The following is a 144,179-nucleotide window of genomic DNA, read 5'->3' as shown; positions in this document are numbered from 1 at the left end:
GTGCTCCCTTGGTCATTCTGACCGCGGTGCTTTGGCCGCGGTCAGAACGGGAAAACCGGCGGTCTCCCGCCGGTTTTCCACTGACCCTTAGAATCCTCCAAGGCGGCGCAGCTCGCTGCGCCGCCGAGGGGATTCTGACCCCCCCTACCGCCATCCTGTTCATGGCGGGAAAGCCGCCATGAACAGGATGGCGGTAGGGGGGGTCGCGGGGCCCCTGGGGGCCCCTGCCGTGCCCATGCCCATGGCATGGGCACGGCAGGGGCCCCCTAACAGGGCCCAACTAGGCTTTTCAGTGTCTGCGATGCAGACACTGAAAAGCGCGACGGGTGCTGCTGCACCCGTCGCACGCCTTCCACTCCGCCGGCTCGATTCCGAGCCGGCTTCCTTGTGGAAGGCGCTTTCCCGCTGGGCCGGCGGGCGATCTGAATCAGATCGCCCGCCGGCCCAGCGGGAAAGTCAGAATACCCCTTGCGGTCTATTGACCGCGGGGCGGTATTCAGGCGGCTTCCGACGGGCGGGCGGCAACCGCCGCCCGCCTAGGTCGGAATGACCACCATTGTCTTGTTTAGGGGGCTTCAATGGTTGCTCCCACCTCTCTTTCACAAGAGCAAGGGGACCCCTAACAGGGCAACCAAAGAGGAGTTCAAAGGGGTTGTAGCCCACTCCTTTCTAGGGTACCTCCCTGTAGGCAAAAAGGAGGCATGGCAGGAGGACATCCCATCTCCTTCTGAGTTTTTCAGAGTCCCATGATCATGCCTTTGAGAAATTTGTTAAATCTCTCAACCAGTCCATTTGTTTGTGGATGATAGGGTGTGGTGAATTCATAGGTTACACCACACTCCTTCCACACAGCTTTTAAGTATGCAGGCATGAAGTTATCACCCCGTCTGATACTACCTCTTTAGGAAAGCCTACTCTAAAAAATATTCCAAGGAAGGCCCTCGCCACTGCAGGTGCTATGGTGGTCCTTAAGGGGATGGCTTCTGAGTATCTTGTGGCATGGTCCACTACCTCTAAGATGAACCTATTACCAGAAGCAGTTGGAGGGTCAAGGGGGCCAACAATGTCAACCCCTATCCTTTCAAAGGGCCCCCTAACAACTGGCAGTGGGATTAAGGGGTCCTGTGGGGTGCCACCAGTCTTGCCACTGGCTTGGCAAGTCCCACAGGAGTGACAGAACTCTTTTCTGTCCTCTGACATGTGAGGCCAGTGAAAGTGAGGGACAAGTCTGTCCCAGGTTTTAGTTTGCCCAGGATGTCTAGCCGAGGGAATATCATGTGCCAGAGTTAGGAGGAATTCCCTATACTGCAAAGGAATGACCAGTCTCCTGGCACCAGGTTTAGGGTCCCTTGCCTCAGTATACAAGAGATTGTTCTCCCAATAAACTCTGTGTGAGTCACTGATATCCCCATTTTGCTGTTTGACACCTTGCTGTCTTAGACCCTCTAGTGTGGGACAGGTCTGCTTTGCCATACTCAGTTCCTCCCTGGCACGTCCTCCTGCACCCAAGAGCTCAGCTGTGTCAGCTTGAAGCTCCTCTGGTGTAGGTTCTACACAAGGAGTTAACTCCTCCTTATCAAAAGGGGAATCTTCAGGGGAGGGATTGCGGACAAGGGTTTGCCCTTTCTACCCCGGTTTTTGGAAGCACTTGGTCCATTGTTTCAGGATCCAAGTTTCCATGTCCTCTTTGCTTCTTGGCCTGAGCCCTGGCAAGAGCAAAGATGTGCCCTGGTATGCCCAGCATGGATGCATAGACCTCCAACTTCACTTCAACCCAAGCTGAAGTTTCCAAATCATTGCCAAATAGACACTCTACAGGTAAGTCACTAAATACCACAACTTGTTTGGGGCCAGTAACCACCTCCCCCAGTTGAGATGCACAACAGCCATGGGCTGGCTTACAGTGTTCTTATTGCCATCAGTAACTTGGTACTGAAGGCCAAGTAGTTGTTGCTCAGGGGCAACCAGTTTCTCCATCACTGGCACCTGTGGCCCTGTAGGCCTCAACCCGAACACCATTTATTAGGGGTAGTTGATTGTACTTACCCATATTAAGAGGACAAGCAACTAAGGTGGCAAGGTCAATGCCACCATTAGAGACTAAAACAGCCTCAGTGATCTCCCTAACTAGACCAACCCCCACTATGTTACAAAAAGTGAGCCCAGCTACACCCTTTGTTTGGCTATTTGTAGACTTGGTGTTTCTCTTGGAGCAAGTGGGATCACTTGTCCAATGGCCTTTGTTCTCACACAAATAACACCAAGGCTTTTTCTGATAATTAGAAGATGATTTGGGCCCACCACCCCCAGAGGATTTTTGTGGGCCTGATGAAGATTCTGATTACTTTTTATCTTTGTCCCTACCCTTATCCTGTGGCTTACCATCCTTCTTCTTGCCATCCTTGTCACCCCCGTATGAGCTTTTCTGCTCACCTTTGTTCTGACCCATTTGTCTGCTTTCCTTCCCAATTCTTGGCGAAAGGTCAGATCTGAGTCCACAAGATACTGGTGTAGCAAATCAGATACACAATTGTTAAGAATATGCTCTCTCGAGATCAGATTGTATAAGCTTTCATAATCAGACACCTTGCTGCCATGCCACCAACCTTCTAAGGCCTTCTCTGAACAGTCCACAAAGTCTATCCAGTCTTGTGAAGACTTATTTCTGGTTTCTCTGAACTTAATCCTATATTGTTCAGTGGTTAAGCCAAATCCATCCAAGAGTGCAGTCCTCAGACCATTGTAATTATCTGAGTCATCTTCTCTAACAGTAAGGAGTCTATCTCTCCCCTTGCTGGAGAAAGATAGCCACAGAATAGCAGCCCACTGTACCTGAGGGACCCTCTGAACTTTTCAGGCCTTCTCAAGTGCAGCAAAAACTTGTAAATGCCATCTCCTTTCTTGTAAGGGGGGACAGTCTTGTGCAGGTGTCTAGAATCAAATGTGTTTTCTCTAACACTGGAACTTCTGAAACTACTGCTGTTGCTGCCACCATGGGGAACTAACCCCAACCCCTGTATTTCCCTTTCCACAGCTAGGGATTCTCTATCTAAGGCCAACTGTTGCAACTGTAGCCTAAGTCTGGCCTCCTCCAACCTCAGCTTTCTGAGTTCCGTCTCTAGGGACTGGTCCTCGGGGTAGAATGTGTGGGACACTTCTGTAGGAAAGTACCATCTTGCCTGGCATGTTACCCCCATTTTTTCACTGTATATATGTTGTTTTAGTTGTATGTGTCACTGGGACCCTACCAGACAGTGCCCCAGTGCTCATAAGTGTGCCCTGAATGTGTTACCTGTGTTATGACTAACTGTCTCACTGAGGCTCTGCTATCCAGAACCTCAGTGGTTATGCTCTCTCATTTCTTTCCAAATTGTCACTAACAGGCTAGTGACCAATTTCACCAATTCACATTGGCATACTGGAACACCCTTATAATTCCCTAGTAGATGGTACTGAGGTACCCAGGGTATTGGGGTTCCAGGAGATCCCTATGGGCTGCAGCATTTCTTTTGCCACCCATAGGGAGCTCTGACAATTCTTACACAGGCCTGCCACTGCAGCCTGAGTGAAATAATGCACACATTAGTTCACAGCCATGTTTCACTGCACTTAAGAAACTTATAAGTCACCTATATGTCTAACCTTTACTTAGTAAAGGTTGGGTGCTAAGTTACTTAGGGGGTCATTCTGACCCTGGCGGCCGGTGGCCGCCAGGGCCACCGACCACGGGAGCACCGCCAACAGGCTGGCGGTGCTCCCACGAGCATTCTGACCGCGGCGGTTCAGCCGCGGTCAGAAGCAGAAAGTCGGCGGTCTCCCGCTGACTTCCCGCTGCTCGGGGAATCCTCCATGGCGGCGGAGCGCGCTCCGCCGCCATGGGGATTCTGACACCCCCTACCGCCATCCTGTTCCTGGCGGGTCTCCCGCCAGGAACAGGATGGCGGTAGGGGGTGCCGCGGGGCCCCTGGGGGCCCCTGCAGTGCCCATGCCAATGGCATGGGCACTGCAGGGGCCCCCGTAAGAGGGCCCCACTGTGTATTTCAGTGTCTGCAATGCAGACACTGAAATACGCGACGGGTGCAAACTGCACCCGTCGCACCCCTGCAACTACGCCGGCTCAATTCTGAGCCGGCGTCCTCGTTGCAGGGGCATTTCCTCTGGGCCGGCGTGCGCTCTTTTGGAGAGCACCCGCCGGCCCAGAGGAAATGTTTGAATGGCCGCCGCGTTCTTTTGACCGCGGTGCGGTCATTTGGCGGCGGTACCTTGGCGGACGGCCTCCGCCGTCCGCCAAGGTTATAATCACCCCCTTAGTGTGTGGGCACCCTGGCACTAGCCAAGGTGCCCCCACATCGTTCAGGGCAAATTCCCCGGACTTTGTGAGTGCGGGGACACCATTACACGCAAGCACTACACATAGGTCACTACCTATGTGTAGCTTCACAATGGTAACTGCGATTATGGCCATGTAAGATGTCTAAGATCATGGAATTGCCCCCTCTATGCCATCCTGGCATTGTTGGCACAATCCCATGATCCCAGTGTTCTGTAGCTCAGACCCGGGTACTGCCAAACTGCCTTTTCAGGGGTTTCACTGCAGCTGCTGCTGCTGCCAACCCCTCAGACAGGTTTCTGCCCTCCTGGGGTCCAGCCAGGCCTGGCCCAGGAAGGCAGAACAAAGGACTTCCTCAAAGAGAGGGTGTTACACCCTCTCCCTTTGGAAAAAGGTGTTAAGGCAGGGGAGGAGTAGCCTCCCCCAGCCTCTGGAACTGCTTTCATGGGCACAGATGGTGCCCATTTCTGCATAAGCCAGTCTACACCGGTTCAGGGACCCCTCAGCCCTGCTCTGGCGTGAAAATGGACAAAGGAAAGGGGAGTGACCACTCCCCTGACCTGCACCTCCCCTGGGAGGTGCCCAGAGATCCTCCAGTGTGCTCCAGACCTCTGCCATCTTGGAAACAGAGGTGCTGCTGGCACACTGGACTGCTCTGAGTGGCCAGGGCCAGCAGGTGACGTCAGAGACTCCTTCTGATAGGCTCCTTTAGGTGTTGCTAGCCTATCCTCTCTCCTAAGTAGCCAAACCCTCTTTTCTAGCTATTTAGGGTCTCTGCTTTGGGGTATTCCTTAGATAACGAATGCAAGAGCTCATCAGAGTTCCTCTGCATCTCTCTCTTCACCTTCTGCCAAGGAATCGACTGCTGACCGCGCTGGAAGCCTGCAAAACTGCAACAAAGTAGCAAAGATGACTACTGCAACTCTGTAATGCTGTTCCTGACGCCTTCTCGACTGTTTTCCTGGTGGTGCATGCTGTGGGGGTAGTCTGCCTGCTCTCTGCACCAGAAGCTCCGAAGAAATCTCCTGTGGGTCGACAGAATCTTCCCCCTGCTACCGCAGGCACCAATGAACTGCATCACCGGTCCCCTGGGTCTCCTCTCAGCACGACGAGCGAGGTCCCTTGAATCCAGCAACTCTGTCCAAGTGACTCCCACAGTCCAGTGACTCTTCAGTCCAAGTTTGGTGGAGGTAAGTCCTTGCCTCCCCACGCCAGACTGCATTGCTGGGAACTGCGTCTTTTGCAGCTACTCCGGCCTCTGTGCACTTCCGGCGGAAATCCTTTGTGCACAGCCAAGCCTGGGTCCACGGCACTCTAACCTGCATTGCACGACTTTCTAAGTTGTCCTCCGGCGGCGTGGGACTCCTTTGTGCAACTTCGGGTGAGCACCATTTCACTCCTTTTTGTAGTGCCTGTTCCGGCACTTCTCCGGGAGCTGCCTGCTTCTGAGAGGGCTCCTTGTCTTGCTCGACGCCCCCTCTGTCCCCAGACGCAATTGGCGACATCCTGGTCCCTCCTGGGCCACAGCAGCATCCAAAAACCCTTACTGCATGATTCGCAGCTAGCAAGGCTTGTTTGCGGTCTTTCTTCAGGAAAACACTTCTGCACGACTCTTCACGACATGGGACATCCATCCTCCAAAGGGGAAGTTTCTAGCCATTGTCGTTCTTGCAGAATCCTCAGCTTCTACTGCCTAGTAGCAGCTTCTTTGCACCCACAGCTGGCATTTCCTGGGCATCTGCCCATCTCCGACTTGCTTGTGACTTTTGGACTTGGTCCCCTTGTTCCACAGGTACCCTCGACTGGAAATCCATCGTTGTTGCATTGCTGGTTTGTGTCTTTCCTGAGGAATACCCCTATCAAGACTTCTGTGCTCTTTGGGGAACTTTAGTGCACTTTGCACTCACTTTTCAGGGTCTTGGGGTGGGCTATTTTTCTAACCCTCACTGTTTTCTTACAGTCCCAGCGACCCTCTACAAGGTCGCATAGGTTTGGGGTCCATTCGTGGTTCGCATTCCACTTTTGGAGTATATGGTTTGTGTTGCCCCTATCCCTATGTGTCCCCATTGCATCCTATTGTAACTATACATTGTTTGCACTGTTTTCTAAGACTATATTGCATATTTGTGGTATTGTGTACATATATCTTGTGTATATTTGCTATCCTCATACTGAGGGTACTCACTGAGATACTTTGGCATATTGTCATAAAAATAAAGTACCTTTATTTTTAGTATATCTGTGTATTGTGTTTTCTTATGATATTGTGCAAGTGACACTAGTGGTACTGTAGGAGCTTCACTCGTCTCCTAGTTCAGCCTAAGCTGCTCTGCTAAGCTACCATTATCTATCAGCCTACCGTCCTCCCGGGCCACGCGCCCCTTTCAGCGACGCCATCGCCGACTTCATCTCCCCGCACGCCCTCGCCTCGCCGGACTACATCCTCCTAGGTGACCTCAACTTCCATCTGGAACAAAACAACGACCCCAACACCACCACCCTGCTCGACAACCTCGCCCTCAAACAACTGGTGAACACCTCCACCCACATCGCCGGACACACGCTTGACCCCATCTTCTCCACCAGCAAACACGTCTTCTTCAGCCACGCCTCCGCCCTACACTGGACCGACCACAGCTGCGTCCACTTCACATTCCGACGCGAGACCCGCCACCTCCGCACCCAACCCATCCCTCATCGACAGTGGAACAAGATCCCCGAAGAGCAACTCTTCTCCGCACTCGCAGCCAAACAACCCACCCTCACCACCGACCCCAACGACGCAGCCCTCAACCTCACAAACTGGATCTCCAACTGCGCAGACATCCTTGCTCCCCTCAAACGCACGCATCGACAGACCAACGCCAAAAAACCTCTCTGGTTCTCTGACACCCTCAAAGAATCAAAGAAAACTTGTCGCGCCCTTGAGAAAGCCTGGCGCAAGGACCGCTCCGCTTACAACATGACCGCCCTCAAGAACGCTACCCGCGAACACCACCACCTGATCCGCGCCGCCAAAAGAAACTTTTTCACCGACAGACTGGACAAAAACAGACACAACAGCAGAGAACTCTTCAGCATCGTCAAGGAGTTCTCCAACCCCAGCGCCAACGCCAACGCCGTCACACCCTCACAGGATCTGTGCGAATCCCTCGCCACTTTCTTCCATCGCAAGATTAGCAACCTCCACGACAGCTTCGGACACCAGACCCAACCAAACACCACCGAACCGGCATCCACGGCCATCACCCTCAACAACTGGTCCCACATCAACACGGAAGAAACCAAATCCATCATGAACTCTATCCACTCCGGCGCCCCTTCGGACCCCTGCCCGCACTTCATCTTTAACAAAGCCAACGACATCATCGCCCCGCACCTCCAGACCGTCATCAACTCTTCTTTTTCTTCTGCTACCTTTCCCGAATGCTGGAAACACGCCGAAGTCAACGCCCTACTAAAGAAACCTACGGCTGACCCGAGCGACCTGAAAAACTTCCGCCCCATCTCTCTTCTGCCTTTCCCAGCCAAAGTAATAGAGAAGACCGTCAACAAACAGCTGACCACCTTCCTGGAAGACAACAACCTGCTCGACCCCTCACAAACCGGATTCCGAACCAACCACAGCACTGAAACTGCCCTCATCTCAGTCACTGACGACATCAGAACCCTGATGGACAACGGTGAAACAGTCGCCCTCATTCTGCTCGACCTCTCGGCTGCCTTTGACACCGTCTGTCACCGCACCCTAATCACCCGCCTCCGCTCCACCGGAATCCAAGGCCAGGCCCTGGACTGGATCGCCTCCTTCCTCTCAAGCCGTTCCCAAAGAGTTTACCTCCCTCCGTTTCGCTCAGAACCCACCGAGATCATCTGCGGCGTACCCCAAGGCTCATCACTCAGCCTGACACTTTTCAATGTCTACATGAGCCCCCTTGCCAACATCGTACGCAAGCACGACATCATCATCACCTCCTACGCCGACGACACGCAACTTATACTCTCCCTCACCAAGGACCCCGCCAGCGCCAAGACCAACCTACAAGAGGGTATGAAGGACGTCGCAGATTGGATGAGGCTCAGCCGCCTAAAGCTGAACTCTGAGAAAACGGAAGTCCTCATCCTCGGCAACACCCCGTCCGCCTGGGACGACTCCTGGTGGCCCACAGCCGTCGGCACCGCACCGACCCCCACAGACCACGCCCGTAACCTCGGCTTCATCTTGGACCCTCTTCTCACCATGACCAAGCAAGTCAACGCCGTGTCCTCCGCCTGCTTCCTCACCCTCCCCATGCTCCGCAAGATCTTCCGCTGGATCCCCGCCAACACCAGAAAAACCGTGACCCACGCCCTCGTCACGAGCCGCCTGGACTACGGCAACACCCTCTACGCCGGGACCACAGCCAAACTCCAAAATCGCCTGCAACGCATTCAAAACGCCTCGGCCCGCCTCATCCTCGACATACCTCGCAGCAGCCACATCTCCGCACACCTGAGACACCTGCACTGGCTCCCAGTCAGCAAAAGGATCACCTTCCGACTTCTCACCCACGCACACAAAGCCCTCCACGACAAGGGACCGGAATACCTCAACAGACGCCTCAGCTTCTACGTCCCCACCCGCCTCCTCCGCTCCTCTGGCCTCGCACTCGCTGCTGTCCCTCGCATCCGCCGCTCCACGGCGGGTGGGAGATCTTTCTCCTTCCTGGCGGCCAAGACCTGGAACTCCCTCCCCACCAGCCTCAGGACCACCCAGGACCACTCCGCTTTCCGGAGACTCCTAAAGACCTGGCTGTTCGAGCAGCGATAACCCCCCCCTTTTTTCCCCTAGCGCCTTGAGACCCGCACGGGTGAGTAGCGCGCTTTATAAATGTTAATGATGATGATGATGATAAGCTGCTAGACACCCTATACACTAATAAGGGATACCTGGGCCTGGTGCAAGGTGTAAGTACCCCTTGGTACTCACTACAAGGCAGTCCAGCCTCCTACATTGGTTGTGCAGCGGTGGGATAAGTACTTTGCAACTACTTACCACTTTTGTCACTGTACTTTTCATAAGAGAAAAATATACAAAACAAGTTCAGTGTATGTACACCTAACCAAAAAGTTTTGCATTTCCTCTTTTCACTTCTTTTCTAAGTGCTGAAAAGTACCTCAAAACTTTCTTAAAAAGTTTTAAAAGTTTTTTTCTGTCTTTCCAAAAGTTCTGAAAAACTTTTTCTCACTTTTTCTATCACTTAAACACTGTCTAAAATGTCTGGCACAGGCCAAACTGTTGATCTGTCCAAACTTGCTTATGATCACCTTAGCTGGGAAGGAGCAAGGAGTCTCTGCATAGATAGAGGTTTAAGTGTAGGGACGAATCCCTCTAGAGAACTGTTGGTGAATATGCTTGTAGAACAGGATAAGGCCAGAGGTGGCACTTCTGTTGAAAAGTTAGCTGATGGTTCCCAATCTGACCCTGGGGCACCCCTAGCAAAAGATTTAGAAAGGAAACTTCCTAGCCTGCCCATTGTCAGATCACCTAGCATAGCTGGCACAGATGTAGAGTCACATCTTACTGATAGTGTGGTCTCACATCACAGTAAGAGTATTCATTCTCATCATAGTAGAAGTGCTGTTTCTGTTAGCCAGGTTGTTAGGGTGCCATCTGTTAGGGACAGGTCTCCTTCTGTTCATTCTCACCATACTTCTGTTTCTAGGCATGTCCCTCCCACCCACCCTGATGACAGAGTGTTAGAAAGGGAGCTCAATAGATTGAGAGTGGAGGAATCCAGGCTGAAGCTCAAGAAACAACAGCTGGATTTAGATAGTCAGTCCTTAGAAATAGAAAGAGAAAGACAGAAAATTGGGTTTGAAACCCATGGTGGCAGCAGCAGTATTCCCCATAGTCATCCTGCAAGAGAGCATGATTCAAGTAATCTGCACAAGATAGTTCCCCCTTATAAGGAGGGGGATGACATTAACAAGTGGTTTGCTGCACCTGAGAGGGCCTGTGTTGTACAGGATGTCCCTCAAAAGCAGTGGGCTGCTATCCTATGGCTATCATTTAGTGGAAAGGGCAGGGATAGGCTCCTTACTGTGAAAGAAAGTGATGCCAATAATTTCACTGTTCTTAAGAATGCACTCCTGGATGGTTATGGCTTAACCACTGAACAGTACAGGATGAAGTTCAGAGAGACCAAAAAGGAGTCTTCACAAGACTGGGTAGACTGTTGACCATTCAGTGAAGGCCTTGGAGGGGTGGTTACATGGCAGTAAAGTTACTGATTATGAAAGCCTGTATAACTTAATCCTGAGAGAGCATATTCTTAATAATTGTGTGTCTGATTTGTTGCACCAGTACTTGGTGGACTCTGATCTGACCTCTTCCCAAGAATAGGGAAAGAAGGCAGACAAATGGGTCAGAACAAGGGTGAACAGAAAAGTTCATACAGGGGGTGACAAAGATGGCAATAAGAAGAAGGATGGTAAGTCTTCTGACAAGGGTGGGGACAAATCTAAAAATGAGTCTTCATCAGGCCCACAAAAACACTCTGGTGGGGGTGGTGGGCCCAAATCCTCTTCTAATCAAAACAAAGAAAAGAAACCATGGTGCTATTTATGTAAAATTAAAGGCCATTGGACTACAGATCCCAGTTGTCCAAAGAAAAGCACCAAGCCTCCTACCACTACAACCCCTACTGCTACACCTAGTGTCCCTACTAATAGCAGTGGTGGTGGGAGCAAACCTACTAATAGCCAATCCAAGGGAGTAGCTGGGCTCACTATTGGTAACTTAGTTGGGGTTGGTCTGATTAGGGAGACCACAGAGGCTGTGTTAGTCTCTGAGGGGGCTATTGATTTAGCCACCTTAGTTGCTTGTCCCCTTAACATGGATAAGTACAAGCAACTACCCCTAATAAATGGTGTTGAGGTTCAGGCCTACAGGGACACTGGTGCCAGTGTTACAATGGTAATAGAGAAACTGGTCCACCCTGAACAACACCTACTTGGTCACCAGTACCAAGTAACCGATGCTCATAACAACACCCTTAGCCACCCCATGGCTGTTGTGAATCTCAACTGGGGGGGGGGGTTACTGGCCCAAGGAAAGTTGTGGTTGCCTCAGATTTACCTGTAGACTGTCTATTAGGGAATGATTTAGAGACATCAGCTTGGGCAGAAGTGGAGTTGGAGGCTCATGCAGCAATGCTGGGCATTCCAGGGCATATTTTTGCTTTGACCAGGGCTCAGGCCAAAAAAGCAAAAAGGACAGGGTGACTTGGATCCTGGAAGAATGGACCAAGTGCTCCCTAAAGCTAGGGGTAGCAAAGGTAAATCAGTACCTACTATCCCTCCCTCTACCGTGGATTCAACTTCTGAGGAAGAAGAATTCCCACCCTGTGCAGAACTTACACCAGAGGAGCTGGAAGCAGACACTGCTGAGCTTTTGGGTGAAGGGGGGCCTGCCAGGGAGGAGCTGAGTGTGGCACAGCAGACCTGTCCCACACTAGAGGGTCTAAGGCAGCAAGCTGTCAAACAAGCAAATGGGGATGTCAGTGACTCTCACAGAGTTTACTGGGAGGACAACCTCTTGTACACTGAAGCAAGGGATCCAAAACCTGGAGCTGCCAGGAGATTGGTGATTCCTCAGGAGTACAGAAAGTTCCTCCTAACTCTTGCTCACGACATTCCCTTAGCTGGACATTTGGGGCAAATGAAAACTTGGGACATGCTTTAGGACTTAGGAATTTTGTAAGTCCTGTGAAACCTGTCAAGCCAGTGGCAAGACAGGTGGCACTCCAAAGGCACCCCTTATTCCACTGCCTGTGGTTGGGGTTCCCTTTGAAAGGGTAGGGGTTGACATAGTTGGCCCCCTTGACCCTCCTACTGCTTCAGGCAATAGGTTTATCTTGGTGGTAGTGGACCATGCCACCAGATATCCTGAAGCAATTCCTCTAAGGACCACTACAGCTCCTGCAGTGGCAAAGGCCCTCCTGGGAATCTTTTCCAGGGTGGGCTTCCCAAAAGAGGTGGTATCAGACAGGGGAAGCAATTTCATGTCTGCTTACCTAAAGGCCATGTGGAAGGAGTGTGGTGTGACATACAAGTTCACTACACCCTATCATCCACAAACAAATGGACTGGTGGAGAGATTTAACAAAACTCTCAAAGGCATGATTATGGGACTCCAAGAAAAACTCCGCAGGAGATGGGATATCCTTTTACAATGCCTCCTTTTTGCTTATAGGGAGGTACCCCAGAAAGGAGTGGGCTTCAGCCCCTTTGAACTCCTCTTTGGACACCCTGTGAGAGGTCCTCTAACACTTGTTAAGGAGGGTTGGGAACAACCTTTAAAAGCTCCACAGCAAGACATAGTGGACTATGTACTTGGCCTCAGATCAAGGATGGCTGAGTACATGAAAAAGGCCAGTAAAAACCTTCAGGCCAGCCAAGAGCTCCAGAAGCAATGGCATGATCAGAAGGCTGTTTTGGTTCAGTACCAACCAGGGCAGAAAGTGTCGGTCTTGGAGCCTGTGGCCCCAAGAGCACTCCAAGATAAATGGAGTGGACCCCACAAAATTGTTGAGAAGAAGGGTGAAGTCACCTACTCAGTTGACTTAGGCACTGCCAGGAGTCCCCTTAGGGTGCTCCATGTCAATCGCCTGAAATCCTACTATGACAGGGCTGATCTCACCCTGCTCATGGCAACTGATGAGGGACAGGAAGAAGAGAGTGACCCTCTCCCTGATCTCTTCTCTTCCACAGAACAAGATGTTCTAGTGGAAGGTGTAATACTAGCAGATTGTCTTACTGCTGAGCAAAAAGACCACTGCATAAATCTCCTGTGCCAGTTTTCTGAACTCTTCTCTACTGTGCCAGGTACCACTTCTTGGTGTGAGCACACTATAGATACTGGAGACAACTTGCCTGTCAAAAGTAAGATCTATAGGTAGCCTGACCATGTCAGAGACTGCATAAAGCAAGAGGTGCAGAAAATGTTAGAACTGGGAGTGGTTGAGCACTCTGAAAGTCCATGGGCCTCTCCTGTGGTACTTGTACCAAAACCTCATTCCAAAGATGGAAAGAAGGAAATGCGGTTTTGTGTTGACTACAGAGGTCTCAACCAGGTAACCAAAACTGATGCTCACCCTATACCCAGGGCAGATGAGCTAATAGATACACTGGCATCTGCCAAGTATCTAAGCACTTTTGATTTGACTGCAGGGTATTGGCAGATCAAATTATCAGAAGATGCAAAAGCAAAAACTGCATTTTCAACCATTGGAGGCCATTACCAATTCACAGTAATGCCTTTTGGATTGAAAAATGCACCTGCCACTTTTCAACGGTTGGTGAATACAGTCCTGCAAGGGCTGGAAGCTTTTAATGCAGCATATCTGGACGATATAGCTGTCTTTAGCTCCAGCTGGGATGATCACCTGGTCCACCTATGGAAAGTTTTAGAGGCCCTGCAAAAGCCAGGCCTCACTATCAAGGCTTCAAAGTGCCAGATAGGGCAGGGGAAGGTGGTTTATCTGGGACACCTGGTTGGTGGAGAACAGATTGCACCACTTCAGGGGAAAATCCAAACTATTTTAGATTGGGTTCCCCCTACTACTCAGACTCAGGTGAGAGCCTTTTTAGGCCTCACTGGGTATTACAGGGGGTTCATAAAGAACTATGGCTCCATTGCAGCCCCTCTTAATGACCTCACATCCAAGAAAATGCCTAAAAAGGTATTATGGACAGCAAACTGTCAGAAAGCTTTTGAGGAGCTGAAGCAGGCCATGTGCTCTGCACCTGTCCTGAAAAGCCCTTGTTACTCTAAAAAAATCTATGTCCAAACTGATGCAGCTGAATTAGGAGTAGGGGCAGTCCTATCACAACTTAATTCTGAGGGCCAGGATCAACCTGTTGCTTTTATTAGCAGGAGGTTGACCCCTAGAGAAAAGCGTTGGTCTGCCATTGAGAGGGTGGCCTTTGCTGTGGTCTGGGCACTGAAGAAGTTGAGGCCATACCTGTTTGGCACTCACTTCATTGTTCAGACAGACCACAAACCTCTACTTTGGCTAAAACAAATGAAAGGTGAAAATCCTAAATTGTTGAGGTGGTCCATATCCCTACAGGGAATGGACTATACAGTGGAACATAGACCTGGGAGTACCCATTCCAATGCAGATGGACTCTCCAGATATTTCCACTTAGACAATGAAGACCCATCAGGTAATGACTAGTCTTATTGTCCTTCGTTTGGGGGGGGGTTGTGTAGGAAAGTACCATCTTGCCTGGCATGTTACCCCCATTTTTCACTGTATATATGTTGTTTTAGTTGTATGTGTCACTGGGACCCTGCCAGCCAGGGCCCCAGTGCTCATAAGTGTGCCCTGAATGTGTTACCTGTGTTATGACTAACTGTCTCACTGAGGCTCTGCTATCCAGAACCTCAGTGGTTATGCTCTCTCATTTCTTTCCAAATTGTCACTAACAGGCTAGTGACCAATTTCACCAATTTACATTGGCATACTGGAACACCCTTATAATTCCCTAGTATATGGTACTGAGGTACCCAGGGTATTGGGGTTCCAGGAGATCCCTATGGGCTGCAGCATTTCTTTTGCCACCCATAGGGAGCTCTGACAATTTTTACACAGACCTGCCACTGCAGCCTGAGTGAAATAATGCACACATTATTTCACAGCCATGTTTCACTGCACTTAAGTAACTTATAAGTCACCTATATGTCTAACCTTTACTTAGTAAAGGTTGGGTGCTAAGTTACTTAGTGTGTGGGCACCCTGGCACTAGCCAAGGTGCCCCCACATCGTTCAGGGCAAATTCCCCGGACTTTGTGAGTGCGGGGACACCATTACACGCGTGCACTACACACAGGTCACTACCTATGTGTAGTTTCACAATGGTAACTCCGAATATTGCCATGTAACATGTCTAAGATCATGGAATTGCCCCCTCTATGCCATCCTGGCATTGTTGGCACAATCCCATGATCCCACGGGTCTGTAGCTCAGACCCGGGTACTGCCAAACTGCCTTTTCAGGGGTTTCACTGCAGCTGTTGCTGCTGCCATCCCCTCAGACAGGTTTCTGCCCTCCTGGGGTCCAGCCGGGCTTGGCCCAGGAAGGCAGAACAAAGGACTTCCTCAGAGAGAGGGTGTTACACCCTCTCCCTTTGGAAAAAGGTGTTAAGGCAGGGGAGGAGTAGCCTCCCCCAGCCTCTGGACATGCTTTCATGGGCACAGATGGTGCCCATTTCTGCATAAGTCAGTCTACACCGGTTCAGGGACCCCTCAGCCCTGCTCTGGCGCGAAACTGGACAAAGGAAAGGGGAGTGACCACTCCCCTGACCTGCACCTCCCCTGGGAGGTGCCCAAAGCTCCTCCAGTGTGCTCCAGACCTCTGCCATCTTGGAAACAGAGGTGCTGCTGGCACACTGGACTGCTCTGAGTGGCCAGGGCCAGCAGGTGACGTCAGAGACTCCTTCTGATAGGCTCCTTTAGGTGTTGCTAGCCTATCCTCTCTCCTAAGTAGCCAAACCCTCTTTTCTGGCTATTTAGGGTCTCTGCTTTGGGGAATTCCTTAGATAACGAATGCAAGAGCTCATCAGAGTTCCTCTGCATCTCTCTCTTCACCTTCTGCCAAGGAATTGACTGCTGACCGCGCTGGAAGCCTGCAAAACTGCAACAAAGTAGCAAAGACGACTACTGCAACTCTGTAACGCTGATCCTGCCGCCTTCTCGACTGTTTTCCTGGTGGTGCATGCTGTGGGGGTAGTCTGCCTCCTCTCTGCACTAGAAGCTCAGAAGAAATCTCCTGCTCTCGACGGAATCTTCCCCTGCTACCGCAGGCACCAAAGAACTGCATCACCGGTCCCCTGGGTCTCCTCTCAGAACGACGAGCGAGGTCCCTTGAATCCAGCAACTCTGTCCAAGTGACTCCCACAGTCCAGTGACTCTTCAGTCCAAGTTTGGTGGAGGTAAGTCCTTGCCTCCCCACGCCAGACTGCATTGCTGGGAACTGCATCTTTTGCAGCTACTCTGGCCTCTGTGCACTTGCGGCGGAAATCCTTTGAGCACAGCCAAGCCTGGGTCCACGGCACTCTAACCTGCATTGCACGGCTTTCTAAGTTGTCCTCCGGCGGCGTGGGACTCCTTTGTGCAACTTCGGGTGAGCACCATTTCACTCCTCTTCGTAGTGCCTGTTCCGGCACTTCTGCGGGTGTTGCCTGCTTCTGAGAGGACTCCTTGTCTTGCTCGACGCCCCCTCTGTCCCCAGACGCAATTGGCGACATCCTGGTCCCTCCTGGGCCACAGCAGCATCCAAAAACCCTTACCGCACGATTTGCAGCTAGCAAGGCTTGTTTGCGGTCTTTCTTCAGGAAAACACTTCTGCACGACTCTTCACGACGTGGGACATCCATCCTCCAAAGGGGAAGTTTCTAGCCCTTGTCGTTCTTGCAGAATCCTCAGCTTCTACTGCCTAGTAGCAGCTTCTTTGCACCCACAGCTGGCATTTCCTGGGCATCTGCCCATCTCCGACTTGCTTGTGACTCTTGGACTTGGTCCCCTTGTTCCACAGGTACCCTTGACTGGAAATCCATCATTGTTGCATTGCTGGTTTGTGTCTTTCCTGCAGAATTCCCCTATCACGACTTCTGTGCTCTTTGGGGAACTTTAGTGCACTTTGCACTCACTTTTCAGGGTCTTGGGGTGGGCTATTTTTCTAACCCTCACTGTTTTCTTACAGTCCCAGTGACCCTCTACAAGGTCACATAGGTTTGGGGTCCATTCGTGGTTCGCATTCCACTTTTGGAGTATATGGTTTGTGTTGCCCCTATCCCTATGTGTCCCCATTGCATCGTATTGTAACTATACATTGTTTGCACTGTTTTCTAAGACTATACTGCATATTTTTGGTATTGTGTACATATATCTTGTGTATATTTGCTATCCTCATACTGAGGGTACTCACTGAGATACTTTGGCATATTGTCATAAAAATAAAGTACCTTTATTTTTAGTATATCTGTGTATTGTATTTTCTTATGATATTGTGCAAGTGACACTAGTGGTACTGTAGGAGCTTCACTCGTCTCCTAGTTCAGCCTAAGCTGCTCTGCTAAGCTACCATTATCTATCAGCCTAAGCTGCTAGACACCCTATACACTAATAAGGGATACCTGGGCCTGGTGCAAGGTGTAAGTACCCCTTGGTACTCACTACAAGCCAGTCCAGCCTCCTACAACTTCTGACACAGAAGTGACATGGGAATGAGTAGAGGTTGAACTTTCCCTAACTTGTGTCACTCTAGTGACCTGGCCTTTAGGTGTGAAGGGTGCCCTACCTGTGTGTGACTGCTTCCCACTACTAGCTACACTAAGAGGTTTGTTAAGGGAAAGATCTGTGGAAGGACCCTCCCCTGGATCTTCAGGACCCTCTCCTGAACCTGGGTAAAATCTCCCTCTACCTCCTCTTCTGATTGTACCTGACCATTAGGATGCTCCTGGTCATTTTGTAAGAGGAGATTCAAGAGGAATTCCTTGTTAGGGTTCTTCCCAATCCCTAAGCTTCTTTCCAAGCAGAGAGCCCTCAGACTTTTGAAATTTAGACTTTCATAAGTGGTCCTAACAACCCTGGAGGTAGCCTCTACAGAAGACATAGGGGGTCATTACGATCTCGGTGGGGAAACCCGCTGAGATTGTCAGTGACGTTCAACAGAAGACCGCCAGCGAGCAAAACCCCCGCCAGCCATACAATATACATCCAGCTGGGCCGGCAATCAGAAACAGTGTTTCCGCCAGCTGGCCCAGCTGGAAGCAGGGCCTGAATATTGACGCCAGCTCCAACTGGAGCTGGCGGCAATGTAGCAGTGCGGCGGGTGCAACACCACCTGTTGTGCATTTTACTGCCCATAAATCTGGCAGTGAAATGCGAGACGGGGATGGTCATGGGGGCCACGAGTCACTCATTCTGGCAGCCTTTCCCTGCGGTGTAAACCACCAGGGAAAGGCTGGTGGAATCCAACTTATTATCCGTCGGGCAGCGCTGCTTGCAGCCCTGCCCAGTCGGCTCAGAAACGCCGCCACGACCAGGCTGCGTGGTGGCGGGAGCCTGGCGTGGCGGCATTCCAAACGTGGGGGGTCAGCCACGTTCATTATATGGTGGTCTGGATCGTCATGCCGTTGGCAGAAATTATCGCCAACGCCGGCATGGTGGTCCAGACAGCCATGATCTTTATGAGGGCCTTCGTGATAGAAAAGTTAGAGAGAAGAGAAAACTAAGAAGTTAGCAAACTATTTCACCTAACTTTTTAGAAGAAAAGAAAACATTTTCAGAACTTTTGAAAACTTTTTTAAAAGTTTGTAAGAACTTTATGGAAGTGAAAAAATGACTACTAGGTATAATTGTATATAGCTCAAAGTATTGGAGTGCACTTTTCTTCTGAAAAGCACCAGTAACAAAGTGGTAAAGCAATTGCACGTTCTTACCCCTCCGCTGCACCACCAAAGTAGGAGGCTGGCCTGGTTTCTAGTGGGTACCTAAGGTACTTACACATTATACCAGGTTCAGTTATCCTTTATTAGTGAAATGTAGTCAGTGTCTAGAAGCCAGGCAGTTGAAGTGGATGTTATAGAGGTGGTAGGCTCCGGGGCTTTACCTGAGAAGGACTTATCTCCTGGTCTATGGTCTTTACCTCTGCACACATAGCACCAAGGCTTTTTGTTGTGTGAAGAGTGTGAAGAAGAAGAGATTTTATCTCCACCCCCAGAAGGGTGTTGTGGACCTGAAGAGGAATCTTTATGTTTATGTTTGTCCTCATGTTTGTCCTGAGATTTTTCACCATCTTTCTTCTTTATTTTGTCACCCCCTGTATGAGCTTTTCTGCTCACCCTCATTCTGACCCATTTGTCTGCCTGCTTACTGAATGCTTGGGGAGAGGTCAGATCTGAGTCCACTAGGTACTGGTGTAACAAATCAGACATACAACTATTCAATATATGCTCTCTCAAAATCAGATTATAAAGACCCTCATAGTCAGAAACTTTGCTGCCATGTAACCAACCTTCTAAAGCTTTGACAGAACAGTCCACAAAGTCAACCCAATCATGTGAAGATTCTTTCTTGGTTTCCCTGAAAGTAATTCTGTATTGCTCTGTGGTGAGCCCAAAACAATCAATGAGTGCATTTTTAAGAATGTTGTAATTGTCCGAGTCCTCCTCCCTAATAGTGGGGAGTCTGTCCCTCCCTTTTACAGAGAAGGACAACCAAGGAATAGCAGCCCACTGCTTCTGAGGGACCCTTTGAACCTTACAGGCCCTCTCAAGTGCAGCAAACCACTTTTGGATATCATCCCCACCTTGTATGGGGGAACAATCTTGTGTAAGTTTCTGGAGTTGTCCTCCCTGACCTCATAACTTCGGAAACTATTATTACTTCTGCCACCATGGGAAACTAACCCCAACCTCTGTCCTTCCCTTTCTACAGCTAAGGCTTCCCTATCTAGGGCCAACTGTTGCTGTTTTAGCCTACCCGTGTGTGACCCGCGCCCACTACCAGCTACACTGGGTGGTTTGTTAGTGGAAAGATTGATGGAAGGAACCTCTGCTGAATCCTCAGCCTCATCTCCTGATGCTAAAGGACTCACATTCCCCTCTCTCTGCCGTACCTGGTTACCAGACTGCCACTGGCCATCCTGGAGAAGGAGATCTCAAAGGAAATCTTGTTAGGGTTCTTCCCAATTCCTAGGCTTCTCTCTACGCAAAGCCCCCTCAAACCTTTAAAGTTTACATTATCATAACTAGTTTTGATAACCCTAGAGGTGGCCTCAGAAGAAGACATAATGATAGAAAAGTTAGAATAAAGTGAAAGGAAGAAAAGACCTACTTTATCTAACTTTTAGAATTTTAGAATGCAAGTGAAACTACTAGGTATACTTTTGTATAACCCCAAGTACAGAGTACACTTTCCTGCGGAAAGCACCAGTGACAGAGTGATAAAGCAATTACAAGTACTTATCCCACAGCTGCACCACCAATGTAGGAGGCTGGCCTGGTTTGTAGTGGGTACCTAAGGTACTTAAACCTTATACCAGGTCCACTTATTCCTTATTAGTGAAATGTAGACAGTGTCTAGAAGCCAGGCTGTCTAGAGGTAGCTGTAGCAGAGAAGCCAAGGCTGAGCTAGGAGACATGCAAAGCTCTTGCAATACCACTGCAGTCACACAGTACTTACACACATGAAAGACAATACTCAGTGTTACAAAAATAAAGGTACTTTATTTTAGTCACACGATGCAAAAAATACTTTGGGGACTATACTCCCTTAGGAGGTAAGTAAATTACACAATATATACACTAGTACCCAGAAACAGGTAAGTACACAGTAGGAAAACAGTGCAAATAGTGAAAATCACAATAGGTTGCAATAGGCCTAGGGGGAACACAAACCATTTACTAAAATAGTGGAATGCGAAAGTCGGTTTCCCACCTAGGAAAGTGTAGTGTGTAGAGGGGTGCTGGGAGTGTAGGAAAGCACCAAAGGTAAGTAAAATACCTGTAGGAGGCTGACCTGGCTTGAAGTGGGTACCAAAGGTACTTACACCTTATACCAGGCTCAGTTATCCCTTATTAGTGAAATGTAGTCAGTGTCTAGAAGCCAGGCTGTCTCGAGGTAGCTGTAGGCAGAGCAGCCAGCCAAGGATGAACTAGGAGACATGCAAAGCTTTTGCTAGAGTCACACAATACTCACATACATGAAAGACAATATTCAGTGTTACCAAAAATAAAGGTACTTTATTTTAGTGACACAATGCCAAATATATCTTAGAGGCTATACTACCTTAGGAGCTAAGTATTATACACAAAATATACACTAGTATCCAAAATCAGGTAAGTAAACAGTCAGAAAATAGTGCATAGTGAAACTCACAATAGGTTGCAAAGGGCCTAGGGGGAACACAAACCATATACTAAAATAGCGGAATGTGAATGGCGGTTTCCCACCTAGGCAAGTGTAGTGTGCTGAGGGGCGCTGGGAGTGTAACAAAACATCAAAGGTAAGTAAAATACCCCACCCCAGAGCCCAGGAAAGCAGGAGTAAAGTACAGCAAGTTTCCTAAAACACACTAGAAGGCGTGATAAAGGATAATGCAAAAACAAGACAAGACTGTAACACACCAACGATGGACTCCTGGACCTGAAGACCTGTGGAGAGGGGAGACCAAGTCCAGAAGTCGAAGAAGAGTCCAGGAAGAACAGGAGCCCCTGCTAGCCCAGCTGAAACTGCAAAAGTGGAACCTCTGGTTGGAAGGAAAAGTCAGAGATGTACCAAAGAAGACAGCTGCGGGGTCCTGCTTGGTGCAAGAGATGTCCCACATCGCAGAGAGGAATGCAGGTTGTTTTTTGTATTGGATTCCACCAAAACGTCTTGGCTCATGCAAGAGATGCGTTTGGCATGAAAAGGCGCTACCTGGACCCAGGAAGGGCCTGGGGTCTCAACTCAGACTTAGCATGGGCATTGAAGGGGCCCCCCTGGACAGCCCTGTCGCCCCTTTCACTGACTGCTTAGGAGACAGTGAAATGCACGACAGTTGCAGTTGAACCCTACAGACCACAACATTGCCGTCGGCTAGATTACGAGCTGGCGTCAATGTTGTGGGCTGTTTCCTGCTGGGCCAGCGGGAAACGTGTAATAGGGGCCGCAGGAAGGTCACTGCACTGGTGGTGACCTGACCGCAGGAGTTTGGCGGCTGGCCTTTTTTGCCCACCAAGCTCGAAATGAGGGCCCTAGTGTTTTCCTTTGTGCCTATTAATCATAATTTGAGTAATACTGCTAAAGCGGAAGACATAGTGGGTGGTTTCTTTGAACCAATCCTAACATTTGGAACTGCATACATAAACAAGAACAATTTAACCTGTATTCTCACAATGAGAAGGAGTTCATTAATCAAGTGGATGACAGGAGAAAAGCAATGAAAACCAAAATAGAAAAAGAAGTTCTACAGAATTGGCAAAAGGATGCTACCCATCTTGCAGGTAGTGATACACAAGGATGCTTAGCTTTGGTTTGGCAACATGTAGGGAAGCTATGTATATGTAAGCCACAGTCAAAGACTGACACAAAATTTGTAGGGATTAATGAATGTAGACATGTGTTTTTACTTAGGAGTGTGTGGGATTTTATGTTAAATGGACAAAACCCTGCCATACCAGGTGTTTATTTCATTTGTGGAATAAAATCCATATTAACAACTGCTGAAAAGGTTGTATGATACATGTTATTTGGGGGTACTCCAGAGCAAAGAGAGGAGCTAGTGCAGCAAAGATTACAGGTGATATATTTATTCCATTATTCCGTCAGTTGGGGTGATCTTGAATGATATCAAGATTAGAAAGTTGTCAACTATAGTGGACAAGATACCTACTGAATATGCTGGAGCAATGTTGCTCATGGATGCAGAGATGGCTGCTGTAAGATCAATGGTTTTGCAAAATGGTGTTGCATAAGACATTCTTATTGGCGAAGGAAGGTGAAACCTGTAAAGCTTTACAGATGCAACATTGTTGAACATTTATACCAGACAATAGCAAGGAGATAAAGAAGTTTATCTCTAACATGACTAATTTGAAAAATATCCTGAAACACTTAAAGGAGACAAGTGTCTGGAGTAGGTAAAGAATTTCAAGCATTGGATCATGGTTTGGAGATCTGGGATAGGGAACAGTAAGTATGATCCTGAGGCCTTTGTTGATTGTAACTTTGTATGCTATAATCGCACTTGGATTTTAGAAGCTATACAGATTTTGGAAAGTACAAAGAGCTAAGAGTAAACAGGGGGGGGAGATTGAAATGGAGAAGATGAGGAGTGCTTATTACACAATCCTAAAGAGAATTGAGATTTTCAGTAGACCAAGGCCAATACGTTATCAGACCCCAAGGCTTTAAATTATCTTATTGAAAGGAGAGGGTTGTTTTTTTTACAGCATAGATTGACGTAAGAGGAGGGACTGTTGAAGTGTAAATTCTGGTAAGGCTTTTAGTGACCCAGATGTCAGCATTAGGTGACATTTATAATCTTGTTTAAAGCCTAACATAGGGAAAAGGCTGCATTGACATGTACTTTAAAAGTGCTCACATTTTATTATGGTGGTGGACATTGTGCCTACCAGAATTGACAATGTGCTAACAAGATTACAACAACGTTGAAGTATATTTTATGCATTAGAGTAAAAGCTAGTCAAGTGAAGTTGATTTGTAATGTTTTAAGTGATTTATTAGTATAAAGTTACATGTGCGCAGGAAAATAAATGCACTTCTCTGTCATACCTAATGTGATGCTTTAACAAAGTTTGCAATTATTAATTAAATGTTTCTACATATTCTGATGGTATATTATTGATGCTGAATTCATAAATTTGCATATTATGTGTGTTTATTAATAACAATATTAATGCATTATATGTGTTGTTTTTGCATAACTAGGCCTAAAGATTTTGTATTTGCAGTCATGTAAAAATGATGAATCCTTTATTTTCCTCTAAGATGAATTTTTCCATTAGGTTTTTTCTCATGAATAGTAAAGAGGCCTGTTGTACACGACTTGTTTCCCAATGACCTTGACTGTGGTACATTGAGACATAGAGCCTGAAATCTAAAGCAGTCACTATTGTTTAACGGAACTGTCTCATGTGAACTGTTGAAATAGTATTGTACCATGGGAAAGAATATGGATTGCAACAAGTGATATAGAAAATGTTTAAACTATTGGATTCACACAGAAAGGAGACACGACTTCTCAGCAAACCTGGGAATGTTGTTGCAAATTAGATTTGTGCTCAAAGACTGATTGGATATTGTCTTTTTGCATAATTGGACTCATTGAACTGACCAAACGAACGGTTTGGAGTATTTTTAAGTTAAGATAGATGTAGTAATTGGAGACAGTCTCCTTTAGAATCTTGTTCTATTGACTTGTCTTTTGGATATTTCCTGATTTCCCTGTGCAGCTCATGTGCTGATTTGATTATGATATACATTTTGTTGCTGGGGTTCTGAAAGTATCTCTTGATTAGTTCTTGATTTTGTTTTATTCCAATTTGGTTTTATCGTTAGTGTTCATTAAAGTCACTGAGTGTGTATCCTAATGCTAAAGTCTGTTTTCTTTTTTTCAAAGGCGTATACTTTAATTTATGATGAGTGGGACGAGGGTGGTAGAGGTGATGAGCCGAATACTTACAGGGAATCTTCATTACTCTTGGTCCTCCTCACAATCATCCCAGTGGCAACCACCCTCCTTGCCTTTGACTGTGCTTAGATGTAAAAGGGTGTTTCTGGGTAAGCTTCTCTTTTATAGCACCCAAGAGGGTGGCAGGGCTTACTTAGAATTATCTTTTCTATCTAGGAGGTGGAACCACTTCAATTTGTAATGACTGTGACCATGGCAAGCAGATACTGAAGTTTACTTGTAAGTAATCGGAGCATTCAGGACCATTAGGGGAACTCTAGTTCAAATGTAAGGTGGTTTCTTCTAGTTTCTGTTTAAACATGTACTCATGAGAAGAAGAACTACTAGCATCCGCCGGCCAGTACTGGTCATACAGTAGGAAGTGCAAGTGCCCAGTGACAGGGTGCTGGAAGGCGCAGCCTGCGGGTGAATGAATACAACACTTCTCCACGAGGAGTGAGCTGTGCATGACTGTGAGGCGCGCATGCGCAATCGGAGCACAGCGCGGCCGCTCCGGCTGGGGTGACGTCACGGCAGCCATGATTGATCGGGAAACGGAGTGCGCTCTCGGGCGGTGCTCCGGGGGTTCGTGGCTTCGCCACACTGATGTCCTGGCTGTGGGGCGTGCGGCGGGGTGCGGGGGCGCGCTGCGGGGTGCGGCGGGGTGCGGCGAGCGACGCCCCAGGATGAGCGGGACGCCGGGGAGTGCCTTCAGAAACCCAGGCGCGCCCGCCCACTTCCGGGCGCCGTGACGCGCAGCCTCGTTCTGAGCCACCAATGGCGCGCGGTCCTGATGCTGCCGCGGCTCCTGCGGCTCCTGCGGCCGGGAGCGCGCGCAGCAGCATCCTTTGTACCGGCGACCCCGGCCCGTAGCGCCCGGAGGCGGCCCGTAGCGCCCGGAGGCGGCCCGTAGCGCCCGGAGGCGCAGCAGGTAACGGCGTCCTGTGCATGAGCCGCCCCTGGCAGGCGGGAGCCCCCCCGGACCGCGGACACCCCCGGGCGACGCCTGGCTCATGCCCCTGCCTGTGTTTTCCAGGTGGCGTCTCTGCAGTTCCTCCGCGGCCTCGGGCTCTGCGGACGGAGGAGGCAGGTGCAGGAGTGAGAGGCGCACGTGTCGCAGAGAGACTAGAAGGGAGGGCGGGTCAGCCTGCATCCGTCCAAGGCCCCCTCCGCCCACGGAGCTCAGTCATCAGCACGCTGTTATTCATTCATCTCCTACAGATATAAACGGAGCCAAAGCCTGCCTTAGGGATATGTGTTGTGTGACATGTCTGGGTGCAATAACAGAAAACTCCTAGAAAGGTACCCAAACACTTGCGCAATAAGACTCAGCACAAATATATATTCATATATGTAATTATAGAAAAAGGAAAATTCCCTTAGATGTCTTTATGTCCTTATGCAGCATCATATAAAATAATGTTTCCATCGACCACGTCCTCCTTGAACATGATTGCTTTTTATTGATTCAGTTATGATCATCGATCTGTGACTGTATATACAGTGAAAATACCCAACGTTTCGTCCCAAACCAATCCTGTTAAAGGAGGACATGTTCCATGGAACAATTCTTTTATATGATGCTGCATAAGGACATAAAGACACCCAAGGGTATTTTCCCTCTTCTATAATTTGAAATATATTTGTGCTGTCTTATTTCGCAATTATAGCACCGTGTAACTCGGTGATTGAGGATTAGGGGTTGGTCCTCTAGACTCGTGAACTTCTGGACTATAGTTGTCAATATACATGACCTATATCATTTGTAGGAAGAGGTGCGGCAATCTTTGCCTCGGCCTCAGATAGGTACCCAAATACTGTTCACCCTCCGTGCTGTGTGAGGCACAGGATTTTAGTTTACATTTATGCCACATGCCTAATTACATTAACCAAACCTCTTGGAAGGGATTCCTAATTACCTTTTTTTGAGCCACACCGTTTTTTTGAACGCCCAACACTATTTTTATCCCCTTTAAACTACTACTCCTTAGGACCCAAGCATCAGACACTAGGAGGCAGATGCAGGGGAGTGGTGGGCATTATATGTACCTGTGTCTATATTGGCATGCATGACAGGGGCACTATCTGTACTTGAGTCTGGACAGTGCATGGAAGACAGGGACATTATCTGTACTTGTGTCTGCACTTTGTATGGAAGACGGGGATTATCTGTACCTGTGTCTGCACTGTGCATGGAAGACACGGACAGTATCTGTACTTGTGTCTGCACTGTGTATGGAAGACGGGATTATCTGTACTTGTGTCTGCACTATGCATGGATGACAGGAACATTGGCTGTACTCTGCCTGGAAGAAAGAGGTGGGGGATTATCTGTACCAGTTTTTGCAATGTGTATGTAATACAGGGACAATATCTGTACCTGATTCTGCACTGTGCATGGAAGACAGGGGCACTATCTGTACTTGTGTCTGCACTGTGCATGGAAGACAGGGGCATTATCTGTACCTGTGTCTTCACTGTGCATGGAAGACGGGGGATTATCTGTACCTGCGTCTGCACCGTGCATGGAAGACGGGTTATTATCTGTACCTGTGTCTGCACTGTGCATGGAAGAAAGGCATTATCTATATCTCTAATGCTCAGACAAACAATTGGGTCTCCATTAGATAAGAGGGCCCTATAGCCTAGCTGAATAGGAAAATTCATTCCATGAGTACGAATTCCCTCACCCACCAAAGTTGTCATGCTTCATTATAGGGAATCTCCCCACACTGTGACAGCTGATCACAGTGTGGGCTGCAACCCCCTCAGTGAAAGGGAGGAGCTCTTTGGATGCTTTTATGAATCAGTTCTGTCTATTAGCGCCTCAGCAAATCGTATACATACACAGCTCGTCACCTACAACCCAGGAGGCCGGCAGCATCAGTGAAAAGTTCAGAACTTAGGTTGACAGCTGCTTGCCTACACCCTGGGGCCGGCAGCGTTGCTAAGCGGATTTTAAAAAAGAAACGATAACAACACTCTATCCCTCCCCCTAAATTCTCAAGCAAAAGAAAGATATCTAAGTGGTCTGTAGAGGAAGCGTGTAGTGTCAAGTGGTGGAAATTGAAATTGTGTGACAGTCAGACAAGTTAGGCTGAGGCTAAATTATCAGTGGACTGTGTCCCAGGGACCAAGTGGAGCAGTTTAAGATAAACTGGGCAGGTTAATTCACTGAATTCAGTTGAAAGTATACGCATGAATGGTGCCCATAGGCCAGAGTAAGAGTCGCTCTGTTAGTCGGCAGCTAGGAACAGTTTTTCCATTCCCAGTATGAACTATAATTTGCAGAGCCAGGTGGTGTAGTCAGGGATCCTAAATGTGCCCCACAAGGAAAGAATCACCTGATGGGCGGTTCCCAATTCCAGGGCCATTTGTTTCCCTCTCAGTGAGCGAAGTGGGAATATCAATGGACTAGGAAGCCCTAAAATAGTATAGGCCGGAACCTCGGGATGATGGTACTAAGTGCTCGATCGATGTTGTCTAGTATATGCTGCCAATAGCAGCCCAGTTTCGGCCAATGACAGAGAAGATGGATCAAGGTGCCAATGCCCTGCATCCCCTCCAGCGTTCCTTCGAGCGATTAGGGTTCCAGGCTGGGGTTAGGTACCAATATGACACTATTTTCTAAGCTGTTTCAGTACTTGCCATGTTGTGAGCCGAGTGCTGTGTTCCTAATGGATGTCGTCCCACTCCTTGTCAGAAAGAACCCTGTCAAGTTCGGCCTCCTATCTAGAATGTCCTGCAGTTCTGGTCGATAAGATCCCCTTGCCCATTATAGTATAGAGCCCCATGATGAGGCGGCTGTCTTTTTTTTTAATTTTTTTAGGAGTACCCATTTCTTGAAAGGTGTCAGAGCCTCTCTGCATGTGGCCTCATAGACGGGCGCAGCACCCAGTGTCATACTTGGACGTAATGGGTACGGTCTGCTTCCATCAGGCCATAGTCAGATTTTAGTTGCTTAAATGGGATAATTCCTTGGAGAGCAAACAGGCACCCTACACACTTGCACCTACCCCCCTGCCAGCTTTAAAATCTGTTGGACTGCATTCCCGGGGTAAAGTCTGGATTAGACAAGATTGGGGTCATAGGAGACTGAAAAGAAGTTAACCCAGCTTTGATCGCTACAGCATCCCACAATCGAAAGCCTGAGCTAGTTACGGGGATGAATATAGGCCCCATGCGCAGTGCTTCCAGGGAATCTAGGGTTCTTTCCATATGTGAGCGTCTACCACAGCCTGGTCCATAAAGCACCAGTGTTTCTCTGTGAGCGGTTGGCTCCATTCTACCAGGAAGCGAAGTTGGGAGGCTTGGAAATATCACAGTGGAAGGGGCATTGTCAGTCCCCCCCTCCCACAGCAGGCGATACAGCAGGTGCTTTTGAAGGGGGGTTTCTTCCCATCCCAGATAAAGTTATGGAGCTCTATTTGCAGGGACGGCAAAGTACATCTTGGAGGGGTCAGTGGAAGGGTCTGGAGAGGTACAGAATACATGGGACAATTGTTATGGCCACTATCCTTCCCAATCAGGAAAGGCAAAGACAACACCATGTGTTTAGTTTGGCCATCACTTGGGTAGAAAGGGCTCTATAGTTAGTGTTGAGGTTTCATGGATAGAATCCTGTGCCCATTTGAAAGGGAACATGGAGCAGAGGCGAGCTTCATGAGGTGGGGTTACCGAAAGGTTTAAAATTTTGGATTTTTGAATGTTTACTTTGATACCAGATAGATTCCTAAAAGTTTGGTGTTCTGCCACAAGTTGGGGGAAGAGACGAGATTGGGTCCATGATGGCTAGGATCATGTTGTCTGCATAAAGGCTAATAAGATGTTGGATTTACCCTGAACTATATCCCCAAAATATCTGGGTTGGACCACATCTTTTGAGCTAGGGGGTCTGTATAAGGCAAAAAGGAGGGGGGTAGGGGAAATCCCTGTTGCGTATTGCTTTGGATAGGAAAGGACTGAGACACTACACCATGGACTCTCATTGAGACCCTAGGAGCACTGTACATGCAACAGAACCATCAATGGAATTTGTCTCCGAAGTCAAACCCTTTAGGGTTGTGAACAGATAGGGCCAATGTACTCTGTCAAACGCCTTTTGCATGTTGGTAGACAGGAGGATAGCTTATTTCTGGGATCTGTGTATCTGATCTAGTAAAAGTAAAATGTGTTTGATGTTGTCTCTGCATTGATGGATGGGTATAAAACCTGCTCGGTCTGGGTCAATCAAACCAAGCATTAGCCGTGGCGGTGGGCCAGCGTTTTTATTGTAAAAAGCTTGGTATCAATGTTGAGGAGTGTGATGGGTCTATATGACCCTCAAAGAGCTGGGTCCTTGCCAGGGATAACAGAAATAGAGGCTTCTAGCATAGAATCAGTGAGGGAGCCAGTGTCAGGGAAGGAGTTGAAAAGGCATGTGAGTAGAGGGGCCAGATCACAGCATAAGATGTCGTAGAATTGTGAGGGAAAGGCATCAGGCCTGGGGGATTTCATGAGTTTCAGGCAGGCAATGGCCAAAATGACCTCCTCTATGCAGATGGGCTTTGCTAATGCTTCGGAGTCGTGGGGTGTAGGGGGAGGAAGCAAGCTGCTTTCAAGGTAGCTTGTGAAGTCAGTGATGTGTTGTCTGAGGTGGCGTATAGGGTGCTCTAGAATTGTTGGAACGCTGAAGCCATTTCTGCATCTGTATGTGCTTCGCTGGAAGGGCTGGCTCGAATTACTTCGACCAAGCCTGAGTAGAGTTTGTGCAAGCATGCGCTGCACCAGTTGGTTCCTAGATACAGTTGGTGTTTCAGACGAGCCATTGCATATTCTGCTCTATCCACATCTTAGTGCTTCATTTGTTGTCAAGCTCCCTCCAAACCTTTGGGGCCCCAGTGTGTTTATGTATGTCCTCAAGCTCTGGTACTTTCTGCTCTTAGCTCTGTTTCTTCTCCTTGGGCAGCGGTTCTCCGCAACTGAAACAGCTGTTAGCTCCCTCTGTACTACTAATTTTAATGTCTCCCAGAGAGAGGCCAGGGAGGTCTCTCCATTATTGTTGTGGAGGAAATCTGCAATTACCTTGCAGAGGGATGCACAAAGGGTCAGAGGGGCATGATCTAAGAGAAATCTGAGAGCGATAAAAGTGTCAAAAACAAGGGCTTGTAGGGTTGGGGTCGCTAAGCAGTGGTCGATGCGGGCATATGTTTTGCTTGCTGCAGAGTTAAAGGTGTAAGTCTTGTGTGTTTAGGCGAGACAGCTGTCAGATGTCTTTTAATCCACAGTCATCTAACCAGGGAAGCCCCTGGGTGGAAAAGGCTCTGGGTTGGTCAGAGCGTTGGCCAGACCAGTTCAGATCATTGTCCATCTCCAGATTCATGTCTTCCCCAACCAGTATGGCAGTGTCCAATGAGCGGAGCATAGACGTGAGGGAGCTTCTAATAATGTCTCATGGTGGTCGTTAGGTGCGTACAGGTTGGCAAGAGTAAAATGAAAGGTGCCCATCCTAAGCCTACACACTGAGTCTAACCTTATTTCAGTTCGTTTGTATACAATCTCCCCCTTAAAACCTCAGGAGAAGAGCATAGCTACCCCTCCGCTTCATGGAGTTAGAGGACCACTGCTGACATGGGAACCATCATGATTGCATCCTAGGAATGTCCTTAGGGAGTAAATGGGTCTCCTGTAGGAGGCAAATGGCACTACCCGAGTGTTGTAAAAGTGACAAAATAGCTGCTTGTTTAGTGGGCCTTTTACATTGAGGCTCATTAGTTTAAGTTCCAAGTGAGTCGGTCAAGGAGATGGCACGTGATGAAGTTGTCTAAATGAGGCGGTGAGATATAGAAAGTGGGGGGAGCCCGATGACATATAGACTATTGCAGAACACTCCTCGATGTCGTAAGTAGACCATATGGAGTGAAGGAGTAAAACCTTGCAATAATAGTAACAAAAATACAACATTAACAGAACCAGGTTGTGGAAATGTCCATTATCAATGGAAGTGCACATAGTGGGCATGGGCAGGCAGGTTTCATTTGGAACTTACAGCGTAAGTATCAATCAGCTCACCTCCACCACAGTCTGTGTAGGGCATAAGGTGAACCGTCCATGTGAGGATCGGCCAGAGGTAGACTGCGAAAGGAGCAGGCGTCATGATGCCCCATGCCCCATCAGTACCTAAAGCCAGGCTATCCAGCACTGCCTGGTGTTCCTGAGCTCGTTCCTCTGGCCCAGGGCGATGGTGTTCTTGCCGCCTTTCCCAGGGTGCTGCCTGGGGAGGAGACCCACTGGAGGACCCAGGCTGGGAGTGAGCAGATGGTTCATCCGATAGGCCCAGGACTCAGTTGTTGATGGAGCCAACCCTCCCAACAGATGATCAGCTTGAATGGGTGCCCGCAGCCATAGGTCACCTCCTTGGAATGCAGGAAGTTGGTAATTGGTTGAAATTTACTACAGCGTTGAATTGTGACACATTGTGAAAGAGTTTGATGGAGTGGATGCGTACGTGAATATGCTGCTTGGGTCTGGCTTTTCTCAGGATGCCCTCTTTGATCTGAAAGTCATGCACACAGGCTAGGACATCCAGTGACTTGTCATTGGGAACCCAATGACCCAGTGTACTCTATCCAGAAGTAGTTCAGTGGTCTCCTCCCATTCCAGGATAGAGTGAAAAAGTTCCTGGGTGTACCCCTCAATCTCCGATCCCTCTTTGCCCATAGGGACCCCACTGAGGTGAATATTGTTGCGGCGTGACCTATTTTCAAGGTCTTCTGCTTGGGCTCTGAGGTCGTTGTATTGTTCCTGTAGGCGGATGATCTCCTGGCGGAGCAGATCCACTTCCTCGCCTCTCACAGTTGTTTATTATCCTCAAGGGTGAAGACCCGTTCTCTTACAGAGGACAGGTCCTGTTGTAAGTCCTGCATGTCCTCAGAGAGATCCTTTTTGAGGTCTTGAATTTCAGTCTTTAGTGATTCAAAGAGGGAGGCTAAGAATGCCCTGGTCAAATTCAGAGGGTCCACTCTGGTCAAGCTGCGTAGAAGACAGTGAGGCCGAAACAGAATCCTTGGCAGGAGTAGTCATGGCACAGGTTAACATTTCTAACACTGACGTATGCCATTTATGTTTGGCTACGGCCATAGCTGAAGGGACAAAGAGCAGGGCTGAGGTCCTTATGGCCTGATGGATGATGGTTGGGGGGTCCATCTCCATGGGTCCCAGAGTAGTATGACGCCCAAGCAACATTGGTCTGAAGCAGGCCAGAATGTTTGCGTGGGGCAGTGAGGGGTTCAGGCGTTCTGAATGCAGGTAATAACTCAGTAGAGGGTTGGTAATTATGACAGATTGAAGCATGTTCGTCTTTATGTGGCCCTTGCAGGTCAGACCTTAGTACTCGGCCCACTCATTCCTCTCTGGGGTCGGTCTATGTGCTGTATAGAGGACTGAAGTCTTTAAGCTTTGTTGGGTGGGGAAGTGCGGGCCCGTCTTCAGAGCGCTCTTCTCCAATTATGGAAGTTAGGTAGTGCAAGCGAGACGGAGGTTAAAAGGCATCCACAGAGCAGGGAGGTGATTGGGGGTCCAAGTGAGGGCGGAAACTCAGCAAAGGACCGTTAAACGTGTGTGGCAGTGCAAAGTAAGTCCTAGTAAACAAGGCCCAAGTCCACAGTCCTCTCGTTTCCCACCAGCGCTGTTCGACTCGCCGCACGCTCAGGGTGGTCCAGAGTGCGCCCCCCCCACCCACCAGCCTCCCAGAGCTTGTTACGCTTTGCACTCTGCACTGTTTCTAGCAGCCACTTCAGGTCAGTGTTTGGGGATTCCTGGCAGCTGCACCTTGCTGACAAGTCAGTAGCGTGGGCAAAGGTCTGATGACCCCTCCGCTAAATTCTGTTCCTGCTACCTTTTGGGGGCTGTCAAGGGACCACCTGTTGCAGAGACAGCTCGTGTGTGAGTTCTTGGCGTGGTGCGCCTCCTGTAGTGCAGGAGCTAGCAGGGAGAAGTCTTGTGGCGTGGGCGGGGCAGAACCTGCTATTCAGCCACCATGTCATCCAGATGCGGCTCTTGGCTCTGATCCACGCCCCACCACAAACAACACTGCTGTAAAGCAAGGGACCCTCGGTTGGTTGGGAGTCATGCCTGCACTCCGGGCCGCTGTAGGCAATGCCAGATGTGGTGCCGGAGCACCACGATGTGTTGCTGGAAAAGGCCTGGGCAGGAGAGGAATGATAAACTCTACTGCCATATTGGGTACATCATCCTTTGAATGTTTTTAAAGGCGTTAAAGGGCTGTGAGCTGTGCAGAGCATGAATAAGAAGATAAGTGGTGATTAAAACTGACTACAGGACATGTCCCCAACTTTATTCATGCATGCCTGGGTCATAAAACCACCACGCAGGGGTTAATGGCCCTGCTTAGGCGCATCAGTAGAGTAGGTCCACATCTTTTTGCTTGATAAACCCTCCTCAGAGTTGTAGTAGCATTTGTCAGGACCTTTGAAAATGCATCTGCTCCACAAAGGTTCAACAAAAAGGATGATACTAGCCGGAATGGGGGCCTTCAGAGCTGCCTACTTAGATGATATAGCTGTCTGCAGCAGCAGGTGGGAGAGCCACTTGTTTCACCTTCAGGCTCTGCAACAGACCGGTCTTACTGTCAAGGCCAGCAGCTGCTTGATAGGCAGGGTTCTGTGGTGTACTCGGGACGGCAAGTGGGCAGGGCCAAGGTGCAGCCCCTTCAGGCCAAAATAGAGATTGTCTTCACCTGAGGACATCCCACCCCCTGAAAAAACAGACAGAACTGACAGCCTTCCTGGGCCTCACTGGATACTACAGGAAGCCTGTTAAGGGGTGTGCACCGTTGTTACCCCCTTAGCTGAACTGACTTCCAAGAAGCAGACCAAAAAGGCGTTCCGGACTGAGGCTCGACAAAAAGCCTTTGATTCCGTCAAACAGGCCATGTGTACAGCACCCATGTTCCTCATACCGTGGCATCCTTATTGAACTACCTTTATCTGCATAACGTCTGAAACACAAAAGGGCAGTAGAAGGATAGAGAGTGAGTGACATAGACCAAAGTGAGTGATTCATGTCAGATGAATAGGTTAGTGAACAATTAACAGTAAAACAATCATACTGGAATTGCTGTACCTACCAAAATGTACATATTTAAAACCATTAGGTCTGTAAGTGCCAGTAATTACACTTTGTCATGCAGTTGGCTGTGTATGGTCTCTATAGGATTAATTTAAAGTTGTGAAGTGAGGGACTATTCGAGGTAGAAGGTGCAGTTCCATTGTAAACTGAGCGACGTATGAAGATAAATAGTGATGAAGGAACTTTCTTTTTGAAAAGTTCATCTTGAGAAAAAGTAAATGCTGTGAGTGATGAATGGGAGTGAGGCAGTGGGAAACGTGCAACTGGAAGAGAGGAGCAGGGCGCGCAAGGGAAGAGATTTTTCGTCTAATGCGTGTAAAGCGTTTGTCAGAAATAAAGAGGTGATATTAGAGAGTGAAGTGCTACAGAGAGAGAGACCTGCAGACGCAGGACTGAATGTGAGGGGAATTCAACGAGCAGTGTAGTGAATGGGAATGACTGAGGAGTCTTGCACGGCTGACAAAGAGCTGTCATTCAAGGAGATAAAAGGAGACGCATTTGAGGGCTGAACAAGTCATGGCTGTCGGCCAGGGTTGGTATGATAGCGTTGTCAGAGTAAGAGGATGCTCAGTAATAAAACAATAATGGGTTAGCTTGGTAGTTAGTAGTCAGGTCTAGGGGGTTTCCGTGGCTCTCGGGAGTGAGGTTTGAGCATTGAATGACCAGAGAACGGCTGGTGTTTAGTTACACATTGAGGCTCAGACTAAAGTCTGTTAAGTTGGATGAGAAGAGCAGATGCAGATGGTTCAAGGACATTTTTGAGTTCATCAGCGATGGTGCCTGGTACAAGGTGACTCGTGATGGGGGCGATGACGTACATAGATATATGCGAATGGAGATGGGAAATACAGGGAGTGCAGAATTATTAGGCAAGTTGTATTTTTGAGGATTAATTTTATTATTGAACAACAACCATGTTCTCAATGAACCCAAAAAACTCATAAATATCAAAGCTGAATATTTTTGGAAGTAGTTTTTAGTTTGTTTTTAGTTTTAGCTATGTTAGGGGGATATCTGTGTGTGCAGGTGACTATTACTGTGCATAATTATTAGGCAACTTAACAAAAAACAAATATATACCCATTTCAATTATTTATTATTACCAGTGAAACCAATATAACATCTCAACATTCACAAATATACATTTCTGACATTCAAAAACAAAACAAAAACAAATCAGTGACCAATATAGCCACCTTTCTTTGCAAGGACACTCAAAAGCCTGCCATCCATGGATTCTGTCAGTGTTTTGATCTGTTCACCATCAACATTGCGTGCAGCAGCAACCACAGCCTCCCAGACACTGTTCAGAGAGGTGTACTGTTTTCCCTCCTTGTAAATCTCACATTTGATGATGGACCACAGGTTCTCAATGGGGTTCAGATCAGGTGAACAAGGAGGCCATGTCATTAGATTTCCTTCTTTTATACTCTTTCTTGCCAGCCACGCTGTGGAGTACTTGGACGCGTGTGATGGAGCATTGTCCTGCATGAAAATCATGTTTTTCTTGAAGGATGCAGACTTCTTCCTGTACCACTGCTTGAAGAAGGTGTCTTCCAGGAACTGGCAGTAGGACTGGGAGTTGAGCTTGACTCCATCCTCAACCCGAAAAGGCCCCACAAGCTCATCTTTGATGATACCAGCCCAAACCAGTACTCCACCTCCACCTTGCTGGCGTCTGAGTCGGACTGGAGCTCTCTGCCCTTTACCAATCCAGCCACGGGCCCATCCATCTGGCCCATCAAGACTCACTCTCATTTCATCAGTCCATAAAACCTTAGAAAAATCAGTCTTGAGATATTTCTTGGCCCAGTCTTGACGTTTCAGCTTGTGTGTCTTGTTCAGTGGTGGTCGTCTTTCAGCCTTTCTTACCTTGGCCATGTCTCTGAGTATTGCACAGCTTGTGCTTTTGGGCACTCCAGTGATGTTGCAGCTCTGAAATATGGCCAAACTGGTGGCAAGTGGCATCGTGGCAGCTGCACGCTTGACTTTTCTCAGTTCATGGGCAGTTATTTTGCGCCTTGGTTTTTCCACACGCTTCTTGCGACCCTGTTGACTATTTTGAATGAAACGCTTGATTGTTCGATGATCACGCTTCAGAAGCTTTGCAATTTTAAGAGTGCTGCATCCCTCTGCAAGATATCTCTCTATTTTTGACTTTTCTGAGCCTGTCAAGTCCTTCTTTTGACCCATTTTGCCAAAGGAAAGGAAGTTGCCTAATAATTATGCACACCTGATATAGGGTGTTGATGTCATTAGACCACACCCCTTCTCATTACAGAGATGCACATCACCTAATATGCTTAATTGGTAGTAGGCTTTCGAGCCTATACAGCTTGGAGTAAGACAACATGCATGAAGAGGATGATGTGGTCAAAATACTCATTTGCCTAATAATTCTGCACTCCCTGTAGTTGGTTTTGGAGTAGGGATGAAGGAGTGATTTGTATTTTCTCCTCCAAATTCCTGGTTAATGTGAGGTGTGTGCTTGACATGGTGACCTTCCATTATTCAGAGTTACTTGTGTGGCCAAGTCTTTGGGGTCTATGAGTGTCTCATCGGTGGCTCTGGAGTGTGCCTCAGGACTCTGAGAGTCGAAGTAATCGGTGATGAAGGGCACTTTTTGCAAAGAGAGGAGATGGTCCATACACCATTAAAAACAGGGACCTCACTAGGGCTAAGGTACATATAACCCAAGGCTTCTTCACTAGTTATGTTAGGCCACCAGACAAGGTGATTACATGTTTATAGGAGAGGCTGCCAATGCTTTGTGAAGTGTGGAGTTAACAGCAGGTGGGGCTATGTGGCAATATGCAGCTCTGGGTATTGAGATTACCTGCAGAGGCCTGTGGTTTTAGGATGTGTAAGAAGGGCATCATTGACAGCACCAGCCTGGTGAACGGTGTATGGTTATCAGAAAGGTATGTACAGAGAGGGGCCAGGGCACTCGTCAAATAGTATATACTCTAGAATCCGTGTTAGGATAAAGTGGAGTCCTCTTTCAGTTGTTCTCTTCACAGTACATCATGTAGTCAGTAGACTCGGTATTTTAAATCCATTTCTGGTTTATTCTTGAACATGTTTTCACATTAGGTTGTGGTCAACAAACAGCAGCAACACGTGTTTCGTCTTATGAGAGGATAATCTCAGGGCTGTGAAAGCTACAATTATGACTGATTTACATACATGGTACTTCACACTGATCAAAGTATCAACATTTATGAAAAAATTATTATCTAAAATCCATCACCCAGTGACGTAAAGATAAACATCATTGTGTGAAATGACAAGTATGGTGAGTTCAAAACCTTGTAATAATTGGCTGTGCGAGGAGCCACAAAAAGGATACAGATCAACATCATGAGTGAAAAATCTATTAATGAGCCAGAGTGTTGTGTGTACATGGTTGATCATGACAAACGTATATGAAAATTGCAGAGAGGGAAGAAACCCATAGTCTATTGGGTTACGGAGTCCCAAAGCTTGTGCTCTCAAAAGCCTGCATAAAAAATAGAAGAAAAATGATACACCTAGTGAACCGGAAATGAACCCAAGCCTATAGAATCATACCTGAATCTATGATCCTCAAGCTGTTAACAATAAGCGATGTAGAAGTATTCAGTAGGATACTTTTAAAAGTAAGGTTACTTCTGACAATTCTGAAAAATAATTACTAAATTAGTGATCGTGAAGGGGGCCAAACTGGCCTAAGTCTGCTAAATGGCAAGATATATAAATCGTGACCTACCACTAAATTGAGGCTGGATATCAATAAGAGGTATTCAGTCTTGCAATTTCCCGACTGGCGTAAATGAAGGAGGCGTGTGTGTTTACACGTCCTAATCGGTGATCTATGGTGAAAATGAAGGTAAGAATAGAAGGTATAAAATCCCTAAGGATGAAGTATATGTAGTATATAGACCTCCCTAGGGCTAAAAAACTGCCACAGTCGATCCCACTTACCGATATGTGAAAAAGACACAGAGTATCGTGTCAGGCGTCTCAACCTGTGGTCTGCGTGTGCGCAAGTCAGCGTGTTCAGACGTCCGTCTTTAAAGGGACCGAAAGTTGAAATAGAAAGGGGGCTGGCTCTACTATAACTACGAGCGCCATCTTAACGAGGAGTATCACGACCACTATGATGATTGGCGATCCAATCTAAGCATGAAAACGGAGTCGATGTCCAAAATATTCATGAATTTAATTAACCCCTTCGCTGCCAGGCCTTTTCCCCCTCCTGTGCCAGGCCTTTTTTTGGCTATTTGGAGCAGTTCGCGCTTAGGCCCTCATAACTTTTTGTTCACATAAGCTACCCACGCCAAATTTGCGTCCTTTTTTTCCAACATCCTAGGGATTCTAGAGGTACCCAGACTTTGTGGGTTCCCCAGAAGGAGGCCAAGAAATTAGCCAAAAAACAGTGAAAATTTCGTTTTTTTACAAAAAAATTGGAAAAATGGGCTGCAGAAGAAGGCTTGTGGTTTTTTCCCTGAAAAGGGCATCAACAAAGGGTTTGCGGTGATAAAATCACCAGCTTCCCAGCTTTCAGGAACAGGCAGACTTGAATCAGAAAACCCAATTTTTCAAAACAATTTTGGCATTTTACGGGGACATACCCCATTTTTACGATTTTTTGTGCTTTCAGCCTCCTTCCAGTCAGTGACAGAAATGGGCATGAAACCAACGCTGGATCCCAGAAACCGCAACATTTTTGAAAAGTAGACAAAAATCTGAATTCAGCAAGGGGTAATTTGTGTAGATCCTACAAGGGTTTCCTACAGAAAATAACAACTGAAAAGGAAAAATATTGAAATTGAGGTGAAAAAAACAAATTTTTCTCTACGTTTTACTCTGTAACTTTTTCCAGCAATGTCAGATTTTCGAAAGCAATATACCGTTACGTCTGCTGGACTCTTCTGGTTGCGGGGATATATAGGGCTTATAGGTTCATCAAGAACTCTAGGTACCCAGAGCCAATAAATGACCTGCACCTTGCAGTGGGTTTTCAATCTATGCCGGGTATACAGCAATTCATTTGCTGAAATATAAAGAGTAAAAAATAGCTATCAAGAAAACCTTTGTATTTCCAAAATGGGCACAAGATAAAGTGTTGAGGAGCAGTGGTTATTTGCACATCTCTGAATTCCGGGGTGCCCATACTAGCATGTGAATTACAGGGCATTTCTCAAATAGACGTCTTTTTTACACACTGTCTTACATTTGGAAGGAAAAAATGTAGAGAAAGACAAGGGGCAATAACACTTGTTTTGCTATTCTATGTTCCCCCACGTCTCCCTATAAAAATGATACCTCACTTGTGTGGGTAGGCCTAGCGCCTGCTACAGGATATGCCCCAAAACACAACGTGGGCACATCACAGAAAACAGAGCTGTTTTTAGCAAAGTGCCTACCTGTAGATTTTGGCCTGTAGCTCAGCCGCCACCTAGGGAAACCTACCAAACCTGTGCATTTCTGAAAACTAGAGACCTAGGGGAATCCAAGATGGGGTGACTTGTGTGGCTCGGACCAGGTTCTGTTACCCAGAATCCTTTGCAAACCTCAAAATTTGGCTAAAAAAACACGTTCCTCACATTTCTGTGGCAGAAAGTTCTGGAATCTGAGAGGAGCCACGAATTTCCTTCCACCCAGCGTTCCCCCACGTCTCCCGATCAAAATGATACCTCACTTGTGTGGGTAGGCCTAGCGCCCGTGACAGGAAATGCCCCAAAGCGCAACGTGGACACAGCCAAATTGGTGAAGGAAAACAGAGGTGTTTTTTGCAAAGTGCCTACCTGTAGATTTTGGCCTGTAGCTCAGCCGCCACCCAGGGAAACCTACCAAACCTGTGCATTTCTGAAAACTAGAGACCTAGGGGAATCCAAGATGGGGTGACTTGTGTGGCTCGGACCAGGTTCTGTTACCCAGAATCCTTTGCAAACCTCAAAATTTGGCTAAAAAAACACATGTTCCTCACATTTCTGTGGCAGAAAGTTCTGGAATCTGAGAGGAGCCACGAATTTCCTTCCACCCAGCGTTCCCCCACGTCTCCCGATAAAAATGATACCTCACTTGTGTGGGTAGGCCTAGCGTCCGTGACAGTAAATGCCCCAAAGCGCAACGTGGACACAGCCAAATTGGTGAAGGAAAACAGAGGTGTTTTTTGCAAAGTGCCTACCTGTAGATTTTGGCCTGTAGCTCAGCCGCCACCTAGGGAAACCTACCAAACCTGTGCATTTCTGAAAACTAGAGACCTAGGGGAATCCAAGATGGGGTGACTTGTGTGGCTCGGACCAGGTTCTGTTACCCAGAATCCTTTGCAAACCTCAAAATTTGGCTAAAAAAACACATGTTCCTCACATTTCTGTGGCAGAAAGTTCTGGAATCTGAGAGGAGCCACGAATTTCCTTCCACCCAGCGTTCCCCCACGTCTCCCTATAAAAATGATACCTCACTTGTGTGGGTAGGCCTAGCGCCCGCGACAGGATATGCCCCAAAACGCAACGTGGACACATCACATTTTTTCATTGAAAACAGTGCCTACCTGTAGATTTTGGCCTCTAGCTCAGCCGGCACCTAGGGAAACCTACCAAACCTGTGCATTTCTGAAAACTAGAGACCTAGGGGAATCCAAGATGGGGTGACTTGTGTGGCTCGGACCAGGTTCTGTTACCCAGAATCCTTTGCAAACCTCAAATTCTGTCTAAAAAAACACATTTTCCACACATTTCGGTGACAGAAAGTTCTGGAATCTGAGTGGAGCCACAAATTTCCTTCCACCCAGCGTTCCCCCAAGTCTCCCGATAAAAATGATACCTCACTTGTGTGGGTGGGCCAGGTGCCTGCAACAGAATAAGGCCCAAAACTTGTAGAGATAGAGGGGATAGCACAGCAAGTTTATAAGGACATATTCTTTTATACATCTTTAGACTGACTCTGCTTTGGGGACCCACACAAGTGAGGTGTCATTTTACTTGGGAGGCTGAGGGGAACACTGGGGAGTAGGAATTTTGTGCTGGAGTGGTGATCCTACGAAGAAAAGTAAGGAAAATATGCTTTTTTAAGCACATTTTGAGGTTTACAGAGGAGTCTGGGTAAGAAAATGTTGGGGGATCCACGCAAGCCACACCTCCCTGGACTCCTTGGGGTGTCTAGTTTTATAAAATGTCTGGGTTTGGTAGGTTTCCCTAGATGAAGGCCGCACACAGGACCAAAAACATAGGTGCCCTCTCCCCCCCCCAAACACAGGTAGTTTTGTAATACTGTATATCGTTTTGATGTGCCCACATACGTCCGTGATGTGCCAAACACTAACATTTTGAAAAGAAACACAGTTAGGTTATGTGAAAAAGACCCCTCACCCACCAACCAAGTTGGTGGCATGCTTCATCATCGGGGTCCCACCTGAGGCACCTAGCGTGTCACAGGTGTGCTGCGACGCCTGATTACAGCGGAGCAGGTTTTGTCATTTTTACCACACATACTGGTTGGATTTGGCACGAGGGTGAGTGATGGTTCAGTGGATCAAATTTTACTAACAAGAGCTTTCACAAAAATGAAATGCACTGTTAGTAACTGAAAGGCAAAAAACTGAACCAATGACTCACAGCTCGTGAGCTGTAAAGCCGCGACAAGGCACCAACCGCTTTACAGTCCATTCACACAACTTTCATACATGACACACACAAGGCCATTCACACCGCCAGCCACGGGCCCAGCACATTACAACACTCACATCGACAGACAGCGCCACTTAAGGGCCCATCATTTACATACGCCCACATGCCTGATACAACAATCACACCAGCTGATGGGAGTGTGTGGACTGGTGTTTGGCTGGCAGTGTGTTGCAGTAGCCAACAGCAAGTCAATATGTACACTCTCAGCCAAGCCTCACTCCAACCACAATGGCATCATTTTTTTATTTTTTTTAACAGAGGAACCCCTAACTAAGTAGAAAGAATTACAAAACTACAAACACAAAAGCTCTAACTAAGAACATGACAGAAATGCTAACCATGAAACTAAACACATGAAAATACAAAACAGACATGAGTTTACACTCATGGTTGTTCCCAGAAATTCTTCTGGGTGTGGTAATTCTTAAAACAAGCACCGACACACAGCCCAGGCTTTGAAGGACAATCTGGGCAGTACATTCAAGTCTCCCTCCGGATACCTCTTCGAAAACACACTCTACATTTCTTAGCTGGAAAGTCTTTTTTGGGTGTGGGAGGAATGTGCTCAGCAAAGTGGTGATCTTTCAATCTAGCCACATCCTCCACCACTGCTCCTCTAGGAACTCTGGCCTGTTCCACCACAATAAGGCTCTCTATCACTGACTCCTGAAATTTCACAAATGTCATCTTTGACTCTGGAGACCTATCCCTAAACACAATAAAAGCATTGAAGGTTGCTAAGTGGAAGAGGTGAAGTGCTAACTTCTTATACCAAACGTAAGACTTACGAATAGCAGTATAAGGTTCCAACCTCTGGTCAACTCTATCTACACCTCCCATGTGCTTATTATAATCTAAAATGCACACAGGTTTGCGCACTTCAGCAACCTGGCCCCAAACAGTCACAGGGGAAGTACTCTCATCATGGATGGTACTTAGCATGTAGACATCCCTCTTGTCTGAAAATTTCAAAGCTAGCAGCTCCTCGTTTCGCAAGGCACGGCACTGTCCTCTCTCAAGTTTTTTACAGACAAGCTCCCTTGGATAGCCTTTCCGGTTAGAACGGATTGTGCCACAAGCAACTGTGTCCACTCTAAACAATTCCTTGAACAATTGCACACCAGTGTAGAAGTTATCTACATACAAATGGTGACCTTTGTTGAACAGTCGTCTACCAAGATCCCACACAATTTTCTCAGTAACTCCAAAAGTGGGAGGACAACCAGGGGGGTCAATATTGGAATCCCTACAAGTGTACACACGGAAACTATACACATATCCTGTCCTACTTTCAGACAGCATATACAATTTAATTCCATATCGTGCCCTTTTGCTAGGAATGTACTGCCTAAAAACCAAACGACCCTTGAAGAGGACCAAAGACTTGTCCACACTTAACTCTTTGCCTGGAACATAGACCTCCGAAAACCGATCTACAAAATGATCAAGGACAGGCCTAATCTTAAAAAGACGGTCAGAATCTGGGTGATCTCGTGGCAAGGCTAAAGCATTGTCAACAAAATGCAGCATCCTAAGAAGAAGCAAATACCGATTACGACTCATGGTCGCTGGAAATATAGCTGTTGCCATCAAGGGACTAGTAGACCAATAAGAAGCCAGTGACGGCTTCCTTATCAACCCCATCAAAAAAGTCAAACCCAAAAACTTTTTTAACTCCTCCAAATTTGTGGGAATCCACTGGGCAGCTCTAGAGTGTGGCCTAAGTCTAGCAGCGTTGTCCCTCAAATGCTGCTCCGCATACAAATTAGTCTGCTCAACAATCTCTTCCAAAAACACATCATCCATGAATAACTCAAAGAAATTGATAGGCATAAAGTTCTCTGTATTGGCGTTACACCCCGGGAGACCAGTAAAGGCAGGCAACTCTGGCTGCTCCATGTTTGGGGCAACCCAGACATCGGGTCTTATAACGGGAAACCTTTCAGCCCCAGGTTGCTGCACTATTGGCACATCAATGTCCTCCTCTAAAACAGGCCCTTCATCTGCACTGAGTGTGGCTTCATCATCAGAAGATTCCCCTCCAAGAGAAACATCACTGCCAGAATCTCTGACTTCCTCCTCTGCCTCAGATGCAGAGTCCGTCTCATAGTCATGATCAGACTGTGACTCAAAAAGCATACCAACCACCTGCTGAGCGGTCATCCTGCGGCTAGCCATGATCTCTCCTGCTAAAATTAACTGGACAAATTCACCACCAACAACCAGCACTGTGTAAGACAAGTAACAAAGTGTAGCTTTGTTAGTAAGAGTTATAAACTCAAAAACTATACCGCTCACTTGCCTGAAAAAGCTTGATTGACCAGCTACTACACAGCAATCACCAATGATATCCCACTAAAAATAAAGAAAGAAAGGCAAATTAGAAATAAGACAAAACAAATATCATTGTGCACAAACCTAAGGACAATTTCACACACAATCCTGCATTTAGTACACCCCCTACAAACATGTCATTCATGCATGGCAACAATAGTCCTTTGGAGTAAATTGTTTTTACTTACCTAAAACATGCAACTGTGCAAACTGCAGGTCAACCACCGCCAAAACCGCAAGGAGCCACAGCAAATAAAGCAAAAGCTTTGAACTAGAACAAAAAGGAGGAAAACATTTTTTATCACAAATGCAAAGACTTCTTCAGTTGACAAACACCCCACCATCAAACATTTAGAAATTGGTGCCTAAGTGGATTCTGCCATAGGGGCAGATGGGCCTACTAATAACATAGGCCTGTCTACCCCAAGGAAGCCAGAAAATACCTTTAGTAGTGTGTCCCCATGGAGAGCGACCCTTGCCAAAGGGGACAGCCCTCCAAAAAAAAAAAAAACACACACACAACACTATCCCTGGTGCCTAAGTGGCTTCTACCCCCCTTGGGGGCAGGTGGGCCTAACAAAATAGGCCCATCTGCCCCCAGGGGGTGTAGAAATGGGCAACAGGTCAATGCCGACAAGACGGAAGTCCTCATCCTCGGACGCACTCCCTCGGCCTGGAACGACTCATGGTGGCCCTCCGTCCTCGGACCCCCACCCACCCCTGCCAGCCACGCAAGAAACCTCGGCTTCATCCTGGACTCCGCCCTCACCATGTCCAAACAGGTCAGCGCCGTCTCCTCCTCCTGTTTCAACACCCTCCGAATGCTCCGCAGAATTTTCAAGTGGATTCCAACAGAAACCAGAAAGACGGTGACCCAGGCCCTCGTCAGCAGCAGACTTGACTACGGCAACGCACTCTACACAGGCATCCCAACCAAAGACATCAAACGCCTCCAACGTATCCAAAATGCCTCCGCCCGACTGATCCTCAACATACCCCGCCGAAGTCACATCTCCCCTCACCTAAAGGAACTCCACTGGCTCCCGGTAGACAAGAGGATCACCTTCAAACTCCTGACCCACGCTTACAAGGCACTTCACAACACCGGACCCTCCTACCTCAACACCAGACTTCACTTCTACACCCCAACACGTCAACTCCGATCCGCCAACCTCGCCCTCGCCTTCGTACCCCGAATCCAGCGCAAGACATCCGGCGGCAGATCCTTCTCCTTCCTCGCCGCCAAGACCTGGAACTCTCTCCCCACATCCCTTCGCCAGACCCAGGACCTCCTCGCATTCAGAAGGCTCCTCAAGACCTGGCTCTTCGACCGATAAACCAGCAGCGCTCCCCTCCCCCCCCCCCCCTCAGCGCCTCGAAACCCTGACGGGTACATAGCGCGCTTTATAAATACTATGATTGATTGATTGATTGATTGCCCCCCTTGGGGGGGGCGCCCCGTGACCAAGGGGACGCCCCCCCACAAAAATAAACAAATAAAAACAAATCCCTGGCGTTCTAGTAGTTTCTGCCCCCCTTGGGGGCAGACCAGCCTAAAAATAATAGGCTGATCTGTCTCCAAGGGGTGCAGAAATGGCCTGGGTACATGTGCCCCCAAAGTGGGGGGCGACCCTTGGCCAAGGCCCCCCCCATCCACTAACACACACACACACACTATCCCTGGTGTCTAAGTGGCTTCTGCCCCCCTTGGGGGCAGGTGGGCCTAAGAAAATAGGCCCATCTGCCCCCAGGGGGTGTAGAAATGGGCAACAGGTCAATGCCCCCCTTGGGGGGGCGCCCCGTGACCAAGGGGACGCCCCCCCACAAAAATAAACAAATTTAAAAAAAACCCTGGCGTTCTAGTGGTTTCTGCCCCCCTTGGGGGCAGACCAGCCTAAAAATAATAGGCTGATCTGTGTCCAAGGGGTGCAGAAATGGCCTGGGTACATGTGCCCCCAAAGTGGGGGGCGACCCTTGCCCAAGGCCCCCCCCCCCCCATCCACTAACACACACACACACACACACTATCCCTGGTGTCTAAGTGGCTTCTGCCCCCCTGGGGGGCAGGTGGGCCTACAAAAATAGGCCCATCTGCCCCCAGGGGGGGCAGAAATGGCCAACAGGTCAATGCCCCCCTTGGGGGGGCGCCCCGTGCCCAAGGGGACGCCCCCCCCCCCACAAAAATAAACACATAAAAAAAAATCCCTGGCGTTCTAGTGGTTTCTGCCCCCCTTGGGGCAGATCAGCCTAAAAATAATAGGCTGATCTGCCCTCAAGGGGGGCAGAAATGGCCCTAAAAGACATGCCCCCCAAAGGGGAGCGACCCTTGCCCAAGGGGGCGCCCCCCCATCCACTACACACACAATCCCTGGTGCCTAAGTGGCTTCTGCCCCCCTTGGGGGCAGATGGACCTAAAATAAATAGGCCAATTTGCCCCCAAGGGGGGCAGGAAAGGCCAACAGTTCTCTGCCCCCTTGGGGGGGGCGCCCCTTGCCCAAGGGGGCACCCCCCCACATAAATACACATAAAAATAAAAAACCCTGGTGATCTAGTGTTTTCTGCCCCCCTTGGGGGCAGATCTGGCTAAAAAGTAGCCAATCTGCCCTCAAGAGGGGCAGAAATGGCCCTAAAAGACATGCCCCCCAAAGGGGAGCGACCCTTGCCCAAGGGGGCGCCCCCCCCATCCACTACACACACAATCCCTGGTGCCTAAGTGGCTTCTGCCCCCCTTGGGGGCAGATGGACCTAAAATAAATAGGCCAATTTGCCCCCAAGGGGGGCAGAAAAGGCCAACAGTTCTCTGCCCCCTTGGGGGGGGCGCCCCTTGCCCAAGGGGGCACCCCCCACACATAAATACACATAACAATATAAATCCCTGGTGATCTAGTGTTTTCTGCCCCCCTTGGGGGCAGATCTGGCTAAAAAGTAGCCAGATCTGCCCCCAAGGGGGGCAGAAATGGCCTAAGTAATTGCCTCCTAAAGGGGAGCGACCCTTGCCCAAGGGGCCGCTCCCCGCGTGCCAGAAACAGAAAGATCAACAAAAAAAAACAAATCCCTGGTGTCTAGTGGGCATTCCTGCTGCCCGATCGCAATGCGATCGGGCAGCAGGAATGCTCAAAGAGACACCGGGGAAAAGGAAAAGCCTTTCCTTTTCCCCGGTGCCTCTTTAGCCCCAACCCCCCACCCACCGGGAAGAGGAACTCACCTCTTGACTCGTCGCCGCACAGGAAGCAAATGGCTTCCTGTGCGGCGAGGATGCGCTGACGTCATTATGGGGGGGTGGGGGGGTCAGGGGTGGAAGGGGAAGGGCTTCCCCTTCCATCCCTGACTTTGGGGGGTGGGGGGGAAGCACACACAGGGAGCGAGAGCGCTCCCTCTGGGCTGTGTGCCGAGGACGTAGTGGTTACGTCCTCGGCACAGCAGCACTGTGCCGCGGGACGTAACCACTACGTCCGCGGCACAGAAGGGGTTAAAGAAAGGGAGAAAAGAGTAAATATTGATAGTCATTATGTCTGATTTGAATACAAAAGAGGAAAGGGATACTGGTGTTCTAATAGATAGCAAGGGAACAAAATATTTGTAAATGATGAGCTCAGTAATAAGAGTCGTGAGTAGCAGGATCTAGATTACGAAATAGATCCTGAACAGGTGAAAATAGATTATAGCCATATTAAATATGACAGACCCTCAACAAAAGGGCCCTGTCTTATGTGTATGACATATCAGCTGTGAACCGTATCAACACCGTACATGTAATTGTTTATGAATACAAGATAATCAACATCGTGTAATAAAAGGAAACTAAACGGGAGTCAAATTGTTTATGATATCACAGATATTTCAGATATGTGCAGTTTGATGTAGCAAGCATTTGTGTTCATGACACACCCTTCAGTAGCTTTTTGAAAACACAGTGATTCTCCTATCTAACGTTATTGAAGTCAGAAATCATTTGGCCTGTGTAGTACTGTTACCCCTGTAAGTTCCCGGCATACCTTGTCAATAATATTATTATGTATACACAATCAATCACCTAGAAAATATTCCATTTCATAGTTCGTGTTGAGGCCTTCCTCCACTGCTCTCATTTTGGGTATCCAGATACATTCTCGCTTCCTGAGTGCCAGCTCCCTATTTCCCCCACGGGGATCCATGCACACATACTCAAAACCAAAGAACTCGAAACTCTTTGACCTTGTGTGGGCACTGTTTCATGTGTGTTACTATGGGGTAACGACTGTCATCTTGTCTCAGAGCCCGATAATGTTCACTTATTCTTATTCTCAATGATCTGATTGTGCTGCCCACATAGTACAATCCGCATTTGCAAACAATCATATACATAACATAGTTACTATCACAAGTAATTTTAGACATGATACGGAATTGGTCCCCAGCATGGTTATTGGAGGTGGAAATCCAGGATTTGGCCCACTTGCACATTCCACAGTGACCACATTTGTGGAATCCTTTATTACGGCTAGTAAGCCAATCTTCATTTCATCGTCTACTGGGATAGCTGGGACATAATGTGTTCTTTAAGGTCTGGCCCCTGCAATAGGTAAATAGTGGGTTGTCTGAAATGAATCCTTTAAGGTTTGCATCTGCTAGTAGTACATGCCAGTGTTTCGGCATGCATTTGCGTAGTAGCGCAGAGGTCGGTGTGTATTTGACTATACAGCGTATGTTAGTGTTTTTAGGTCTAGGTTTGTGACTGAGGGTATCACTTCTAGTAGTCCTTATGATTCTGCTGCGTGCTCTTTAAAGAATGTGTGGCGGATAGCCACGTTGTTTAAATCTGTCCTCCATGTCGTTAATACATTTTAGAAAATCAGTTTCCAAACTACAATTCCTTCTTGCACGGATCATACCAAGATGTTACTCGATATGCTCTCATAACGATTTGGACAGGTGACATACCAAAATTGAATAGCTTCATTGAATATCTGAACTCTAATGATCTTTTTATCAAATTCACTTGGGAACACAGTAGTGTTAGTATCCCATTTCTAGATGTGGAATTATTTATTCACAATGACAGGATTGAAAGTCGTCTATACAGAAAAAGTACAGCTTGCAACTCTACACTGCATGCAACAAGCTCATATCCTAGACATCAGATTGACTCCGTTCCTTTTGGTGAGATGGTCCGTGCAAGAAGGAATTGCAGTTTGGAAACTAATTTTCTAAAATGTATTAACGTCTCCTGTTTTTTTGCTGATGTTTGATGAGCCGGGAAGGGTTAATTTCACATAAAGCAGGGTGCCAGCATTGACGCCTCGTCAATGCCATGCTGTGGCTGTGCATGGCCGCTGGCAGGCAGGTGAGAGATGCTTTCCTTTCCAGTGCTGCACTGATGTCCTTAGAAGACACGGTAGGGCTCACTGATACCAGTGGGTGAATAGCTTCTAGGCACTTTCTTTCTGTGAAGTGCAGTGGATGATTCTGCAGCTCTGCGTCACATCTGTTCCCATATGTTGGGCAGATCTTCATGGGCCAGAGCCCTGCACATATGTTTGGTGTTTGCAGCAGGCAGAGTTCTTCCTTGTTGTGTTATTTTGTCTACAAGGATGGATTCCAATGCGTGTGTTTGTTATTGCAGCCTCACCCTTCCCCCCCCCCCCCCCATGTGCCTGCCCATGCAGTGCTTGTGTGGGTGATACCTGTCTTCTCTTCCCAGATGCCTGGTTACCCGAGGCTTCTCTCAGGGGCACAGCTGGCCTTGGTAATACAGCTTGTGCAGAGCAGGGGGGTGGTGGGGTGATGATGCCAGGTGGGAACTCTGGTTAGGTGACCGTGGTGACTGAAGCGTGGCAGGTGAGATGCGCACGTGGTATTGTGCCCATACTCTAGTAATATCAGCGGTGACTGAAGGGTGGCAGGGCGAGCTGTGCGCGTGGTATTGTGCCCACACTCTAGTAATACCAGTGGTGACTGAAGGGTGGTGGGCTAGCTGCGCGCGTGGTATTGTGCCCACACTCTAGTAATATCAGTGGTGACTGAAGGGTGGCGGGCGAGCTGCACGCGTGGTATTGTGCCCACACCCTAGTAATACCATTGGTGACTGAAGGATGGTGGGCGAGCTGTGCGCGTGGTATTGTGCCCACACTCTAGTAATACCAGTGGTGACTGAAGGGTGGCGGGTGAGCTGCGCAAGTGGTATTGTGCCCACACTCTAGTAAAATACCAGTGGTGACTGAAGGGTGGCAGGCGAGCTGTGGCGTGGTATTGTGCCCACACTCTAGTAATACCAGTGGTGACTGAAGGGCGGCTGGCGAGCTCCACACGTAGTATTGTGCCCACACTCTAGTAATACCAGTGGTGACTGAAGGGCGGCGGGCGAGCTGCGCGCATGGTATTGTGCCCACACTCTAGTAATACCAGTGGTGACTGAAGGGCGGCGGGCGAGCTGCACGCGTGGTATTGTGCCCACACTCTAGTAATACCAGTGGTGACTGAAGGGCGGCGGGCGAGCTCCACACGTAGTATTGTGCCCACACTCTAGTAATACCAGTGGTGACTGAAGGGCGGCGGGCGAGCTGCGCGCATGGTATTGTGCCCACACTCTAGTAATACCAGTGGTGACTGAAGGGCGGCGGGCGAGCTGCACGCGTGGTATTGTGCCCACACTTTAGTAATACCATTGGTGACTGAAGGGTGGCGGGCGAGCTGCGCGCGTGGTATTGTGCCCACACTCAAGTAATACCAGTGGTGAGGAGTATGTCCCGTTTTGATGCTCGTGCTCTCGGAGAAGCCGCTGTGTTGTCCGCAGTTGTGTAGGGGAGGGTTGTTGCTCCAGATGATCCCAGCATCTCTCGTCTGCATTACAAGTCCAGCCCCACCCGGGGGCGCTCTCGCCACACCAGGGCTAAGAGCTGCTTATTTCATAAGGTCCAAGGCGATGAGAAACCTAAGTGGGGGATTGCGCTGACAAGACTTTAAAAGTGGGCGCAGCTCTGTTAAATGTACCAAAAAGGAGACAAATATATCACTCAATAAAGCTGCGTAACATTCATGGCGGGCCCGATTTATGTGTTGAGCCCTTTCCATATGAAAAATGGGAACCATTATGAACCCTTAATGAAGTTTTGGACTTTCATTGAAGTTTTTTGGGATGATGAATTTTATAAAAGGACAGATGGTTTTAGGAATGTGCAAATTGTGTATTTCATGTAAAGGACAACTTTGGTGATTAAAAATTACTTTTTTTTTTCGGCAGTCATCAGTGATCATTCTCTGAGCGTGGGTGGAATTTGAATGATTTAATTGTATTCTCTTGTGCAATTCAGATCTTTACTCGAGCGCCACGTGTGATCCTCTCCTCGAGGCGGTGGCTTCTGCCGAGCATCACACGCACCTAGTGAAAGGGGACCCCGAATCCCTGGTCACTGCTGTGCCCTGGGTGACGGGTGAGGCCAGAACATGACATTTGGTGCCCAGAGTTTCCTGGGTCAGCACACCAGGTCTGGGCCTCCCTCCACCCTTTGAGCTTTACTTGTAAGGCCGTCAGCGCAAGTTTCCTTCTCTCTGGAGTGTGGAGCTGTACCTGGGGCCTGACTCTGCTCCTTCAGTGCCAGGCTTCTTCTCTCTGGAGTGTGGAGCTGTACCTGGCCCCCGACTCGGCTCCTTCAGTGCCAGGCTTCTTCTCTCTGGAGTGTGGAGCTGTACCTGGCCCTGACTCGGCTCCTTCAGTGCCAGGCTTCTTCTCTCTGGAGTGTGGAGCTGTACCTGGGCCCTGACTCTGCTCCTTCAGTGCCAGGCTTCTTCTCTAAGGAGTGTGGAGCTGTACCTGGGGCCTGACTCTGCTCCTTCAGTGCCAGGCTTCTTCTCTCTGGAGTGTGGAGCTGTACCTGGGGCCTGACTCTGCTCCTTCGGTGCCAGGCTTCTTTCTGGAGTGTGGAGCTGTACCTGGCCCCCGACTCGGCTCCATCAGTGCCAGACTTCTTCTCTCTGGAGTGTGGAGCTGTACTTGGCCCTGACTCTGCTCCTTCAGTGCCAGGCTTCTTCTCTCTGGAGTGTGGAGCTGTACCTGGGGCCTGACTCGGCTCCTTCAGTGCCAGGCTTCTTCTCTAAGGAGTGTGGAGCTGTACCTGGCCCTGACTCGGCTCCTTCAGTTCCAGGCTTCTTCTCTCTGGAGTGTGGAGCTGTACCTGGGCCCTGACTCGGCTCCTTCGGTGCCAGGCTTCTTCTCTCTGGAGTGTGGAGCTGTACCTGGGGCCTGACTCGGCTCCTTCGGTGCCAGGCTTCTTCTCTCTGGAGTGTGGCGCTGTACCTGGGGCCTGACTCTGCTCCTTCAGTGCCAGGCTTCTTCTCTCTGGAGTGTGGAGCTGTACCTGGGGCCTGACTCGGCTCCTTCGGTGCCAGGCTTCTTTCTGGAGTGTGGAGCTGTACCTGGGGCCTTACTCGGCTCCTTCAGTGCCAGGCTTCTTCTCTCTGGAGTGTGGAGCTGTACCTGGGGCCTGACTCGGCTCCTTCGGTGCCAGGCTTCTTTCTGGAGTGTGGAGCTGTACCTGGGGCCAGACTCTGCTCCTTCAGTGCCAGGCTTCTTCTCTCTGGAGTGTGGAGCTGTACCTGGGGCCTGACTCGGCTCCTTCGGTGCCAGGCTTCTTTCTGGAGTGTGGAGCTGTACCTGGTGCCTGACTGTGCTCCTTCAGTGCCAGGCTTCTTCTCTCTGGAGTGTGGAGCTGTACCTGGGGCCTGACTCGGCTCCTTCGGTGCCAGGCTTCTTTCTGGAGTGTGGAGCTGTACCTGGGGCCTGACTCTGCTCCTTCAGTGCCAGGCTTCTTCTCTCTGGAGTGTGGAGCTGTACCTGGGCCCTGACTCGGCTCCTTCAGTGCCAGCCTTGTGAGGTGACAACGCTTTGTTCCTGCCTCTGAGGGATGCAGGCACAGGCTCTGATAATAACATATTACAATAATCAGAACTTGTTTTTCTCTTAGCACATTGTAGTGGTAGTGAAATTAGGGTTAAAGTCAATGAAGCTTGGCTTCTCGGGGGGTATCTCGGAAACATGTGCGCGTGGCTTGGCCTTCAGTAGCTCACAATGGGTTCCATTGATCAAAAGTAGCTCTCACTACAGAAATGGTTGGAGACCCATGATCTGTGCATCAAACAAATCAGGAGCTGAAAGGAAGGCTATTGGCGCTTTGCCTCTTGTGTCTATGGTTCATGCCTATCCAGTATGGCCCCCTGTACCACCATTAGGTAATTTGGCACTGAAATCTCCAGTGAGGCATGAGTATGTTTGTTGGCCTTCGAGTGCCCCTCTCCACGACTTCCCAGATACAATTAAACAAACCCAGAAAGCCTTGGTCAGGTATATTAGTAAAATGATTGTTATAGAAATGTACCAAACATATTGGGAAATCCTGCTTTAGAAGGACCCCTGACAGTCCTTTAGATGCATTTTTACGACCTCTGCATGGCAGCCAAGTAGGAACTTAACCCATATAGTAAGTCCACCAGGCGCACGACCTGAACGGGTGGAGCAGCTGGAACAGCAAAACGCATGCAAGCTTCTAGCACTATAGGGATGGTCTCCTATAAAGAGCAGTATATCATAATATTTAATACATCTATGCCAATCTGGGGAGGCCATCTTTGTGCAAATCCCTGCAAGATTCCAGCTCAGTGCTCGAAGGGGCTGCGCTCTACAGAGCCCTTTGGTGAAGGATTGCCTGGTGGTAATAAATCTACTAACATTTCCACGCTTTCATGCACAAAGGTATGGCGCACCTGGGGGTGGGTGCAGGGGGAGTGTGGTGGTTCTCTAGAAAAAGAACGTTGTACCCCTGACCCATTCAGACTGGCAATATCCTTTGTGCGACACCCCAAGTCAGTCCGACAGCACTGCGCATCTGTTATTACTGAGTAGGTTTTGGGGTGTTAGGGAGTAAGATCTAGATGATAGAGGACAGCATGCCTCCCTTCTGTGATGTTTATAAAAGTACTCCAACAGTGAGGTGACAATGTTAGATCCTATTCGCGTTACAATGCTTAAAGTTTACAACTATACAATTTGGTTCTCTGTGTTTTTTTTTTTCGTGCCCAATCCAGGTTACTCGTCATTAGAATGTTGTTTGCACTAAAGGTCTGTGCTGTCCAGGTCAGTGATGACTTTCATACAGGCCTGTTCCCAAGTCTCTGACTGCTTCCCCCTCTGGGGCCGCGCCCCCACCCAGACATGCATCCGGGGGGAGCTTGAGAACCGCAGAGTTCCAGCCCATATCAAGCTTCTTGTCCAGAGCTGCATGTGCTCCACTAGCAGCATTGGATGACGAGTGAGAGTCTGAGCTGCGACCGCTCCCGACGTCCCAGGATGCGGGATGTGAGGAGCAGGGACTGGTCTCGGCTTCTCTGATGGACCCATCGCAGCGCCGGGTGCGTTGAGTGACAGGCTTCCGACTGCTTGGGATGGGATGCCCTGACACGTGTGCCCCATGTCGGTGACGTTAAGGGGTACAGACTCAGCAATCCCATGGGCACTATCCTCAGTGCACCAATGATTCCCACTCATTTTCTATAGCGCTCAGTCGATCTGATAATGGTTTTAGGTGCTTTTCCAAAATGTCCCCAAGTTTGGCTCAAATTTCTTCCATGGTTATTTCATCAGCACTTCTCAAAGTCAGACCCTTCCCTCTGGACAAGCGCTTAGGTTCAGCGCTGAGCTGACGGGCATGATTATTTGGTTTCTTCTGTGTAGCGCTCTGTTCATGGGAAGGATTAAAGACCTCAGTCGTCGCAGGAACTGAACGTCCCAGGAACAGAGCATCTGCGCTCACTCTCAGAAGGGCCTAAAGTGTGTGCCCGGAAGATTCCACACCAGTGCCCATCACTTGGAAGTGGGAGCGCGTCACAGCCCTCGCGGTGTCCCTGGCACCAGTCACACTCCGGAGGTGGCCGGCGCTCAGTCACAGCAAGTTCGGTTGATGCAATCTCTGTGGCTCTCCCCAGCATTGCACCAATGCTTGTGGGTTGGGGGAGGCCCAGTGTCTCCAGGACTCTTACGTTTGCCCATAATGCTAGGTGGATGACAACAATAGCACGTTGTGACTTACCTAGTGTTGGAGCACAGGGCAGGTTTTCTATCACTGTCCGTGTCATGGGGCGGCCCAGTCCAGCCTCCTCCGGCCGCGGAAGGGGCACACAGGCCTGCTCTTGCCCTGGGCATGCACCGGGCGCGTCCTGCTCTTGCCCTGGGCGTGCACCGGGCGCGTCCTGCTCTTGCCCTGGGCGTGCACCGGGCGCGTCCTGCTCTTGCCCTGGGCGTGCACCGGGCGCGTCCTGCTCTTGCCCTGGGCGTGCACCGGGCGCGTCCTGCTCGGGTCCTGTGGCATTCACCGGGCGCGTCCTGCTCGGGTCCTGTGGCATTCACCGGGCGCGTCCTGCTCTTGCCCTGGGCGTGCACCGGGCGCGTCCTGCTCTTGCCCTGGGCGTGCACCGGGCGCGTCCTGCTCTTGCCCTGGGCGTGCACCGGGCGCGTCCTGCTCGGGTCCTGTGGCATGGGAGACTCTGGGCCCCTCCTTCCTCCTCAGGGTATGCTGGGGTCATAGTCCCACCCAGCAAGGGCACAAGGATGTCACCACAGGTCTTAGCAAAACAATAGCAGCATTCTGCCTGGGTTTCTCGTCCACTTTTACCAATCCCAAAGGGGTGGGAAGAAGAGTAATCCATTATCATATTGTTTTTGTGCAGCCTTTAACTGTTATGCCGAGCAAACCCTGAGCGCAAGTATGTCCTTAATCAAAGCACCTTTTTATAACTCTAAGTAGGCTCTCCTTAGTTCGCCTTCACGGTATCCACGGTCTCTAAAATATTGTTCACTTGACATTCAATACCATATAACACCTCTGTTGGAATCTCGGATGCAAACACCCAAGGTAGCAATGTGATGTGACACGTGCCTGTTGCTTTAAAGAAATGTAATAGTCCCACCCGTTAGCATCAACACGAGCAATCTATAAACATGATCTTTAGAGGAAAGACTGCTAGCAAATCTGACCTCAAGATAATAATACTCCAAACAGACTTCACTTTCACATCATTAGGCCCCAGCCCTTGAAGTCACATTAATCCAACCTCCAAAAGTCATGGCTTTCATTTTCATGCATTTATTTGCATATTGTTATTAGGTGCATAACCTGCCAATGCACGTACAGGCCTCGAACATTCTACTCCCCACTCGCTGAGGCGAGTGAGACTTTATCAGGCCGAGCTATTTTTAGGACCTACTGGTCTGTTCTGGTGAGTGAACTTGAGCTGCAAAGGAACAGGTGTTCTGTTCATTCAGAAAATGAATGAGCAATAAAGATGACACACTTGCTGTCTATTCGGGGTCAGCGATTACATGTCAGTTTGTCATTTTACTCAGTGCTTCGTATCTTATCCTGAAAAATGGTGTTTACTTTTTTCTCTTACTACAGTTAGACAATTTTGTAAAGTCAGCTGTCTGACAATCATTGTGAAATAAAAGGCTGTAGGATGTCTGTTTTTTTAACATTCAAAATGTAAATAGCTTATAAATAAATAGTACACATCTTTTAAAATATATCAGAAATTACAAATGCATTTTTTCTGTAATTCAGAAGTGTGATGTCCAAATGGTAAATATTTGCAGAAACGTGATTTCCAAACATTACTGTTTCTACACAATATAGTTTTATCAGTAAAACTACGTCATGTGGACATTTTGTGGCTATTCCAATGTAAAATGTGCTGATTGGAAAGGGCAGTACGCTACCACTTCATACTTCAGTTACATATTCATTGGAAGTGATAGTTTTAGGGTCTGAGGTGGCTGCCAAGCGGATTCCATATGTCCTTTTTGCCTATTGTTAGAAATTGGGTCTCTGGTTGGCAGTCAGTTTGCACTCAGTCCAAGCAGGGACCCTTTCTTTAGTCAGGGTAAGGAAGATACACACCTAGGATAACCCCTGCTCACCCCTTGGTGCCTTGGCACAAGCAGTCAGGCTCATCTCAAAGGCAATGTGTAAAGTATTTGTACCAACACACAGTAATACAGTGAAAACACACAAAAATGGACACCACACCAGTGTAGAAAAATAGCTAATATTTATCTAAATCAAACAAGACCAAAACAACAAATATCTAACATACACAAGTGAAGTTATAAAATGTTAAATTATAAAAAACAATGGATGCATTGTTGTTACACAAAGTACGTGGTTTGCGTCAAAAATAAAGCCAAACGGGCGAGCGTTTGTCAGAAAAGTCAGCGATGCCTCAATACCTTTCTCGCAAGTGAGGCTGTGCATTGTTTCTTCTCCGGTCTGGTAGGTGATGCGTCATCTTTCTCTCCCGCAAGAGATCGATTTGTCGAATTCCGGACGGGCACCTCAGATCCAGGCAGGTTCACGTTGATTTCGACACCTAGGAGCAATACGTGCAATATCTGGCCGCACTGTGATGAGGAACATTGCTGCATGGGGGTTGTGTCGATTTCAGCAGCCGCAAGTGGGTGTTGCATCATTTCTCCAGCCGCACTGCATGTGATGTGCCTATTCCCCAGCCGTGATGCAGGTGGTGTGTCGATTTCTCAGCCGCAATGCAGGCAGTGCATCATTTTTACAGCTGCGATGCAAGTGGTGCATCATTTTTACAGCCGCAATGCAGGTGGTGCATCGTTTTTACAGCCACGTTGCAGGTGGTGCGTTGAATGTTTTACTCCTGTGCGTGGATTTCCGCCTTGGTTCCACCAGCTTCACATTTCAAGGGCCCAGGAACTGGAGTGGGCACCACTTGGCAGGGTAGGAGTCTCGGCAAGAGAGTCCAGCTGCTGGCAGAGGAAGTCTTTGATGGCCCTAAGACTTCAAAACAGGAGGCAAGCTCAGTCCAAGCCCTTGGATACACTTCACAAGTAGGAATATACCACAAAGTCCAGTCTTGGTCCTCTTTCAGGTAGAATAAGCAACTGCAGGCCAACCCAGCAAAGCACAGTCGCAAAGGGGCAGTGCTCCTCCTTCAGCTCTTCAGCTCTTCTCCTTGGCAGAGGTTCCTCTTGAGTCCAGAAGTAATCCAAAAATCTGGGGTCCCATTTCTGCCTTTGAAGTAGGAAAAGGAAAGTCTCCATTGTTTACAAGATCCTGCCTTGCGCCAGACACACACCAGGGGGTTGGAGACTGCATTGTGTGAGGGCAGGCACATCCCTTTCAGTGTAAGTGCCAGCTCCTCCATCCCTACTCTAGCCCAGGAGACTCATCAGGATATGCAGGCAACACCCGAGCTCCCTTTGTGTCACTGTCTAGTGGAGATTCAGAAACAGCCCCATTGTCAGTCTGACCCAGACAGGGAATACACAAGCAGGCAGAGGCACAGAATGGTTAAGCAAGAAAAATACCCACTTTCTAAAAGTGGCATTTTAAAACTGCCCATCTAAAAACCAACTTGACCAAAAGATGTATTTTTAAATTGTGAGACCCCCAAACTCCAAATCTCTATCTGCTCCCAAAGCGAAACTGCACTCAAAAGATATTTAAAGGCAGACCTAATGTTAACCCATGAGAGAGATAGGCCTTGCAACAGTGAAAACCGAAATTGGCAGTATTTCACTGTCTGGACATGTAAAACACATCAGAACACGTCCCACCTTTAACATACACTGCACCCTGCCCATGGAGCTACCTAGGGCTTACCTTAGGGATGCCTTACATGTATAAAAAGGGAAGGTTTGAGCCTGACAAGTGGGTACACTTGCCAGGTCGAATTGGCAGTTTAAAACTGCACACACAGACACTGTAGTGGCAGATCTGAGCCATGTTTACAGGGCTACTCGTGGGTGGCACAATCAGTGCTACAGGCCCACTAGTAGCATTTGATTTACAGGCCCTGGGCACCTCTAGTGCACCTTAATAGGGACATACTAGTAAATCAGATATGCCAGTCATGGAAAAGCCAATTACACATACAGTTTACACAGAGTGCACTTGCACGTTAGCACTGGTCAGCAGTGCTTAAGTGCCCAAATCAAACAAAACAGCAAAAACAAAGGCCAGCACTCAGTCAAAAAGACAGGAAGCAGAGGCAAAAAAGACAGGGGAGATCACGCCAACGATGCCCGGTCTAACCTATGAGTTGTGTTCCATACTAAGTCCTAGACACAGGAGAATACAGACTTAGAGCACAGGAAAATACAGACTTAGAGCACAGGAAAATACAGACTTAGAGCACAGGAAAATACAGACTTAGAGCACAGGAAAATACAGACTTAGAGCACAGGAAAATACAGACTTAGAGCACAGGAAAATACAGACTTAGAGCACAGGAAAATACAGACTTAGAGCACAGGAAAATACAGACTTGGAGCAAAGGAAAATACAGACTTGGAGCAAAGGAAAATACAGACTTGGAGCAAAGGAAAATACAGACTTGGAGCAAAGGAAAATACAGACTTGGAGCAAAGGAAAATACAGACTTGGAGCAAAGGAAAATACAGACTTGGAGCAAAGGAAAATACAGACTTGGAGCAAAGGAAAATACAGACTTGGAGCAAAGGAAAATACAGACTTGGAGCACAGGAAAATACAGGCCTAGACACAGGAAAATACAGGCCTAGACACAGGAAAATACAGGCCTAGACACAGGAAAATACAGGCCTAGACACAGGAAAATACAGGCCTAGACACAGGAAAATACAGGCCTAGACACAGGAAAATACAGGCCTAGACACAGGAAAATACAGGCCTAGACACAGGAAAATACAGGCCTAGACACAGGAAAATACAGACCTAGACACAGGAAAATACAGACCTAGACACAGGAAAATACAGGCCTAGACACAGGAAAATACAGGCCTAGACACAGGAAAATACAGGCCAAAGGGCCAAGAGGAAGTTATGCGTAAGACTGAACAGGGCTGTGTCCTGGCACCCTATTGTTTTGTGTTATTAGTTATGATCTTCTCTGTTCTCTTTGTATGGTTAAAAGTAACCCCCCCACAAATTAATGGGGTCCCTCTAAAACTACACCTGTATGCAAATAACTAGGAGACGCATTAGACTTTACTCTGATAGACGTTCACCAGCAGTTAGCAGACCTTCGCTGTTACTACAACCTGATTACAATGGTAATTAATGTAACGGAAACAAAACGATCACTTAGTTGGGTATTAAACATTAAAATTTTAGGGGTTTTATCACACTTTACCCAGCAATATGACAGTGTGACAGTTGTACCATTTAAAAAACATGTATTCACTAACATTTTACCCTCTGAGTCTGTTTGTAGTCAATAATTGTACTTTTGAAAGGCTTGAAGATTACACCACCATCTTAGATTACCTGCGGGTCCCGGAGCTGAGGCTGGATGCCTTGAGTTAGGGGTCAGCTCACTCCAGTACAAAAGTTGGCCCGCATGTGTTAACTTTTTAGCATCTTTTGACAAATGTAGGCCATGTTACTATAGCGGCAGGTATTTAAAGGACCCGTTAAAGAGTTCTAGTATCTGTCAACACAAAAGAGAGTCGGGCAGTTAAAATAGTTTTTGAAGGTTATGAATTGCACGGTATTTACCAACCTGTAGCAGTTGGTAATCCAGTAGAATGGCACAAAATAGAAAACCAAGAAAATAATTCTTGAAGTGAAATTGGGTTTGCATTCTGGATAGCCTTGTGGCAGACACATAAAGCTTTGGTTTGTATCTGCTTGGTGACCAAAACAACCCGGAGAGGTCAGCACGCCTCGGAGACTCCGTACATTATGTACCTGCCGAACTGTCATGCAGTCTCCGTAAGGATGAAGATGGAAGGCCTAAATAGCAGGTGTTGTCGTGGTCAAGTCTAGAATTAAGAGACATCGACCAAGTGACAAATGTGACAAAGTAGATGTCCCAGGATAATTGTGGTCTCACAGCAGCACTGCCGTTTTAGAGCTGTTCACCTTTAGAAAGGTATTGTTCATCAAGAGAAGGGTGGTAGAAAGACAGCTTATCATAGCTTCTTGGCTTTCCGAGATGATTTGTCAAGCCTTATGTTACGTCAGTTTGTATAGCGCACTAATCACCCGCGAGGGTGTTCAGTGCTTGAGAAGGTGTGGGGTCCCCATATTTGAAGAGCCAGTTGATCAGCTTCTTGCGGAACTCCTGAAGTGAAGAGGAGGCTTTGATGTGATGTGGGATGTCGTAGGAGAACAAGCAACCTCCTCCTCTGCACTTGTGAATACAAGAGTGCGTGCAAGCAAGAGTGAACTTCAGTGTAGATGTCTGGGTGGCTGGTGAGAGTGTATGTGGCTGCTCAGGTATGCTGGCCCAGTGCTGTGCAAGGCTTTACATGTGTGAGTGAGGAGTTTGAATTGGCTGTGTTTGTGAATGGGGGGCCAGTGGAGCTCTTTGAGGGGGGTGAGAAGTGGGTGCCGCATGGGAGGTTGCGTCTGAGTCTTGCAGAAGTATTCCAGATGTTTTGAAGTCTGTGCAGGAGCTGCTTGGAGATTCTGGCCTAGAGTGCGTTGCCGCAGTTGAGTCTGCATGTCAAGAGTGCTTGCGTAATGGTGCGCCTGGTATTCTTTGGCAGCCACTTGAACGTTTTTCTTTGCATACATAGGATGTGTAAGCAGACAGTGCTAACGGCATTGACTTGTGCCGTCATGTTGAGCTTGTCGTCCAGGATGATCCATACCTTTCTGGCCTGGTCAGTGGGTTTTGGTCCTCACTCTGTCGGCCACCGGGTGGCGTCCCATGGGGAGGTCCTGTTTCTGAAGACCAGCACTTCCGTTGTGTCGAAGTTGAGCTTCAAGCAGTTGTTTCTCTTCCTTTCTCCTACTATGTTCATGCAGTTGGTCAAGTTGGTGGTTGTCTCGTCCATCAGGGAGCGGGTGAGTTGGGTGTGATTGGCGTAGGAGATAAGGCTGATGCCTTGGATGTTGGAAAGCGAAGTCATGAAGACACTGAACAGGGTTGGGGTGAGAGACAGTCCCTCATGGACTCCGCAGATCAGGTCCATAGTCTCCAATGTGAAGGATGGCAAGCAGACTTTAGTTCTTCCCGTGAGGAAGGAGCAGATTCAGTTGAGCTTGTGGAGCCTTCTGATGCGTGCGTGTGTGGTGGGGAACCATGTCGAATGCCAGGGAGAGGTCAAGCAGGACGAGGGCTTCTGTTTCTCCTCAGTCCAGGATGGTCCACATGTCGCTGGTGGCTGCGATGAGTGCTGTTTTTTTCTTGAATCCTGATTGCGTGTTGTCCTGTAGGTAGTGTTGTTGGAGGTGGGTTGTGAGTTGCTTGTTGATGGTCTTCTCTATATCTTTGGCTGGGTAGGGAAGCAGAAAGACAGGACAAAAGATGCTCAGGTTGACAGACGGTTTCTTTAGGAGGGCGTGGACTGATGCATGCTTCCAATCTTCTGAGAATGTGGTGGATGTGATGGAGATGCTGAGGGTGAGGGCGGTGTTGATGGGTGATCCTCCAAGGTTATAAACGTGTTGGAGATATGGGTCTGTTAGGGCTCCTGACTGATTGGTCTGCATGATCGTTGCTGTATCTTCTCTGGTGACAGTTTTTCATTCAGTAAAGTGGCCATCTTGGTTAGTGATGGGCAGGTTTGTGATCTGGTTGGTGTGTGAAGTTGCTGTAGATGTTTTTGATTTCGATGTGGAAGCAGTTTGACAGATCATCACAGAGTTCTTGGGAGGGAGTGATGCTGTCACTGATGGTGAAGATGGGATCCAGTGTGTGTATTGCGATGTGTGTTTCTCTCATGAGCTGGGTAAGTCCAATATTGTTCAGGGTGTCGAGATATAGGTGAAGCAGGGGTCGGTCCTGTCTTCTAAGTGGAATTTGTGGTCGCTGAGAAGTATGAAGGCTTTGGAGTCAATGGTGAGAGGAGCAATGAAGTCCATGATGAGGCTGGAGAAGGTTGCTTATGGTCTGGGTGGTCGGTAGGCAACGGTTCTGTTCTGGGTAAAAGTTACAGTGATTTGCAGCTTGAAGTGTAATGTTCCATGAATGGGGTGGCACCCTCTGTGGATGATGAGCACTTGACGGAGTCTTTGTGGATGACTATAAGTCCTCCTCTTGACCTAAGGACGGGGTCCTGTCGGGCAATCATGTAGGGGCCAGATGTACCATCACGGGCCATTGCGATTCGGTAATAGCGATTTTTAAGAAATCGCTATTACCGACTCGCAAAGGGGCATGTATCACATTTGCGAATCGGTAATAGCGATTTCTTAAAAATCGCAAATGCTAATACCGAATTGCAATACCGGCCCCCATTCTCAGCTATGGGACTGTTGGCCCCTAGCTGCGAATTTTTTGCATTTCCAAAATTGCGATTTCTGAACCAGAAATCGCAATTTCGGAAATGCAAAAGGCCAGGGTGCTGGGGGCCTAAGGCCCCCTCTCCTGCACCCCAAAACCTTTTTTATTTTTATTTTTTATTTTTTTTTTACATGTAAGGTACACACATGCCAAAAGGGCATGTGTTCTTTACATGTTAAATTTAAAAATACAGTTTAACTGCATTTTTAAATTTTGCACCAGGTTACCACCTGGTTGCAAAGCATGGTATTTTGCAAGTGCAAAATGGAATTTTTCGAAAAATCGCAATTTGCGATTTTTTTTCCAGCATAGCCATGCGACCTGGAAATTGCGAATCGCAAATTGCGACTCGCAATTTCCAGGTCGCAATGCAAGAAATCGATATTTTAGCGATTTCTTATTTGTGGTCTGCGAATACATTTCATGCATCGCAGACCGCGGTTTTGCTCTCGCAAACGCCGAATTTACCGATTCGCACCGTTTGCAAGTGCAAAACTTTTTAATACATCTGGCCCCAAGTCCGCTAAAGATGCTGCTGCAGTGTTTGGTCCCAATGTGGAGTTGAGCCGGGTTTCTGTCAGGAGGAGGAGGTCCGGTGCGCCAAAGGCTTAGGAGAACATGACTATCAAGCGCGTAAGACAGTACTCTGAAACGTTTTATGATGTCCACACAAGGACATATATAGATAAATTGAGGAACCTTGAGCCAGTGAACCAGGAATGGTTAGAACGGTAAAGAGGATGAAAAGGGACCGTTTTCTGTCAGGGAAAAGGTGCAAACTAGGCTCTGGCAATTCCTGATGTACCCATGTCCGGTTGGCTATGATAGAGCAACCGACTGTATCAGATGTGTCCGACGGGTCAAGTAAAATGAGACCGGTGGTGGTGACCACATCAAGGTCTATTCTGAGATTCTTTTGTACAGAGATCAAAGTGTTCTCACTTCTGAGAGAACCTGGAACAAAGCGTGGTGGTTTGGGGCCCACTACTAAACTCATTGAGCCGGTAGAGCATTTGAATCCAGAGTCAAAGGCCCCAGAACCGGTTTAAGATCCTCTTCATATATAATTCTGTGACTGCAGTGCAGATGCAGCCCTTGTGCAAGGTGATGGCTCTAACAGCAGGTAATGGATGAGACCGGCTGCATGCAGAAATATCCAAAACGTGGACAAAATGAAGTTTAATGACCTGTACCCTCTTGGTTACAAAACCCAAGGATAGGTAGATTGCTTTCGCATTGCTGTTTGTCTAAACTTGCTGAGGTAAGTTAATAGTTTTGGAACTTGCTGGTTCCAGTAGACTTCTGACTCCGTCTTGCCCTGGCTTTTGTTCCATTTAGCGGCTTTATTGTCTCTATCTAGTGCTTGGGGTCTGCTTTCTCCTACGGTTATACCTCCTCCACTGTGCCACTCCCTCCTGCTGTGTTCTGATCCCCTGTCCTATTGTAAAAGATGGAACTAATCTATAAAGGTTTCTACCACGCTTCGTTGTTTCTGCGCTTCCAGTGGTGCTTGAATTGTCCGGATCATAGATTCACTGTGTCCTATATCACTAATTCCCGAACTCGTTTCCGAGGTCAGTCTTTTTTGCTCTGCTCAGTTATATTGGTTCTGACCACCTTTCTGAGCTGATTAAAACAGTTCACAAATATGACTATTCACCCCTGCTCAGAGTCCTTTTTGTCTTGCTTAAATTGCCTGGTTTTCTACCTTTTATTTCCATTTCAGATTTTTGTAGTCGTTCTTCCATTCCATCTTTAAATTATGTTGTGGGCAGGATGTTGTACAGGATTCTGCTTTACCTCTTCCTCCAGTGCTTTAATCTCCGTAAGGATTGAATTCTGGTCAACCGCTGCATATGTTATTGATATCTCCTGCTATCTCGCTGAGCAGCTGTGGGATCTCCCCAGCCACTCCTCTAGCACAGCGAGATTTGGTTTTAAAGACAGCAAATCGTCAAGATTGGCAAGCCTCCGTGTATTCACTGGACATAGACACACTTGGGAGCTAGGCCACTGGCCATCACTTTAGTCACTCTCTGGTCTGTATAGTTTGTCTTTCAGAGTTGATAATCCTTGCCTTGCAGTTTAGAATGTCTGTTGATGCCGCTGTGTTCCTCGCCTTGCCATATAACTCTCAACTCCAGTAAATCTCCTGCTCCATAGTGGCAAGGATATCCCTCTCTTAGACTGTTCTATACATCTGACGAAAGCTGACCACCACTGTCCATGTACAGCACCAGCTTCTAAGACCACCTAGATTTTTTAGCATGCTGGCCAACTGCTCGAAACCTGGGTTATTTGATTACCCTGACCTACAAAATGAACCTTTTGTCTACCATATTAACCAAAAGTGGGACATCTCCTTTAACGCTGTTTGGACGTGCTAGATAATTTAAGTCCTGAATATTACATCAAAAATGGTGTGGTAGGTCGAAACGCCATCAATACTTGTGCAAACAAGGTAGGGTTTCGCATAGTGATTCATAAGTTGTTGGTTTGAGCCTTAATTCCTGGACCCATACATTGTTTCCTGTTTGCATATATATTCACTGATGTTGTCTTTTTTTTACTGTACACCACTCTGTGACTCTGTCACTTAGGACTGATTCTTACACATTTGAGCAAACTAATGCAAATTGCTTTTACACAGAATAGCTGTCCTTTCTTATTCAGATTGTATTCTGTTGATGACTAACGGAGACAATGCAAATTAATTAGTCCATAGTGAAGCATTGTTCCTGATATAATGTTGACCAAGGCGCTTAGTTGACGTATTGGGTCATCCTTGTGTTGATGTACTTCGCTACAATGCTGATGCTTACCCCCGTTGACCATGGCCTTCTGCTGTGTGCAGCAGGGTTGACTACAGAGCCTGTAAAATGTTCCTCCACATTTTGTGCAGCGGTGGTTTGACACTGCCAAGTTACCGCCTCTGCGGCCTTTCACCAGCTCCGCATGCTTTTTGGATGTTACACTCAAATCTGGTAACATGGTTCTCAAGCAAATTCATCACATGTTTAACTCTGCCCTGCTTTGAAAGAGCTGCACCGATTTTAAAATACCAAGCATAGGCTAAGCATGCTAAGTTTCTGCCAAGCTTTGTGTGAATTCATTAAACAGCTCTAAAGTTAGAGCCAAAACAAAAGACACCTTTTCTACTGTCAAGATAGCTCTACCTTTTACTCCTTCAAAGCCCATCCAACATATTTTTTGTAATGATAACTTCTCAAGAAATGCTGAACGGACCTGCCCGAAACCCAGCAAAGACACTCCTTTGAGTAAAGTTCTAGTTTTATGCCAAGCTTGGTGTTTTTTCTGTAGTGGAGTAAAGCTTCCTGTGAGAGTTATAATGAGAAACTGTGCTTTTTTGACTCAACCGCTTGTTCCTACATCCACCCTAACCCCTCACTCCAACACCAACCCCTCCTCTTAATTGTTAAATGTATGTTTAATTTTCTAAGACTTTATAATAGATCTTTTTACAATAGCTAAAGAAAATTTGAGAACTAATATTTTTAATTTTCACTTGTGGTCTAGACCGTAAGTTGTTCTTTCTCCCTTCTCCCTCCCCCGCCCAACCGATTGTATCGAAATACTAAATTACTGATTTTTCATATGTTTTCATCCAACAGAGTGGACCCATGAATGTTTCTACCAGCTATCTACAGGAATAAGTAATGACAACACATCCAGCTTTGAGAAGGATATGAATCATGGTTCAGACCTCAAGAACCTCCATCTGAGGAGACGGTCACTGCAGCAAGCGAAGAAAAACAAAACAGCGGCTGTAGGAGTCGGAGTACAGCATCCCTCGGACCCTTGAAAGACCTATAAAATAATAACAAGGCAACAATCATGTATGGGAGGTTGAGTATGAGTCTTGTAGTATGAATAGTTGCCAAAAACCAACTTGGTCTCAAGATCTGTGGAAAGCGCTTATTTCTAAAAATGTCCATAACCCTATTCCTGTTAGTAGCACAGTGAGGAGCAGTTCCTACACTCAGTGTATAATAATATCCTTGCGTGCACTGACTCTGCAGCACACCCCTTCATTGCTCGCATGACATGCGTTTGGTAAGAATTAGACTGACAATTAACAAATAATGCTAAGTTACTGAAAACACATCATAAAATGGCAGACACATGCAGTGAATGGGATAATATTTTCAGAGTTTCACCAACCTTGATGGTCCATCAGCAAACACAGGCCTGGGACGTATATAAAGATATACTTGATCACAAGGCGTTACCACCGAAAGAAAAGCCATATGCCTGTAGTGACTGTGGGAAGAGGTTTGGGTGCCCATCAAATCTAAAACGCCACCAGGAAACGCATACCGGAGAAAAACCATACAGTTGCAGTGAATGTGGGAAGAGATTTAACCAACCATCGTATCTGAAGGCTCACCAGCGAAGACACACAGAAGACAAACCCCATATATGCAATGAATGCAATAAGACGTTTAGGTCTTTATCACATCTTAAGGTTCATCAGCGAGTACATACTGGAGAAAAGCGATATGTGTGCAGCGAATGTGGAAAGGGCTTTAGCCGGTCTTCAAGCCTATTACACCATCAGCGAGTACATAGTGGAGAAGAACTTTACTGGTGCTTTAAGTGTGGACTAGGTTTCAGTGATTCAATAACTCTAAAGTGCCATCGGCAAACACATGCACAAGAAAATAAATATAGGTGCAATGAGTGTGAGAAAACTTTTGATCTTCCCTCAAAACTAAGGCTGCATCAATATATACACACAGGAGAAAAGCCATACAGATGCAGTGAATGTGGTAAGTGCTTTAGTCATCCCTCCTATCTGAAGGCCCACCAGAGAACACACACAGAAGAAAAAACCCACATATGCAGTGAATGTAAGAAGGCATTTGGGTGCTTATCACATCTTAAAGTTCATCAGCGTATACACACAGGAGAAAAGCGATATATATGCAACGAATGTGGGAAAAGCTTTAGTCGATCTTCAAGCCTGTTACATCATCAGCGGATACACAGAGGAGAAAAGATGTACAAGTGCTTTAAGTGTGGAATAAGTTTCAGTGACTTAATAACCATAAAATACCATCGGCAAGAACACGCACGGGAAAAGAAATACAGGTGCAGTGAGTGTGGGAAGAGCTTTGATCAGTCTTCAAAACTAAGGACACATCAATTTATACACACAGGAGAAAAACCATACAGGTGCAGTGAATGTGGAAAGAGCTTTAAAGTACCAGCCTATCTAAGTGCACATCAGCGGATACACACAGATGAACGACCGTATACATGCAGTGAATGTGGGAAGGGCTTTAAACTGCCGTCCAGTCTAGGGGTGCATCAGAGAATACATACGGGGGAAAAACCATATAGGTGTAATGAGTGTGGCAAGGGCTTTAAACGAATAGCTAGTCTAAATGTACACCGCCGACTACACAGAAGGGAAACAACCAGGCCAGTACAGTGATTGTGGTTGTTGTAATCAATCCTCATAGCTACATCAGTACCAACAAATCACATGAACAGAAGATGTGCCTCATTGGGTCACCTCAGCACCAGACCCACCCCGTGGTTGCGATCCAGTCCGACATCCCAAAAAAACAAGACCTTCCAATACCTTCGAGTGTTGCAAACCACCTGATAAACCTGAATATAGTCTCACAAGTGTCCATAAATATCCATCACAGACAATACCTCTGTCCTGTGAAGGGAAAGCACAAATTAATAACATAAGGAAATGAGGAAATCAAATATCACAATGATGTAGGATAAAACGAACAGTGAAAGAAAAATAAAGATGCTGATATTGACAAGTTGTGGCACCCTTGCAATAGATGAGTAAATCCATGTTGTGGCACAAGGGTAAACAGTTCAGTGTAAGCCATTTATTGTTATTTTGAATTGCAAATTCCTTCCCAGTGCTTCATTGGAGACAAAGGAAAAGAGCCATATCAACTTTGTGGGACTAAACCAAATTAGATCACAGTATTACCATACACCCATGAGGAGCAACGAATTGGCACAATGGCCTGCGCCCCTCTGTGAAGGGGCTTAGCTGGAGGTCACAATGCCTTTCAGCTTCCCCTCCCCTCCAAAACACAACAACCAAAAGCCCAGCATCCAGCACGCTTGCTGCATCAGAGGTGGTGTGTTCTCAGACAACGCCTCGTCCCCTCCACCCATCCCGCAGATGACTCTCCCATAGATCCACAACCACAGGCACATACTTCTGCAAATCAAAGTGCTAAGTGTCTGAGTAATTGAGTGTTGCAGGGAAATGAAAAACTGCAGTACATTTCATTGAAAAGTATATGCAATAACAGTTTGCATCTCTTGTGCGTTAAAGAAAGTTTTAAAAATAGGTGACCATGTATGGTCGCCGTAGGTATGCTATGGTAGGAAAATGTTATTTATGACATGTTTGAGAGAGTATAGAGTATTATTTAAATGTATGAGTTTATAAAGAGGTCCATTCATGTTAAGGCCTGTATCTATGTATCTTTGTACATAGTAAATATATTGTGCAGATGGAGCCTTAAGGTAGAAAATGCTTTACGGGGGGCAAAGCCAGTGAGTGGCTGGAGAGGTACCTGGGCTCTGAGTGTACAGGTGAACTGCTACTTCGTTGTGGTGCAGTGCTCTTTAAAAAGGTGTGTCTTCAGTACATTCCTAAGTAGAAGCAGGGTAGGGGCAGTCCTGGTGGATACAGGAATCCTTGTTACTAATCCTTTGCTTAAATGGAGAAGTGTAACAATGTCCTGGCTGCTGATGTGCTCACAGCCACAGGCGTTGAGCTTGTCCGCAGGACAGACGGTGCCGATGGTGCTGGACATGCTGCAGGTTGACGAGAGCTAGTAGAGGTCCATCAGGCTTCAGGTTTTGTAGCTCTTTCTTTGGGTCCTTCTGGAGCCTGTAGTTGCATCCGGGATGCATTTAACGGGAGAAGGGTGGCATCTGGGAGGTGTGGAGCAGGGCTAGAAAAGCAATTCTGGAGCCACTTTCTGTGACTAGTGGTGTCACTTTCTTTCACTAGTACTAGGCTGACTTGGCTTTCTTGAGACAGAGGATACTGTCAGGGTGAATCCAAATGATATGACATTGAGTGAAAGTTGGGCTTCAAGTCCGTGAGGGTCAACGTCATTGTGTCAGGCTTGAAGTAGGATGTTTAATTTCAGAACTAGGACATCCTAACACGCTGCACTTGAAAGGGATGTCAGGGACCCAGGAGAGGCCATCTTTGGTGCAGGGTGAGTCTGCAGATTGGTACAACCAAAAGATGAGCCAGGTCCGCCCCATGGTTGGCAGGATCGCTGATTTGCAGATGTAGTGAGACCAGAGATAGAGGTGTTGAATTCTTCACAGTTTTTCTCTCTGCCTTTGCAAACAGAGAAAACTAATTTTGACAGACCCCTCCCTGTTTTCAGATCCCTGCTGTACATGACTGACAGTTATTGCTGTCGGCAGGTGCACAGCACTTATGGTCAGACACAACAGGAGCTGTGAAAGGAGGCAGAAGCTGTGGGGCTGCTGGATCTGTTGACCACCTCTGTCTCCCGGGAGCTTCATCAGGACATTCTGCGTGCACTGCCAGAAGAATCTGACAGATTCGTAGTGTCCGGCCATTAAAGTTGTGCTTCCTTTTCCATTGGCCGTCCCTCTCGCCTTGGGCCGGTAACGCTGGAGTGGAATTTGAATGGCTGTTACAGCCGTCGGTAGCAGGTTAAAAGGCTGTAACGAACGGATTCCTGGAGAGATGGAACCCGGGTTGTACTCAAACAATGTATTGATAAAACACAATAAATAAGTATACAGTATAGCATTTTAAAATGGCTGGTAAAAATAAAACCCTTTTAAATGTGATAAAATAGACACCATGAAAATAGTTATTGGGTTGATGTTGTAGTTTTAAACCATTATCAGCTCTATTGGCCCTGCTTCTGTTCCTCTGAAGAGCCTGTTGGCTCTGAGATCGAGCCCTGCCTCCACCCGCAGGCGCCCGCCTCCACCCGCAGGCGCCCGCCTCCACCCGCAGGCGCCCGCCTCCACCCGCAGGCGCCCGCCTCCACCCGCAGGCGCCCGCCTCCACCCGCAGGCGCCCGCCTCCACCCCCGGCGCCCGCCTCCACCCCCAGGCGCCCGCCTCCACCTGCAGGCGCCCGCCTCCACCCACAGGCACCTGCCTGCGCCTCATCTCTCCATGTGTGTTTGTCTTTTTCTGCTTTCTGCCGTTGCTCTTGCTTTACTCCCCTTTTTTCTTTCATTTTTCTGCTTTACTGTATTTCTGCCTGTATGTGATTTTAGTGTGTCTCTCTGCTTCCTGCACTTTCCCTCCCGCCACTGCTGCCCCTCCGTCCCTGCGAAGCACTTTCCCACCCTCCCGCATCCCAGCTGACCAGTCCCTCCCACTCCCCCCCCCCCCCCCCCTTCTCAAAGGTGGTCGAGCCGCAGGCCCGCTGAAGGCAAGCCCGCCTGCGCCTGTCCACACAGAGACCCTCCATGCATTGAACACAGGACGCTCCACCACCTGCCTTCTTGCAACCCCCAGAGACACCCATGGACTGTTCTCTGCCACCAGACCCTTGCTCCCACACCAAACACTAGACCCTCCTGCCATTGGACCTTCAGACACCCACCCCAAGCACCTCAACTGCATCCTCCTCAACATATGCTCCCTCCACAAACATGCCGTAGAACTCTGGGACTTGCTACACTCCACCCACCTAGACATTACCTTTTTCACAGAAACTTGGACAAACCCAGTGTCAGACCCGGATATCACCATCCCCAGCGACTACAAACTGCTCCGCAAAGACCGGCCGTCCCGACCAGGCGGCGGATTGGCCATCGTACACCAGACCACCATCTGCCTGACAACCAACACAGAGGAACACTCCCCCCTCATGGAGCATTTCCGCTTCCAGGTCCACGCCATCCCGAAGTCCAACATTCGTGGCACCCTGATCTACAGACCACCCGGCCCCGCCCAGCTTTCAGCAACTCCATCATCGACCTCATAGCTCCCCACGCACTCGCATCCATGAATTACCTTCTCCTCGGCGACCTCAACTACCACATCGAGAACCACAACACCCTTCCCTGCTCGAGAAACTTGCCACAGTCGGACTCAAGCAACTGGTCACCTCACCAACCCACGTCACTGGACATGCACTCAACCCCATTTTCTCCGCCAACAGCAACATCACCATCGACAACACCTCCACACTACATTGGACTGACCACCACTGCATTCACTTCTTCATCACACCTACAGTCCACCTCAGCACTTCCCGCTCCCCTCACAGGAAATGGAATCAGACCACAGAGAAACAGCTGACCAAAACCCTCAGCAAGTCTCCACCCCGATGCCACAGATGCAAACATCTTAGCACAGAATTTCCACCAATGGATCGCCGAATGCGCCAGCACACAAGCTGCACTCCGAACGACCTCAGCTAAACACAACACCAAGAAGGCCAGCTGGTTCTCCCCCGCACTTCAGGACTCCAAGCGCACCTGCAGACAGCTAGAAAAAAAGATGGAGAAACAGCAAATACCCACCATCACCTCATCAGATCCTCAAAGAAAGCCGCCCTGCAGGACCATATCAATGTCACTGCACACAACACCAAAGAACTCTTTGGCATGGTCAAAGAATTTGCCAAACCCCAAGTAGAACTGCGAATATCCCCCTATTCCAGGACCTTTGCGACAGATTAGTAGCCTTCGTCCATTGTAAAATCAAGGACCCCTATGATAGCTTCGGACTCCAAGACTCTCAGAACCCACCAACAACCTTCCAGCTCATATCTGGTGAACCCTCGCAGATCCTGCACTACTGGATCCCCCTCACCATGGACAAGACCTGCTCCATCATGAGCAGCATCCACTCCAGCGCTCCTACCGATCCCTGCCCCCTTTACATTTTCAACAAAGCCAGCGCCCCAATCGCACCCGAGCTCCAGAACACCGTCAACTGCGCAATGGAGACGGCTACCTTCCCTGAGACTGGAAGCACGCCGAGATCCGCTCGCTCCTGAAGAAACCCATGGCCGACCCCATGGATTAAAAAAAATTACTGCCCCAGCTCGCTGCTGCCTTTCCCGGCCAAGGTCGTCGAAAAAGCCGTCAATGCGCAGCTTCGCAAACACATAGAGGACAACAACATCCTGCAGATTTCTCAATCAGGATTCAGGACCAACCACAGCACAGAGACCGCCCTCCTCACTGTCACAGATGACATCCGTTCGCTCCTCGACTGCAGCCAAAGAGCAGCCCTCATCTTACTGGACCTTTTGGCTGCCTTCGACACAGTTTCCCATCACACCCTCTGCTCCAGACACCACACAGCAGGCATCCACGGCAAGACCCAATAGTGGATATGCTCCTTCCTGACTGGCAGAACACTGAAAGCCAGACTTCCGCCATACCTGTCAGAACCTACAGAGACCAGCTGCAGAGTACCCAAGGGCCCCTCCTTGAGCCCCACACTCTTCAACATCTACATGGCCCCGCTCGCATCCATCGTCAGAAGCCACAGACTGAACATCGTCTCCTATGCCAATGACATCCAGCTGATCGTCTCACTGACCAAAAACCCTCCAACAGCCAAGAAGAACCTTCACAACGGGATGGAAGCCATTGCTGCCTGGATGAAGGAGAGCTGTCTCAAACTCAACTCTGAAAAGACAGAGATCCTCATCCTTGGACCCTCTACATCAGCCTGGGACGATCCTGTTGGCCCACCACACTAGGCAGCCCCCCAACACCTACAAACTCTGCACGTAACCTCAGCTTCATCCTGGATTCATCACTCACAATGACCCGACAAGTCAACTCTGATGCTACTGCCTCTTTGCACACCCTCTGACTCCTCCGGAAGATCTTCAGATGAATCCAAAACGACTGTTGCAAGACAGTAACCCACACCCTGGTCACCAGCAGACTCTACTACGGCAACGCCCTCTATGCTGGACCCACCATGAAGAACTTGAAAAACTACAACCCATCCAGAACGCCTCCGCCAGACTCATCCTGAACGTCCCCTGCTGTGAACACATCACCAGACACCCCATCGAGAAGGGCATACATTTCAAACTTCCCATCCACACATACAAGGCCCTCCATCACCTGGGACCCACCTACCTCAACCACTGCATCACTCTCCTGCCAGACCTCTCCGCTCCCCAACAGACACTTGCCACCGTATCCCGCATACGGAGAACCTCGGCTGGAGGAAGATGCTTCCCCTAGCTCGGGGCAAAAAGCTGGAACACCCTGCCCCCGCACCTCAGTCAGTCACCATCCATACCTCAATTCAGGAAGAACCTTAAGACCTAGCTCTTCAACTGAAGCTCAGAGGACCAATACCACAGCACCCTGAGACACTCACTGACTGATTGATTGAGTGATCCTGAGAAATGGGATAGCCGAGGATCTATAATCCTGAGAACTGGGATAGCAGCGGATCTGTAATAACTGGCAGAGATCATGAGAACTGGGACAGCAGAGGAGCTATAATATGTGAGTCTTTGATACTAAGAAATGAGATAGCAGAGGATTTGTAACAACTGGCAAAGATTCTGAGATCTGGGATAGCAGAGGAACTGTAGTAATCCTGACAACTGTGAGAGCAGAGGATCTGTAATAAATGAGACTGATCCTGAGATCTAGGATAGCAGAGATACTGCAGTAACTGGCAGCGATCCTGAGAACTGAGATAACAGAGGATCTGTAATAAGTGAGTCAGAGATCCTGAGAACTGAGATAGCAGAGGATCTGTAATAAGTGAGTCAGAGATCCTGAGATCAGGGATAGCAGAGGATCTGTAATAAATGTGGCAGTGATCCTGAGAACTGAGATAGCAGAGGATCTGTAATAAGTGAGTCAGAGATCCTGAGATCGGGGATAGCAGAGGATCTGTAATAAATGTGGCAGTGATCATGAGAACTGAGATAGCAGAGGATCTGTAATAACTGGTAGAGAGCATAAGAACTGGGATAGCAGAGGATCTGTAATAACTGGCAGAAATCCTGAGAACTGGGAGAGTAGAGGATCTGTAATAAATGTGTCAGAGAATCTGAGCGCTGGGATACCAGAGGATCTGTAATAACTGGCTAGGATCTTGAGATCTGGGATGATAACAGAGGAACTGTAATAAGTGAGTCAGAGATTCTGAGAACTGTGCTAGCAGAGGAACTGTAATAAATGTGTCTGAGAACTGGGATGATAACAGAGGATCTGTGATAAGTGAGTCAGATCTCGGGAACTGAGATAGCAGAGGATCTGTAATAAGTGAGTCAGAGATCCTGAGAACTGGGAAAGCAGAGGATCTGTAATAACTGGCAGGAATCCTGAGAACTGGGAGAGCAGAGGATCTGTAATAACTGGCAGGGATCCTGAGATCTGGGATAGCAGAAGATCTGTAATAAGTGAGTCAGAGATCCGGAGAACTGGGATAGCAGAGGATCTGTAATAAGTGAGTCAGAGATCCTGAGATCTGGGATAGCAGAGGATCTGTAATAAATGTGGCAGTGATCATGAGAACTGGGATAGCAGAGGATCTGTAATAACTGGCAGTGATCCTGAGATCTGGGATAGCAGAAGATCTGTAATAAGTGAGTCAGAGATCCGGAGAACTGGGATAGCAGAGGATCTGTAATAAGTGAGTCAGAGATCCTGAGATCTGGGATAGCAGAGGATCTGTAATAAATGTGGCAGTGATCATGAGAACTGGGATAGCAGAGGATCTGTAATAACTGGCAGGGATCCTGAGATCTGGGATAGCAGAAGATCTGTAATAAGTGAGTCAGAGATCCGGATAACTGGGATAGCAGAGGATCTGTAATAAGTGAGTCAGAGATCTGGGATAGCAGAGGATCTGTAATAAATGTGGCAGTGATCATGAGAACTGGGATAGCAGAGGATCTGTAATAACTGGCAGGGGTCCTGAGAACTGGGATAGCAGAGGATCTGTAATAACTGGAAGGGGTCCTGAGAATTGGGATAGCAGAGGATCTGTAATAACTGGCAGGGGTCCTGAGAACTGGGATAGCAGAGGATCTGTAATAACTGGCAGGGATCCTGAGAACTGGGGTAGCATAGAGCCTGTAATAAATGTGACTGATCCTGAGAACTCAGAGGGCACAGGGTCTGTAATAACTGGCAGCGATCCTGAGAGCTAGGATACCAAACTGTAATAAGTGTGGCAGTGACCCTAAGAACCTGGGCACCATTTACAGGGAAAATAATGACAGAAATATTTCCCCTGGGAAGACAGCCCCGGGTCTGAGAGAAAAGGATGAACAGATGATCTATGTACATTGGTGTTAAAAAACCTTTTCATGCTGACAGCACGTTTCCATTATTTATGGGGTTTCATTGCATAAATGTACAAAAAAAGGTACACATGAGGGTGCCTCTCACCACGTGGGGGGTGCATTTTATTGAAGTGAGCTTTGCTCTGGTGCAGAGAGGGGAACTGTGGCTGTTCCTTTTCACGTTGAGAGCATGGTTTTATCTTCAATGTGTACAATAAGTAGAAATTAATTTTGTGCAAATTCAAAGTGAAAAGTTTTCATTTAGCTAGTGCATCTGAAAAGAAGAAGGGTGTCCCTCTTTCAGATGCAGCAGACATGCAGACATATAGTAACAAACACAATCATTAGAACCTTGGGCCTTTGAAATCAAAACACCTAAAAACCTGATTCTGTGGAATAACACACTAAAAGTATAATTGGTGAAGACCTGTGTAAATAGCTTACATTCAAGTGTCGTGCGGACCCTAGTTTATGTGTTTTTGGAGGACACTCATTGAATAATAATTGTTGGATTTTGCACCAAGAACTGTAGGTTTCTGAAAATATTAGCCACTGAGCTACAATTTCCACAGACTGGTGGTATTAGGGTCTTTGCACACTGCACATTTCCTCACTGTGTCAGAGGTAGATCTTTGCTCTGGATATTTCAGGGATTCCTGTTGTGCTCCTAGGAAGAAATCGGCTTCAGGATGCGGCAAGCAGAACTACTTTGTTGTTTTAGATGGACATTCTTGGCGTAGCTCCATGAGTTTGCTGCCTAGCACTTTGAGCTGTGAAATGTGCTCATGGACACTTTATCTATAAATATTCTTGCCTGAAGAGGATGATCCAGGCATCTACGCCTCCCCTCTGGTCTGCATCGTCCTGCAGTTGTATCAAGACCAAGTCGTGGATGTGAACTTTCCATGGACTATGGAAGGAAGCCTCCACCTTTTCCAGAGTGCAGTGTCCTCACTGCGCACTGACTGGCCCTTGGACAAAAGCTGTAGCGAGAACACTGGATGGCGTGGGAGACATTATCTTCCATGTTTGTTCTTTCTTCCAGAGTCGGTTGAGGCTTCTGGAGATGTAGGAAGGACTCCTAAAGCAGACAAAGTCTTTAGAAACCTGAGCACCATTTACAGAGGAAAGTAAAGACAGAAATCTTCCCTTTGGGAAAGTACCCAGCGTCTGAGAGAAAAGGATGAACAGATGCCCTCTGTACATTGGTGCCAGAAGTTTCTATGCTGTAGGCTGACAGCAATTTCCCTTCATTTATGTGTTTTTCATTTGATAAATATACAAAAGAGAGGTCAACTTGAAGGTGCTTCTCACCACTTGAGGGGGGCGATCTGTGCATTTTACTGAGTAGAGCGTGACTGTTCCTTTCCATGCGGGGAGCATGGCTTTTACTTTCGTGCAATTGTTGATTTTCCTGGATCACGCTCCCCCCTCATCTTTTAACCGCGGCCTCTTCAGCAGTGACCTCTCTCTAATTCGCCCCCCCCCCCAGTCTTCATCTCCCGCAGCCCCCTCAGCTCTTCCTCCGCCTCTCCCTTCTTGCGCTCCACTTCTCGCTCTTCGTCTCTTTAAATTATCCGCCATCCTACGCTGTCCAATGTGGAAATTGTTCCAGTTTTTATGTTGAATGTTGCGGTCCAGTAGTTCACATTCCTTTGTTAGACAGATAAATATTTCTTACTCTTTGTGATTCATGTTTTGTTAAGTTTATAATTACAGTCACTGATTTTGATTATCAGTTGATAAAGAGGTCAAACATATTTTCCTTGATACAATGTTCACACTTGCATTTCCATCAAGGTTTTTCATCAGACAGATCAATAAAATATAAAGAATTTCTTTCTGTGTGAATACTAGGAATGTACACTGTCCCTCCCCTTTGTATCTGCCTCCTAATGATTATTTTATTTAATATAGAACATAGGACTGTGTATCGCTCAGGAGTTCCTCGACACATTTGTATCACCAGTTCTTTCTTACGCTCCCGAGTGGCTCTGTTCTTGTTAGGTCTTCTTTGGTACAGGGCTGATTCTCTTCCGTGTTTACGCTTGATATCTGTTAAAAAAAAATATATATATTGTATTGATTTAGAGGTTAAAAAAACTCCCACACTATAACTCAACTCAACGCAGTTCTATTGCATCTTGGTACAGAGAATACAAAATCAGCTTCATTTTGTCGTTTCGCGGTGTCCATGTTCAAATGTCCAGTGTATGTTCGTTTCCATCCAGGGATCCCGTGAGCGGCAGCCTCTGCACTTCACCAATGAAAAGAAATCTGTTGTAAACCACCCATCTGGTTGTCCCATGTAAAGAAGTCCGCATCCCATCCACCCCACATTTTAGTAAATTTCTTATGGCAACCCCTTCCCCGGTATATTTTCTTCCCCATTAGTCTAAAATGGTCCATGCCTTTTACCCATTCTTGGTATTGAGGGATAGTTGCCAAGACCCATTTTTTTTTAGAAATATCCCATTTTGCTACCATGCAGCCTAGATTTACTAAGAATTTATTGTACCTGGTGTGGTCTGTCTGTTCCTACACTCCCAATAGTGCAAACCTGGGTTGGAGGTCCAATCGCCCTCCCGTTGCTTCCTCAAGTGTTCCCCTCAGTGTCTCCCAGAAACCCCCAATCTTGGGACAGCTTCGGAGTGTATGATCGAAAGCACCCTCCTGCCCACACCCTCTAAAGCAGTATGCGTCCCCAGCCCTGCCGAGTCTGTGGGTTAGGGTGTGTGTAGTATACCCTATGTACAATCTTGAATTGAATCAAGCAGAGGTTCGTTGGAATGGCCAGCTTCCGCTGGAAATATCAGTCTCTAGTCAATCCTCCTCATGTAGGTCGCCAGAATCCTGCAACCACCTATCCAGTAACCCAACTGATTCAGCGCTGGCTATCGGCTCTCTATCTCTGTATCGCTCCTCTGTTTCAGTGCTGCTCTCTGCTGTATCTGCTCTCTGTATCTCTCCTCTGGTTCAGCGCTGGCTCTCTGCTGTATCTGCTCTCTGTATCTCTGTATCTCTGTATCTCTCCTCTGGTTCAGCGCTGGCTCTCTGCTGTATCTGCTCTCTGTATCTCTCTGGTTCAGGGCTGGTTCTCTGCTGTATCTGCTCTCTGTATCTCTCCTGGTTCAGTGCTGGCTCTCTGCTGTATCTGCTCTCTGTATCTCTCTGGTTCAGTGCTGGCTCTCTGCTGTATCTGCTTTCTGTATCTCTCCTCTGGTTCTCTGCTGTATCTCCTCTCTGTATCTCCTCTGGTTCAGTGCTGGCTCTCTGCTCTATCTGCTCTCTGTATCTCTCCTCTGGTTCAGCGCTGGCTCTCTGCTGTATCTGCTCTCTCTATCGCTCCTCTGGTTCAGTGCTGGCTCTCTGCTGTATCTGCTCTCTGTATCTCTCCTCTGGTTCAGCGCTGGCTCTCTGCTGTATCTGCTCTCTCTATCGCTCCTCTGGTTCAGTGCTGGCTCTCTGCTGTATCTGCTCTCTGTATCTCTCCTCTGGTTCAGCGCTGGCTCTCTGCTGTATCTGCTCTTTCTATCTCTGGTTCAGCGCTGGCTCTCTGCTGTATCTGCTCTCTGTATCTCTCCTCTGGTTCAGGGCTGGTTCTCTGCTGTATCTGCTCTCTGTATCTCTCCTCTGGTTCAGCGCTGGCTCTCTGCTGTATCTGCTCTTTCTATCTCTGGTTCAGCGCTGGCTCTCTGCTGTATCTGCTCTCTGTATCTCTCCTCTGGTTCAGCGCTGGCTCTCTGCCGTATCTGCTCTTTCTATCTCTGGTTCAGCGCTGGCTCTCTGCTGTATCTGCTCTCTGTATCTCTCCTCCGGTTCAGGGCTGGTTCTCTGCTGTATCTGCTCTTCATATCTCTCCTCTGGTTCAGCGCTGGCTCTCTGCTGTATCTGCTCTCTGTATCGCTCCTCTGGTTCAGCGCTGGCTCTGCTGTATCTGCTCTCTGTATCTCTCCTCTGGTTCAGCGCTGGCTCTCTGCTGTATCTGCTCTCTGTATCTCTCCTCTGGTTCAAGGCTGGTTCTCTGCTGTATCTGCTCTCTGTATCTCTCCTCTGGTTCAGCGCTGGCTCTCTGCTGTATCTGCTGTTTGTATCTCTCCTCTGGTTCAGCACTGGCTCTCTGCTGTAGCTGCTCTCTGTATCTCTCCTCTGGTTCAGCGCTGGCTCTCTGCTGTGTATGCTCTCTGTATCTCTCCTCTGGTTCAGCGCTGGCTCTCTGCTGTATCTGCTCTCTGTATCTCTCCTCTGGTTCAGGGCTGGTTCTCTGCTGTACCTGCTCCCTGTATCTCTCCTCTGGTTCAGCGCTGGCTCTCTGCTGTATCTGCTCTCTGTATCTCCTCTGGTTCAGCGCTGGCTCTCTGCTGTATCTGCTCTCTGTATCTCCTCTGGTTCAGTGCTGGCTCTCTGCTGTATCTGCGCTCTGTATCGCTCCTCTGGTTCAGCGCTGGCTCTCTGCTGTATCTGCTCTCTGTATCTCTCCTCTGGTTCTCGGCTGTATCTGCTCTCTGTATCTCTCCTCTGGTTCAGCGCTGGCTCTCTGCTGTATCTGCTCTCTGTATCTTTTCTCTGGTTCATCGCTGACTCTCTGTTGTATCTGCTCTTTGTAACTCTCTGGTTCAGCGCTGGCTCTCTGCTGTATCTGCTCTTTGTATCTCTGGTTCAGCGCTGGCTCTCTGCTGTATCTGCTCTCTGTATCTCTCCTCTGGTTCAGGGCTGGTTCTCTGCTGTATCTCTCCTCTGGTTCAGCGCTGGTTCTCTGCTGTATCTGCTCTTCATATCTCTCCTCTGGTTCAGCGCTGGCTCTCTGCTGTATCTGCTCTCTGTATCTCTCCTCTGGTTCAGCGCTGGCTCTCTGCTGTATCTGCTCTCTGTATCGCTCCTCTGGTTCAGCGCTGGCTCTCTGCTGTATCTGCTCTCTGTATCTCTCCTCTGGTTCAGCACTGGCTCTGCTGTATCTGCTCTCTGTATCTCTCCTCTGGTTCTCGGCTGTATCTGCTCTCTGTATCTCTCCTCTGGTTCAGCGCTGGCTCTCTGCTGTATCTGCTCTCTGTATCTCTCCTCTGGTTCTCTGCTGTATCTGCTCTGTGTCTCTCCTCTGGTTCAGCGTTGGCTCTCTGCTGTATCTGCTCTCTGTATCTTTTCTCTGGTTCAGCGCTGACTCTCTGCTGTATCTGCTCTTTGTAACTCTCTGGTTCAGCGCTGGCTCTCTGCTTTATCTGCTCTTTGTATCTCTGGTTCAGCGCTGGCTCTCTGCTGTATCTGCTCTCTGTATCTCTCCTCTGGTTCGGCGCTGGCTCTCTGCTGTATCTGCTCTTTGTATCTCTGGTTCAGCGCTGGCTCTCTGCTGTATCTGCTTTCTGTATCTCTCCTCTGGTTCAGGGCTGGTTCTCTGCTGTATCTGCTCTCTCTATCTCTCCTCTGGTTCAGTGCTGGTTCTCTGCTGTATCTGCTCTTCATATCTCTCCTCTGGTTCAGCGCTGGCTCTCTGCTGTATCTGCTCTCTGTATCTCTCCTCTGGTTCAGCGCTGGCTCTCTGCTGTAGCTGCTTTCAGTATCTCTCCTTTGGTGCAGCTCTGGTTCTCTGCTGTATCTGCTCTGTGTCTCTCCTCTGGTTCACCGCTGGCTCTCTGCTGTAGCTGCTCTCTGTATCTCTCCACTGGTTCAGCGCTGGCTCTCTGCTGTAGCTGCTCTCTGTATCTCTCCACTGGTTCAGCGCTGGCTCTCTGCTGTATCTGCTCTTTGTATCTCTCCTCTGGTTCTCTGCTGTATCTGCTCTCTGTATCTCTCTTCTGGTTCAGCGCTGGCTCTCTGCTGTATCTGCTCTCTGTATCTTTTCTCTGGTTCAGCGCTGACTCTCTGCTGTATCTGCTCTTTGTATCTCTGGTTCAGCGCTGGCTCTCTGCTGTATCTGCTCTCTGTATCTCTCCTCTGGTTCAGCGCTGGCTCTCTGCTTTATCTGCTCTTTGTATCGCTGGTTCAGCGCTGGCTCTCTGCTGTATCTGCTCTCTGTATCTCTCCTCTGGTTCAGCGCTGGTTCTCTGCTGTATCTGCTCTTCATATCTCTCCTCTGGTTCAGCGCTGGCTCTCTGCTGTATCTGCTCTCTGTATCTCTCCTCTGGTTCAGCGCTGGCTCTCTACTGTATCTGCTCTCTGTATCTCTCCTCTGGTTCAGCGCTGGCTCTCTGCTGTAGCTGCTTTCAGTATCTCTCCTCTGGTTCAGCGCTGGCTCTGCTGTATCTGCTCTCTGTATCTCTCCTCTGGTTCAGCGTTGGCTCTCTGCTGTATCTGCTCTCTGTATCTCTTCTCTGGATCAGCGCTGGCTCTGCTGTATCTGCTCTCTGTATCTCTCCTCTGGTTCAACGCTGGTCCTCTGCTGTATGTGCTCTCTGTATCTCTCCTCTGGTTCAGGGCTGGTCCTCTGCTGTATCTGCTCTCTGTATCTCTCCTCTGGTTCAGCGCTGGCTCTCTGCTGTATCTGCTCTCTGTATCTCTCCTCTGGTTCTCGGCTGTATCTGCTCTCTGTATCTCTCCTCTGGTTCTCTGCTGTATCTCCTCTCTGTATCTCTCCTCTGGTTCAGCGCTGGCTCTCTGCTGTATCTGCTTTCTGTATCTCTCCTCTGGTTCAGGGCTGGTCCTCTGCTGTATCTGCTCTCTGTATCTCTCCTCTGGTTCAGCGTTGGCTCTCTGCTGTATCTGCTCTCTGTATCTCTCCTCTGGTTCAGCGCTGGCTCTCTGCTGTATCTGCTCTCTGTATCTCTCTGGTTCAGCGCTGGCTCTCTGCTGCATCTGCTCTCTGTATCTCTCCTCTGGTTCAGCGCTGGCTCTCTGCTGTATCTGCTGTCTGTATCTCTCCTCTGGTTCAGCGCTGGCTCTGCTGTATCTGCTCTCTGTATCTCTCTGGTTCAGCGCTGGCTCTCTGCTGTATCCGCTCTCTGTATCTCTCCTCTGGTTCAGCGCTGGCTCTGCTGTATCTGCTCTCTGTATCTCTCTGGTTCAGGGCTTGCTCTCTGCTGTATCTGCTCTCTGTATCTTTCCTCTGGTTCAGTGCTGGCTCTCTGCTGTATCTGCTCTCTGTATCTCTCCTCTGGTTCTCTGCTGTATCTCCTCTCTGTATCTCTCCTCTGGTTCAGCGCTGGCTCTCTGCTGTATCTGCTCTCTGTATCTCTCCTCTGGTTCAGCGTTGGCTCTCTGCTGTATCTGCTCTCTGTATCTCTCCTCTGGTTCAGGGCTGGTCCTCTGCTGTATCTGCTCTCTGTATCTCTCCTCTGGTTCAGCGTTGGCTCTCTGCTGTATCTTCTCTCTGTATCTCTCCTCTGGTTCAGCGCTGGCTCTCTGCTGTATCTGCTCTCTGCATCTCTCTGGTTCAGCGCTGGCTCTCTGCTGCATCTGCTCTCTGTATCTCTCCTCTGGTTCAGCGCTGGCTCTCTGCTGTATCTGCTGTCTGTATCTCTCCTCTGGTTCAGCGCTGGCTCTCTGCTGTATCTACTCTCTGTATCTCTCTGGTTCAGCGCTGACTCTCTGCTGTATCTGCTCTCTGTATCTCTCTGGTTCAGCGCTGGCTCTCTGCTGCATCTGCTCTCTGTATCTCTCCTCTGGTTCAGCGCTGGCTCTCTCCTGTATCTGCTGTCTGTATCTCTCCTCTGGTTCAGCGCTGGCTCTCTGCTGTATCTGCTCTCTGTATCTCTCCTCTGGTTCAGCGCTGGCTCTCTGCTGTATCTGCTCTCTGTATCTCTCCTCTGGTTCAGCGTTGGCTCTCTGCTGTATCTGCTCTCTGTATCTCTCCTCTGGTTCAGGGCTGGTCCTCTGCTGTATCTGCTCTCTGTATCTCTCCTCTGGTTCAGCGTTGGCTCTCTGCTGTATCTTCTCTCTGTATCTCTCCTCTGGTTCAGCGCTGGCTCTCTGCTGTATCTGCTCTCTGCATCTCTCTGGTTCAGCGCTGGCTCTCTGCTGCATCTGCTCTCTGTATCTCTCCTCTGGTTCAGCGCTGGCTCTCTGCTGTATCTGCTGTCTGTATCTCTCCTCTGGTTCAGCGCTGGCTCTCTGCTGTATCTACTCTCTGTATCTCTCTGGTTCAGCGCTGACTCTCTGCTGTATCTGCTCTCTGTATCTCTCTGGTTCAGCGCTGGCTCTCTGCTGCATCTGCTCTCTGTATCTCTCTGGTTCAGCGCTGGCTCTCTGCTGTATCTGCTGTCTGTATCTCTCCTCTGGTTCAGCGCTGGCTCTCTGCTGTATCTACTCTCTGTATCTCTCTGGTTCAGCGCTGGCTCTCTGCTGTATCTACTCTCTGTATCTCTCTGGTTCAGCGCTGACTCTCTGCTGTATCTGCTCTCTGTATCTCTCTGGTTCAGCGCTGGCTCTCTGCTGCATCTGCTCTCTGTATCTCTCCTCTGGTTCAGAGCTGGCTCTCTGCTGTATCTGCTCTCTGTATCTCACTGGTTCAGCGCTGGCTCTCTGCTGTATCTGCTCTCTGTATCTCTCCTCTTGTTCAGCGCTGGCTCTCTGCTGTATCTGCTCTCTGTATCTCTCCTCTGGTTCAGCGTTGGCTCTCTGCTGTATCTGCTCTCTGTATCTCTCCTCTGGTTCAGCACTGGCTCTCTCCTGTATCTGCTGTCTGTATCTCTCCTCTGGTTCAGCGCTGGCTCTCTGCTGTATCTGCTCTCTGTATCTCTCCTCTGGTTCAGCGTTGGCTCTCTGCTGTATCTGCTCTCTGTATCTCTCTGGTTCAGCGCTGGCTCTCTGCTGCATCTGCTCTCTGTATCTCTCCTCTGGTTCAGAGCTGGCTCTCTGCTGTATCTGCTCTCTGTATCTCACTGGTTCAGCGCTGGCTCTCTGCTGTATCTGCTCTCTGTATCTCTCCTCTTGTTCAGCGCTGGCTCTCTGCTGTATCTGCTCTCTGTATCTCTCCTCTGGTTCAGCGTTGGCTCTCTGCTGTATCTGCTGTCTGTATCTCTCCTCTGGTTCAGCGCTGGCTCTCTGCTGTATCTGCTCTCTGTATCTCTCCTCTGGTTCAGCGTTGGCTCTCTGCTGTATCTGCTCTCTGTATCTCTCTGGTTCAGCGCTGGCTCTCTGCTGCATCTGCTCTCTGTATCTCTCCTCTGGTTCAGAGCTGGCTCTCTGCTGTATCTGCTCTCTGTATCTCACTGGTTCAGCGCTGGCTCTCTGCTGTATCTGCTCTCTGTATCTCTCCTCTTGTTCAGCGCTGGCTCTCTGCTGTATCTGCTCTCTGTATCTCTCCTCTGGTTCAGCGTTGGCTCTCTGCTGTATCTGCTCTCTGTATCTCTCCTCTGGTTCAGCACTGGCTCTCTCCTGTATCTGCTCTCTGTATCTCTCCTCTGGTTCTCTGCTGTATCTGCTGTCTGTATCTCTCCTCTGGTTCAGCGCTGGCTCTCTGCTGTATCTGCTCTCTGTATCTCTCCTCTGGTTCAGCGCTGGCTCTCTGCTGTATCTGCTCTCTGTATCTCTCCTCTGGTTCAGCGTTGGCTCTCTGCTGTATCTGCTCTCTGTATCTCTCCTCTGGTTCAGCGTTGGCTCTCTGCTGTATCTGCTCTCTGTATCTCTCCTCTGGTTCTCTGCTGTATCTGCTGTCTGTATCTCTCCTCTGGTTCAGCGTTGGCTCTCTGCTGTATCTTCTCTCTGTATCTCTCCTCTGGTTCTCTGCTGTATCTGCTCTCTGTATCTCTCCTCTGGTTCAGCGCTGGCTCTCTGCTGTATCTGCTCTCTCTATCAGTCCTCTAGTTCAGGGCTGGTTGCCGTATCTACTCTCTATATCTCTCCTCTGGCTGCTCACTGCTGTAACTATTCTTGGTATCACTGCACACGTTCCTCGAGGAGATCTCAATGCCAACCTCATGACTGGTGGCCTCTGGGTAGTGCAGGGGTCACAGGGAGATCTCAAGCAGGCTGCACTTGGCTTGCCATTAGGTGCACAGTTTCTGTGATCTTCATTGGTGGTACTGCAGGCGCAAGTCTGGTCGTGGTTGGCTATTCTCAGGCCTTGGTGTCTGCAGGGTCTGCACCCTGTGAGGCTGGTTCTCTACATGCTAAGCAGTCAGTAAGGTCGCAGCAGTTGCTTTGTCCTCATTCCATGAGTATGTGCCTCACTCCTTCAGGTGAGATAGCCAAAGTTCCTGACTTTGATGCAGCATTTCTCTGCTTAGCTGTGCAGAGATCTAAGAGTACACAGTTGAGTTTGCAGTAAGCCGAAGGGGCTGGCTTGTATCCAGAAACGGTGGAAGTGTGATGTCTTCTCACTGAAGACTGATTCAGACTGGCCCCAAACCCCAGCTGGGAGCAACACATTCAAATGTCTGTTTCTTACAGCAGTGGAACAGCCTCATGGCAGCCAAATAGATGATAGAAGGTGAAATCAGTAAATGTGTTAGTAAGTAATTAGTGAGTACCCAGATGCTCTGCTGAGGAGGACGCAGTGAGGCACCTTTCCCTTGAGAGCTTCCGCGCATGCAGCAGCCGTGCAGCCTTCCCTTGAGTACCTCTAGGCATACAGCTGCAGCAGGGATGCATCTAAGCAGAGGTCTGCTTGTAATTAATACCCCAAGGGTCCTAGGCATACAGCTGCAGCAGGGATGCATCTAAGCAGAGGTCTGCTTGTAATTAGTACCCCAAGGGTCCTAGAAGGAGACAGCCCGGCAGCCTTCCCTTCAGTACCTCTAGGCATGCACTGCAGCAGGGTTGCATCTAAGCAGATTAGTGAGCACCAAGATGATCTGCCCAGGAGGAGACAACCCGGCAGCCTTCCCTTGAGTACCTCTAGGCATACAGCTGCAGCAGGGATGCATCTAAGCAGAGGTCTGCTTGTAATTAGTACCCCAAGGGTCCTAGGAGGAGACAACCCGGCAGCTTTCCCTTGAGTACCTCTAGACATACAGCTGCAGCAGGGTTGCATCTAAGCAGAGGTCTGCTTGTAATTACTACCCCAAGGGTCCTAGGAGGAGTCAGCCCGGCAGCCTTCCCTTGAAAACCTCTAGACATACAGCTGCAGCAGGGATGCATCTAAGCAGAGGTCTGCTTGGAATTAGTACCCCAAGGGTCCTACGAGGAGACAACCCGGCACCCTTTCCTTGAGTACCTCTAGGCATACAGCTGCAGCAGGGATCCATCTAAGCAGAGGTCTGCTTGTAATTAGTACCCCTAGGGTCCTACGAGGAGACAGCCCAGCAGCCTTCCCTTGAGTACATCTAGACATACAGCTGCAGCAGGGTTGCATCTAAGCAGAGGTCTGCTTGTAATTAGTACCCAAAGGGTCCTAGAAGGAGACAGCCCGGCAGCCTTCCCTTCAGTCTCTCTAGGCATGCACTGCAGCAGGGTTGCATCTAAGCAGATTAGTGAGTACCAAGATGGTCTGCCCAGGAGGAGACAGCCTCAGCACCCTTTCCTTGAGTACCTCTAGGCATACAGCAGGGCTGCATCTATTAAAGGTCTGCTTGTAATTAGTGAGTACGCAAAGGGTCCTAGGAGGCAGCCTGGCTGCCTTAACCTTGAGTAACTCTTAAGTATAAAGCTGCAGCAGGGTTACACCTAAGCAAAGGTCTGTTAGTAATTAGTGAGTACTAAGATGGTCTGCCCAGGAGGAGACAGCCCGTCACCCTTCCCTTGAGTACTTCTAGGCATACAGCTGCAGCAGGGTTGCATCTAAGCAGAGGTCTGCTTGTAATTAGTACCCCAAGGGTCCTAGGCATACAGCTGCAGCAAGGATGCATCTAAGCAGAAGTCTGCTTGTAATTAGTACCCCAAGGGTCCTAGGAGGAGACAGCCCGGCAGCCTTCCCCTGAGTACCTCTAGGCATACAGCTGCAGCGGGGTTGCATCTAAGCAGAGGTCTGCTTGTAATGAGTACCCCAAGGGTCCTAGGAAGAGACAGCCCGACAGCCTTCCCTTGAGTACATCTAGGCATACAGCTGCAGCAGGGTTGCATCTAAGCAGAGGTCTGCTTGTAATTAGTACTTCAAGGGTCCTAGGAGGAGACAACCCGGCAGCCTTTTCTTGAATACCTCTAGGCATAGAGCTGCAGCAGGGATGCATCTAAGCAGAGGTCTGCTTGTAATTAGTACCCCTAGGGTCCTACGAGGAGACAGCCCAGCAGCCTTCCCTTGAGTACACCTAGACACAGCTGAAGCAGGGTTGCATCTAAGCAGAGGTCTGCTTGTAATAAGTACCCAAAGGGTCCTAGAAGGAGACAGCCCGGCAGCCTTCCCTTCAGTATCTCTAGGCATGCACTGCAGCAGGGTTGCATCTAAGCAGACTAGTGGGTACCAAGATGGTCTGCCCAGGAGGAGACAGCCTCGGCACCCTTTCTTTGAGTACCTCTAGGCATACAGCAGGGCTGCATCTATTAAGAGGTCTGCTTGTAATTAGTACCCCAAGGGTCCTACGAGGAGACAGCCCAGCAGCCTTCCCTTGAGTACATCTAGACATACAGCTGCAGCAGGGTTGCATCTAAGCAGAGGTCTGCTTGTAATTAGTACTTCAAGGGTCCTAGGAGGAGACAACCCGGCAGCCTTGCCTTGAGTACCTCTAGGCATACAGCTGCAGCAGGGATGCATCTAAGCAGAGGTCTGCTTATAATTAGTACCCCAGGGGTCCTACGGGGAGACAGCCCAGCAGCCTTCCCTTCAGTACCTCTAGGCATGCACTGCAGCAGGGTTGCATCTAAGCAGATTAGTGAGTACCAAGATGGTCTGCCCAGGAGGAGACCGCCTCAGCACCCTTTCCTTAAGTACTTCTAGGCATACAGCAGGCCTGCATTTAACAAGAGGTCTGCTTGTAATTAGTATGTGCGCAAAAAGACCTAGGAGGAGACAGCCCAGCACCCTTCGCGTGAGTACTTCTAGGCATACAGCAGGGTTGCAACTAAGGAGAGGTCTGCTTGTAACTAGTGACAACCATAAGGGTCTGCCAAGGAGAAGGCACCCTGGCACCCTTCCATTGAGTACTTGTAGGCAAACAGCTGCAGCAGGGTTGCATCTAAGCAGAGGTCTGCTTGTAATTACTGAGTACCTGAAGGGTCCTAGAAGGAGACAGCCCGGCACCCTTCCCTTGAGAACTTTTAGGCATACAGCTGCAGCAGGGTTCCATCCAAGCAGAGATATACTTGTAATTAGTGAGTACACAAAGGGACCTAGGAGGAGACAGCCAGACACCCTTCCCTTGAGAACTTATAGGCATGCACTGCAGCAGGGTTGCATCTAAGCAGAGGTCTGCTTGTAGTAAGTGAGTACCTGGAGGGTTCTAGGAGGAGATAGCCCAACAGCATTCCCTTGAGTACCTCTAGGCATACAGTTGCAGCGGGGTTGCACCTAAGCAGAGGTCTGCTTGTAGTTAGTGCGTACCCAAAGGGTCCTAGGAGGAAACAGCCCAGCAACATGGCTGCATTTAAGCAGATGTCTGCTTGTAATTAGTGAGTCTGCGAAACGTCCTGGGCGGAGATAGCCCAGAACCCTTCTCTTGAGTACTTCTAGGCATGCAGTAAGGTTGCAACTAAGCAGAGGTCTGCTTGTAACTAGTGTCAACCGTAAGGGTCTGCCAAAGAGGAGGCAGCCCAGCATTCTTCCCTTGGGTACTTGTAGGTATACAGCTGCAGCAGGGTTGCATCTAACTAGAGGTCTGCTTGTAGTTACGGAATGGTACTAGAATGAGACAGCCCAGCAGCCTTCCCTTGAGTACTTCTAGGCATACAGCTGCAGCAGGGTGTCATCTAAGCAAAGGTCTGCTTGTAATTAGTCAGTCCCCAAAGGGTCCTAGAAGAAGAGAGCCCAGTACCTTCCCTTGAGTACCTCTAGGCATACAGCTGTGGCAGGGTTGCATCTAAGCAGAGATGTGCTTGTAATTACTGAGTACCTGAAGGGTCCTAGGAGGAGACGGTCTGGCACTCTTCCCTTGAGTACTTATAGGCATACACTTGCAGCAGGGCTCCATCTAAGCAGAGATATGCCTGTTATTAGTCAGTAGGAGAAGACCCTTTGGCAGCCTTCCCTTGAGTACTTTTGGCATGCAGCTGCAGCAGGGTTGCATCTAAGCACAGGTCTGCTTGTAATTAGTGAGTACTAAGATGGTCTGCCCAGGAGGAGACAGCCCGGCCCCCTTCCCTTGAGTATTTCTACTCATACAGCTGCCACAGGTTTAAATCTGAGCAGAGGTCTGCTTGTAATCAGTAAGTACCTAAAAGGTCCAAGGGGGAAGCAGCCCAGAACTCTTTCCTTGAGTACTTTTAGGCATACAGCTGCAGCAGGGTAAGCAGAGACCTGCTTGCAATTAGAGAGTATCCAAAGGTTCCTGGAAAGAGGTCAAGGATCCTTCCCTTGATTACCTGTAGGCATGCAGCTGCAGCAGGGTTGCAACTAAGCAGAAGTCTGCTTGCAATTAGTGAGCACCAAGATGGTCTGCCCAGCAGGAGTCAACCATGAGTCAGTGGGGACACTGGGACTCTGGAAGATCACCTATGGTATCAGTGGGACATCGCAGCTCTGTGAGATCACCCATGGAGTCAGTGGGAGTCTGTGAGATGACCCATACCCATGGACTCAGTGGGACTCTATGAGATCATCCATGGAGTCAATGGGACACTGGGATTCTGCGAGACCACCCATGGAGTCAGTGGGACTCTGTGAGATAACACATGGAATTGGTGGGACTACTGTGAGATCACCCTTGGAGTCAGTGGAACTCTGTGAGATAACCCATGGAATTGGTGGGACACTGTGAGATCACCCAGGGAGTCAGCGGGACCCTGGTACTATGTGAGATCACTCATGGAGTCAGCGGGACACTGGGATTCTGGGAGATCAACCATGGAATCCGTGGGAAGACTGGGACTCTGTGAGATCACCCATGGAGTAAGTGGCAAAGAAGTTTGGCAGTGTATTTACTTAGTGTTTTGACCAACACAAGCCCAATGGGCCTCCAAGCCCATCATATAAGAACAGCTTCGCAATACATAAGGGGAGATTACATAGGAATGATTTCAAAAACTGTTTCATGCATCATTAAGGCACATCATAGGACACTAGAACAAAAGTATGTAAGTTCAGTGTATATGACTACCGCAGGATTACTGACCCTCACTCAAGATGGCTGCCATTAGTCTTGTGAGGTTTCTTGCAAGAGTTCTGTGTGCCGTGTTCCTCTCTTTCCTCCCAGGCTAGGCTTTCCCAGCTTGGTTTGGCTATGATGGGTGTCACCTGTGGCAAAACTACCATAATCTATGACTGGCTTACAGGCCACCACAAACAGAGGGGCACCAAATGGTGGCACTGCCGGAGACATCCACACATGATCTACTGTCCCTTCACCATTTTAGTTCACAAGCTCTACCAATTTGCTGTCTCAGTATGTCTTTATATTTACCAGTTTATGATTTAGCCGGCTAGGTTAACACATCTGCCCAAAAAACGCACCTTCGACATCTTTGGACCAGCTGTACAAAGCCTCTTGCAGTCGTAAACAACCTCATTCGTAGAATTGGGCTGTTTCCAAACGCTAAAGGCTCTTTCTAATGTATCAAATACAGCTCGCAATTTGGTAACGCATTACCGAATCACAATTTGGGTTTGAAACCTAATAACGATTCAGTATTTGGATGGGACGTGTTTAGGGCATCCCTTCCAAATACTAAGGGGCATATTTATACTCTGCTTGCACCGAATGTGCATCAAAAATTTTGACGCACATTCGGCGCAAACCCTGCCCCATATTTATACTTTGACGCCCGACCCCGCGGGCATCAAAATCCCAACATGTGCGTCATTTTCTGGAAGGGGGAACCTGCCTTGCGTTAATTATATGCAAGGTAGGCATTCCCTTCCAAAAAATGACATTAAGGCCTGTGCGCCTTATTTATTCTCTGGGGTCTTTTTGACACACAGGAGGGGGCGGGCCTTAAAAAACGGCGCCCAGCCTGATGGGCGACGTTTTTTAACACCTGGGTCAGGGAGGCGTTAAGGGACCTGTGGGCTCGGAAGGAGCCCAGAGGTGCCCTCCCATGCCCCCAGGGACACCCCCTGCCACCCTTGCCCACCCCAGGAGGACACCCAAGGATGGAGGGACCCATCCCAGGGAAGGAAAGGTAGGTTCTGGTAAGTATATATATATTTTTTTTTTTAAAGTGGCATAGGGGGCCTGATTTGGGCCCCCGTACATGCCACTATGCCCAATGACCATGCCCAGGGTACATAAGTCTCCTGGGCATGGTCACTGGGCAAAGGGGCATGACTCCTGTCTTTGCTAAGACAGGAGTCATGTCAATGGAAATTGTGCGTCAAAAAAAATGGCACAAGTCAGGTGTGAGGCCTGATTTTTGCCTCAGACCTGACTTGCACCATTTTTTGACGCACAACCCCCATTTACCCATACGCCGGCGCTGCCTGGTGCGAGTCCTTCCATAAATGAGGTGCCAGCATAGTGCGTTGGAATGGCGTTAGCCGGCGGTGAAAAAATTTACGCACAACTGCGTTGGTGCAGTTGTGCGTCAAAAAGTATAAATATGGCCCTAAATCTTAGTGGTATGTACTAATGTTTTGCAACAGAAATGCAGTTGCAAAACATTCATACTTTACCACCAACTCAAAGTTGGTGGTAAGCCATTCACAAATGGGAAGGGGTCCCCTTGGACCCCATTCCTCTTTGACAATGACTCACAAAATATTTTTTAAGCATAGGAAATGGCCCTACGTGTGCTACAAACTCCAGCTTTTCCCTTTTATATATTCACATGAGATAACACCTGTTAATCCCTGAGAGGTCCACTCTCTGCTGAATCATTTTAGATTCACCAGAATGAAAGTGTTATGTGCCACTGGCACTTTTTTCATGACCTTACAATTCAGTGAATTGGGTGACATTTCTACTCTGACCTATTTCTCTAAGACTGAGGCACACTTTGCAGTCACACTATCTGACTCATCCCACCAAACCCCAAGCAGAAAATCTCCTCACTCATCTAATTGTGGCACCTTACTCTACCCAGGCAATATCCAAGCTTTATGCTCCTATCCCTACCATTAAAACACTCCCTCCGTTTGTAGGTAGAACTGGCAACACAATTTAGACCTTCAATTCGCAAACAATGGGACTACTGTGGTCCCAAACCATAGCGATCGCTTTGAACAGTTGTCACTGTCTTTTACATTATAAGTTTCTTCCCCAACTTCATTACATGCAGTCGAAGCTCCATAGTAATGCCCTGGAGGTGGTGCCTTTCTTTATAAACTGCCAGTGGCTATTGGCAGATTTGTTTACATCTGGCATGGGATTGTTCCAGTGTTTTCTATTACTGGCCAGAGGCGTTGGGCATTCTGAGTAAGATGTTTTTTTTCTCCCCTCCAGAGGTCCTGCTGGGTTACGTCAAGGAAATGCTGGCCTGGGAAAGGCAATAAAATAAAGATTGACAGCATGCTGGGTTAGAGGCCCTAAACTCATGAAGAAGCAATGGATCTCGGGCTGAAAAATTGCAATAACACAATCAATGTATGTGTGTCGCTAATGCCACACTTCCCGTCCTCAGGATATACTGAAATCAAGCATTGGCACGTTGTCCTCAGGGAAGCAGCTGCCTGCAGAAAACTGCGTTACTCTTCAGTGAAAGGAACTGCTGTGTTGAATGAAGAAATTAAGGGTCTGAATAAATGTTTGACGGATGAGTTACTCTGTCAGAAATGTGATGCATATCCCATCTGCCGTATTACAATTGCCATTGACTACAATGATCTTTTAATACAGCTGAAAGGATATCTGTCATGTTAGTGATGGAGTAAGCCATCGTCCAAACCAAGGCATAGGTCAGTTCTCAGATAAGTTGGGAATATTATGCAGTTAGGAGTGGCTCAAAATCAACTTCTTCGTGAGAAGATCAGGAGAAGGTGATTTTGGGGCTTTTAGATTTAGGAGTCTCAAGGAGCCTCAATCTTTGCAAATTCCTGTGATTAGGAAAAACATTCCTGAGCCAGTCAGAGTAGTGGCTGATTCTTTTATACTTTAAGGTCCAGTATCGTTTCATACTCACAAGATATCTTAGTTTTTTTCTGGAAACCATCACAAAATAGCTTAGTTTGTTTTCATTGGATTGATGTGCCTATGTGCAAGGAAATGTTGACAGGCACTACAAGTGAATTCTGATTCTTGAATACTTGTACACATGGAGCAAGTAGACCCTCTAAATTGCTTACAAGAATTGCTATCTCACCAGTTCTTGATTGTGCAATATTCCTACTCACTTGGTATTCAGTGTTTTTGCTGGTTTCAGGACTCTGCGCACTTTACCACTGCTAACCAGTGCTAAAGTGCACATGCTCTCTCCCTTAAAACATGGTGACATTGGCTCATACCCAATTGGCTTATTTAATTTACTTATAAGTCCCTAGTAAAATTGCCTGTAGATGAAATGCTACTCGTGGGCCTGCAGCACTGATTGTGCCACCCACATAAGTAGCCGCCTAACCATGTCTCAGGCCTGTGTGTGCCATTTCACTGCCAATTCCACTTGCCATTTAAAAGTACTTGCCAAGCCTTAAAACTCCCCTTTTCTACAAATAAGTCAACCCTAAGGTATGCCCTTGGTAACCCATAGGGCAGGGTGCTATGTAGGGAAAAGGCAGGACATGTACCTGTGTAGTTTATATGTCCTGGTAGTGTAAAACTCCTAAATTCGTTTCACACTGCTGTGAGGCCTGCTCCTTTCATAAGCTAACATTAGGGCTACTCTCATATACTGTTTGAGTGGTAGATTCTGATCTTAAAGGAGTAAGAAGGTCATATTTAGTATGGCCAGAATGGTAATACAAAATCCTGCTGACTGGTGAAGTTGGATTTAATATTACTATTTTAGAAATGCCACTTTTAGAAAGTGAGCTTTTCTCTGCACTTAAATCCTTCTGTGCCTTACAATCCACGCCTGGCTGGGTCAGTTGACAGCTCCCTTGTGCACTTCATTCAGACAACCCCAAACACAGGATGCTCAGTCACATCTGCATACTGAATGGGTCTTCCTGGGCTGGGAGGGTGGAGGGCCTGACACTTAATATGTCAAAGGACAGTGGCCTGCCCTTACACAATGGACTGCCAAATCCCTTACTGGGACCTTGGCAGACAAGATGGAACTGACAGGGGACCTTGTGCACTTCTAAGCCACTCTTTGAAGTATCCCTCACTTAAAAGGCACATTTGGGTATTTAAACAGGGCCTCTGACCCTACCAACTCAGACACTTCTGCACGAGATACCACTGGGAAAGAAACTCTGAACCAGAACCTGCAACCTGCCAAGAGAAGCTGCCTGGCTGCCCAAAGGACTCACCTGACTGCTTTGCTGAAAAGGACTGCTGCCTTGCTGCCCTCTGGCGCTGCTGAGAAGAGCTCTCCAAAGGCCTGGATTGAGATTGTCTCCTGTTTTCTGAAGTTTCACAGCCAAAAAGACTTCATCTCTGCAACAAACTCCTTATTCGGCAAAAAAGCGACACACAGCCTGCCGTAATCAACGCACAGCCTGCATCGCAGTGAGAAAATCACTGCACGCTGAACCGGAACGATGCAGCCTGGCTCCCCGACTGGAGATCTGCGCAGCATCAGCATTGCAACCAGAACTTCGACACACGGCCCACTAGATCGACGCATAGCCGAACCGGAATGACGCAGCCCGACTTCCTGCGAAAACAATCGACGCAGCGCCTGCTGTGCGACAGAAATTCCCTGCATCACCCACCGGATCGACACAACTCTTGTGACTTCGTTCCGCCTGCCCAGGATTTCGCTGCATCATCCCCGGGGCGTCCAAATACCCCACAACCCGAGGAGGATCCAAGTCTGTGTGCCGGAAATCGACACAGGGCCCTTGCTGCGTGGAAAATATCAATGCATCGTCTATGTGCGCCCGAGGAAACAACGCACAACTCCCAGTTTCTACGCATCTCCTCCTGTGCAGTCCATTGCGGATAATTTAGACGCAAACCGGGTACTTTGTGCTTGCAAGAGACACATTTCTTTTCAAGAACTAAAGACTCTATTTTTCATTACAAAAGTGATATCTCAACTTGTACTAATCAACTCTTGATCATTTTGATCTTATTCTACTCAGATAAATATGCTATATTTTTCTAAACCTGTGTGGTGAATTTTTGTGGTGTTTATACTGTGTTATTGCATGATTTATTGCACAAATACTTCACACATTGCCTTTTAGGCTAAGCCTGACTGCTCAGTGCCAAGTTACCAGAGGGTGGGCACAGGATAATCTGGATTGTGTGTGACTTACCCGGACTAGAGGGAGGGTCCTTGCTTGGACAGGGGTAACCTGACTGTCAACCAAAAACCCCATTTCTAACAGGTACCAGATGTACAAATTCATTATAGTAACATGTTAGTGTTACCTTCAGACCAATCTCTAAAGGTCCATATCCAGCGATGGGAGGCCTTCGGGTAGCCATGCGCTCTATAAGTTCCCATACCATAACATCTGAAATATATCTAAAAAATATATACTACCCAGGGGGGGGTCACCACTGGGTAGTTATAGTTATGTCAGCATCCCCACAGGACATGTCTTTTTTGCTTTGCTAACAACTTTGGTCCCGTTTGATGAATCTCCACAAAACTTTCCAAAAAGGTGTTACTTTTCGACTAGTTTGTGAATGGAAAGTTTTAGGGTAGCCAGTCAAGCAGGAGCCTAGGAAAAAAAGGGAGGGGGCAAAATCCCCATGCATTTTATACAGACTTATTGAGGCAAGGCTAATGCGAAAACTGCTGAATGGAATTACACCAAATATGGCAGGAAGCCAGATCTTGCTAAGCCGATTGTGCTTTTTGTGATTTGGTTTGAATCCGTTCAGTAGTTTTTGGGAAACTAAGGTTCAAAAATATTTGTATGTCTGGACGGTTGGGTCTTTGAGAGAATGGCAAGAGTCTTGTAGCAGTCCCAATTTGAAAACAGAGCATCCTGATTGGCTCGGGGAGCTTTTTCTTCCCTGGGGCTCTCTCACTCTCATGGGAGTGAGCGCTCTTATTTGCTGCTAGCAACATGAGAAAAATGTTGCTGCCAGCCATTGCAGGACTTGGGGACTTAAGGTCATATTTACAAGAAAGTGGCGCATTGGTCGTGATGCACCACTTTGCTTACGTCATCCCTGCCCCATCTAACAATCCTATGTTTGCACTGTACTTACAATACGGCGCACCATGACGGTCATTAGGACAATACCGTCAACATTTTTGACCCTACTGTGGCTCTTTGCTGCACTAGCATCCAAAATTTTAACACTAGTGCAGGAAAGCACAAGGAGGTTCACTGTTTAAAATGGATGTGTCATTTTAACGCCTGCGTTGAGCAGAGGTTAAAAATTACAGAAAAAAAGGCACAGTGAAATGTAAATTTCACTGCGCCATTTTTTCAGGCCTCCCTGTGTCGGAACGTTCCCCCTGCATACATAATGTGGCGCAGGGTTTTACAAAGTGGTGCAATGCTTGTAAATACGGTGTGGGAGAAAGGCCTCCTAAACGCCGCCTTAGTGAAAAAAGAAAGACGCAATGCGGGTTCAAGGTTGCTCTAGGGGCTTGTAAATGTGCCCCTTAGTCCCCTGTCCTGAAGTTTAAAGAAAAAAAGGGCTACCCTGTCCCCACTAGGTCACACTGGGGAGGAGGGGTGAGGGACCCCGCAGGGCCAAAATTGAAAAAAGAAACTGCAATTTTTGCAGTAATCCCATGGGACTCGTACAGTGGTTTCCCTGCCACACTGGCAGGGGCATGGAAACTTGTGTTTGCTCCCACCTGGCAGTAGTATTCTTAAATCTCCCGACAAACAGGAACAAATACAAAGACTGCTCCCAGTGGGCGGAGCTTAAAAATGCTCCTGCTGGCTGGCAGCAGACTTGTATTCTGTGTCCCTGCCCACATCAAACTGAATAACATATTGCTCCTGCCCAGAGGATGCAGCATAAACAGCTGTTCCCTCCGCGTGGGAGCAATGCTGGGTCCAGCACCATGCAGGGAGCCACCTGGGGCCACCGAGGCTAATGTGTGCATGGTGGGTGTCTTTGGATGGCACCGGGGCACCCACCTATAATAAAAGCAGGCCCCAGGAGATGGGGTCCCCAGGGCCATATTAGGCAGAGGAAGAGGGGAGGGAGCACTGCCCCGTCCCCCTTTAAAAAAAATGGCCCGAGGGTGAGGTCCACAGGGCCTAATGAGGCTTGGGGAGGGGGCGACCATGTGGCTTCCCTCCCCTTTTAGAAATCTAAAATAGACTGCCCTGGGGGATGGAGTTCTCGGGGCCTGAGAAGGGTCCCCTTTAAATAACAATGCATAAGCCCAAGCGCCTAATAAGGCTAGGGGAGGGGACCATGCAGCTCCAATCTCCTTTTAAATATGCTAGGGGCCTGGGGCCCCCGGGGCTTATAAAGGTTTGGGGAGGGGGCCTTGTGACCTTGGCAGACTCGGTCCCTAGGGACTAATAAGGTTATGAGAAGGGGGCTGCAGGCCAGGCCTTGTGACCAACCCTTTTGGCTGTACGGGCGTGCGCAGCAGGGGTTGCAATAAAGTATAATGACTAAAATTACTTTGCATTAAAAAAACTAGAAATTACTATACGTTGGAATAATATATAGTAAAAAAAAATTATTTACGTAAAAAAAAAATAGAAATTCACTGAAATATCCAGAGATTACAGGGATGTTATAGTTAGGTTCTGAACTTATTCATACAAAACCATAGAAATTCAGCAGTTATAGTTAGAGTGCTTTTAAGTAACTATAACTCGCGCCTTCGCCATGCACAGCTAATTACTCCACATATATAATTGATGACATCTTGTATGGCATTTTTGATATTATCACTACAACATTTGAAATAAAATTATTGATAAGAAAACTGCATGGCAAGGGTGCAAGTAATAGTTACTTTAGGGTGTGAGTTATAGTAACTTAAAAGAACTCTAACTATAACTGTTGAGTTTCTGTGGTTTTGTACGAGTACATTCAGAACCTAACTATAACGTCCTGTAACCTTTGGTTTTTCAGTGAATTTCTAAGGGTTTTTATATTCTATTTCCTAACGATAACTTCCCTGTAACTTTTGTTTTTTTCTGTTTTTTTAACGTATAGTCATTTTAATTACTGTATGTTAATCCAGCCACCATTGCCCTTAGGCCAACCCCCTATAAACACCCAACTGTGCATGTCCTTCACCCATGCGCAGGGGAGGTTGCCCGCAAGACCTGGCCTGCAGCCAGGCTCTGCGGCCAACACCCCCGAACCATCCAAACCCACGCAGTGAACAGCCCTTTCACTGTGCGTGGCAGAAGTTAGCCGCAGCTTCTCTGTGTGTGAGAATAGGTGTGAGAGGGTGTAACTGGGTGTGAGAGTGGCTGTCAGATTGTCTGTGTAGGTGTAAGTGCATACATCAATGTTTTAGTGGGAGCATCAGTCTATGCATGGGTCTGTGATTGTCTGCATGAGGGTGTCAGTGGGTCTGTGAGTGGGCGCATGAGTGTTTGACAGGGTCTGTGAGTGGGTGCGTAAGTGTCTAAGTGGGTGTGGGCGTGGGAGAAATTGATAGAAAAAGAGAAAGAAAGTGAGAGAGAAATTGTTTTTTAGGCTTTAATATCTCATATACCTAGAATGAGACAATTTTGTTGGGTTCAACATAAAAAATGTATTTAATATATTTGAAAAAGTGTAATTTTCTTATTAAAACTAAAATAAAAAAGGAAATTAGTCCAGCTGGACTCAAACTCCCACAACTCAGTGTGAAGGTTGTTATGGGGGTTTTCTTTCTTTTTTTTAGCTCTTTGTGGACTTTGTACTAAAAAAAAAAAAAATGAGCTCTCCCACGCTCCATACTTTATTTATTTATTTATTTTTCGAATTTAAATTGTTATATTGTTAATATAAAGATCTTAACGGGCTATGTAGGACCTAGAGGGAGGCCGCAGGGGTTCCCCCCTTTGTCCCTACTTTTTATAAAAACCTTTTTTTTTTTAATACAATGCCCTTAACGGCTACCTGCCATTTAAGGCTTCCCCCGCAATGCCATTGCTTCAAGCACAGATCCGCTTTGACAGCAGCTCCGTCCTTGCTGAGGCATTTCATCTCTGTCCCCTGCATGGGGATGAAAGCTTCAGTTTTTAACAGCGGACCCTGCTACAAAGGTCCTGCTGTCAAAGCCGGAAGTGTTTGCTGTTTCTTGGCTGCAGCGAAGCCACAGCAAACAAGTATGTCCCATGGGTAGGCACCCCCGGGACATAGCAGGAGCCGGCCCTGGGTGGGGGAGGGGGGGATACAGGTGTCGGTCCAGAGGGCCATTAGAGGCTATATAGCCCCAGGGATGTGGTGGTCCTCAGGGTGCGGGGGACCCTCTATCTTTTTGAAAACACTTGCCCCGGGGGGGTAGTGGTCGTCGGGGCAGCTGGTGCCACCACGCTCCAAATAACCTGTTGCCCCAGGTAAGGTGGCCACAGGGGTGGTGGTCCTCGGGACAGCAGGAGGGGGCCAAGAGACACCCCTGCATTTTTTTCCAGAAAAGCCCCCAGGACATGGCCCATCCAGGGCATTTGACTAACGAAGCACGGGAGACAGCGCTTAGTTTTTAAACAAAAATTATTTTAAGAGCAGATTCACGGATCCACCATGTCTCCACTCGTAAAAAAAATTTAAAAATACTTTTTAGCCCTGGGACCCCACCACCAGAGCTAAGTAGTCTGGGTGTTCATACCCTGGCCCCTTTTGTTTTTTTGTTTTCACTATTGCAAGGCCTAGCTCTCCTACAGGTTAACATGGGAACTGCCTTTAATTATCTTTTAAGTGCAGTTTCCCATTGGGAGCAGATGGAGATCTGAAGTTTGGGGTCTCTGACTTCACAATTTAATAATACATGCTTTGGTAGAGTTCTTTTTAGATTGTCTGTTTAAAAATGACACTCCTAGAACATGGGCATTTTTTTGCTCAACCATTCTGTGACTCTGCCTGCCTGTGGAATCCACGTCTTGGTCAGACTTACAATTAGGTTGTTTGTGAATTCCCTCTAGACAGTGACCCAGAAGGAGCTGAGGTGTATTCTGCATATCCTGCTGGGTCTCCCTGGGCTAAGGGTGGTGCAAGGAGCCGACACCTGCTCCTGAATAGGGCTAGACCTGCCTGCACAAAGAAGTCTCCCCCTCTTGGAGAGTGTTTGGGACAGTGCAGGACAGAACTGGATCTTGTGAGGAGGAATGATTTGCATTTGAATTTGCCTTCTTCAAAGGCCAGAACTAGTATAAAGTTTCAACCCAAAACCCCAGACTTTTAGTACACTTCTAATCAAAAGGAACCTCTGCAAAGGAGAAGAGCTCAAGAGCTGGAGGAGGAGTACTGCCCCTTTCCTGTGTGTGCTTTTCTGGGTTGGTGTGCAGTTGCTGCCCTAAAGAGGACAAGGACTGTACTTTGCTGTGTATCCTGATTGTGAAGTTTCTCCATATCACCTCGTTCACACCTCCGCCTTGGTATCCCCGATGACGACGCTCTACTCTTACACCAACGCCGCAGCCTACACTGTGGCCTTAGGACACAGCTCGTGGGGTACATGGAGCACCGTCGCATCTTGCACCGCAGTCCCAGTCCACCAGCACCATCAACTCCAGCCTCGTCAACAGACGCCGTTGTCTGCACTGCGAACCGGGAGGGCCGCATGGAGCCAGCCCCATGTCTACCGCCACCTTGGGCCTACAAACAAAATCGCTTTAGCAATGATGAAGCCGCTGCCTGCACCTCAACCTGGAGACACCGCACGTCGCACTGCAGCCCGTCTCACTGACACCACAGATTACCGTCACCGAGCTGCTGTCTGCACCGTGACCTGTGGGCAACGCACATCACATCGTCCTGCTTTGCTCCGCTGCCCCGACACCATTGCTCCTGACTTCATCATCAGCCCAGAGTTCGATTGGCAATGCATGTGATTCCAAGGGCCCAACGACCCTTGCATTGACCTCTGGAACCAACGCCCACTGACGCCAGCGATGCCAAATTCCAGATCTCATTGTGAGGATCACAACGCCCTACATTTCCAAGGTACTGTTTGCAGGTCTTTCAGACACCCTAGCAGGCCCACGACCCTGCAGTCGGCCTGAACTTTTGTTGTTCACGATTATTGTATGTTGCATTTTTCTCGTTTTGGTCTTGTTTTACACAAATAAATATTTTTCTAAAACTAGTGTTGTGTCCTTTTGTAGTATTTTTACTGAATTACTGAATATTACGTGCAAATTGTAGGAAGTTGGCTCTGTATGTACTATTTCAAAGTAAGAAATAGCATGCACAGAGTCCAAGGGTTCCCCTTAGAGGTAAGATAGTGGCTAAAAGAGATAATTCTAATGTTTTATTTTGTGGTAGTGTGGTCGAGCAGTAGGCTTATCAGAGGGTAGTGTTAAGCATTTGTTGTACACACACAGGGAATAAATGAGGAACACATACTCAAAGACAATTCCAGGCCAATAGGTTTTTATATAGAAAAATATATTTTCTTAGTTTATTTTAAGAACCACAGGTTCACGATTTACAAGTAATACTTCAAATGAAAGGTATTTCTCTTAGGTAACTTAGGAACTTTGAATTAGCAAAATAGCATGTACAGTTTTCACAAAAATGGCAATAAGCTATTTTAAAACTAGACACAGTGCAATTTTCAACAGTTCCTGGGGAGGTAAGTGTTTGTTAGTTTTGCAGGTAAGTAAACCACCTACAGGGTTCAAAGTTGGGTCCAAGGTAGCCCACCGTTGGGGGTTCAGGGCAACCCCAAAGTTACCACACCAGCAGCTCAGGGCCGGTCAGGTGCAGAGGTCAAATGGGGCCCAAAACGCATAAGCTTCATTGGAGAAGGGGGTGCCCCGGTTCCAGTCTGCCAGCAGGTAAGTACCCGCGTCTTCAGAGGGCAGACCAGGGGGATTTTGTAGGGCACCGGGGGGGGGGGGGGGGACACACAAGTCAGCACAAAAAGTACACCCTCAGCGGCACAGGGGCAGCCGGGTGCAGAGTGCAAACAGGCGTCGGGGTTGCAATGGAGTTCAACGAAGCAGGCAGGCAAGGGGGGGCTCCTCTGGGTAGCCCCCACATGGACAAGGGAGAGGGCCACCTGGGGGTTGCTTCTGCACTGGAGGTCGGATCCTTCAGGTCCTGGGGGCTGCGGATGCAGTGTCTTCACCAGGCGTCGGGTTCGTAGAAGCAGGCAGTCGCAGTCAGGGGGAGCCTCTGGATTGCCTCTGCAGGCGTCGCTGGGGGGCTCAGGGGGGTCAACTCTGGCTACTCACAGGGTCGCAGTTTCTGGGGAGTCCTCCCTGTAGTGTTGGTTCTCCGCAGCTCGAGCCGGGGGCGTCGGGTGCAGAGTGCAAAGTCTCACGCTTCCGGCGGGAAATGTGTTTTCTTTAAAAGTTGCTTCTTTGTTGCAAAGATGTTTCTTCTTAGGAGCAGAGCCGCTGTCCTCTGGAGTTCTTGGTCCTTTTAGATGCAGGGTAGTCCTCTGAGGCTTCAGAGGTCGCTGGACCCTGGGGGACGTGTCGCTGTTGCAGTTTTTCTTGAAGTGGGGAGACAGGCCCGGTAGGGCCGAGGCCAAAGCAGTTGGTATCTCCGTCTTCTCTGCAGGGCTTTCAGGTCGGCAGTCCTTCTTCGTCTTCAGGTTGCAGGAATCTATTTTGCTAGGTTACGGGAGCCCCTAAATACTCAATTTAGGGGTGTGTTTAGGTCTGGGGGGTTAGTAGCCAATGGCTACTAGCCCTGAGGGTGGCTACACCCTCTTTGTGCCTCCTCCCTGAGGGGAAGGGGGCACATCCCTAATCGTATTGGGGGAATCCTCCATCTGCAAGATGGAGGATTTCTAAAAGTCAGAGTCACCTCAGCTCAGGACACCTTAGGGGTTGTCCTGACTGGCCAGTGACTCCTCCTTGTTGTTCTCATTATCTCCTCTGGCCTTGCCGCCAAAAGTGGGGCCGTGGCCGGAGGGGGCGGGCATCTCCACTAGCTGGAGTGCCCTGGGGCGCTGTAACAAAGGGGGTGAGCCTTTGAGGCTCACCGCCAGGTGTTACATTTCCTGCAGGGGGAGGTGAGAGGCACCTCCACCCAGTACAGGCTTTGTTACTAGCCACAGAGTGACAAAGGAACTCTCCCCATGTGGCCAGCAACATGTCTGGTGTGTGGCAGGCTGGCAAAACTAGTCAGCCCACACTGGAAGTCGGGTATGTTTTCAGGGGGCATCTCTAAGATGCCTTCTGGGGTGTATTTTACAATAAAATGTACACTGGCATCAGTGTGCATTTATTGTGCTGAGAAGCTTGATACCAAACTTCCCAGTTTTCAGTGTAGCCATTATGGTGCTGTGGAGTTTGTGTATGACAGACTCCCAGACCATATACTCTTATGGCTACCCTGCACTTACAATTTCTAAGGTTTTGCTTAGACACTGTAGGGGAATAGTGCTCATGCACCTATGCCCTCACCTATGGTATAGTGCACCCTGCCTTAGGGCAATAAGGCCTGCTAGAGAGGTGACTTATCTATGCCATAGGCAGTGTGAGGTTGGCATGGCACTCTGAGGGGAGTGCCATGTCGACTTAGTCGTTAAACTAACTGCCAACTAGAGACCCCATTTCTAAAATATATAGGCACATATAGACATGCATATATGTATTCATAGGTATGTATAGGTAGTAGTTATAGTTAGGTCTGCTTTTCTACAGGCAAGGCGTTTTTTGGTTTTTCTAACAACGTTGACCCCGTTTGACGAATCATCATGAAACTTTGCATAAAAAAGGTTCATTCACCTCATATCCTTTCTGGAAAATCTTGTGGTGATCCGTCAAGTATGGACTGAGAAAAAAAGGGGGGACCGAAAAAAGTAAAATCCACATTATTTTCCATAGAGCTCTTTAGACAGGGCTATAGCGAAAACTGCTCAATTGAATGATACCAGATTAGACACAAAGCTAGCTCTTGCTCTGCAGATCGTGCTTTTTGAAAGTTCCGTTCAGTAGTTTTTGAGAAATTAAGGGTGAAAAATAATTGTATATTTGGGCTCACACATTTAAAAATGGAGGCCTGTGACTAGTCGAGAGGCCCGTTTTTGCTTTGAGAATTCATACTGTTGAGGGAGTGAGATTCTCCACTTGGCTATCTGCTGGCACAGTAGAAATTAAATGGCAGCTATTACTGTTTACTGTGTAAAATTTGACGTGCCAAGAGAATGAAATAAAAACTATGTAAGAGGTCAGCAGAAAGGCATGCTGTCCCCATAAGTTTAGAGAGAAGGTTGCTAATGGATAACTACTGTGAAGAAAACAAGGGGCAGATTTACTACAAAGTAGCGCACCGGTCCTGATGCGCCACTTTTCTTGCTCTGCCCCTGCCCCACCTAACAACACCATAGTTGCACCTTATTGTAAATATGGCGCACCATGGCAGTCGTTAGGAAAATAGCGTCAACGTTTTTTCAGCTATTGTGGCGTTGTGCTGCACTAGCGTCAGAAATGTTGACGCTAGTGCTGCAAAGCACGGGGAGGCCCATTGACTAAAAAGGTTGTGTCATTTAAACCTCTGCTGTGACCAGCCGTTGAAAATGATGGAGAAAGTGGCACAGTGAAATGACCAGCAGGATCCCAGTGAGACAGGCAAAAATGTACTGACATACAGGTAATAATGGGGGTAACATGCCAAGGAAGATAGTACTTTCCTACAGACCCGCCCCTACTGGGTAGAGTCCACCACGTCCCTCCTGGTCCCAGGCAACGCCATTTTCTGCTAACCTCTAGCTCTAGTGTGCTAAGGCTTGTTGGCGGGCTCCAGCGACGGAACCCAGACTGCAATCTTCCATCCGGCATGGGACATCATCTGCACCAACCAGGAACCAAATCTGTTTTCTTGGGTGCAGTACTGACAGTTCTTCTTCACCCGTGGTTCTTCTTTTGCTACTTCATCCGGTTTAGCAGGGGCTCCTGTTCTCCCTGGACTCTTCTGTGCTTCTTGGACTTGGTCCCCTTGTTCCACAGGTCTTCAGGTCCAGGAATCCACTGCTGGTGTTTTGCAGTCTCTTCTGGTTCTTGCATTATCTTCTTTTTCGTGTTTCTATGTGTTCTAGGAAAGTTACTGTGTTTTACTCCTGCTTTCCTGGGCTCTGGGGTGGGTTCTAGTACTTACCTTTGGTGTTTCTAGTACTCCCAGCTCTCCCCTACACACTACACTTGCCTGGGTGGGAAACGGACATTCACATTCCACTTTCTTAGTATATGGTTTGTGTTCCCTCTAGGCGCATTTATAACTATTGTGATTTTCACTTATTGCACTGTTTTATGACTGTTTTTATGCACATGTCTGCATACTAGTGTATATAATTTGTGTATTAATTACCTCCTAAGGGAGTATAGTCTCTATGGTATTTTTGGCATTTGTGTCACCAAAATGAAGTACCTTTATTTTTGTAACAGTAAGTATTTTCTTTTGTGTGTGTGTGAGTACTGTGTGACTACAGTGGTATTGCATAGCTTTGCACGTCTCCTAGATACGCTTTGGCTGCTCAGCTACAGCTACCCCTAGAGAGCCTGGCTTCTAGGCACTGCCTGCACTTCACTAAGAGGGGATACCTGGAGCTGGTCTAAGGTGTAAATACCAGAGGTACCCACCACACACCAGGCCATCTTCCTACAGGTGCCTGCACTTCACTAAGAGGGGATACCTGGAGCTGGTCTAAGGTGTAAATACCAGAGGTACCCACCACACACCAGGCCAGGCCTCCTACAGGTGCCTACACTTCACTAAGAGGGGATAACTGGACCTGGTCTAAGGTGTAAATACCAGAGGTACCCACCACACACCAGGCCATCTTCCTACAGGTGCCTACACTTCACTGAGAGGGGATACCTGGAGCTGGTCTAAGGTGTAAATACCAGAGGTACCCACCACACACCAGGCCAGGCCTCCTACAGGTGCCTACACTTCACTAAGAGGGGATACCTGGAGCTGGTCTAAGGTGTAAATACCAGAGGTACCCACCACACACCAGGCCAGGCCTCCTACAGGTGCCTACACTTCACTAAGAGGGGATACCTGGAGCTGGTCTAAGGTGTAAATACCAGAGGTACCCACCACACACCAGGCCATCTTCCTACAGGTGCCTACACTTCACTAAGAGGGGATTCCTGGAGCTGGTCTAAGGTGCAAGTACCAGAGGTACCCACCACACACCAGGCCATCTTCCTACAGGTGCCTACACTTCACTAAGAGGGGATACCTGGAGCTGGTCTAAGGTGTAAATACCAGAGGTACCCACCACACACCAGGCCAGGCTCCTACAGGTGCCTGCACTTCACTAAGAGGGGATACCTGGAGCTGGTCTAAGGTGCAAGTACCAGAGGTACCCACCACACACCAGGCCATCTTCCTACAGGTGCCTACACTTCACTAAGAGGGGATACCTGGAGCTGGTCTAAGGTGTAAATACCAGAGGTACCCACCACACACCAGGCCATCTTCCTACAGGTGCCTGCACTTCACTAAGAGGGGATACCTGGAGCTGGTCTAAGGTGTAAATACCAGAGGTACCCACCACACACCAGGCCAGGCTCCCACAATAACAGGACCCTCATTATGAGTGGCTTGTGGTTGCTGTTGACATGTATCTACTCATCACAGTACAATGCCCACAATATGCGTCCCTACCAATAGAGTGTATTCAGAACTCCTCTGCCCCTTTTTACTATTCACAATCTCGTGAGAGTCCAGCAAGATCCTGAAATTAGTTAAAAAATAATATACATTACGAGGCATATTTACAGGCCCCGGCACCTCTTTGCGACGCTCTTTCTCCTGCGCTGTGTTTCCAGAGTGCTGCAATAACTGCTGCACTTCGTAACCCATTGCCCCAAATTATGCTCGGTGTCCTTAGGAGCGCGCTCGTCGCCGCGAGAGGAGTCCAAGGTTACCGGTCGTCGTCTTGGAAGGCGCCTGCGTGAGCAGGGGAGGGACTGTCTCCCCACAGATTTCTTTGGTCCTTCTGGTGCAGGATGAAGACAGGGAGTCCCCAGAGCGTGCACACCTTGGAAACTGTTGCAGTTGCGGGCTGGAGCTGAAGTTGCAGAAGAAAAGTATCCCCTGTCGATACTTTGTTGCTGTGATATCAGTTACTGGAGCAGGTTGCGGTCAATCCGAGGTCAGAGGAGGAAGAAGTAGTTGCAGAGGGTTCCTGCTGGAAACTTGCAAGCAGAATCTTAAGAGAACCCACAGGAGAGACCCTAAATAGCCCTGAGAGGGAGATTGACTGCCTTATCAGGTAAGGACCTATCAGGAGAGGTCTCTGATGTCACCTGCTGGCACTGGCCACCCAGAGCCCTCCAGAGTGCCCCCACCCCTTGCAAAGCAAGATGGCTGAAGTCTGGGACACACTGGAGGAGCTCTGGGCGCCAGCCCTGGGGTGGTGATGAACAGGGGAGTGGTCACTCCCCTTTCCTTTGTCCAGTTTCGCGCCAGAGCAGGGGAGAAGGGGTCCCTGAACCGGTGTAGACTGGCTTATGCAAGGAGGACACCATCTGTGCCCAAGAAAGCATTTCCAGTGGCTTGGGGAGGCTACCCCTCCCAAGCCTGTAACACCTATTTCCAAAGGGAGAGGGTGTTAACACCCGTCTCCCAAAGGAAATCCTTTGTTCTGCCTTCCTGGGCTTGAGCTGCTCAAGCAACAGGAGGGCAGAAACTGCCTGAGAGGTGGCAGCAGCTGGGGCTGCCTGGAAAACCTCAGAAGGCTGGAATGGCAATACTGGAGGTCTTCTAAGGAGCTGCCAGAGTGCATGGAATCATGCAACCAATGCTTGCAAAAGCATTGGGGTATGATTCCAACATGTTTGATACCAAACAGGCCTCTGTTTGGAGTTACCATTATGTAGCTGGACATAGGTAGTGACCTATGTCCAGTACACGTGTAAAATGGCATCCCCGCACTCACGAACTCTGGGGAAAATGGTCCTGGATGTTGTGGGGGACCTCTGCTACTGCAGGGGTGTCCTCACACACAGGTACTCTGCACCCTGCCTTCATGGCTGGAAGGTCTGCAATAAGGGTAACTTATAAGTGACCTGGTGCAGTGTAAATGGCAGTGAAAGGGTGCCTGCACCTTTTCACCCAGGCTGCAGTGGCAGTCCTGCAGAGCCCTTTGCATGAGCTGAGGGCTCATGAGGGTGGCAAAAGAAATGCTGCAGCCCATATGGATCCCCTGGAGCCCTAATGCCCTGGGTACCTTGGTACCATATACTAGGGACTTAAAAGGGGGCACCAGTATGCCAATTGTGGGTGAAATACTGGGTTACATAATTTAAGGGAGAGAGCATAACTACTGGGGTCCTGGTTAGCAGGATCGCAGTGAACACAGTCAAACATACTGACAAACAGGCCAAAAGTGGGGGTAACCAACCTAGAAAGAGGTTACTTTCCTACAGTTATTTACAGAAATTCCTGGTCACTAATTTTTCAATGATTTTGCCATATCTTGAAGAAGTGTTATGGACCAGTATCTGACAGCGTCTCATGGATCCAAATTGTTAGCCAAGTGAGAGACACCAATCCTATAGACCAGGAGATATGTAAAGTGTAATACTTCTTAATACAGGAATAAGAAGATGCCAATTGCGTATTAAGAAAGGATCCAGCAGTGAGAGAGATTTTAGTCCCTGTCAGTTTATATGGAACTTTGAAAGAAGCCGAACAGAAGGTGGTCACTGAAGACATGTCACATTTTTGAGTGGTCTCAAACGTTGATTGTGCTGCAACATTATCTACATAAAATTGCTTATGTCTTATTTTCGGTTATGTCCATTTTGAAAGAGGCATCCAATGCTATTTGAAATGACGTATGTGTCATTGTAGCGGGGGACTTATATGTAAACATTGGCACAGATACCCCCATGTTTGATCCCTTTCAAGTCCGGGATATAAATTGCCCAGTTAGTCAGAGTGTAGATCCCAGAGGGGAGAAACTCCTAGAGTCCCTTTTAAGCTTTGGTTTGGTTAATACATCTGGGCTGGTGGGTGATCTTTTTGGGCAGGAACTGACCTTTGTGGGTTTGGGCTCCTGATCATATTTAGGGTAGGCATCAAGAAACTGCAGCACAGCGACCATAACCCTATTGAGATGTTTTTTTATTTATCACATCTCGTAGCTGTGGGGCTAGGGATATGGACATCAAGACAACATGCTTCGGGTCAGCTGGCGAAATGCAAATATCCCACTTGTCCTCCCAGCATTGGAAAATGTAACCAAAGCCTGATTATGGATGTCCTGTTGGCGGTTAATTGCTTCCCTCTCTGAGGTACGGGTTGCCATTGGTAAATTGAATAGTTCAGTGAGGGATTTAATCAATGGCACTCATAGACCTGCAAGGACCTGTTATCCTGGGTGGTTTGACAGTATATGTAGTGCTGCAAACAACAGGTTGCGAGTGACACTCAGTAGCACGCCCAGAGATATGTCTATGGTAAAAATGGCTAGAATTGAATATAAGTTACCCATAAAAATAGGAAAGTGGAGGTTAAGAACACGTGGGAGAACCTTGATCAGCCATGTAAAGTAAGCGACCCTGCGAGGTTCTGGTACATTGTGAACAGAGGGGCTGGGGCCCAGTGTACCGCCCGAGCGTTGGCATGATCATTTAGATGGATTTCTGCCTATGGGGAGATTCAAGGTGGAGACTGAGCTCCACCCCCCTTTGGAAATTAGGTTTTTCTTGGAACAAGTGATAGCAGCCAAATAAGAAATTCAGTCAAAAAAGGCACCTGGCTCCGATGGGATACTGATGGACCTTTATAAAGAAAATCTTCCTCTGTCGGCACCTATTATTGCTAATGTCCTAAATGCTGCTGCAATGCAAGACATACCGCCACATGGTGGATGGCATGTATAGTTCCCGTCTATAAAAAAGATAACAGATCTGACCTAAATGCCACAGGGCTACCACATTACTGGACTCAATGGTAAAGATCTTGGGGTGCATCATTCTATGCAGAATAGAGAGCTGGGCTCAAGATAATGCCATTATGAGTCCAGTACAGTACAGGTGTCGGGAAGGTCTGGAGACCTGAGAGCAATGTTTGAACTTGCATCTGTTAATTGACACAATTGCCTAGTGAGAAAGGAACTTTATACCGTCATTCATGGACCTCACTAGTGCACATGAAAAGGGTAACCACAGGAAACTTTGGGGAATTTTACATCCGCTGGGTTTGCCCAATCCTATAGTGGATTTTTTGCAGGCGCTTCACTTCAGATGTACAGCTTCAGTTGGGCACCGAATTTTTAAACCTATTTAGGGGTGTTTGACGGGTGCGTTTTAGCTCTCATTTTATTTCTTTTATATATTAATGGTCTGCACTCTTTTCTAGTCTCCCAGTGCAAAGACTTAAAAGTTGTGAATGGCAAAGGCGCGCCACCTCTGCTTTATGCCGATGTCGCGGCTCTATTTTCTAGAACGCCGAATAGTTTACGAGGAGCTGTCAATGTGTTTGTCAGATATACGGACGACCTGGACTATATGGTGTGTGGTAAGCCCAGAGAAAGCCAGGTCCACTGGTAATTAAAGGTCAGAAAATGGGTTCTCTTATCTGGGCGTAACCTTTGACGCCAGTGGATCTCAGAGCAGTGCGCTCCGTTTCATGCCTCAGTGGGCGCCGTTTCTGAGCTTGCATCTAGTGTAGGCAATAAGCCAATTTTGCCCTTGTTGGAGGTGCATAAATTAAAATGTCTAACTATTCTAACCTTTGGGACCTCCATTTGGGGACATCAGAATTGACATATAATGCAGCAGGAAGAGAACCATTTTTATAGCAGTCCGCTTGGAGTTGGTCCTAAGAGCCCATACCATGCACATCATGAAGAATTGGGCTTAACCTTTGTGGGAGACCAGGTAAAGCGTGCTCCCCTGCTTCTTTGGCTCTCGATATAGGGGAATATGCATGCAGTGCTTAACAGGAAGATTATTTTAGACTGTCCTGTGAAATGGGTCTGAAAATATCCTGGCTGAATTACCTCAAGAATATGGCCAATAGCCTGGGTCAACCCGAGCTATTTTCTTCCCCACAACCATTGACTACAAGGGAGTCAGGTTGGGCCAAGAAGTAGTTCCAGAGATTAGTGGCAGCTGCTAGGCAATCAAAGGAATTGGAGAAAGCATTTGTGAGAGCCTTTGCTACAAAGGAACAGGAGCTCCATTAAGTGTTATCTTTGCTTCCCATTGGGACAGTTCAACTCATAGTGTATTATTGTGTGTCCCTGTGATGGTAGCTCCCCTGAGACATTGTTGAACTTTACCCTGTTTTGTAAATATTATTAATCTTTTAGGCGAAGTTTTTTTATTACCAATTTTGAAAAGGCAGGCGTTTACTCAGTGTGGACCAGCTTTTTATTTTCCCTGCATGGCAGCGGATGTTTCAGTCTGTCTTGCAGTGGAAGTTTTTCTTAAAAATGCAATACGTTGGCATAACTCTGTGTTAGTGTTTTTACTTATGTTTTTTAGCCTATTTATTTTCATCTGATTGTACATTTCATGTGATGTGTGTTCTTTTATGGTTATTTTTAATAATTGAATAAAGATATTTGACTGACAGGAAACTGCTTGAATTTTCAGTTCCTCTTACAGTTCCCAAATCCAGACTCACCTCTTATGGCAAGAGAGTGTTTTTTTCTTGCTCTGCCAGGATCTGGAACCTCGGCCCCTGTATTTCTGCTTTACCCTTTCCGTACTGAGGACGCAAGGGTTACGTCCTCAGCCGCGGTGGTCATGGCCATGCCTCAACCCCATATAAATGGAAACCAAAGTTTTTCTCCACTTTGATCTGCCCCCCCTAGAAGGGTGGGCAGGTGGGAGGTGGAAATTCCACTAGACGCCAGGGAATATATATTTTTAAAGGAGGGGTGGGGGCTGCCCACCATGTATACGGCCATGCCTTTACCTCAAATAAATGGGGACACAGTCCTTCTGCCCCTGTGGGGCAGAATTAGGTAATTACCCCAGATTAGACCACCGGGGGAGGGGGCCAGACAGCATACTAGTCGCCAGGGAGTTTAAAAAACCATAAATAGAGGAATGGTGGCTGCGCACCACCCTGGGCACTGTTATACCCCCACCTCAATTGAAGGGGTCAACAATCTGTTCCCTCTGCGGACTAAAGCATCTCATCCCAATGGCAAGCAAGAGGATATTTGACTCTCTTGGGTTTTGATTTTACATATGGGCCAAGAGAGTCTGGCTAAATTCCAGTATCGGCCCACTTGCAATGGTGAGTGGCAGCACTTTTTGGACTTGGGTATGCTGCCACCTGGAAAAACCTACCAAACCCAGGCACTTCTGAAAACAAAATGTAGGAAAGTACCATCTTGCCTGGCATGTTACCCCCATATTTCACTGTATATATGTTGTTTTAGTTGTATGTGTTACTGGGACCCTGCCAGCCAGGGCCCCAGTGCTCATAAGTGTGCCCTGTATGTGTTACCTGTGTTATGACTAACTGTCTCACAGAGGCTCTGCTATCCAGAACCTCAGTGGTTATGCTCTCTCATTTCTTTCAAATTGTCACTAACAGGCTAGTGACCAATTTTACCAATTTACATTGGCATACTGGAACAGCCTCCTACATTGGTTCTGCAGCGGTGGGATAAGTACTTGCAACTACTTACCACTTTGTCATTTTGTACTTTTCATAAGAGAAAAATATACAAAACAAGTTCAGTGTATGTACACCTAACTAAAAAGTTTTGCTTTTCTCCTCTTACTCTATTGCTAAGTGCTGAAAAGTACCTCTAAAACTTTCAAAAGGTTTCTGAAAAGTTGAAAACGTTTTTTTTCTGTTTCCTTAAAAAGTTCTGAAACTTTTTCTTTCTTTTTCTGTCCCTTAAACCTTTTACTATCATGTCTGGCACAGGTCCTACTCTTGATCTGGTCATCTCTGCTTATGACCACCTTAGCTGGAAAGGTGTAAGGAGTCTCTGCATTGATAGAGGTTTAGGGGTGGGAAGAATCCCTCTAGAGAATTGATAGTTAACATGCTCATTGAAAATGATAAGGCCTTAGCTCGCACATCTGGTGAGAAGTTAGGAGATGGTTCACACTCTGATTCTGGGGCAGCCCCAGCAAGAATGTTAGATGGTATTCTTTCCAACTTGCCCCTTAGCAGACCACCTAGCATAACTGGTACTAATGTGAGCTCTCATCACAGTAGGGATGTCATTCCTGCAGGTCAAGTTGTTAGAGTGCCAACTGTTAGGGACAATTCTCCCTCTGTTCATTCACACCATTCTTCTGTGTCAAAGCATGCCCAACCCACCCACCCTGATGACAGAATGTTAGAAAGGGAGCTCAATAGATTGAGAGTGGAAGAGTCCAGGCTGAAGCTTAAACAGCAACAGCTGGCTCTAGACAGGGAATCTTTAGACTTAGAAAAAGAAAGACAGAGGTTGGGGTTAGGACCCCATGGTGGCAGCAGCAGTATTACAGATAGTAATCCTGTGAAAGAGCATGATTCTAGGAATCTGCATGAGATAGTTCCCCCTTACAAGGAGGGGGATGACATTAACAAGTGGTTTGCTGCACTTGAGAGGGCCTGTGTTGTACAGGGGGTCCCTCAAAGGCAGTGGGCTGCTATCCTATGGCTATCTTTCAGTTGAAAGGGTAGGGATAGGCTCCTTACTGTGAAGGAAAGTGATGCCAATAATGTTACAGTTTTGAAGAATGCACTCCTAGATGGATTTGGCTTAACCACTGAACAATACAGGATTAAGTTCAGAGAAACCAGAAAAGAGTAGACTTTGTTGACTATTCAGTGAAGGCCTTGGAGGGGTGGTTACATGGCAGTAAAGTTTCTGAGTATGAAAGCCTGTATAATCTGTTCCTGAGAGAGCATATTCTGAATAACTGTGTGTCTGATTTGTTACACCAATATCTAGTGGACTCAGATTGACCTCTCCACAAGAATTGGGAAAGAAGGCAGACAAATGGGTCAGAACAAGAGTGAACAGAAAAGTTCATACAGGGGGTGACAAGGATGGCAAGAAGAAGGATGGTAAGTCTTCAGACAAGGGTGGGGACAAATCTAAAAATGAGTCTTCATCAGGCCCACAAAAACACTCTGGTGGGGGTGGTGGGTCCAAATCCTCTTCTAATCAAGTAAAGAAACCATGGTGCTATTTATGTAAAGTAAAAGGCCATTGGACAACTGATGCCAGTTGTCCAAAGAAAAGCACCAAGCCTCCCACTACCACAACCCCTACTGCTACACCTAGTGCCCCTAGTAATAGCAGTGGTGGTGGGAGCAAACCTACTAATAGCCAATCCAAGGGAGTAGCTGGGCTCACTTTTGGTAATTTAGTTGGGGTTGGTCTGGTTAGGGAGACCACAGAGGCTGTGTTAGTCTCTGAAGGGGTCATTGATTTGGCCACCTTGGTTGCTTGTCCCCTTAATATGGATAAGTACAAGCAACTTCCCCTAATAAATGGTGTTGAGGTTCAGGCCTACAGGGACACAGGTGCCAGTGTTACCATGGTAATAGAGAAACTGGTACGCCCTGAACAACACCTACTTGGTCACCAGTACCAAGTGACTGATGCTCATAACAACACTCTTAGCCACCCCATGGCTGTTGTGAATCTCAACTGGGGACGGGGTTACTGGTCCAAAGAAAGTTGTGGTTGCCTCAGATTTACCTGTAGACTGTCTACTAGGGAACGATTTAGAGACATCAGCTTGGGCAGAAGTGGAGTTGGAGGCTCATGCAGCAATGCTGGGCATTCCTGGGCATATTTTTGCTTCAGGCAATAGGTTTATCTTGGTGGTAGTGGACCATGCCGTAAGATATCCTGAAGCAATTCCTCTAAGGACCACTACAGCTCCTGCAGTGGCAAAAGCCCTCCTGGGAATCTTTTCCAGGGTGGGTTTCCCAAAAGAGGTGGTATCAGACAGGGGTAGCAACTTTATGTCTGCATACTTGAAGGCCATGTGGAAGGAATGTGGTGTAACATACAAATTCACCACACCTTATCATCCACAAACAAATGGACTGGTTGAGAGATTTAACAAAACTATCAAAGGAATGATAATGAGACTCCCTGAAAAACTCAGGAGGAGATGGGATGTCCTTTTACCTTGCCTCCTTTTTGCTTACAGGGAGGTACCCCAGAAAGGAGTGGGCTTCAGCCCCTTTGAACTCCTATTTGGGCACCCTGTAAGAGGTCCTCTAACACTTGTAAAGGAGGGTTGGGAACAACCTTTAAAAGCTCCTAAGCAAGACATAGTGGAGTATGTACTTGGCCTAAGATCCAGAATGGCTGAGTATATGAAAAAGGCCAGTAAAAACCTTCAGGCCAGCCAAGAGCTCCAAAAGCAATGGCATGACCAGAAGGCTGTTCTGATTCAGTACCAACCAGGGCAGAAAGTGTGGGTCTTGGAGCCTGTGGCCCCAAGAGCACTCCAAGACAAATGGAGTGGACCCCACATTATTGTTGAAAAGAAGGGAGAAGTCACCTACTTAGTCACCTACTTAGTTGACTTGGGCACTGCCAGGACCCCCCTTAGGGTGCTCCATGTCAATCGCCTGAAACCCTACTATGACAGGGCTGATCTCACCCTGCTCATGGCAACAGATGAAGGACAGGAAAAAGAGAGTGACCCTCTCCCTGATCTCTTCTCTTTCACAGAACAAGATGCTCTTGTGGAAGGTGTAGTTTTGGCAGATTGTCTTACTGCTGAGCAGAAAGACCACTGCATAAATCTCCTGGGTCAGTTGTCTGAACTCTTTTCTACTGTGCCAGGCACCACTTCTTGGTGTGAGCACACTATACATAATGGAGACAGCATGCCTGTCAAAAGTAAAATCTATAGGCAGCCTGACCATGTCAGGGACTGCATAAAACAAGAGGTTCGGAAAATGCTTGAACTGGGAGTGGTTGAGCACTCTGAAAGTCCATGGGCCTCTCCTGTGGTACTTGTACCAAAGCCTCATTCCAAAGATGGGAAAAGGGAAATGAAGTTTTGTGTAGATTACAGAGGTCTCAACCAGGTAACTAAAACTGATGCTCACCCTATACCCAGGGCAGATGAGCTAATAGATACACTGGCATCTGCCAAGTATCTAAGCACCTTTGATTTGACTGCAGGGTATTGGCAGATCAAGTTATCAGAGGATGCTAAAGCAAAAACTGCATTTTCGACTATTGGAGGGCACTACCAATTCAAAGTAATGCCCTTTGGTTTGAAAAATGCACCTGCCACTTTTCAGAGCTGTCTTTAGCTCCACCTGGGATGATCACCTGGTCCACCTATGGAAAGTTTTGGAGGCCCTGCAAAAGGCAGGCCTCACTATCAAGGCTTCAAAGTGCCAGATAGGGCAGGGGAAAGTGGTTTATCTGGGACACCTTGTAGGAGGAGAATAGATTGCACCACTTCAGGGGAAAATCCAAACTATCATAGATTGGGTTCCCACTACAACTCAGACCCAGGTGAGAGCCTTCTTAGGCCTCACTGGGTATTACAGGAGGTTCATAAAGAACTATGGCTCCATAGCAGCCCCTCTTAATGACCTAACTTCTAAGAAAATGCCTAAAAAGGTATTGTGGACAGCTAGCTGTCAGAAAGCTTTTGAGGAGCTGAAACAGGCCATGTGCACTGCACCTGTCCTAAAAAGCCCATGTTACTCCAAAAAATTCATTGTTCAAACTGATGCATCTGAATTAGGGGTAGGGGCAGTCTTATCACAACTCAATTCTGAGGGCCAGGATCAACCTGTTGCTTTTATCAGCAGGAGGTTGACCCCTAGAGAAAAGCGTTGGTCTGCCATAGAGAGGGAGGCCTTTGCTGTGGTCTGGGCACTGAAGAAGTTGAGGCCATACCTGTTTGGCACTCACTTCATTGTTCAGACAGACCACAAACCTCTACTTTGGCTAAAACAAATGAAAGGTGAAAACCCTAAATTGTTGAGGTGGTCCATATCTCTACAGGGAATGGACTATACAGTGGAACACAGACCTGGGAGTACCCACTCCAATGCAGATGGACTCTCCAGATATTTCCACTTAGACAATGAAGACTCATCAGGTCATGGCTAGTCTTATTGTCCTTCATTTGGGGAGGGTTGTGTAGGAACGTACCATCTTGCCTGGCATGTTACCCCCATATTTCACTGTATATGTGTTGTTTTAGTGTATGTGTTACTGGGACCCTGCCAGCCAGGGCCCCAGTGCTTATATGTGTGCCCTGTATGTGCTCCCTGTGTGATGACTAACTGTCTCACTGAGGCTCTGCTAACCAGAACCTCAGTGGTTATGCTCTCTCTGCTTTCCAAATTGTCACTAACAGGCTAGTGACCAATTCACATTGGCATACTGGAACACCCTTATAACTCCCTAGTATATGGTACTGAGGTACCCAGGGTATTGGGGTTCCAGGAGATCCCTATGGGCTGCAGCATTTCTTTTGCCACCCATAGGGAGCTCTGACAATTCTTACACAGGCCTGCCACTGCAGCCTGAGTGAAATAACGTCCACGTTATTTCACAGCCATTTACCACTGCACTTAGGTAATTATAAGTCACCTATATGTCTAACCTTTACCAGGTTGGGTGCTAAGTTACTTAGGGGCATATTTATACTCCGTTTGCGCCAAATTTGCGTCGTTTTTTTCGACGCAAATTCGGCGCAAAACTAACGCCATATTTATACTTTGGCGTTAGACGCGTCTAGCGCCAAAGTATGAGGAAAGAGCGTCATTTTTTTGCGTGAACGCCTTCCTTGCGTTAATGAGATGCAAGGTAGGCGTTCCCGTCTAAAAAAATGACTGCAACGCAAATGCGTCGTATTTATACTCCCGGGCAAAAATCACGCCCGGGAGTGGGCGGGGCAAAAAAACCCGCATTTGCGCCTCTTTTTAACGCCTGGGTCAGGGCAGGCGTTAAGGTACCTGTGGGCTCAAAATGAGCCCACAGCTGCCCTCCCATGCCCCCAGGGACCCCCCTGCCACCCTTGCCCACCCCAGGAGGACACCCAAGGATGGAGGGACCCATCCCAGGGACATTCAGGTAAGTTCAGGTAAGTATATATATATTTTTTTTTATATTTTATTTTGGCATAGGGGGGCCTGATTTGTGCCCCCCTACATGCCACAATGCCCAATGACCATGCCCAGGGGACAGAAGTCCCCTGGGCATGGCCATTGGGCAAGGGGGCATGACTCCTGTCTTTACTAAGACAGGAGTCATGTAAATGGCGTCTGGGCGTCGTTAAAAATGGCGCAAATCGGGTGGAGGCGATTTTTTTGCCTCAACCGGACTTGCCCCATTTTAAGACGCCCTAACGCCATTTTCCCCTACGCCGGCGCTGCCTGGTGTACGTGTTTTTTTTCCACGCACACCAGGCAGCGCCGGTCTGCTAGCGCCGGCTAACGCCATTCAATAAATACGGCGCCCGCATGGCGCTTCAGAATGGCGTTAGCCGGCGCTAAACATTTTGACGCTAAACTGCGTTAGCGCAGTTTAGCGTCAAAAAGTATAAATACGGGCCTTACAGGGAGTGCAGAATTATTAGGCAAGTTGTATTTTTGAGGATTAATTTTATTATTGAACAACAACCATGTTCTCAATGAACCCAAAAAACTCATTAATATCAAAGCTGAATATTTTTGGAAGTAGTTTTTAGTTTGTTTTTAGTTTTAGCTATGTTAGGGGGATATCTGTGTGTGCAGGTGACTATTACTGTGCATAATTATTAGGCAACTTAACAAAAAACAAATATATACCCATTTCAATTATTTATTATTACCAGTGAAACCAATATAACATCTCAACATTCACAAATATACATTTCTGACATTCAAAAACAAAACAAAAACAAATCAGTGACCAATATAGCCACCTTTCTTTGCAAGGACACTCAAAAGCCTGCCATCCATGGATTCTGTCAGTGTTTTGATCTGTTCACCATCAACATTGCGTGCAGCAGCAACCACAGCCTCCCAGACACTGTTCAGAGAGGTGTACTGTTTTCCCTCCTTGTAAATCTCACATTTGATGATGGACCACAGGTTCTCAATGGGGTTCAGATCAGGTGAACAAGGAGGCCATGTCATTAGATTTCCTTCTTTTATACCCTTTCTTGCCAGCCACGCTGTGGAGTACTTGGACGCGTGTGATGGAGCATTGTCCTGCATGAAAATCATGTTTTTCTTGAAGGATGCAGACTTCTTCCTGTACCACTGCTTGAAGAAGGTGTCTTCCAGGAACTGGCAGTAGGACTGGGAGTTGAGCTTGACTCCATCCTCAACCCGAAAAGGCCCCACAAGCTCATCTTTGATGATACCAACCCAAACCAGTACTCCACCTCCACCTTGCTGGCGTCTGAGTGGGACTGGAGCTCTCTGCCCTTTACCAATCCAGCCACGGGCCCATCCATCTGGCCCATCAAGACTCACTCTCATTTCATCAGTCCATAAAACCTTAGAAAAATCAGTCTTGAGATATTTCTTGGCCCAGTCTTGACGTTTCAGCTTGTGTGTCTTGTTCAGTGGTGGTCGTCTTTCAGCCTTTCTTACCTTGGCCATGTCTCTGAGTATTGCACACCTTGTGCTTTTGGGCACTCCAGTGATGTTGCAGCTCTGAAATATGGCCAAACTGGTGGCAAGTGGCATCGTGGCAGCTGCACGCTTGACTTTTCTCAGTTCATGGGCAGTTATTTTGCGCCTTGGTTTTTCCACACGCTTCTTGCGACCCTGTTGACTATTTTGAATGAAACGCTTGATTGTTCGATGATCACGCTTCAGAAGCTTTGCAATTTTAAGAGTGCTGCATCCCTCTGCAAGATATCTCACTATTTTTGACTTTTCTGAGCCTGTCAAGTCCTTCTTTTGACCCATTTTGCCAAAGGAAAGGAAGTTGCCTAATAATTATGCACACCTGATATAGGGTGTTGATGTCATTAGACCACACCCCTTCTCATTACAGAGATGCACATCACCTAATATGCTTAATTGGTAGTAGGCTTTTGAGCCTATACAGCTTGGAGTAAGACAACATGCATAAAGAGGATGATGTGGTCAAAATACTCATTTGCCTAATAATTCTGCACTCCCTGTAGTGTGTGGGCACCCTGGCACTAGCCAAGGTGCCCCCACATTGTTCAGGGCAAATTCCCCGGACTTTGTGAGTGCAGGGACACCATTACACGTGTGCACTATACATAGGTCACTACCTATGTATAGCGTCACAATGGTAACTCCGAACATGGTCATGTAACATGTCTAAGATCATGGAATTGTCACCCCAATGCCATTCTGGCATTGGGGAGACAATTCCATGATCCCCCGAGTCTCTAGCACAGACCCGGGTACTGCCAAACTACCTTTCCCGGGGTTTCACTGCAGCTGCTGCTGCTGCCAACCCCTCAGACAGGTTTCTGCCCTCCTGGGGTCCAGCCAGGCTTGGCCCAGGAAGGCAGAACAAAGGACTTCCTCAGAGAGAGGGTGTTACACCCTCTTCCTTTGGAAAAAGGTGTCAGGGCTGGGGAGGAGTAGCCTCCCCCAGCCTCTGGAAATGCTTTGATGGGCACAGATGGTGCCCATCTCTGCATAAGCCAGTCTACACCGGTTCAGGGATCCCCCAGCCCTGCTCTGGCGCGAAACTGGACAAAGGAAAGGGGAGTGACCACTCCCCTGACCTGCACCTTCCAGGGGAGGTGCCCAGAGCTCCTCCAGTGTGCTCCAGACCTCTGCCATCTTGGAAACAGAGGTGCTGCTGGCACACTGGACTGCTCTGAGTGGCCAGTGCCAGCAGGTGACGTCAGAGACTCCTTCTGATAGGCTCTTACCTGTGTTGCTAGCCTATCCTCCTTCCTAGGTAGCCAAACCTCCTTTTCTGGCTATTTAGGGTCTCTGCTTTGGGGAATTCTTTAGATAACGAATGCAAGAGCTCATCAGAGTTCCTCTGCATCTCTCTCTTCACCTTCTGCCAAAGGATTGACCGCTGACTGCTCAGGACGCCTGCAAAACCGCAACAAAGTAGCAAAGACGACTACTGCAACCTTGTATCGCTGATCCTGCCGCCTTCTCGACTGTTTTCCTGGTGGTGCATGCTGTGGGGGTAGCCTGCCTCCTCTCTGCACTAGGAGCTCTGAAGAAATCTCCTGTGGGACGACAGAATCCTCCCCCTGCAACCGCAGGCACCAAAAGAACTGCATCACCGGTCCTCTGGGTCCCCTCTCAACACGACGAGCGTGGTCCCTGGAACTCAGCAACTCTGTCCAAGTGACTCCCACAGTCCAGTGACTCTTCAGTCCACGTTTGGTGGAGGTAAGTCCTTGCCTCCCCACGCTAGACTGCATTGCTGGGTACCGTGTGGTTTGCAGCTGCTCCGGCTCCTGTGCACTCTACCAGGATTTCCTTTGTGCACAGCCAAGCCTGGGTGCCCGACACTCTAACCTGCAGTGCACAACCTCCTGAGTTGTCCTCCGGCGTCGTGGGATCTCCTTTTGTGACTTCCGGTGAGCTCCGGTTCACTCCTCTTCATAGTGCCTGTTCCGGCGCTTTTGCGGGTGCTGCCTGCTTCTGTGAGGGCTCCCTGTTTTGCTGAGTGCCCCCTCTGTCTCCTCACGCAAGTGGCGACATCCTGGTCCCTCCTGGGCCACAGCAGCATCCAAAAACCCTAACCGCGACCCTTGCAGCTAGCAAGGCTTGTTTACGGTCTTTCTGCGTGGGAACACCTCTGCAAGCTTCTTCACAACGTGGGACATCCATCCTCCAAAGGGAAAGTTTCTAGCCCTCTTCGTTCTTGCAGAATCCACAGCTTCTACCATCCGGTGGCAGCTTCTTTGCACCCTCAGCTGGCATTTCCTGGGCATCTGCCCAATCTGGACTTTGTCGTGACTCTTGGACTTGGTCCCCTTGTTCCGCAGGTACTCTCGTCCGGAAATCCACTTTGGTTGCATGGCTGGTGTTGGTCTTCCTTGCAGAATTCCCCTATCACAACTTCTGTGTTCTCTGGGGGTTGTAGGTGCACTTTACACCTACTTTTCAGGGTCTTGGGGTGGGCTATTTTTCTAACCCTCACTGTTTTCTTACAGTCCCAGTGACCCTCTACAAGCTCACATAGGTTTGGGTTCCATTTGTGGTTCGCATTCCACTTTTGGAGTATATGGTCTGTGTTGCCCCTATACCTATGTGTTCCTATTGTAATCTATTGTGACTATACATTGCTTGCATTACTTCCTTTTGCTATTACTGCATATTTTTGGTATTGTGTACATATATCTTGTGTATATTTGGCATCCTCATACTGAGGGTACTCACTGAGATACTTTTGGCATATTGTCATAAAAATAAAGTACCTTTAGTTTTAGTATATCTGTGTATTGTGTTTTCTTATGATATTGTGCATATGACACCAGTGGTATAGTAGGAGCTTTACATGTCTCCTAGTTCAGCCTAAGCTGCTTTGCCATAGCTACCTTCTATCAGCCAAAGCTGCTAGAAACACCTCTTCTACACTAATAAGGGATAACTGGACCTGGCACAGAGTTTAAGTACCCCTTGGTACCCACTACAAGCCAGGCCAGCCTCCTACACCAAACATCTGGGGAACTCCAGGGTGGTATGCTTCACATGTACCCCACACCATTTTCTCACCCTCGGTGTCCTGCAAAGTTCCAGATTTGCCTGAAATCATCTTTTTTCCTACATTTCTGTGATGGAAATTTGCAGAATCTGCAGGAACCTACAAAATTCCTACCACCCAGCACTGCCCCATCTGTACTGATAAAAACTCTGCCGCACTTGTGTGGGTGCCCAAACCAGAATCAGACTAAAAGGTATGAAAGAAACTGCCTTTTTGGACCCTCTTTGCTTACCCCTCAATTTCTACACATTTTTGGCATTTCCCTGTTGCAGGAACTTAGCCCACCTACACAAGTGAGGTATAATTTTTATCGGGTGACTGAGAAAACATTGGCGGAGCCACACAATCACACCTCCCTGGATTCCCCCAGCTGTCTAATTTTATAAAATGGCTAGATTTGGTAGGTTTCTCTAGATGGCAGCCAAGCCCAGGACCATAAACGCAGGTGCCTCCCTTGCAAAAACAGGTTGTTATGTGAACATTGTGATGTGTCCACAATACGTTTTGGGCCCTTCCCTGTTCTGGGAACTTGGCCCGCCGACAAAAGTGAGGTAGAATTTTTACTGAGAGACCTGGGGTAACACTGGGTGGTAGGAAGTTTGTGGCTCCCCTCAGATTCCAGAACTTTCCACCACAGAAAATTAGATAAATGAGTTTTCAAGACAAATTTTGAGGTTTGCAAGGGATTCTGGGTAACGGAACCTGGTGAGAATCACACAAGTCATCACATCATGGATTCCCCAGAGTGTCTACTTTTCAAATATGTACAGGTTTACTAGGTTTCCCTATGTGCTGGCTGTGCAATGCCCCCAAATCCAGTTAGGCACATAGCAAAAAAAAAAGGGTCAGTTTTGGGTGGAAAAATATGACGTGTCAACGTTGCGTTTTGGGCAGTTTCTTGTCGCAGCACTATGCCTACCCACACAAGCGAGGGTACCATTTTTATCAGGAGACTTGGGGGAATACTAGGTGGAAGGAAGTTTGTGGCTTTCCATCACAGAAATGTGATGTACATGTGTTTTTTAGACAAATTTTGAAGTTTGCCAGGGATTCTGGGTAACAGAACCTGGTGAGAGCCACACAAGTCACCCCATCCTGGATTCCCCAGGGTGCCTAGTTGATAAAGGTTTGCTTGGTTTCTCTACGTGCCGGCTGCGCTAGGGCCCAACATCCACAGCTAGGCACATGCAAAAAAAAAAAGGTCACTTTTCAGTGGAAGTGGAATGTGGTGTCCACGTTGCATTTGGGCCATTTCTTGTTGCACGCACTAGGCCTACCCACACAAGTGAGGTAACAATTTTATGGGGAGACTTAAGGGGAACACCGAATAGTAGAACAAGTGTTATTACCAACTGTCTTTCTCTGCATTTGCGCATTCCACTTGTAATGCAGTGTGTAAGAAAGAAGTCATTTTGAGAAATGCTGGTATGGGTAACCACAAATCCAGAGATGTGCAAATAACCACTGCTTCTAAACTCCATATTATGTGCCCATTTCGGAAATACAAAGGCTTCCTTGATATCTTTTTTCACTCTTTATATTTTACCAAATGAATTTCTGTATACCTGGTACACAATGAAAACCCTTTGCAAGGTGCAGCTCAGTTATTGGCTCTGGATACCTAGGGTTCTTGGTGAACCTACAAGCCCTATGTATCTCCGCAACCACAAGGGTTCCATGGACGTATTGGTATATTGCTTTTGAAAATCTGCCATAGAAGTTGCAGGTGAAAACATAGACACAAATGGCAGATTTTTTTTCAACTAAATTTCCATATTTTTGTATTTCAACTGTTACTTTCTATAGGAAACCCTTGAAGGATCTACACAAATGACCACTTGCTGAATTCAGATTCTATCTACTTTTCAGAAATGTATAGCTTTCTGGCATCCACCATTGGTTTCACACCCATTTCTACCACTAACTGGACTGAGGGTGAAAGCACAAAAAATAGGAAAAATGGGCTATCTCCCAGTAAAACGCCAAAACTGTGTTAAAAAAAATAGTTTTCTGATTCTAGTCTGCCTGTTCCTGAAAGCTGGGAAGATGGTGATTTTAACACCGCAAACCCTTCCAGGGCTCAAAATCTACTCGACTACTCGCTATGGCGAGTTTTATTTTATGAGGTCAAGCTATTTTTAGATTCTACTCGACCCTTCTCGCGAGTAGACAAAGAAGAGGTGTTCTGTTCAGTCAGAAACTGAATTAGCAATTAAGATGCCTTTAAATCTTGTAATTTTTGTTCTGTGTTCAGAGGCAGAGGTCAAAAGTCGGTTTGTCTTCTTGCAATGCAAATACTTTTTCTGGTGACTGCAAAGTTCCAGGATTTTTTAAGGTGAACTGTCTGACCTATGTGAAATGAAAGGGTTTTGGTATCAGATTTTTCCTAACACACAACATTTACATAACTAAGTCAACTTTACAAACATTTCATTTAAAAATGTATTTCAGTAGCTTTTAGTTGTACTTCCTTGTGATGAAAAAAATATTTTAATAGGATGAAGAAAAAAAAAAAGAACACTTCACTTGGTGATGTGCAAATGATAAATGTTTTCTGAAACCCAATTTTCACAGATTATTGTTAATACACAATATGGTTTTATCAGTAAAGCTGCAAGTTAGTGGGAAGGTTTTGGGACATTTCTTGGAAATTTACTGTCTGTAAATGACAGTGTGCTGCCACTTCATGCTTCAATAATATATTTATTAGAAGGGAGTGTTCAAACATAAACTGAGGAACACTCCAGCCCTGATGGCAAAGCTATTAGTAAACTAGGGGTCAAGTCATGCATAGATCATGTGTACCCTTTATGTGGGCTAGATTTATTATACATGGAGCAAACGTTTAGTGTATTTAATCAAACAAGAGGATTTTTTTTTTACAGCAGACATGCTGAACTCACATATTTGCAGGTGCACTCATATGTGAGAATGAACAAAAAGGGGACTGTAAAATACAATATTTGCCTAGGATCACACAATTTGAGACCTGTTTCCGGGTCAAGTACGTTACAGTTAGGTCGAGTAGATTATTCAAGCAATTCGACCTGCAGGGCTAGTAAAATGTTTATGATTTTTTGAGGCCTGCATTTATTGATGCTATTTGAGTGGGGAAAAAAAACTGACGCTTTCTTCTGAAGCACTTTTTGTTCCCATTTTTCCAAAAGAAAAACTAAAATGTAGCTGTATTTCAGGTAATTTCTCAGTCCCCTCCAGGGGAATTCACAAACCCTGGATACCTTTAGAAGCCCCCGAATGCTGGGGAAAAGGGTGCAAATGTGCCATGGATAACTTATGTGGACAAAAAGTTATGGGGGCCTAAGCATGAACTACCCCAAGCAGTCAAAAAAATGGCTCAGCCTTGGGGGAGTTAGGGGAGGTGGGAGTGTGAGACCGCAGAGTAGAGAGAGAAAATGCTTAGTAGTCAGCATTCAGAAAATGAGGGACTCTGACAGCTCCTCCCTCCTTGTGCATTGTCCAGCACAAAGTGCTAAAATGTTGCCTGAAGGTGTACGTGATCACATCTAGTACGTGCAGAGTAACAGCCATTGCATTGGGGCATATGTTGGCATAAAAGGGGGACATGGTAAATAGCACACAGCAACACCTGGGAGCATCCAAAAAAGCATGGACTTTATCCTGTGGTTTTTAGCCGGTTCCTTCATCTCCAAGGTCATCATCTGCCAACTCACACTTCTTTAGAGCTGAACTCAATGAAATCAAGCAAGAGCAAAAACAACTCAGTCTTCCAGCACTGGACTGACAAGGCTGGAGACAAGGATTATGCTTGTTCCATTACCATAGAAGAGAAGAATAAACCAACAGAGGGTAATATATAGCACCAAATAATTAGATAAATTGTTTATAAATAACACTCATCTGGTGTTGTCAGCAGCAAAGTAAGAGACTAAATTAAAATGAGACTTGGATTTAATATGGCTGTAGAAGGTCACGTACCTGCAGTTCTTGGTCCAAAGTATTTCTGGGTAAGGTAGCTTTTAATATTTTGACTTGATGCTGCCTTGGAGTAAAGAACTGAAAATTACAATATCCGCCTATAATTCTGTTGTAGAATTGCTACACAGATTAATTTACAGAACCAAAATACATTTGCAGGAAGAGCATTCCTTTATTTCCTTAGTTAACCCATTCCCAATTTAGGTTAACTTCCATGACGGGTGTGCAAAGGACAGAGATATAGAAGTGGATGCAGAGCACAGAGACATAGGACCTGACTTACATCTTAGTGGTGATGGTCCAGCCTTCACTGTTTTGATGGACTCCATGTTCGCCTAGTAGGCGGTCCACCCACTCTATTTAGAAGCTGGCGGTTTGATAGACGAAAGACCAGAGTGCTGCAGACCCCACCAGGTATGTTCACACGTGCCGACAGCGCAATAGTCAGAAGTGGCTGCTGGAGAGTGGACCACCAGTTTGTCCGCCGGACCAATCACGATGTGCCTTCCCCAACGTGACTGTAGCAGGGAAACCTCCACACCAGAGTTGGAGTCAACGTGAGCTCCACTTCTACCTGTTACATTTTGACTTGTCTGATAACATTTGCACTGGACTTGTGCATTATTAAACCTCGCTTACAAGCAATAGCATACCAGTATGCAGTGCATGTGTGTCATGTTGATGCTTAAGAAATACACATGAATGATTACATTGTATTTCTAAATTTCATGCGAGCTGCCTTAAAAAAAATTGACCCCTACACAAAAAAGGGTACTAATAAAAAAAAAACACCATTCAGGCGTGTCAAAATAAATTTAGAAAACCGTCAAATAAAAACATCCATATTACCATCATTGGAATAAGTGCAAAGTAACCTTCACCTTAGTAATCACCTGTTAAAAAAACGTCAGTCCCAAATTTGAATCATTCATCCATATAACAGTTCCCCTTGTCTAGTCCTGTATTGTCTCATTAGTTTTTGAGATGTAATGCATATGGGTTTATCCTATTCAGCAATCAAGGTGAAACAAACACACCTGTAGTACCACTTCAAACAATAATTTCAAACATCTATTTGTTGCTGCAAGTGTCTATTATCATGATGAATGGCTGCACCTGAATACAAATGGCCATCACTTACTATTTTAATCAGAGTATGCGCTTGAAGTAAACATAAAAAATATCTTGTTTTTCCTTCCATAAATGTATATAAAAATATGTACTTCAAATTTTAGTCAGAAACATTGCTAGGAATCAAACAATTACCAAGGAAAATTAATGTCAGGACAAACTTGGTGAAATTAAAATAGTGGTTTATTAAACCAAGGTGATACATCTCTTAAATTAAAATATAAAATAAATGGCACTCCATTTTGAAATAATGTTCAGTGCACTGTTGTGCTGTAGCACTAAGCTTGCTTCCTACACAACTGTCAAGGGGAACCTCAAGAAGGGGCTTCCAGTGGGCACAGAGCAGGCACCTCAATGATCTTTTTTGGGAGTGCAGATTGTCCATGCAAGTATCCATCCTTCCTATGCTGGAGAGTACTAGAATATGCAATGGTAGGGAGGAGTTTTGCGCCCATTATCGTCAGTAACAGTTTAAACGATGGACCTTCTCGTTTTTTATAAAGGATGCAAAATACGTGGATTAAAGCTTTGGCTTTCCTAGCCATGTGACATTTCTGCTCCACAAAATTGAATTATCTCAATAAACTACCAGATATATATAATTAACTTCCTCTAGGTGCTCATTGCCCAGAGGGATCCTTGTGGGTCGGCCAAAGTGGTTTCCGAGCATCATAATTTTAGTTTTTGCAGTGTTGATTTCTAGTATGTTTTCTTTGGTGTATGTTGAGAGCTCACTGACTAACTCTTGCATGCCAATTTTAGATAAACTCAGCAGCACTACATCATCAGCGTATGCGAGGTGGGTCAGGTTCGGGTAGCCCAAACCCGGTGGGTGCGAATTCGCTTTATGTAGTCTTTTTGACATGTCAGCCATAAAAAGATTGAAGAGATGGAGGGGAAATAGGTAGGATGGTCAACAGACAGTTGGGTTTGGGAGGTAGCCAGAGTGGCAGTGGGTGATGTGTGCTGTCTGTTGAGGTTGCAATTGCCTGTGGGTTTGGTGTATGTTGTGTACTTTTGGGTCTTTGTTTCTTATGTTATGTTGTTTGGGTGAGTGTGGGTGTTTGTGTTTTGTGGGTGTTGTTTCTAAGGTATGTGTGGATTGGTAAGCTGTTGAGGTTCTGAGTGTGGTTGTGGCGCTTGTGGATGTGGTGGTAGCTGTGCATGTGGGTATTCTGGTGGGGGGTGTCTGTGGGTGTGGGGTCGGTGGGTGTGCCAGGGGTAGGTGTGCGTGTGGTCGTGGGGTGTTTATGGGTCTGCTCGTGGGTGTGCAGGTGGGGGGGTGTCTGTGGGTGTGCTGGTGGTTGTGCATGTGGTTGTGGTGTCGGTGGGTGTGCTGGATGTGCTGGTTATGCATGTGGTGGTGAAATGTCTGCGGGTTTGCTATTAGTGGTGGTTGTGCATGTGGGTGTAGTGTTGGTGGGTGTACTGATGGTGGTGGATTTGAGTGTGCTGGTTGTGCAGGTGGTGGTAGTTGTGCATGTGGGTGTGGTGGGGTGTCTGTGGCTGTGCATGTGGGTGTGGTGGGGTGTCTGTGGCTGTGCATGTGGGTGTGGTGATGGCAAGGTGTCTGAGGGTGTGCTGGAGGTGGGTGTGGTGTCTGTATGTTGTTTGTGTGTGCACCTGTGTTTTTTGGTGTGTTTGTGTTTACGTGTGGGCGAGCTACTCGTGTGTTGGAGTGTGTGCGTGCAAAGGAGTAAGTGCGCTTTGGACAGGGCTGGGGATAGGGGATTGGGATGAGGAAGAAGTGGGAGTTTGGGAATAAAGTTGGAAGGCTGCGGTCAGTGCGGATGCTAGATCTTCAAATGACCTCTGTAGACCTAGCATAGTACTGTGAATGCCTTCCAGGTGAGCTACCATTTGTTTAGTCTGGCAACTAACCCCCTGTATGGCATTCAGGATTTCAGTCTGGCCTACACAGAAGTTCCGTAGGAGGTCCACAGCCTCCTCACTGTACAGAGCCGGGGAGACAGGGGCAGGGGGAGAGGTGCCAGCAGTGGAGATGCCACCTCCTTTAGTGGGGAGGGTTTGACCAACTTGGGAGGGAGAAAGAGGGAGTGTGGAGGTGGTTCTCTGGGTGGATGACAAGGATGCAGGTGGAACAGTTGCTGTAGGGTCGCTTGTGGAGGCCTCCGAAGATGATGTTGAGTTGGAGGCCTCCATTCTAGTTCTCTCACGCTTCATGGCACTGGGCCACTCTGTGTCGGTGGTCTCAGCACCCGAACCACAGTGGCCAACTGCTTCCCTGTGTACGGGGCTAATGTCTCCTCCGCCTGCTCCTGATGATGCTGAAATGACATATGCAATAGTTTTATTGTATCTGTTTAAATAGAACTGATCATGAACCTTTTCCAAGTTTTCATATTTCCCGTTTCAAGGCTCTCAAACTTCTGTTATTTATTATCATTATCTCATTCATGTACGTACATTTTCAGAAACCATTAGTCTCAGTTTTTGTAATTGCCCATAATAACTCCTATATCATGTATGACCTTGTCTCTTATCCATTTTATTTCCCTGTAGGAACTGTTTAAAACCTCTGAATGGTTGGGCTTTATTGTTTAGAATAGTGATCGTATATCACCAAAAAGGTGATAGACCAAAAATACATTTGTACAGTGTGTTTACGAGGCCCACAAATCTGCATTACTGTCATTCACAAAAAGTAAAATAAGAATCAATGTGTGTCAACAAACACACAACGTTGTACCAATATTTGTATAAACTGAAAGCCTGTTTCCTTTGTCTGCCCATTTCACAATGGTAACATTCACTTCAAGTAACTAAAGTATATTTCAAATGTAAAAAAGATTACTTAGATTCTGTACTGAAGTAGCTTATCAATGTATCACACACTATGTAGATACCTATTATTAGAAATTAGTTCTCCAGCTTGCAGAGGTATGGGCCATGTTCATGTAGGAACCACAATCCTAGTCAGGGTAAGTCAGATACACAACATAAATTAACCTGTGTTCACCCTCTGGTAGCTCAGCACAGGGCAGGCAAGCTTAACGTAAGAGGCAATGTGTAAAGTGTTTGTGCAACACTTAAATTACAGTAACACAGTGAAAGACACCACAAAAAGACTCAACATCAGGTTAGAAAAATAGATAACATTTATCTGATTAAAACAAGACCAAACCAACTTAAAATCCAATCAGCAGAAGCCAAAAGATGATTTTTTAAAGATTAAGGGCCTCATTACGACCCTGGCGGCCGGCGGTAACACCGCCAACAGGCTGGCGGTGTTCCGCCAGCTATTATGACCGTGGCGCAATAGCCACAGCCATATCGCCGGCCCCTCCACTTGACCGCCAGGCTTCTGCCTGGCGGTCATAATCCCCAGGGCAGCTTGCACCGCTGCCCTGGGGATTATGAGTCCTGGACCAACAGCCTGGCCACGGCGGTAAACACCGCCATGGAAAGGCTGGCAGTAAGGTGGACTTAGGGAGCCCCCAGGCATAGCCCCATCGCGCATTTCACTGCCCGAATTTCGGGCAGTAAAATGCGCGATGGGTGCTACTGCACCCCCTGCACATCAGCACTGTCGCTGGCTCTATTACGAGCTGACAGCAATGTTGATGTGACTTTTTCGCTGAGCCAGCGGACGGTAACACTTACCATCCGCTGGACCAGCGGAAAAGTCGAAATAGGAAGCCAGAAATACCGCCCGCTGGCGGTATTCTGGTGCCCGCAGCCTCGCTGGTCTTCTGTGAAGACGGCCGATGTAATGAGGGCCTAAATGTGAAATCAGTGGTTAGAAGTACAAAGCAATAAGAAGGTTACATTAGGTCGTGAGGGAACGGTGCATAGTCAAAATCCAGGCCGACCACGATAGTGGGTAGGATGGCTACAGAACCTACGCAGAATCAGCTGCAACAGTACCTTTGGAGGAGCAATGCGTCGTCGGTGGAGGTACGATGCTTCAATATTTCTGCCGCACTCAGGGCAATGAGTCGTCACCAGGTACTGTAGAAGTGACTGTGATGCACTGATGAGCGGACCGCGCAAAGCATCATTATCGGGTCTCTCAGTGGTGAAGTGTCATTGGCGGCCCGCTGCAGCGTCATTGAGTATGAGAAGTATCGTTTTTTCTGCCGTACTCCGTAGCTGTAGATGCAATGTGTTGTTTTCTTGAGGCAGCACGTTGATTTTCACTGATGCACTTGGGTAAATAAGTCGCCTTTTGCAGTTTGTAGCTGCAGAACCCAGGTCTGAAGTCCATGACTAGAGAAGGGCACATCAGACAAGGGTAAGAATCATAGGGGCAGTGTCCAGCAGTGCCAGGAGAGTTGCAAGCAGTCTTTGATATCCCTCAGACTGCAGAAAAAAGGGAGCAAGTCAGCAAGCCCTTGGAGATTCTTGGTTGCAAGGATGTAGAGAGCGAGTCCAGACCTTCTCACGGCAGAACAGAAGCAGCAGGAAGCAGTCCAACACAGCAGAGCAAGCTGCAAAGTGGCAGTCCCTCTTACAGCAGCAGCAGTAAGCCATCAGCAAAGCAGTTGCAGAGTGGCAGTCCATCCTGGCAGTGCAGCAGTCTTTTTTACTGGCAGTGTCCTTGGTTCCAGTAGAGATCTGATTTGCAGCGGTTTGGGGTCCAGTACTTATACCCAGAAAAGGCATATGACGTGGGGGAGACTTCAAATGAGCTCTCTGAAGTGCACAAGGGTCCCTTCCATCCTAGCCCTGTCTGCCAGGCTATCTGTGGGGTATCAGTCCTTTGGTTGGAGACAGGACACCACCTATTGAAATGTAAGTGGCAAGCCCTCACCTTCCCTCTGCCCAAGAAAACCCATCAGTATGCAGATGCAGCCGAGTAGCCTGTGTTTGTGGCTGTCTACAGGGGATTCACAAAGTGTAGCTGTCACCCAAGCCAACCCAGACATATATTCAGAGACAAGCGAAGGCACAGAATGTTTTAAGGTAAGAAAATGCCAACTATCAACAAGTGACATTTTCATACTAACAATTTAAAATCAGACTTCACCATAAGTTGTGATTTTAAATTATGAGTCCAGGGACACTAAACTCCACATCTCTACCTTTTCACAATTGAAAATTACACATAAAAGACTTTTTAAGGTAAGCCCAATGCTATCCTAAGGGAGAGATACACCTTGCAGCAGTGAAAAGTGAATGTAAGAGTTTTTCACTACTTTGACATGCTAAACTAAAAAGTGCATGTCCAACTTTTTAAATACACTGCACCATGCCCTTGGGGCTAACTAGGATCTACCTTAGGGGTGACTTACATGTAACAAAAAGGAATGGTTGGGCCTGGCAACTGGGTAAACATGCAGGTTGAAATGGCAGTTTAAACTGCACACACGTAGGAGTAGGATATGCAGTGGCAGGCCTGAGAGAAGTTTGAAAGGCTACTGTAGTTGGTGGTACAATCATTTCTGCAGGCTCACTAGTAGCATTTAATTTACAGGCCCTGGGTACATATAGTGCACTTTACTAGGGACTTGCAGATAAACCAAATATGCCAATTGTGGAGAAGCAAATCTTACCATGTTTTACAGTACAAAGCACGTGCACTTTAGCACTGGTCATCAGTAGCAAAGTGCACAGGTTTCTAAAAGCCAGCAAAAATGAGTCCGAAAAACAGGAGGTCAGAGGGCAAAAAGTTAGGGAAACCCACGCCAAGGATGTCAGGTCAAACACCTATGATGTTAAAGAAATTAAGAAAAATATTTTGTGGTGGATTGACAAATGACTTCTACAGCATTATTAGTCAATACTTAGGCCTTGATACATTTCTAATCCACCTCAGTACAGAAGCAAAACCTTTTTCACACTTGACTCTTAAATATCTCTAGTTATTTGAAGTCTGTTTTAACATTGTGTAATTGTTTTACATAATATGCTGACTTTCACTTAGGCAAAAATTGGTGTAACATCACAGTAAATATTACATACACTGATTCATATATAATCTTTTCAACAAAGATTCACATGCAATTCACAATATGCTACCGATTACACCCTGATGCATTTTTACACTTTCAAAATGAGTCAAGATTTGGGCCTGATATTGAGTTTTCCAGATGGGATCCTGCAACATATATGTGACGGAACCTTCTATCTCCAAAAGTCTCTTTAAGTATCCCATTTTTCTCTATCATTGATTTATCATCTGGACATAGCAAAGGACATTGTCAAATGATTTACGGCATGTGGTACTCTGTCACCAATGTGTACACATTCCTGTCTGTTTCAATTAAGAATTTTTCCCTACTGAAATTCATGTTTGTTGAAACAGACTGACTTACATGCACATTTGTGAAGGCGTAAGGCTTTATGCCAATCTGCTACCGTCAACTTGAACTGACTTCAGTCCTGGAGTGAAAATATTTTTATCAAATGCCTTTGCTAAGAAATGCTGCCATTGTACTCACGTTCCTGGTCATTGTTGACTAGATGCTCAAATATTATTTGGTCATAATAACTCACCAATGTTAAGTCAGAAATATACATTGTATAATAAGTGAATTGTATGCCAAGTCACATGTAATAGGGCTAACATTACATACTCACATTTGTGATGGAACATCACACCTTACAGAATCCTCAACTGGGGCCTGTGTGGAACATTACACAGACAAAAAACGGGTACCTTTTGTTTTTCTTAGGCAGGCATGTGTCTGCTCAAAACAGTGCTTTAGTTGTGATTAGGAATCTAGTGGCATCCTTCAATATGCAAAACACACCATCATACACCTTATGCAAAACATACAGCTTCCAGAAATCCTCGTGCCTTGGATATGTGTCAACCTCTATGTTGATCCCATAAACCATTGCTGTAACAAAAAATAGTTAAGTAACAATAAGAACTCAATAAACTAACTTAGCCCTTGATGCTACTTTTGGGCTCTCAACTACCCATCAAGGTCCGGATAGGCCAATGCAAGAATGCAGGTGAATAAGGGATAAGGATGCAGCATACGCACTTCCCACGTTTGGAGAACTGGCCGAGCTGGACTTCAGTTGACGTATGGGTCCAACGTCATAAGTCCTTCTACCTCTTGCGACAGTGAATGCCGCGCTGCTGGTAGGCCCCCAAGGTCTGCACCTTCTTCACAGTGGCTTTCCAGATCTCCTTCTTCTGATGGACCTGTATAGATATGAAAAAAAGACGTTTTGTGAGGTTTAGTTTGTCTGTATTGCTGTGACACAATTTTGTAACATCTCTCTCAGCCATTTTTAAAAAGTCAGTACAGATTATTTACTTATTTACTAACATTTTAATTTTCCTAGGAAATACTCATTTCTAGTGGCCTGTTGAGTACCCTCAACATTTTCACTGTCTTCATGTTACAAATCCAGGCAACAAACATCCTTTAAGTCAGGGGTCTGAAGGATTTTCTGTAGAGGTAGCTACTGCTAAGCAGTACAATTCATTGTCAGCTACTGAAGGCTAAACAACTTGTACAATATTAGCACAAACCACCTTACACAGCTACATTTGCTTAATACCAGTTTTTGGAGCCAGATACTATGGTTTGAACAACATACAATGACTAACGGCAGGATGGAAGGACTGCCATGAGTGTCGCCGGTGCTGGGACACACCCTACACCTAATACCGCTGAATGGTGAGGGGCCGGCAAAATAGAGTAAGTCAAATAAAAGTCCAGCAGCTCATCACTCAGTGTCTTACCCAGACTAACCTTCTTCACTTCAGTTTCTGATATAGTCCATTCAATGCATCCAACCTATCAGGCGAAATCTGCATTAGAACTATATCATTCAGGTACCTTTCTATGTCTGTACGAGTCAATAAGTCTGCATGGCTATAAAGGGCAGTACAGTTTTCCAAAAGTTAGTTGCTCATTCCAGAATGCATAATGTTTCCCCTCGTCCAATAGCTATTTGTGCTGTTGGTGATCCCCTTTGTACAGATTTTATGAGCCATGCCAGTAGGTGGACAGCATTATCCTGCTGTGTGTGACTGAAGTTGGGCCGCCTACAGTGGCAGACAGCTAGTACCGGCCTGAGGAAACCGTTGGGGATTGGGGGCTTGGGAGGGACACACTAGAAGGAGACTACTGCAAAGCCCCAAACGCAAGGGAGTGATATCTTGCAAGCAATAATAGGAGACTCTCCGGACCATGGCAAAGGGTGTTCAAGTTCACCTTGGCCCACCCTGGGCGGAGAGAATTTGTCGAACGGGGAGGATAGAGGCATCAGAATTTTCCTTTGGCTCCAACCTAGTGCCCCTCCACAAACAATCTTGTCCTCATACAGGAGACCCATTAGGTTTAAACAGTGTGAGCTGCGCAACTGTGTAGAGGAAAAAGCACACGCTCATGCATTAGCAAATCAGCATCGACTAGATGGTATTGAGGACAAGGCCAACAAATTGCTGGCATGGCTAGAAAGGAGGGACAGGGGATGGAGCTGAGTCCTGGAGGTCAGCGATGCTTGGGGAGGGCCCCAAACGACTAGCGCGGAGATAGCAGAAATGTTCGCGAAATACAATGAAGGATTGTACACCACTACGACAACCTGGTCCGAGGAGGACTGTACTGACCTTCTCAGAGACATGTCAATTCCAATGCTATCAGGCCAGGACACGGCCACTCAGTTGAAGAGATGGCCAGGGCCATCCGAGATTTGCAATCAGGGAAAGCAGTGGGACATTATGGGCTGCCAACAGAATTGTTTAAGTGCATGACCGAGAAAGTGGTGATCCATATGTTGGACAGGTTCAAAATGCCTAAAGTGAGGAATCCCTGCCGTTAGATCAGAGGATCGCCACAATCGTGGTTATGCCTAAAAAGGGCAAGCTGCCTGAGGAGGCAGCTCATATAGACCCATTCCGCTACTAAACATAGAGGCAAAGGTGTCAGCGTAGGCTCTGCGACCAGGTTGCTGAGGGTCATTTCAATGGTGGTACAACCTGACCAGTCGGGCTTTATGCCACAGAGGGGGACTCGGCTCAACTTGCGACATTTATATGCGGTGCTCCACGCTACTGTGGCACCGAGTTCCAGACCAACTGTCCTCCTGTCATTAGATGCAAAAAATGGCATGTGACAGCATCGAACGGAGCGGCCCTAGAGAAACTGGTTTTCACTCTTAGATTTTGCAGGTGGGTCAGGCTCCTCTACAAGGGACCGCTGGCAAGAGAGCAGGTCAAGAGTGCACTGACTTGAGTCTTCACCCTTCGTAAGGGCATGTGGCAGGCATGCCCACTTTCCCCTATGAATTTTGTGCTAGCACTTGAGCCCCTAGCAACATGGATAAGGCAGGACACTCTTATTCAGGGAGTGGACATGTACAGCAATTGGGAAGAAGGTATTTCCCTCTATGCTAATGACATTTTACTCTATGCTTCACAACCCCTCCATACAGTGAACAGAATTCTACATATCTTTCATTTATTTTTGGGAAATACTGTGGATACCAGAAAAATTGGGACAAGTCCCTCATATTTCTGTTGGCGGGGGGAACCCCTAGACTTCAGCTGGGCTGCACAGCTCTGGTTGTACATGATGGATTTAAATACGTTGGCACACGTGTTACAAGGGACCCTGCAGAATTGATAGAATCCAACTTACTCCCACAGCTGCACCACCTGTGCGGGGACTTTGCTCATTGAAGGACGTGATCTCTGATGCCGATGAGCAGAGCAGCCTTTGTTAAGATGATGATTCTCCCCCGACTATTGTACATCCTACTAAACACTCCCTCTAAAGTTCCACTGGACTTTAAGAAAATCAATCATGAGATCCAACAGTTACTATGGGATGGGGGCAGCTCATGGATTGCACTCTAAACTCCATGGAGGTCTGTCCAGAACTAAAGTATTATTGGGATGTGCAATTAGTGGTGGTCAACGAATGGGTATTTGCTGATCGCTCAGAACCAGGCATCCATATGGACCAAGAAGCAATGGGAGGTAGGATTACCTGTGGATTCTCTACCGGAGAAAGCTGAACCGAGCCTACCAGCCCATACCCATACAACGGTGAGCGTTTGGCTTGAAGCCATAAGGTATTATTGATGTGGAAATAAGCTGACAGTTAGCCCCCCCTTTTGTGGGAAAACTACCTACTGAGGGAAGTCGGCGACCTCATGGGTTTTACAAGATGGGCACTATTAGGTATAGAACACTTGGGTGAAATCTGGAGAGGCTCGGCCATGTTAAAGTTTGACAAACTGCAACAGGAATTTGAGTTGGCGGAGACTCAACGTTTCTGGTACTTACGGTTGTGACATGCTCTCCTACACCATATCCCAGAGGGGGAGCAATCGCATGAGGTGGCTCCATTGGAGGACTGTCTGCTACAAGACACTATGTCTAACAAAGCCATCTCTCTCATCTGTAAAAAGCTAATGAATAACTGCTAAAGGCTCCGCACGAGAGACATGGGAAAGAGATCTTGGGCCGACTGAGGAGGATGATGATGATTGGGCTGTGGCGACTCAGAGCCTTTGAAATGTGGCAACACAAGCCAGGTTCCACCTGGTTCAGCTGTGGATACTTCACAGGTCCTACTACTCTAGAACACCTCTACATAAATTAGGATGCGTAATACTACCGCGTGTCTTACGGGCTGCGACCAAGTTGGCACCTTTTTTCACATAATATGGGATTGCCCAGTACAGGGTTATTGGACAGATGTGACACGGATAATGGCTCAAGTCACCACTTTGATTGTTCCCCTGACGGCTAGGTGGCATCTCCTGAACACCAATGGAGGAAGAGGTCTGGCCCTGATAAAGGAAAATTTGGCTGGTGGCGGCCAAGCGGAAAGTACTGAGAGACTTTGGAGCAGGCTGGGAAGCGGACATGGATTGGTGCCGCTTAGCAGAACAAGCTGTGCATCAAAGTAGGAGCTGCCGTAAGAAATAGGAGTGTAGGGGACTCTGTGATGGTCAGAAGAGTCATGTTTCCATAGTTTTACTCTGTTTGGGACGGTTACCCCACGAGGGTACGCTGAGACTTTACAATGTATATTAATCCTTGCTCTGATGCATGTGATTCTGCCTGCTCTCCTTCTGACATACACTGTTTGAATGATCCATTAATGTATCTGCTATCTATTGAGTAAACGCCTGACATACAGATCGTAGCCAAGGGATTAAAAATAAACTCTTAGACTCCAGCATGCTGTGTACGCAAAAGGGTACAAGCTTCCAATCCAACCCACGTAACTGAATCACTGAGCTGTCTATTCAAGTACAGTGTCCAGGACAAAGGGGGCGTGAACTATCTAGTTCCACTTCAAATCCTCCATTATTATATCCACACAGGATTAAAGGAGTAAGCCTGGTTTACATTGCACGCATACATACCTTCTGGCACTACCTCTCTGCCACCAAGCCTCCCTTTTAACAGCGCAAATGTCCCTCCTTTGTCTATGGATAGCCAGAGGGGCTCTCAGGTCCCACTAACAGAACAGTCACACAGCCAGTGAATAACTGTCCTCTACACCGGTATTGTATTGTAAATAATTCTTGTGCGGTCTGGTGTGTTTCATTAAGATAAAAAATATATGAGTTGATAGTAGACTGTATCCTATATTGTTTGACCAACCAACCTTTTCCCTAACAGCGATCAGTCTGTACTAATTAGCGTGTGCCATTGTCAGTTATCAGTTGTAGTTAAGATGTGCTCTGTCAGATGTTACTCATGTCACACCGCCGTGCCCTCTAACCCCTGCGGCCACGTCAGTAATGTGTCTCGTACCCAGGTACAGATGTGTTTCAACTCATGCACAACCCGACTGGAGTGAAGTAGTGCTGGGGGCCTGCTATCGTCAGTCATGGTCCAGCCACAAATCATCAGCGGGCCTCAGGATGAGACGGGGTAGCTCAGCTCCACCCCTGCATGTTCAGAGGTCAGATCACGGCTGCACTGCAGGGATACTTATACAAACACTGCCATCCCTGTATGCACTGCTCCAGGCCAAGATTCTTCTTTGAATTCTGGGACTTGTAGTGCTGTGCCTTCCATAGGATGTGGTTTGAATTCTGGGACTTGCAGGCCCGTGCCTTGCATTAGATGTGGTTTGAATTCTGGGACTTGCAGTTCTGTGCCTTCCATAGGATGTGATTTGACTTCTGAGACTTGTAGTCCTGTGCCCTTTAGTAGATTTGATGTGAATGCTGGGACTTGTAGTCCTGTGCCTCGGTTAGATGTGATTTGAATTCTGAGACTTGCAGTCATGTGCCCTGCACTAGATGTGAATGCTGGGACTTGTAGTCCTGTGCCCTGCAGTAGATGTGATGTGAATTTGGGACTTGTAGTCCTGTGCCTTAGATTAGATGTGGTTTGAATTCTGGGACTTGTAGTCATGTGCCCTGCATTAGATGTGATTTGAATTCTGGGGCTTGCAGGCCTGTGCCGTGCATTAGATGTGGTTTGAATTCTGGGACTTGTAGTCCTGTGCCTCGGATTAGATGTGATTTGAATCCTGGTACTTGCAGGCCTGTGCCTTCCAAAGGATGTGGTTTGAATTCTGGCGCTTGCAGGCCTGTGCCCTGCATTAGATGTGGTTTGAATCCTGGTACTTGTAGTCCTGTGCCTTGCATTAGATGTGGTTTGAATTCTGGGACTTGTAGTCCTGTGCCCTGCATTAGATGTGATTTGAATTCTGGGGCTTGCAGGCCTGTGCCCTGCATTAGATGTGGTTTGAATCCTGGTACTTGTAGTCCTGTGCCTTAGATTAGATGTGGTTTGAATTCTGGGACTTGTAGTCTTGTGCCCTGCATTAGATGTGATTTGAATTCTGGGGCTTGCAGGCCTGTGCCGTGCATTAGATGTGGTTTGAATTCTGGGACTTGTAGTCCTGTGCCTCGGATTAGATGTGATTTGAATCCTGGTACTTGCAGGCCTGTGCCTTCCAAAGGATGTGGTTTGAATTCTGGCGCTTGCAGGCCTGTGCCCTGCATTACTGTAGATGTGGTTTGAATCCTGGTACTTGTAGTCCTGTGCCTTAGATTAGATGTGGTTTGAATTCTGGGACTTGTAGTCATGTGCCCTGCATTAGATGTGATTTGAATTCTGGGGCTTGCAGGCCTGTGCCGTGCATTAGATGTGGTTTGAATTCTGGGACTTGTAGTCCTGTGCCTCGGATTAGATGTGATTTGAATCCTGGTACTTGCAGGCCTGTGCCTTCCAAAGGATGTGGTTTGAATTCTGGCGCTTGCAGGCCTGTGCCCTGCATTAGATGTGGTTTGAATCCTGGTACTTGTAGTCCTGTGCCCTGCATTAGATGTGGTTTGAATTCTGGGACTTGTAGTCCTGTGCCTTGCATTAGATGTGGTTTGAATTCTGGGGCTTGCAGGCCTGTGCCGTGCATTAGATGTGGTTTGAATTCTGGGACTTGTAGTCCTGTGCCTTGCATTAGATGTGGTTTGAATTCTGGGACTTGTAGTCCTGTGCCCTGCATTAGATGTGATTTGAATTCTGGGGCTTGCAGGCCTGTGCCGTGCATTAGATGTGGTTTGAATTCTGGGACTTGTAGTCCTGTGCCCTGCATTAGATGTGATTTGAATTCTGGGACTTGTAGTCCTGTGCCCTGCATTAGATGTGATTTGAATTCTGGGACTTGCAGGCCTGTGCCGTGCATTAGATGTGGTTTGCACTGGTCAGGCCGCGTCATCTCAGCGGTATTCAACCCCTAGCCCATATGTCTGTGGTGTGCCCCAGCTCTGTTCCCTAGCGCCCCCGCCCGGTGCTGCTAGGGTCCGTGAAGCGCACCGACGCCCATCGGCCTGAGTGGCGCAAGACATTTCCCGTCAGTGGTTTCACTCGAAGGCGGGGTCCGGAGGCCCCCTCCGGTCTCCGTGAACCGGGGCAGCGCGCCGCCCGCCCCCCCCCCCCCTTCCATCCTCCGCCGAGGCCGCACTCACTTCACAGTCCCGCCGTGCGCCGGGGCGTCATCAGAGATGCGAGGTGAGGGAAGACCTCCACGAATGCGTCCCGCTATGGCGGAGCGAACATGCGCAGGAGGCAGACGCTGCTCACCTGAGCATGCGCAAGGGACACACCACTCATTGGAGCATGCGCATGAACTAGGACGGTTCATCTGAGCATGCGCTGAACCAGGGCGCCTCACACGAGCATGCGCAAGGGATACACCACTCATTGGAGCATGCGCATGAACTGCGTTGAACCAGGGCGGCTCACACGAGCATGCGCAAGGGATACACCACTCACTACAGCATGCGCATGAACCAGGGCG

At 47.7% G+C, this 144,179-nt stretch overlaps 1 protein-coding gene and 1 long non-coding RNA gene across 2 annotated transcripts in view; one reads left to right on the top strand and one right to left on the bottom strand.

The window, feature by feature from the left end:
• Positions 1-25,324: 25,324 nt before the first annotated feature.
• Positions 25,325-79,098, top strand: LOC138286718 (zinc finger protein 665-like). The gene is made up of 2 exons (XM_069227231.1): positions 25,325-25,486; positions 67,586-79,098. The coding sequence occupies exon 2, from the start codon at positions 68,086-68,088 to the stop codon at positions 69,409-69,411; it is 1,326 nt and encodes a 441-aa protein (XP_069083332.1). The 5' UTR covers positions 25,325-25,486; positions 67,586-68,085; the 3' UTR covers positions 69,412-79,098.
• Positions 79,099-130,140: 51,042 nt separating this feature from the next.
• Positions 130,141-144,179, bottom strand: part of LOC138286720 (uncharacterized) — a 19,375-nt gene continuing 5,336 nt past the window's right edge. Inside the window, exons 2-3 of the long non-coding RNA XR_011202036.1 lie at positions 136,932-137,095; positions 130,141-132,263 (exon numbers count right to left, since the gene is read on the bottom strand). This is a non-coding gene — a long non-coding RNA (uncharacterized lncRNA). The remainder of the gene's footprint in view (positions 132,264-136,931; positions 137,096-144,179) is intronic.

The sequence above is a fragment of the Pleurodeles waltl genome, chromosome 3_2 (genome assembly GCF_031143425.1).
Source record: "Pleurodeles waltl isolate 20211129_DDA chromosome 3_2, aPleWal1.hap1.20221129, whole genome shotgun sequence".
Taxonomy (NCBI): Eukaryota; Metazoa; Chordata; class Amphibia; order Caudata; family Salamandridae; genus Pleurodeles; species Pleurodeles waltl.
Note: the sequence above shows the minus strand (reverse complement) of the source record. Positions and strands in the feature narration are given on the sequence as shown.

Bases quoted from the DNA above. Each gene is read 5' to 3' on its own strand.
- LOC138286718 (XM_069227231.1), top strand. From the start codon at position 68,086: ATGGCAGACACATGCAGTGAATGGGATAATATTTTCAGAGTTTCACCA.